At 50.6% G+C, this 134,196-nt stretch overlaps 5 protein-coding genes and 1 long non-coding RNA gene across 29 annotated transcripts; 4 read left to right on the top strand and 2 right to left on the bottom strand.

Moving 5' to 3' along the window:
- The first annotated feature begins 49,622 nt into the window (after positions 1 to 49,622).
- Positions 49,623 to 54,971, top strand: Syt8 (synaptotagmin 8). Its single transcript, XM_063227735.1, is given in 9 exon segments — positions 49,623 to 49,729; positions 52,495 to 52,608; positions 52,715 to 52,884; positions 53,481 to 53,577; positions 53,694 to 53,854; positions 53,931 to 54,098; positions 54,218 to 54,323; positions 54,417 to 54,550; positions 54,649 to 54,971. Coding segments are annotated over 9 exon segments (1,200 nt in total). The 5' UTR covers positions 49,623 to 49,713; the 3' UTR covers positions 54,883 to 54,971.
- Positions 54,972 to 57,723: 2,752 nt separating this feature from the next.
- On the top strand, positions 57,724 to 58,939 carry Tnni2 (troponin I2, fast skeletal type). The gene is made up of 5 exons (XM_013150912.2): positions 57,724 to 57,929; positions 58,011 to 58,139; positions 58,255 to 58,344; positions 58,461 to 58,637; positions 58,749 to 58,939. Exons 2-5 carry the CDS (start codon positions 58,017 to 58,019, stop codon positions 58,842 to 58,844), a joined length of 486 nt encoding a protein of 161 aa, XP_013006366.2. The 5' UTR covers positions 57,724 to 57,929; positions 58,011 to 58,016; the 3' UTR covers positions 58,845 to 58,939.
- An 8,927-nt stretch (positions 58,940 to 67,866) lies between these two features.
- Positions 67,867 to 72,086, bottom strand: LOC134470928 (uncharacterized). The gene is made up of 2 exons (XR_010040193.1): positions 69,601 to 72,086; positions 67,867 to 69,030 (listed from the first exon to the last, which is right to left on the bottom strand). It is a non-coding gene; the product is annotated as an uncharacterized LOC134470928 (long non-coding RNA).
- Positions 72,087 to 72,200: 114 nt separating this feature from the next.
- Lsp1 (lymphocyte specific protein 1) lies at positions 72,201 to 104,189 on the top strand. Of its 8 annotated transcripts, none has more exons than XM_013150899.3 (11): positions 72,201 to 72,360; positions 94,030 to 94,167; positions 95,096 to 95,257; positions 97,032 to 97,236; positions 97,577 to 97,669; positions 97,880 to 97,923; positions 98,079 to 98,160; positions 98,977 to 99,111; positions 99,416 to 99,493; positions 99,627 to 99,729; positions 103,731 to 104,189. In XM_013150899.3, exons 1-10 carry the CDS (start codon positions 72,293 to 72,295, stop codon positions 99,714 to 99,716), a joined length of 1,095 nt encoding a protein of 364 aa, XP_013006353.1. In that variant the 5' UTR covers positions 72,201 to 72,292; the 3' UTR covers positions 99,717 to 99,729; positions 103,731 to 104,189. The 8 variants fall into 8 exon arrangements, with proteins under 8 accessions (XP_013006353.1, XP_013006354.1, XP_013006357.1 ...); XM_013150900.2 differs by lacking the exon at positions 72,201 to 72,360 and adding an exon at positions 81,278 to 81,528; XM_013150897.3 differs by lacking the exon at positions 72,201 to 72,360 and adding an exon at positions 86,561 to 86,793 and having other exon boundaries at positions 103,763 to 104,189.
- Prr33 (proline rich 33) lies at positions 100,178 to 108,468 on the bottom strand. 6 transcript variants are annotated; one of them, XM_013150891.3, is made up of 5 exons: positions 108,355 to 108,437; positions 107,839 to 107,918; positions 106,563 to 106,642; positions 105,493 to 105,591; positions 100,178 to 102,613 (listed from the first exon to the last, which is right to left on the bottom strand). In XM_013150891.3, the coding sequence occupies exons 4-5, from the start codon at positions 105,535 to 105,537 to the stop codon at positions 101,207 to 101,209; spliced, it is 1,452 nt and encodes a 483-aa protein (XP_013006345.1). In that variant the 5' UTR covers positions 105,538 to 105,591; positions 106,563 to 106,642; positions 107,839 to 107,918; positions 108,355 to 108,437; the 3' UTR covers positions 100,178 to 101,206. The 6 variants fall into 6 exon arrangements, with proteins under 6 accessions (XP_013006345.1, XP_013006347.1, XP_013006349.1 ...); XM_013150893.2 differs by lacking the exon at positions 107,839 to 107,918 and having other exon boundaries at positions 108,355 to 108,468; XM_013150895.2 differs by lacking the exon at positions 105,493 to 105,591 and having other exon boundaries at positions 108,355 to 108,436.
- Positions 108,469 to 108,505: 37 nt separating this feature from the next.
- On the top strand, positions 108,506 to 125,368 carry Tnnt3 (troponin T3, fast skeletal type). 12 transcript variants are annotated; one of them, XM_013150904.2, is made up of 17 exons: positions 108,506 to 108,621; positions 111,353 to 111,387; positions 111,539 to 111,552; positions 112,021 to 112,038; positions 113,508 to 113,525; positions 113,723 to 113,737; positions 114,706 to 114,732; positions 114,949 to 114,963; positions 117,655 to 117,673; positions 120,170 to 120,215; positions 120,881 to 120,997; positions 121,070 to 121,147; positions 121,420 to 121,533; positions 121,632 to 121,741; positions 121,865 to 121,955; positions 123,014 to 123,054; positions 125,088 to 125,368. In XM_013150904.2, the coding sequence occupies exons 2-17, from the start codon at positions 111,371 to 111,373 to the stop codon at positions 125,140 to 125,142; spliced, it is 795 nt and encodes a 264-aa protein (XP_013006358.1). In that variant the 5' UTR covers positions 108,506 to 108,621; positions 111,353 to 111,370; the 3' UTR covers positions 125,143 to 125,368. The 12 variants fall into 12 exon arrangements, with proteins under 12 accessions (XP_013006358.1, XP_003468390.2, XP_013006360.1 ...); XM_003468342.3 differs by lacking the exon at positions 123,014 to 123,054 and adding an exon at positions 123,700 to 123,740 and having other exon boundaries at positions 108,507 to 108,621; XM_013150906.2 differs by lacking the exons at positions 112,021 to 112,038; positions 123,014 to 123,054 and adding an exon at positions 123,700 to 123,740 and having other exon boundaries at positions 108,507 to 108,621.
- Positions 125,369 to 134,196: the final 8,828 nt, after the last annotated feature.

Below are 134,196 nucleotides of genomic sequence, written 5' to 3'. Positions count from 1 at the left end.
TGCAGAGCCTTGACCCTCAGGGACTTCATGGGGTCACTTGTATTTGTTGAACATGGTATGGGTAGCTGAGTTAGGTACTGAGCCTGGGCCCTCAGGAGCGCATAGCTGGAGGAGGGGAGCTTTGGAAGGTCTTTTCAGAGAAGGACCCCATCAAGAAAGACATGTAAGGGAATGTGAGGTCTGTGGGGTTCCTCTCTGAGGGGTGAGTGTATGCTGAGAAGACCCCTTCATGGTGCACCTTTGTACAGACCCTCCCAGTGCCCGGTTTATAGGGAAACAGACTGAGCTGCTGTACTCCAGCAGGTGGGGTTGGAATTTACATCTTTTCCATAACCAAGTGAATTAACCTCCACTACTGGGTCAGTCTGGTGGCCATAGGTGAGTGGCCACAGCCTGGGACCTGCCTCAGCAGCCAGTGATCCATGAGGATTTACTGATCGTAAGTGAGGACAAGAGCCCTTAGCAAAGCCTGCATGCATGTTTGCCCTTTAATCTGACCCCACTGGTGGGCATCCAGGGCTATCCTTGGAGCAGTCTGAAAGCAGGCCCTGCTTCCTTGAGTCCTCATCTTTCTCCTCCGGGGTCTCCTTTGAAGAGAAAACAGCTGGACTCTAGATGAACCAGCAGTACACAGGGGGTTAAAGTTCCCCTGAATCAACATGCTGTGGTTTGAACACTGCCATGGACAATGAAGTGTGTCCTAGAATCCTCATGTGCAGAAGACACGTTGATGAGGCCTCTGGAGAGAATGGGCATTGCAGCGAGTCAGCATGACCAGAGGCAGGATGTTGTGGTCAGCTGTGGAGTCTGTGATGCTAAAGGGAGCTACTGAGAAGGAAGCTAACCCTACAGGCATCATAGTGGTTTCATACAGAAAGGTCTGCTGGCTCGTCCTATGGTTTCCCCACACCTTGAGCAGAGCCTGGTGTGTAGAAGGTTCTCGGGATCATCTGGGAGGGATGAATGCTTGGTTGAAGGCCTCAGAGATACTGGTGCACTGCACCCTGGGCTCCCTTGATCCCCTCTCTACCCAACTGCCCAGAGACTCCTCCAGCTAGGCTTGGACTCACCCACCTGCAGACCCAGGGCTGGGCCCACAGGCAGAGCTGTGGCTGAGCTGATCCCTGGCACATGCCCTGCCTCCCTGCCCAGCTCAGACCTCAGGACTGCTGCACCTGCCAGGCTCAAGCAGGGATCCCTGTGCCACCTTTGGGGCTCCTTGGGCAGTGAAAAGGGAAGAAGCCAGGCCTACAATTCTGTCTGAGTCCACTGTCTGTGATTCAGGAATCCCTTTTCCTGGCCTTGTCCTGCATTTGGCAGGGCATGCAGTGAAAGGGTGGAAAACAAAGCCCTATTTGGGTCCATTGTTTATTGGTTAACTGTGATGAACTTGGAGGCACTCTTTGGCCTCTAACTGTGCAGAGGGCTTTCTTGGGGAGCCAGACATCCCAAGCCAAGGAGGCTATATGTGATGGGGACATGAGATCTATCTGGTGCACAACCTTTGGGGAGGGAGGAGGCAGGTGGTAAAGGCTGGTTTGTGTTCCATCATAGTGTAACTGGATTTGTCTAGCTCTTGATCTTCATTTTAGGGCAACGAAGATCAAAGCTGACAAAACAATGAACATCAAGCCATAGAGAGTGGCTAAATGTGTGTTTATCAGAAAGAATAAAAGAAAACCTCTCCAATAATTAGAGAGGGGTGTTGTGTAAGGCAGACACTATGGAAGTTCAGGTTCGGGTGCCTTTATATAGTTTTTGGTACCAGTGTATGTGACACAAAGCAGGGTTACTCCTGGTTGTAGGTAGGCCTTTAAGTCTGCATCCAGAGTGCAAACTGCTTCATGTGTGTTTTACTTCTTCCAAGGTCTCTTTCATTTATTTAAGGATCTATTCTTCGTCCCTCGTGTTTCATAGTCCATTTTGGTAAGCTAGATCATTTAGGCCTGGACTTTAGTTAACTATTCAGGACCTGGGCCCTATTTGCCTAACTTCCCCTGTCTTCTGGCTTCAGTAGCTTCTATAATCCCAGTCTGTGAGGCCCCAGAGGAGGTCCAGCTGCCACAGGACTGGTGTGCGGATTTCTGGCTTCCTGCAGTGCTGAACTTATATACACAGTCAGGGCAAGGTGGCTGTGCCCTGACCTCCCACAACCTGGCAAAGGCCTTGCCTATGTCAAGCTTGTCCCCCTGGGTGGCTCGTGTCCTTCCCAGGCCCCTCAGTCCTGCTTGCTGGCCCAACCTCTCTGCTGCACCATGGTCAGTTCTCAGGAGAGCATGTGGCTGTTCCCACTGATGTCCTGACCTTGCTCTGTACGGCAACTCCTGCCACAGACTGTGGTCATTACATATTGCTTAAGAACTTGGTTCAGGTCTTGTTTTCTCCAAGAGGTCAGGCCTGGTTTGTCTTGTTTTGCTCAGGAGGTGGTAGATATCCCCTGGGACCATGTATTTTGCCAAAACAAGAACAGCCCTCTACCAAGTCACCTCTTGGCTTATTCCAGATGCCAGGCCTCTTGGTCTCTGTAGTGCCTTTGAGGCAGATCCGATGCTTGTGGACTCTTAAGACCCCCCTGCCTACCTGCATATGTCTGGCTCTCCCCACTTTCCCTACCTGTGTCTGTTTCCATTCTCCTCCACCTGTGCCTGGCTCCCCCACCTCCACCTTTGTCCCTCCCCTCCCAAGACCTGGTGCCTCCCGCACCTACATCTGGATCTGCCATTCCTCTCCCCCAAATCCAGCAGGGCTCACCCCCATTCCCTATCACCCCAAGCTGTACTGGCCACCAGTGCCAGTCCCTTTGCTCAGCTGATCCATAACTCATTCCCTCATTTGTCCTCAACTGCCCTTGAGGGCACTGGGCCTGGCCCTGAGAGGAGTGACTCAGCCAGGAGCAGGAGGGGGGCCTGGGGCAGAAGGTATGACTCAGCACCTCCTGCTGCCCCCACCCCACCAGCTATGCTCTGAGAAAAACCACTTCCTGCCTCTTGCCCTACAGCCTCACCAGTTCATGACCCCTTTGGGAAGCACTAAACTGAGCTTGATGGGGTGGTAGGTTGTGTCTCAGAGCCTCTGTTCCAGGGTGGGGAGGCCTGGGGTTGCTCCCGGGAGGGCAGGGCCATCCAGCTCTGTGGAGAGGCAACCTACCAGTTGAGGCTAGTGTCCCTCCTGGTCCTCCTGTGCCCACAGCAGGCTCTGGCCCCTCCTCTTCTGGCCCTCTGTGGCAGGAGTAATGGAGCTTTCTCAGGAGCCAGTGGAAGGGGGAACAGGAGGCTGGGGCTGGTATCACAAGGTATCACCTTCAGAGGGGCAGAGTGAGGAGGGAGAGCCATGAGCAGCCATGCCCCAAGCCTGCACTCAGGCCCAGCCCAGGTTCCCTGCTGGCTGCAGTGGGCACACAGTAGGCTGGTCACAGGCGGTGTCAGTGTCTGGTTCTGTATTTGCCACAGGTAAGTATAAACCTCTTGTCTGGCCTCTGCTTTTGGGGGCAGCTCCTACCCATTACAGGGAGCGGGAAGGACATGGGTGAAAGAGGTCCTGAAAACCATGACATAGAGAAAGACTTGGGACAGGGTGAGACCCAGCACAGAGAGAGCTCCATCTCTTCCACCTGCCTCTGGATCTGAGTCCTGGACTGTCCTTTCTGCCTCTGTCACCTCAGGACCGTCTATTCTGCTCAGGGACTAAGGCCCGTTGCCGGGCCACCCCTGGGCTACTCCCATTTGGCTATAGCCTTAATTTCCTTCTGTCCCTGTTTATTAATGTTGTGTTTTGAGAAACAGAGGTTATTGATCCAACTATAGTACACTTCATCAGTTTTACCCTAAAGGAAGTTGAAGCCCTTTTTCGTATTTACCTGAGTGGAGTAACACATGCCTATAATCCTTGCACCCAGGAGGCTGAGACAGGAGAATTGAGAGTTCAAAGCCAGCCTGAGCAACTTAACAAGACTCGACTGCTGGGCCAGTCCCAACCACAGGTGGAGTGGCTTATGTTGAGTGGTGCCCACTTTGAGGAGTGGAAGGCTCACATGTGGAAGGCTGTCACCTTTTTTGTGGCACTGACGGGTAGGAGTGAGCATGCTGAATGTTTTTCTGAATTCACACAGAGAGGAGGAGAGACCCGAGTTCATTGCCTATCCCCAACTCTGTGTCAGGACCTCGCTCTTCCCATATGGTAACCATATTCTGTTTTATAGCCTTCATGTGAATCCACTTTTGACTGGCTATAAATGAATGAAGGGAACCTGGACCATTATTACCCAAGTGTCAGGGAGCAAAGCTCTGATTTGGATTTGGAGCATAAAAGATGTGGGAGCTTAAGTTCACCCTCCTTCCTTGTATCAAATGATGACCATTATACTGATCTTTCATCCCTTTGCTTGTGGCAAGAGATGGCTTAAATAAATAACTTAGACTCTGGAAAAAAAGGCCTTTTTAAAGTACAATTTTATATACACAAGGAAACAAAGCAGAAAATATAGAAATACCATAATCCCCCAAACATACATAGTTTCTCTTATTCCTAACTTCTTATATTAGTATGTGGCGTTCGTTATAATCAATGAACCAATGCTTATGCAATCCTATTATCTAAAGCCCACAGTCTATTTTAGGGGGCTCTTCTGGGTGTTGTACTCTCTGTGGATTTGGACAAATGTTTAATGTGCTGTGTCTGCCATCACAGCGTCACACATAACAGTGCCACTTAATGCCTGTGCTCTGACTCCCCTCAGCACCTGCCACTACTGATCTTTTCACTATCCTCAGAGTGTTTCTTTTTACAGAAGGTCACATGCTTGGAGTTGCATAGTACGTATGCCTTTCAGACGGGTCTCTTTCATTTAGCAGAAGTCACCTTAGTTTCCTCTATATCTGCTCTATGGTTTATCACTCATTTTCTTAAATGTGGAATAATATTCCATTGTTAGCACATACCACAATTTATTTATCCACTTTCCCAATGAGGGACATGTGGGTTGCCTCCAGGTTTCAAGAACAAAGTTTCTGTTAACACTGTGCAAGTTTCGGTATGGACACAAATTTTCATTTTCCCTGGGTATCATGGAGAACAACTGCTGGATATGATGTTTAGTTAAAAAAAAAAACAATAAAAAGAACAAAAGAAATTATACAGAATTTCAAAATAAAATAGGAGATTAACACTGGTTAATATATTGTGTATTGTTATCTTTAAAGTAGTTATTCAGGTTATAAGACATAAGCATGAAAAAATGATCAATCAGCCGAACAGTGATCCATGTTGACTAAGGTTGAAATGGATCAAAGATCTAAATATTAAAACAGAAGCACACCTACTGGAAGACAAGGTACGCAGAAATCTTGAAGACATGGGTTAGGTGGAGTTCATGAACAAAAAGCAAACTGCACTGGAAGTACTTCAAAGATTCAACAACTGGGATCTCATTTGCACATCAAAAGAAATCACCAATGGAGTGAAAAGAAAAGAATAGAATGGGAAAAAAATTTAGCCAGCTGTCCCTTAGACAAAGAATTTATAAAGAATTGAAAAAATTCAGGTTCCCCAAATTCAAAGACCTAGTCCAAAAATGGGCATCTGAGATGAGCACACACTTCTCTGATGAAGAAATCCAACTGGCAAAGACCTGTTCAACATCACTGGTCATTCGAGAAATGCAAATTAAAACAACACTGAGATTCCATCTCATTCCAGAAACAATGGCTGTCACCTAGAAATCAAACAATAACAAATGCAGGTGGGGCTTCTGGGGAAAAGGGAACCCTTCTCCTTGGTGGGAGTGTAGTCTGGTACGACCACTGTGGAGATCAGTGTGGAGTTTCCTAAAATAACTTGTGTTGGAGGTCCTGTTCAATGAAGTTATTCTCCTTCAGAGAAAATACCCAGAAGGATAGTTAGAGGTTTTCTTTCTTTCTTTCTTCTTCTTTTTTTTTTTGGTGCTGGGAATCGAACTGATGATCTCATGCTTGCCAGGCAGGCTCTGTGCTATATCCCTGACCCAAATGTTTAGTTTTGTAACAAATGCCCAATCTGTTTTTCAAAGTGGTTGCACCACGCTGCATTTCTACCAGCAATGAAAGAGATTTCCTTATTGCTCCACATCTTGGCCAGCAATTGGTGTTGTCAGTGTTTGGGGTTTTGGCCATCTAGTAGGTGTGCCTTGATATCTCATTATTGTTTTGATTTGTAATCTCGGTGACATCTGGTTCTGAGCATCCTCTCAGAGGTCTATGTGTCACCTGTATTTCATATTTGGTGAGGTATCTGTTAGACCATTTGCTCACGTTTTAAATTGGGCTGTTTGTTTTCTTGTTGGTGTTAGAGTTGCTTATATATGATGAGTCTTCGTCTGATGTGTATTTTGTAAATATTTTCTCCCAGTCTGTGGCATGTCTTGTTTCTAAACAGTGTCTTTGAGAGTTGGTAGTTTTCATGTATGTCTTATTTAAGCAAATCTTTGCTGATTTTCAAGTCATAAAGAGAATTGCTTTTGCCTTTTTTTCCCTTGGAGAATTTTTATCTCTGTTGCATCCAAAATTGGTCATTTGGAGCTGGGGATGTGGTTCAGTAGTAGAGATCTTGCCTTGCATGGTTTGATCTCCAGCACCATAAAGAAAAAAAAAAAAAATTGGTCATTCTTTGTGTAAAGGAGAGATTAGGCCCTTCAATTCAATCACACCACTTTACTGGAGAGATCATCCTTTCTCCATGTATTTCTGTAACCTTGACACTCACATATGTGAGATTCTTCCTTTTGTTCCTTCCACTTGTCTCTTGATTAACATCACATTGTTTTGTTTACTGAGATAACAGTCATTCTCTCTGAAACATCACTTGTACTACACTGAACCCTGAAATGACTCACTGCAAGTTCAGATTACTAAATCATCCATCAGCAGAGGTGTCTGATAGAGGCCACTCCCCTCCCAGGCCACTTTCTTCAGTGGCTTTCAAGCTCTTCTCTCATCCTCTCTGTCTCCAGGTGGCTGCTTCTCAGTCTCTTTTGCTGACTTCTTCTCCACCTTTTAGCTTCCTAATGTTGGAAGTCCCAGGGCCCAATCTCCAGACCTCTTCAGTGCTCTGTAAATACTGGTCCTTAATTTCACCCATTTTTATTGTGATATCATGGGTGCTGATTACTCACAAACTTATATTTCAGCTGGACCTCTCCCCTGACTTTCCCACTGGATTCCCAAGTTAAATAGCCACTGTGGCTCAATGGTTTCTTGGTGTGCCTCACAGATATCAACTCTACTACTGAGACAGGCAGAGCAGAGCTCTCCATCTTCCTCCTCAATCCCCTCAGCCTGCCCCCATTCCCATCTCAGCCAACCACTTGCCATCTGGCTGTTTTGGACCAATCCCAAGGTTGTCAATATTGACCCTCTATTATGATCTTCATAGGAAAAGCCCAATTCAGAAATGTAGCGAGAGTCTGATGCTTCCCACTGCCTCCAGGTCCAGGACACCACTGCCTTCTGTCAGCACAGTTGCCCTGCGTCTCAGCTGGCCTTCTTGTTTACCTGGGCTGTCACCTTGACGCTTGGTTTCTCTTTTGCCAAGGCCCAGGGCCCCTCAGCAGCTACTCAACTCACCCTTCCCAGACACACCCCTCACCTCACAGGGGCCACTTATTTGAACCACGTGGCAGGTTCCTCTGATCTCTGACCTGTCTCTTTCCTCCTTTACACCTTAGGGGTTCTGTTCTTGTTGCTTCAGTGCTGGTGGCTCTTTCCGAGTTCTGTGACCCACTATCTCCTTGAAGCTGCTCAGACAGGCTTCTCCTCCCTATTTGCGTCCTGTGCCCCCTCCCTGGTACACCAGCTTCCAAAGCCACTGTGAGCTGCCTACCCTATGTCCCATCTGAAGTGTAAAACCCACAGGGACAGGAATTTCTGCATTGTGCTGAGGATGTCCCCTGAATCTAGAACAGAACTTGGCATGTGGCAGGGCTGGGCTGGTTGTAGCTTAGTAGTACAGTGGCTCAGTGATAGAGCACCTGCCTGGTATTTGCAAGATTCAAGCAAGGAAAAAATAATTAAATGTACAGTGGGTCCGAGTGAACAAATAGTTGCTTGGGGCCTAGAAAGCCTGGCCCACAGGGCAAAGTGGGACCCTTGGAGGAACATAAATGGAGGTTGGAGACAGTCTCCACAGGGGACAGCTGCCCCTGTGACATACAGAACTGGTGTTCAGCATATCTGCTCTCTTCTCTGCCTCTTCCCTTGGGGGTTGTTGTGGTAAGGGGCTGTGAGGAGAAAAATTAGAATCACAACACAATTTATATTATTTTATGATGGTCACCCAGAGTTTAGCACAAGAAAGTACAAGAAATTCACAACACAAAAAACACAGAATATTCAGCCAAGGGCCTGGATCCCACAGCAATATCCTGCATGAGTCCAGATGAAAACCTAGAGCCCATGACAGTGCCTCCTGTGAGTCGCATTGGATGTCTAGAGCCCACAAAAAGGATTCACACCAGTCTGTTTTACGGATGCATGCTGGGAAGGTCCAAAGGTCAATGGTGGAAGCTAGAAAGTCTATGCCAGCAGGGTGAAGAAGCTGTGCTGGTAGGTTGAGGGTTCTACCCTGGAGCTGAGAAGTCATGCTCCAAATAAAGATCAGGGCTGTCCTGAAAGGAACCACAGCCATCCTCAGTACTCAGTGAGGTCTCAAGCTCCTCCAACAATAAGAACAGTAGAGTACATGCCAGAAAACCAGTGTGACAAGTTTGTCCTGGAGATTAAACGGCACACGTCTTCCCTTCTAGAGCCAGGAAGCGATGCTCAATGTAAGGACCAGAGCTCTCCGAAAGTGAGCCACAGCCGTTCTCACCAACAAGGACCAGAGCTCCTTTGTTGACAATAGTCGAACTCACACTGGGGAACCAGCGGCTCAAATAGCAATGCTTAGAGAAACCCACAACGTTTAGCTTCTCCTTCTCCACGTCTCTATTTATCCTGGCAACTTTTCTCAGGTGGAACATCTACGCTCAACACCTTGTTTTTTATAGCTGGTGTTAAATTGACCATGAGTTTTTAATCCATAACAGGGATATAACATACCACAAAAAAGGAAAGCTTGTGATAGGATGGGAAGTTGCTAATATCTGGGCATTAGCAAGCACCAGCCCAGATGTTTCTGTGAAGGTGTTTTCCAGTAGGGATTAGCATCTAGATAGGGAGGATTATGAAGAAATCAGAAAAGTCACTATAATGAGGTGGGCCTTGTCTAATCTGCTGAAGGTCTTAAGACAAAAATGTTGAGGTACCCCTAAGAGGAAGCACTTCTGCCAGCAGATGCCTTTGGACTCCAGATGCACTGTCAGCTCCCACTGGGGCTCCAGCCATCCTGTAGATTTCAGACTTAAAGCGTCTACAACTCCACGAGCCAGTCTTTAAAATAAATCTTTTTCTATGTTCCATTTATTCTATCTCTAGAGGTTACTGGCAAGTACCAATAGGTTCAAGGAAGGTGTCCTGGGGCAGGTGGGGGCTGGAGAGCCAAAAACAGTGGTGGACATGGTGGGAGCCAGGCCCATGATGACAAGCGCTTACTTGATGCAGTGCCCAACTCCTAGAGGGAGGTAGATGAGACATCCTGTCTTCAGGCTCTGGACACCACAGGCTCATAAAAGAGGTCAAAGTGAAGGTTACATAGGACAAAGAAGGGTGGCATGGGGAAGACAGACTAGTCCCCTGCAGTGTGGCTGGAAGGAGGATGGGGTCCAGGTAGGAGTGCGTTGGTCTGAAGTGAGACTGTGGCAATAAGAATGGGGTAAGGGTTTGGGGGGTGCAGTTCAGTGATAGAGCAATTACCTAGCATGCACAAGGCCCTGTGTTCCATCCCAGCACTGGGGTTGGGTGGGGGGAGGAATGGGATGAATGGGCAGGTGGTGGATACTAGGAAGAGGCTGCATGTCACATATTTTCCCCCTCTATCCTTCCTAGAAGTCAAGATGCCTCCTGGGTCCTGGTGTGACTCACTGTGGGAGCAGAGCTGCATCCAGGACCCTTATGGATAATGTCATAGATCACCACAAACTGGGCTGCTTAATACAATGCACTCTTACAATTCTGGAGGGCAAAAGCCCACCATCAGACTCCTAGGACCAAGTTGGAGGGTTCAGCAGTCTGGATCCTTTTGGGGTTCTGGAGGATGAACCTGTTCTGGGTTCTCCAGGTTCAGGAGGCTAAGGGTCTCTTGGATGAGACCCTGTCTACATCTTTACCACCAACCCTTTAACCTTCCACCACCACTCATTTCCTGTGCCCAACCCTCCTGCCTTCTAGAGACAGAGGACCCACCAGTTGTACTGGTCATCTTGTAGTCCTGTCTTTAACCATACTTGTGAAGTCCCTTCAGTCATGCAAAGCCACATCTTCCGCACATGCCAGGGATCAGGATTTGGACTTCCTGGGAGGGGTGATGTTTTACCCAGGACACTGCTGTTTATGGAAACACAGCATAACTGCTGGTTATGGAAACGCAGTGGAATGAGGAAAAGCCCAGTTTGTATCTTGTCCTGCTATTGGGGTCCCCAAGGACTTGAATGTACAGTGAGGTTTGAAGGAGAGTGGTGCAATCCCGGCAGATCTGAAGTTTCTGGGGGTGGAGGTGTTTGAGTGAAAATAGGGTAGTGGGAGGAATAAGAAGAAGGAGGGGCCAAAACCTGCAGCCCCCTAAACCTAATCCTAACCCTAACCCTATTATGCAGGTAAGGGCACTGCATCATAGAGGGTTGGAAGAGGATGGGGCTGTTGGAGCTGAGTTGAGTGACACAGGGTCATCGTGGTGACTTGGGGGAGTGGAGCCACTGCAGGTGGGTGGGTTTATTTGGTTAGGAAGTCCTGTTGGCTGTATGGCTTGGCCCACAGTTTGGTGGGGCTGAGTTGCCTGAGCAGCTTGTTTCTCATATGGGGCTGGTGAGTGACAGGTGATATTGAGCAATTCCTACAGCTTTCTCTAAGAGCTTTAGGCTGGCCATCCCCATGTTTCCTTGCACAACGACACAGCTTCCACAGCTGCAGCTTTCTTGGCCCTAGGGACCACCCAAATATCTGTATTCATCTTCACCCCTAGGTGTGGTCAGTGACCACTCAGTGGATGACTGACCAAGCTGACTTCCCACCAGCCATGCTGGGCCAGCCATTCTTAGGGACTAGAACGTGCCCTGCCATCCCAGTTCATGCTTCCTCCATCCATTGAGGGAGGCATCTTTGTTACAGAGCCACAGGGAAGAGGCAGCCCAAATCCCTGTTTTGCATCTTTGGTTCAGCTCCTGCCCTGAGGACAGTTCCACATTGACCTTGTTGTGAGTGGATGAATCTCTGTGGACCAGGGTGTGGGCTCACCTCTGCTCCCAGAGAACCTGTTCTTCCGGAGCCAGATCTGGTCCCACTTCAGGAAATGACCTTATCACCTGTCTTCTCTGTGGTCCTCTCCCTTCCTCCACCCATGGCCACCAGGCTTGTTCCCCAGAGTGGGCTGATGGTGGCTCCCAGTGCCACCTGCTCTCAGGGATGCTAGCTCTCTGTGGTACCTGCCCTTCCCAAGCAGGTGGACAAACGGGTCTGGGGCTACAACACCCCCTCTCTTGCAACAGTGACTCAGAAAGGCAGGGACTAGGGGTGGGGGCGGTGGCCCCTCCTCCATGAACAGTGGATGATCTGTGCATATAGGAGTTAGGGGGCAGTTCAGAGGGCCATGGTGCAGCTGGTCTGTGACCTAGGTGGGCAGGATAAGGAGATTGCCCTTCTCCCTTCACTCTCTATCCTAGAGGCACCTTGCAGTGGCAAAAGGGGATGAGTTGCAGGCCCCAAATCCTAGAGTGCCCTGGAGTGTCCCCTGCAGCAGGGCTGAGGAGACAGACTTGCCCAGTTGTGTGACTTCAGGTATTCATTCTGCTTCTCTAGACCTCTGTCTCCATGCACAGGATGGAGCAACTCTCTGCTCCTGGTTGAGGGAAGGTGCAGGGAAACTGCTCACCATGTGACCTGTCCCATCTGCCCCATCTGCATTCAGGAAACCAGTGAGCCTTTGTCACCTTGGGCCTCAGAGTATATGCAGGTGGTAGGTGAAGCTGGAGACCAGGTTAAGGAGCTCCGTAGGGCAAGGGGAGACAGCTCCTGGGAGAGGGGAGCAAAAAAGGGGGCTAGAACCTGGGGGAGTGGAGCAGACAAGTGCTATACCCAGTCTCTTCCATCTGGTCAGATGAAGACTGCAAGCTCGGGGGCTGGATGGTGCGGAAAGATCTGACCTCTTCCTCTCATCATAGGACTCTGCAATGAAAGAAACTAACATGAGAATGCATGACAGAGTTATGTAATCTGCATTTTACTCATTCAAGGAGATGCCAGAAACCAAGACCCAAAGGCCCAGGGAGAAGTGGCTTTTGTGCTTAGGTTTGTGAAACAGATGGCTGTGTAGACATATGACTGGAGAAAGGATGTGACCTCGTGGTTAAGGACTGGAGGGCCCTAGAAAGTCTGTTTGTGCAGATTCTTCTTGGCCCACCCTTCCCCCTGGGTGGGTCCAGGGCAGCACCCTCAGCAATGAGGGTCTTAGGACCCTCACTCTCAGACAGGGTGGGTCAGAGGGCCACCTTCTTCAGGGAACAGTGGGAAGCAAGATGGTATAGTTTCTATGGATGCCTTCCAGAGGGGCTCTTGTTTTGTACCCTGTCACTAAGAGAAAGGCCAGAGCAAGTGGCACAGGAACCTGAGGACCACTTGCTCCTCCTCCAAAAAGGCTGGAGCCCAGAACCTGACCTAAAGACAGTTGTTGGGAGGACCAGACCACACAAGAGGCAGCCTCTGTAAGCTCTGCATCTAAATCCCCAGAGCCATGGAGACTGCTCCCCAAGGCCAGAGCCCCTGCCCACTGCACCCCAGGATGGAATGGTCTGTACAGGGCAAGATGCCTCTTTCTTCCTCAGACCCTCACGCCAGGGTTTGCACCTCCTATGGCTTCTAGGAGTGAGGGTGGTCAGGAAAAGCCTCCTAAAGAGGGGCATCTGAAGGGTAAGAAAAGAGGCCAGGCTCCTGACACTGTGGGTGAATGTCTGAGGCCAAGAGCAGGACATAGCACGGACTCTGGTGCTTTACCCTGTGTGTCCAAGGAGGCTTTCCAGCACTGGGAGCTGGGCAGGAACCAAGAGATGGCCATGTCTGCAGGTGACTAGGGCACCTATTGCTGTTGAGAAGAGAGTGGTGGGGTGATGGGGGCAAGCAAAGGACAGAGATGGTGGTGCCTGGCATGGGACTCTTTTCATGACTGTCATGCACTGGGTGATTGCTGGCCCAGGACGCTGACCTCTGAGCACATGATGGGGCCCTTCCTGCAGTCTGTATGCAGCCAGAAACTTCCTTCCCTTTCCGGAAATGGGCCCTGCTGTCTCACTACTGGGCTGGTCATGTGAAGCATCATGTAACATCCTCAGCTCTGCCACCCTCCCATTATCAGGGAGCAGTTCTTCCTCTGAGCCACTGCTGTTGACCCTGCACGCACAGGTCCATCTCTCCACTGGACAGAGCCTGTCTGAGGCCCATCTCCATACTACCTGGCCTCTGTCCTCAGATCCTGCTGCATAGGCAAGCAACCCCTTTGCCTCAGCCTTCCTGGTCCTGACTCTCCTTCCCTTGCTAAGACTACGATGGGGCATCCACATTCAGCCAGAATGGAGGTCCCCTCCTGGGATTCAGACAGCACATGGGAAGTAGGCAGGCATGGTCCCATCAAATTCTTGCAGGAATGCAGCCTGCACAGGGCTGATCAGCCAGTGGGGGCGTGGGGGATGGGAGATCTTGGGACACGAGGAGAGAGCACAGAACCTGAGGTAAGATATGACATTACAAATCCTAGAGGTCTGTGTGGACACCAAGGTGAGATCAGGATGAGGGGGAAGAAATTCACCTTCAGGTGGTGGCCACCATTCCCTTCATACACACAGGCCATGGCCACCAAACTCTCCTGTCTTCTTCTTCCAGGCCCAAGCAAGGAGGCTGGGCCTGTCCCCCTGCCCCAGATGAAGAAACGAGGCCACCCACAGGAGGAAATTGCTCAAGGACACTCAGCACGTCCTAATTTTCAAGTTTGGCTACCTTGGCAGACTTGTAGAAGTCACATTCCCTGTCAGGGCCATGATGAGGGTGTCTGGCCCTTTCCTCAAGGACTGCTATGCGTCCTCTTGTTCCGTCTAAAGGCATGGCACGTATCTTCTGGGGCCTGTACAAAGCTGGAGGGGCCAGGGGCTGAGCTCACTCTTCAATTCCACCCTGGGAAGGCTCTCCTTTGGTCAGAGCCTCTCAAACAGGATCACCTGGACCAGGGAAGCCCCTCTCCATGCTTCTAGGTCCTGAGCTGGAAAGATCCCAGTCTGTTCAGAAATTTTCCTTGAACCCCAGTACAAGTGGGGATCTCTGCTCGTGTACAGGTCTGTCCAGGGGTAAGCAGAGCCCTGGAAGTAGACCATACCAGGAAGCCGGGTAGGGACATCTTTCATCCCTGTCTCTAGGACCCTCAAATCTCCTGGTCTCTACCCATTGCTTTTCTCTCCCTCCCCGATACCTGGTGCTGTGTTCTTGCACTGGACTGAAATTAACCTCCAAAGATACCCATGTCTGGATCCCTGGAACCCACTTGCCAAAGGGACTTCCAGATGAAACTGAGTTCAGGAAAATCCAAGATGGCATCCACCTGGATCAGTTAGCCCTCTTTCCCAACTTGGTTCCCCAAGATTTACTCATCACAGTGTGGTCAAGGGGAGGGTTCTAATGTACAATATAGCTGAGTTCTCTATTCTCCCCTTCTTTAAGAACCCTTGTGACTCTTATCAGTGTTGAAAATAGAACTGGTATGCTGGCCCAAGGCCCAGGCAGTCTGCTCCTGTTGACTTGGGCAGCTGCCCACCCAGCGACCTGCCCAGCAGAGGCCAATACTTCTGCTTAGCTTGCTGTCTGTGGATGCCCCTTCCATGAGCCTGCTTTGTATGCTCCAGGGCCTGCACCGTTTTGAGCCATTTTCTCTGTTGCCTGCTTCTGTCAAATGATTGTAACTTTATTAGCATTTTACTTGAAGTATAATTGATATGCAGTTCACTGTACGTGTTTAAAGTGTGTAATCTCATGAGTTCTGATGAGGATCTCTAAAGTTGGAGTAACAACACCTACCTTGCAGCTTTCTTCCATTTCCTCCTTTTCTCCTCACCATACCCCACAGGTTCCCCAGCAACCACTCATGTGCTGTTACCACAGAGGAGTTTGAATTTTATATAGACGGAGTCAGGTAGCACGTGGTTGTCTTATCTTGGTTCTTTCAAAACTCAGCCCAATTATTTTGAGACTTATCTGTGGTGTAAATATATCAAGGCATCTGTTTCCACAGCTGCTATGACAAATTGCCACGCATTTAGAGGCTTAAAACAACACACATATGTATTATCTTGTGATTGTGGAGCTTAGACTACCGAAATGAGCCTTCCTGGGCCAATGTAGAAAACTGTGCTCCCTGTGGAGGCTCCAGGGACTAACCCAGCTGCCTTTCTCCCAGCTCCCAGCTCCTGAGGTCCTGCATTCCTTGGCTTCTGGCCCAGTTCAACTGCAGGGTTGGCATTGGCTGGAGGTTCTTCCGACTTCACAAAGCTCAGGTCCTCCTCCAGGCTTCTGCTTGTTTCTAAGCACCTTATGACCGAATTGCTCATGGGATAATCCAGGACAATCTCGCTTCAGGGAGGTTGGCTGTTTGGTAACCTCGTTTTGGCCTGGAACCTCCATTCCCAATTGCTGTGTGACTCATGTGCACAGGTTCCCAGAATTTGGGCTAGAACCTCCTGGAGGGCCACTCCTCTGACTGCCACAATAAGTAACTCATTTTAACTGCAAAATACTTAGTTATTACATGTATGTGCCACAGTTGGCTTAACCATTTTACTGTCTTTGAACACTCTGGTGGATTTCAGTTTGGGTAAGTGGCCAAAACATTCATGTATAAGTTTTGTGTGGATGTGTGTGGTTCTGATTCTCACGTAAATAGGTGTGGGATTGCAGAGTTGTACAGAAAATGGATGGGCAATTTTTAAAGAAACTTCAAGTGATGTTTACCAAGTTCTTGTACCACTCCCAACTCTTCCTCATCAGCACTTAGCACAGCTGATTTCAGTGTTAGTCATCTCACAGGAAGGTGATGGTATCTTAATCTGGTTTTAATTTGATTTCCCTAATGACTTCCTCCCTTTTCATGTGCTTTTGACCATTTGTATCTCCTTTAGAAGTACTCATTCACATCTTTTCTCCATTTATTCATTGGATTATCTTATTATTGAGCAGCGAGATCTCTTTATATATTCTAGACAAGCCCTTTGTCAAGCACAATATTCTGCACATCTTTTCTCCTGTCGTCTAGCTTGTCTTTTTACTCTTTCCATAGTATCTTTCAATGACAGAGGTTTTTTCCCCTTAGTTTTTATGAAGCCAATTTTATTGATTTTTCTTTCATGTGATTTTTTTTAGCTTCAATCTTTGCTAAATTCAAGGTCCGTAACATTTTCATCTATTTTCTTCTAGAAGATTTATATTTTATCTCTTTAGGTCTGTGACCCATTTAGATTCCATTTTTGTAATGCGATGTGTGGTAAGTGTTAAGAGTTGAGTTTTACTGCTCTTCACTATTTCCAACCCAGTTGTGTAAGAAACAATCCTTTCTGCCCCGAATTGCTTCAGGAGTGGTGCTGAACCCAGGGTCTTTCTTACACGTGCTAGGGAACGGTAGCACTTTACCACTGAGGTGTACCCTAGCCCTTTTGATTTATCTTTAGGCCAGTACCACACAATCTGAAGTACTGTAACAAATTTCAAAGTAAAGTAGGGTAAGTCATCCACCACTCTTTTTCTTTTTCAAAATTATTTTTTTTTAAGAGCATTTTTATTTTTGTATAAGCCTGACAATCATATCATTTATTTCTATAAAAACCTCCTCCCGAGTTCTTGACTACGTGAACCTATAGATGGATTAGGAAAGAATGGATATTTTGACAACCTTAATTTTTCCTGCCCATTAACACTACACATCTCTCCATTTATTTATACCTTTTTTCAAAATTTTAGTACAGTTTACAATTTTCAGAGTTTGTATCTCTTTATATGTCTTGGATATATTTATCCCTACACATTTCCTATTTTTCATTCTCATGTGAATAGGTATTTTAAATTTCAATTCCAAAATTTTATTACCAGTATATAGAAGTACTGTTGATTTTTGTCTGTTGATCATCTATCCTGAAAGTCTACTAAATTCATATGTTAATTTCATAACTTTATCATAGATTCTGTAGGCTTTTCTTCAAAGATTATCATTTCTCCCTTGGATAAAGCCAGCTTGCCCTCCTTTGTAATCTGGTTATAATTTTTCTTTCTTTCTTCTCCTGACTGCAGAAGCTAAAGCCTCTGAGCACTATGTTGAACGGAAGTGAGGAGGGTATCCTTGCCTTGCCTTTGAGATTTGTTAAAAGACTTAAGAGTACATGGTACTGGTATAAGGATAAATCAAAAGAGCGGGGAGTTAGCTCAGCAGTAGAATGCTAGCCTTGCCTAGTGCATGTGAGATCCTGGGTTAAACAGCATTGCCAAGGCAGTTCAGGGAAGAAAGGATTATCTTTTAAACAATTGAGTTGGAACCAGTAGTTCCTGATCACAGGAAGAATTCACATTTCACCACCTATTAAGGGTGGTGTTGGTTGTATTTCTTCATCTTTTTATGAAGTTGAGGAAACTTCCTTTTATTTTCTCCTGGTAACTGTTGTCAGCAAGAGATGTTGCATTTTGTGAAATGCTTTACAGCAACATTCATAGGTCTTTTCTTTAGAGTATGTTAATATGGTGAATTAAATTAACTGATTTTCTTTTTTTTCAAGAGTAGGAAAATTTATTGGAGAAAAGGAATGGGGAATAGGAAAAGGGGAACAGGGTGTAGAAATAGCTCCTGAGACGTAGGAGGGGTCCCGAATAGGGTTGCCCAAATTAATTGATTTTCAAGTGTGAAAACAATGAATTATTCCTGGGTTCAATTTCACTTGATTGTGAGTAGTACCCACTGTATATATTTTGGGGTTTGACTTGCTTACTTTCTGTTAGGAATTTTCACATTTATGTTTCATTAAATGCTTTCTTAAAACATCTGCCTGATTATGGGTCAGGCCAAAGCTGTCCTCAAATGAAGAGCAGGGAAATACTCTTTTCTCTCCAAATACTGAACAGTTTGTGTAGAATTGATATCATTTCTTCTTAAATGTTTGAAAAAATTCATTTCTAAAAGCATTTGAACCTGAAATTTTCCTTGTGGGAAGATTTTAAACTACAATTTCTATCTCCTTAACAAATTCAAGGTTATGTGGGTTATCTGTCTTCTTCAGTGAGCTAACAATTTATCCATCTGGTCCCAGTGTTCACTACTGGTCCTTATAATCCTCTTAATATTTGTAAGTTCTATCAGTGTCTCCATGGCTGTGCTCCTGACTTAGTACTGTGTATTTCCTCTCAGTTTTCTCTAGACTAATCTGATTAGAATTTACTGGATCTGTTTGATCTCAAGAAAATGACTTTGGTTTCATGGATTTTCTTTCCCATTTTTGAGATTTCTGCTCTCATATTGACAACTTTCTCTACCGACTTTGAATTGAAATTGTTTTTCTTTTTTTCTAGTTTCTTGGGATGGAAGCTGAGATAATCGACTTTTCTTATTTTTGGTGTAATGCAAGTTAAAGCTGACAAATTTTTATATGTTGGGTTTTTGTTTTCATTCAGTTTCTTTCTTTTTTTTTTGGTCTTTTTCCTTTTTACCGGTACCGGGGATCGAACTCACGACTGCCTGCTTGCAAGGCAAGCGCTTATGCCTGCTGAGCTGACTCCCCAGCCCCTTTCATTCAGTTTCTAATTTCCCCCTGGAATCCTTTGTGACTGTGCTATATAAAAGCGTGTTACTGTCTGTGTCACACTGGGTTTCTCTTGCTCCATCGCATTTCAGCAGAAGTGACAGCTCTGACCCAGCGGCAGTTAGTGCAGCATGGATTAGGAAGGTCAGAGCTCAGGGTTGAGTTCATTCAGCTGAAGTCGAGGCCTGCCTCTTGTTTTCTTTTCCGGGAGATGGGATCCTTGCCCCAGACCCTGCCTGTTTGTGGGACTCAGCTCCTTGCAGTTGGAGGACTAAGTTTGGGCATCTTCCCAGTTCTTGGAGTCTTTAGGATCCTGGCTCTTTCTGAGATCAAGCTGGCTACCTGGACCAGCAGCCTTAACTTCACGCATGCAATCCCTTTCTAGATGTGTCACAAATTCAGGAGTAAGGTGTGAGGCCAAAGGACATGGGGCCTGGTTGGAATCCTGCTTCCACACATCCATTTGGTGATCTTTCAGATATCACTCATTTTAAATTTCTAATGATTTCCACTGTGGCCTGACTTTGCATGATTCAGGTCCCTTTACATTTCTAAGACTAGTTTTATGGCTCAGATTATGGTGTATCTTAGAAACACTTCACGGGCACTTGAAAAGATAGGGATTACATTGTCAGTTGGGTGAGAGTTGATAAGCATCTCTCTCCTCTCTAGTCTGCTGTTTACCTGTACTCTCACTTGTTGCAGAGTTGTTAAAATCTTTTAGTAGGTTTGTTTATTTTGCTTTTCAGCTCTATGCATTTCTGCCTCTTCCATTTTATGTTTTGGGGTTTTGTTAGTAATTTTTTTGTTTTTCACAATTTTTACTTTTCTGAGACTAGGCCTCACGGTGTTGTCCAGGCTGTGCTGAAATTTGGGATCCTCCTGCCCACATGGTCTTGGTTTACAGGTGTGGGCATCATGCCTGGCTGCTGCAGGCATTTTAAATCACTGTTATTAGCTGTCTTCCATTTAGGGTTGTGCTCTCTTGATAAAATAACCCTTTATATATCCAATAATTATTCTTTTGCTCAAAATATACTTTGTCTGGAATTAACACAGCCAGCCCAATTTTCTTTTCCTTACTGTTAGCATAGTATTTCTTTCTCTACCTCTTTATTAAAAACTAGCATTTATGCTTTTGAGCAGATTTAGGTTTACAGAAAAACTGAGCTCAAAGTGCAGAGTTCCTAAGTACTGTTCATTCTCCCCTTATTTCCCTATTATTAATATCTTGCATCAGTGTGGTACATTTTTTGTTGATGAGTCAATCTGGGCACATTATTATCAACTAAAATCTGTTGATTCATCTGGGCTTGCTTTTTGTGTTGTATACACTGTGGGTTTTGCAAGTGCATTTCATGTTTCCTCCATTCCTCCATAGAGAATAGTTTTCCTGTCGTAAAAATCTACCATATTGTCTCTTTTCATCTTCCCCTGTCTAAGCCCCTGGCAACCCATCACTATCACCATTGTTTTGCCTTCCCAAAATATCCCACAGAGGGAAGCATACAGCACGCAGTCTTAGCAGGTTGGCTTCTTTCACTAAATAATATGCATTTAAGTTTCTTCCATACCTTTTTGTAACTTGATACCTTATTTCATTTTATCAATTTCCCTTGGATGGTTTTTTATCACATTTTGCTATCTATTTATCTAATGAATGTCCTTTTGTTTGTCTCCAAAGTGTGGCAATTTGTGAACAAAGCTGATATAAATATTTGTGTGCTGGTTTTCCTGTGAGGACAGTTTTTGAGTCATTTGGGTAAAGTTGCTAAGGTCATACGGTAAGAGTATCTTAGATTTTCTAAGAAATTGCTAACTGTTTTCCACAGTGGCTATACCATGTTGTGATCACAGCAAAGAATAAGACTTTCCAATCCATTTGGTGATGGCACTGTTTTAGATTTTGGTTATTCTAACAGAAATACAATAGTGTCTCATTGTTTTAATTTGCAATTTCCTAGTGACGTATAAGAGGTGATAAGAAAATTACAGGGAATATCTAAATTTTAAAAATTTTGTTACAATAAAAGATATGTTGTTGTTAATTCCTCTCATACTCTCCCTAACTTCAAATATACTATTCCATCATGCTTGCCACTTCCAGAAGCAGTTCTGGAAGTCTTCTTTCACGTATTTCTGAGATGTGATTAAAAAATATGATGAATACTGCCGCTGAGTGCCATCTATTGGCAAGGCAGGCTTATAAAAAGCTGCATGGTTCTCATCTAGCTTATCTACTAGATCTGGCACTGTGTAACTTCTGGCCTTTTTCAAGTTAAAATGACCATGAACGATAAATTGTTTGCATTAATGCAAGACATCAAGGCACCTGCACTAATGCAGCCAATGACACACACACAAAAAAGCTTACAGAATTGTTTCAGAAAGTGGCAACAGGCCAAGTGTGATGGCACATGCCTGTAATCTTAACACTTGGGAAGTCGAAGCAGGAGGTTAGCTGTGAGTTCAAGGTGAGCCTGAGCTACGTAGTAAGTTCAAGGCCAGTCTGAACTACATAGTGAGACCCTATATCAAAAGAAAATGGCAAGAATGATGGGATAAGTATGTTGGAAGTGAGAGAATTTGGGGGGAGATTAATGGCAGTGTGTCTTTTACTGTAATAATTTTTTTAAAAAATTTAAACATTTACCGTATACTTTGATCAAACTTCATATGACAGAAAACATTTTTAACATATCTGTTTGTCATCTGTAGATCTTTATTGATGAGGCAATAATTTGTATCTTTTGTCTATTTTTATTTTATTGTTATTATTATTTATAGTGCTGATAATCAAACTCAGCGTCTTAAGACTATGAGGCAATCAATCTATCACTAAGCTATGTTACCAGCCTTGTCTATTTAAAAAATTTTTAAAAATTGTTGAATTTTAAAGGTTCATTGCATATTTTAGATTCAAGTCTTTTATTGGAGATATGTCTTACAAAAATTTTCTTTCCAGAGATTTTTAACTTTGATGAAATCCAATTTATCAGTTGCTGTTTTGTGATTGGTGTCTTTGGTGCTGTACCTAAAAGTCATCACCAAACCCAAGGTCAACTAAAAGTTTCTCCTACATCAGTTATCTTCTAAGATTTTATAGTTTTGCTGTACATCTAAGTCTGTGATCCATTTTGAAATAAATTTTGAATGTAATACAGATACAGACCTTAAAAGTCACAAAATAGCTTGCTGGGATTTTTATTGGGACTCTATTCAATCTACAGATCAAGTTGGGAAGAACTGATATATTTATAACACTAGTTTCCTATCCAAAATGTGGTATATCTTTCTATTTCTTTAGGTTTCCTTCTTTCAGACTTATAGCAATTTTCCTCTAAAATCTTGTACATATTTTCTTAGATATATACCTAAGTATCACATTTTTGCATGCTAATGAAAATGGTACAATGTTTTAAATTTCAAATGTCAATTGCAATTCATTTAATTTTAATTTATCTGTCTTTATGTTGTAAGCAAAGTGGTTTTTTGTTTTTGTTTTTGTTTTTGTTTTTTTGGTACTGGGGATTGAACTCATGACCTCATGCATTCTAGGCAAGTGCTTATGCCACTAAGCTAAATCCCCAGCCAAGCAAGACTCTTACAGTCAGCATATTGTGGGGTCATATTTTCCTTTTCAAAATACAATCTGATTAATTCTGCCTTTTAATTGGAATTTTTAGGCTATTAAGACCATTATTCACATGATTTGATTTAAATTTAACATCTTGCTGTTGGTTTTCTATTTACCCCATTTGTTCTTTGTACTTCTTATGCCTTTTAAAAAATATAACGTGTTTTTTATGATTCCACATTTTCCTTTGATGGTTATTAGCTATAACTTTTTGTTTTATTATTTTACTATTTGATTTGGGACTCATAGTATGCCCCTCTACTTATCATTTTCTTTCTTTTTTTTTTTTTTTGTCTTTTTTCTTTTTATCAGTACCAGGGATCGAACTCGCAACTGCCTGCTTACAAGGCAGGCCCTTATGCCGCTGAGCTAAATCCCCAGCCCCCTATCACTTTCAAGTAGTATCCTTCCACTTTGTGTACTATATGAGAACTTTGCAGTGAACTACTTCTACTTCCGCTCTCCTCAGCCTCTGTGCTATTGCCATGACATATTTTACTTATCTCATGCCATAAGCCTCAATGTCATTAATATTTTGTTTAAACAGTTATTTTAAAAGGAATTTTAAAAATTAAAATATGCATCTCTCATGCTCATGGTTGCCTTTGTAGATCCAGATTTCCTTGGGGCATCATTTCCTTCTGCCTAAAGGAATTCCTTTAAAGATTTCTCAGTGTGAGCCTATGTGGTGACACATGCCTGTGACCTCAGCTACTTGGGAGGCAAGTAGTTGGAGGCAAGCCTGGGCAATTTAGTGAGACATTGTCTCAAAAACAAGCAAACAATGAGAATTCTTATTGTGTAAATCTGCTGGTTATGAATCCTCTCAGCTGAAAAATGTTTTATTTTACCTTCATTTTTGTTTGCTTTTTTTGTTTTTTGAGCAAGGTCTCACTCTGTCTGTGGTTCAGGCTGCTTTTGAACTGTGTAGCACAGAGTAGCTCAGAATCCTTGGCAGTCCTGCCTCAGCTTCCCAAGTGCTGGGATTACGTGCGTGCACCAGCACATCCAACTTTTTGTCTTCATTTCTGTAGACATTTTGGCTGGCCTCAGTTCAAGTTGATAGGTGTTTGTTTTTCAAGTGGTCGCTCTACTGCATTCTGAACTGCATTGTTTCTGATGAGATTCCTGCTGTCGTTGTGAATGTGGCATATCATTTTTCTATAGTTGCTCTCAAGATTTTTTCTTCTGATTTTAGGCAATTAGTGATGTGCCCATTTCCATCCGGGTAGCTACCACCTTCGGCTGAACACTTCCTGAGAGCAAGTCCCCTAGTACAGTGATGGCTCTCATCTTATTTCTTCTCATTTTCTCCTGGACTTTTGCCCTGTACTACTAGGTATCCAATGTCTGAAAACCATATTTTTCTATGTATATTCTATTTTTGCTTCCTTCAGAATGGAGAACAAATTTAGTCCCAGCGACCCATTCTTAGCAGAAGATAGAGGTCTCCTATTTGAAAATGAAATTGTTGTTTCTCCTACCATTGTTAAGGTTTTGAAGTTTAGGCTGCTTGTATCTTTCAAGAATAGGGAACAAGGTGGGACTGGGGGGAAGGAATGAGAAAAAAAAGAATGGAAGGAAAAAAGAAGCAAGATATATCACGTACAGTTACAAACTCCTTATAATGAATGTTATCCTTATGTATATATAAAATGTACCAATTAATTAAAATGCTTGGGCTGGGGATTTAGCTCAGTAGCATAAGCGCCTGCCTTGTAAGCGCACGGTCTTGAGTTCAATCCCAGATACCAATAAAAAAATTAATTAATTAATTAATTAAAATGCTCAAGAAACAAAACAAAACAGGGAAAGTCAGGTAGGGTTGGTTCAGTCTGTGAGTCTAGTTGAGGTTTTTAGTGAAATAGCACAGAGAGATTTTTTTTTTAAATAAATAGAAGGACAATGCTCCTGGCAAGCAGACAACGTGTTTCTGAGGAACAGGAGGGAGCTCACTCATCTCTCCCTCAGGTTCAGGGAGGATTTTAATGAGCCAGAGGCCATTTATAGTTAGTGCAAGACATGCCTGAAGTTCACCTGCTGACCTGCACAGCTGCTCTCCCAAGGGGCACCCAGGACTCCCTTGGCTTTACAAGTCACATATGGCAGATGCACATGCTTGCTTTGGAGAAGTTTAAGGGCCCCCGTCTGTGACACCAATGTGCTGATGGCTCCTGAAGGCACTGGGAGATATACGTGAGCCTTGTCTCTGCTGAGGAGATTCTATCTCTCCACAGCATCTGTGCACATGGATGCCAGGCTTCCTGGGAGAAGCAGCAGAAGGGAATCAGACTTAGCCTGTCCTGCATTGTGTGGTGATAACATTTGAAGGCATAGGTAGGAGTCATGGAAGAAGCAGCTCCAGTCACAGGGGACACATTCTGCTATGTTTTGATGGAGAATTATCTGGGCTGGCTGATGGGTACACACATCCTGAGCTGCTGGGATAGCAGGTATATGTCACCATACCCAAACAACTTATTTTTATATTCATTTAAAGAGCTGTGTGTGATCAGAAATTCTGTAATTTGCCTTTTTTTGAGAAGCTAGTCCAGTGCCACAAACATACTTTTGTTTTTAGGGCCATTTTGGATTTTTCCCCCCTACATGCATTTCTAATAAATTTCATATTGTTTGACATACTGTTGTCCATAGTATTCTCATCATTTTTTTTAAACTTCAGTTACTTTTTTACCTCAATTTCTTGTCAGTGCTGAAGGAGGGCCTGGTCGCTGCTCTGACCTAACTCACTTTGTCCGTCTCTGGCTCCATTTGACCCTTTAACTTTTTTGCTTCTGAGTCATCCATTCTCACAGTCACTCCAGGAAGAGCAGGGCAATAAACACCTTTATGAGAAGCAACGGAAATAACTCCAAGCATCGGTGAGCCTGGCAGGAGGTCACTAGCATGGCAGGAAGGGTTTGCCCCCCAAGTGGGATCAATTACTCCTTGACAGAATGGAATTTAACTATTCTCCTAAGACAAGACCATGATGGCTTTCTGGAACCTCCTGGAACTAGTCTCGAGACAATGATCTACCAGATACACTCAACCTGGATTACTTACCCTACCAGCTATGCAGCCCCCTCAATTCTTGCCCTCCTTTCCCTTTTCTATAAACCCTCAAAGTTCATATTAACCCCTTAAATAGAAATCTGAACCTCTTTCTCTGTCCTGTTCATTAAAGTTCCTTTTCTCCCCTTTGCCAGTGCTTATGCCCTTTATTGGTATTTTTGGACCTTTTGGAGCTGGGACTCTCTGCCTACAACTCTGTTAGCACTACTGTGAATTCTCTCTCTCTCTCTCTCTCTCTCTCTCTCTCTCTCTCTCTCTCCTCAATTTCTTTTACCAAAAATCTGTCCTTCTTAATCTTTCCTCCAAGCTCATTTATGGATCTTGTGACCACTTGTAATATGTCTTTGTTTTCAATTGCATTGATTTTTACTGTTATACTTGTTGGTGGGGAACACACCTCAGTGGACAGCATGTACAAGGTCCTGGGTTCAATTGCCAGAACACACAAAAAAGGAAAGGAAAAGAAGAAAAGAAAAAGAACGCTGCTTGTTTCTTTTGAATGCTAAGAATATGTTGTTATTCTGTACTTCTTCTAACTCCATAAATTATTGATCACTTTTCTATTTTTAGCCCCTCCTCTTCTCAGTTTAGAGCATTTGGTTTTCCTGTAAGCACTATCTCAGCAGTGTCCTACAAGCTCTGATGTATAGTGTTTTCATTATTGCTTGGTTCTAAATTCTACCCAATTTTCAGGACCCAAGACCTTTTTACCTCAATTTCTTGTCACTATTGAAGGAGGGCCCGGTCACTGCTCTGACCTAACTCACTTTGTCCCTCTCTGGCTCCATTTTAGGGCCCCTTTGGCTTTAGGGCCAAGGATTTAGCTCAGCAACATAAGTGCCTTTCCTGGCAAGCACAAGGTTGTGAGTTCCATTCTCAGTACCAAAAAAAAAAAAAAAACCTGTTTTAGAATTACCCTTCTTCAGCGGGCTGCTGGAAGGGGAATAAGAAGCCAGCTTCTTCCTGTGAGTTGGTGCCATGTCAGAGCCACAGGGGTCAGAGGAGAACCAGACCCAGCCCTTTCTGTGAGTCAATACCATGCGCAGGCCGCAGGGAGAAAAATGAAATGCCAGCTCCTTCTGGCTCACAGGCTAGGAGACAAGAAGAGCCAAGGTCCCCTCACCCTCCCGTAAGTGACCAGCTGATCCAGAGAAACACAGCCTGTGATGATAGCTAATGAGGTAAAATACATCTTCATGCTTGTAATGTTTAGTATTTCATTGACTTTGCAGTCCTGAAGCCAATAGTCTCATCATCTGCTTAGAGGATAAAAATTCACAATACAGCATCCGTGGAGGATCTCCTTCTGAAGGTGGTAACCATTGTTAATTCCATATTATCTTGTTTTAAAGTCCTGTATATTTTTAAAAATAAATAGAATTATTCTTTTTCAAGTTTGGAAATGCATCTCAAGTTATCTTGTTTTGGTTTTCTAACTTATTTGCATTCTGTTCAGAGACTGAGTCCCATATGACTCAAGTAGGTTGATATGTATGAGACTTACTTTATAAACCCATATACAGTTCATTGTCACCAATGTGAGCCTTGGAGAGTGCTGATTCTGAGACTTCCAGGCCCACAAACTGTATTGGTCCTCCGGATGAGGCTTGTTAAGTGTTGGTAAGTCATCTGGATCAGTCTGAAGTCTAGAAATTGCAAGTGACTTTTATTAGAACCAAACCTTGTATAGTAGTAATATTTGCAAGATATTTTAAAAAACTACTTGAAAGAACCAAAGAAAAATAGAAACCAGATAAAAACTGTAGGGACTCACCAGAAGGGCAGTGTAGGAGTCAGGTAGACATTGGAAGAGATTTTGTCCCAAGGTAATTAGGCCCTGCTGAGCAAGGCAGTTTAACTTTCAGCAGGAGCACAGATCTACAGAAAGGTAACTTCTGAGCCAGGTCCTACATCCATGCCCCACAAACCAGGCCTCGCTCCAATCTGAATCTCACCAGAGTGGAAAGTTTGGGTGAGTACCTTGGCTTCCCCTAAACCCAGGAAGGCAGGCCTTGGTTCAGGAGCATGAACCGTGTTCCAAAGCTGAGGACTGGGCCCAGCACTAGTCTGGGTAGCTCTATAACTGCCCCAGAAACTGAATTTGTGTTTAAAAGCTTCCAAAGAGGAACTCTCCAAACCCAGATGAGTTCTCTGAAGGCTTCTACAAACCCTCAAAGAAGAGTTAGCACCAATTCTATATACTCACTTCTGGGAGACAGAGTGGAGGACCCACTTCCCAGCTCATATTATGAAGCCAGCATTAGCCTAATTCTAAAACCAGGCAAAACTGGAAAAAACAATTCTCAAAAACTCAAATTTTAAGCCTTTTAGGTGATATTATCTGAGCCCAATGGAAATTAGACATTGATTTTTTTAAAATATCTGGGAAAGTTCCAAATGCTGAGAGAGAGAGAGAGAGAGAGAGAGAGAGAGAGAGAGAGAGAGAGAGAGAATCTCAGAATAATTAGAAAACATCTGACCCAAACAAAAATGAGAATATATCAAAATTGGTAAAATGCTTTTAATGCTGTGGTTGAAAGGAAATGTGTGATTTTAAATGATTATACTAGTAAAGAAAAAATAGTTTATCAGTTATTGAAGTTTCTACCTTGCAAAGCTAAAGAAATACAAGAAAGTAAAATTAAAATTAACTTTAGTAGAAGGAAGAATACACTAAGGGTAGAAATTAATGCAATGAAAAGCAGGGAGATAATAGAGGATCCTAACTGTAGAACTCTAGCAAAACTTGAGGGGGACAGAATGCAACCCTTCAACAGCAGAAATGAAAGAGGCTATCACTCTGCATGGGTTGCTAACATTTGTGCACTCTTCTGCCCCAAACTATTGAAAGAGTTAAAAATATTCCACTCTGGCATGTTGGCTGTTTAATTTAAAGGGTGTTTGAAAAACAGCAGCTTGAAAACCAGACCCACTCTGACCTTGATGCCATTTTCAAAGGCATAAGATGTAATTTCCCCTGTGAAAGATGCAGTATCCTTATCTTCAAAGACCAAAAGGATTTTATAGGGACCTTGTTAACTCTTATCTTTTAAGCCTTCCCACAGAATTTAGTTGCTTCCTCCCAATTTACTCCTCTGTATTCAATTCAGCACACAAATGATAACTTCCACTGTTTCTTTGGGACTCATTTCCTTAGAAAGGTCTGACCTTAAAACCTGTATTAATCAATTTGCATGCTCTTTCCTGTTTATATCAGTTTAGATTTGGGCTCCATTGAGAATCCACCCTGAGAATGGAGATGAGTTTTGCTACCCTATGCTTTCCTTCTTGTGCTGTTCATGGAGCTAACAGCCTTAGAAGGGAAAAGTCCTGCTCTTGGGGTGGACTGCAGATTGCCCAGAACGATGACGCTAGTCTATAGGTCTAAGGACATAGCTCAGTGCTTGAGCACTTGCCTAAAATCTTGAAGGACCTATGTTCAAATCCCCAACACCAAAGATAATGCCTAAAGCCATTGTTGGGGTGGTCTAACAGCAGCTCCTTGTGAAACATTGGGTTTCCTCAATTTGGAGTTCCTCTACCATGATGCAAACCCAATGCATGGGGAGTACAACTCCAAAATGGTTCTTTTGCCAAGGACTGAAGGGAAAAGGGTCTTGTGCCAGGAGAGGCCTGCTGATAAGCATGGGATCCTGGCCCCAAAGACTGCGCTGCACTGTGAGGTCCGGGGTACTGTCTGAGAAAGAGGGAAGATGTGATGCAGAAAACAGAGCACATAGTAGAGGACAAACCATGATGCTCAGCCATTAGAAGACTTCAGAGTTATTGAGATGCCAATTCTCTTCAGACTCCTCTAGGAACTTAACACGATCCACATCAAAATACTTACAGGATTTGAAAACATATGAAATGGCAAAGAAATGAGAAGTACTGAAATGAATTTTAAATAGAAGAATACAGTTGGGGGTGTCACACTACCTGGCTTGTGGGAAAATGTATTTACTATGAAGCTGTGGTATTCAAGACCATGGGGAGCTGGGGATTTAGCTCAGTGGTGCAAGTGCTTGCCTGGACAAGGGTGAGGTCATGAGTTTCATAAATAAATAAAAAGACCATGGGGAAGTCAGTGAAATGATTGACTCCTAGGTCAACAGGACAGAATCACCAGTTCAACAAATAGATCCACCTAGAGATGTTGAATTGTTTTTGACAAAGGGATGAAGAAAATCAACAGTGAAAAGATAGCTCTTTACCAAGCAGTGCTGGAATTGCATCAACCACAAACAAAGCAAGTAGAGACCTTCAAGTTAGACCTCACATTTAGAGAAAAGTTAACTTGGTGCAGATCACACACCTAAATGCAAGAGATAGCACAAGAAAATTTCTTAAAAAAAAAAAAAACACAGAACATAGCAGAAAAATCTATATGAACTTCATTTACCAGAGAATCTAGGACTTGTATAATTTGTAAAGGAAAAGATTGATATGTTGGGCTTCGTCAATATTGAAAGCTTTTTCTCTTCAAAAGATATTGTTAAACCTGCCAGGTTGAGTGACACAAGCCTGTAATCCCAGAACTCAGAAAGCGGAGGCAGGAGGATCTCTGTGGGTTTAAGACTAGCCAGAACTACACATCAAGACCTTGTCTGGCAGGAGGAGGGGAGAAAAGGAAAAAAAAAAAAAAGGCAAGCTGAGCATTTTAGAGAAAATATTTGCAAACTACATTAGACAATGGCTTTGCACCCAGAGTACATCAAGAATCCTCTAACACTTAACAAGAAAACAAAAGATTCAATAAAACAATGGTCAAAAGCCTTACGCATACTTCAGCAGAGATATGTATAGACAGTAAGTAAATACTGAGTGCAACATCATTAGCATCATGAAAACTGAAAGCCACAGTGAATTACCACAGCATACCAGTCGGAATAGCTATGATAAAGCAACTGAAACACCAGCAATATGCTGGGGAGGGAGCGGAGCAGCCAGAATCTCCCCCCTTTCTGGTGGGAGTATAACATAACACAGCACCTGGAGAATAGTTTGACTTTCTTGTCAAGTTTAATGGGTATTTACATGTGACTCAGCCTTCGTACCTGATCATAAATGTCTAAAGCACCATTGCTCATTGTCATAAATATTGTCATAAGCCCAAATATCCTTTGGTGTATCAATGGATAAGTATCTGGAGATTCGTCCTTGCTGTGGAATATTCTTTATGCCACAAAGAGGCGCAAGCTGCCTCTCAAATGCACAGAACTGTTAGATGCTATATACCATATGATTTCATTTATGTTGTATACTGAAATGACAAAAGCTGCAGAGACTAAAACTAGATAGGTAGCTGCTACCAGAGCCTGAGACCGGGGGTGCTGGTCACGCAAAAGGCAGTTGAGGGGTGATTTGTTCTATAGTCTGATTTTAAAAGTGGTTGCGTTGTTTTAGGTTTTTGTTCAAAGAAAGTGAAACTACATGTTAAGTAAAAATTACATTGAAAAACCCAATATACATTCTTTGTAAGTTTGCTGAAAAGCAGTCTCTGTCTTCTTCCCCCCAAAATGAGGTCTGTGGGTGCCCCAAACTTCAAACTCCTATCTTAGTGTTATCAGCAAGAGTTTTATTTTTACTTTTTGAAAAAAAATCCTACAAATTAGTTATTTTGCTATTTTTAATTGAACACTGACATGGTTGTACTAAAATGCGTACCTGTCAGTGAACCCACCGTTCTGTGTGGTTCACTGTTCTCTGGGGCTGGAATATGTCTCATCCCCATGTGGATGAAAGCAATTTCTGTGGCCAATGTGTTAGGGGAAAATTCAATTGGGCGATGGAAAGCAGTAAAAACAAAATCATCAGCAACAGCAACAACCACAACCACCACCTCTTATTTCTCCCTATGTTTTAAGTAGCCACTGGGTGGCAGATAATTCTGTGTTAGCAAAGGTTTCTTTCCAGCATCTGAAGACAGGCTTTCACGTGGGAGGAGATCTGCTTTCCCACTAACAACCACCTTTGGTTGAGCAACTTGCTGTCCGCTTTCCTAAACCCTGTGAAAATCTTTTCTTGCCTTGCCTTTCAGTTACTATCATGAATGCATCTCAGAGCTTTCTAGCACACTTCTTTACACAAAGGGATCACATTGTATACACTCGCCCTTGTTCCACTGTTGTTATGTTATAATATTTTATCTGTTTTTCTGTTGTTTTTATTTTATTTTCCTAATGATCCGTAGGAACGGATTATCTACTCTGCATGCTCCTTGTTCTCCACTTATCTGAATGTCCTCTCCTGGTTTGCATAGCTCCTTTAACTCTTTCCACAATATCTTTGAGTAAGCAGCCTTGCAGAACTGAGGAGAGTCAAATACTCAGCTCCCTTTTACTAAGAAACTTTTTCCTACCTTAGGTCATGAAAACATCTTCTCATGGCCTCCTCTAAATGGGGAGTGCATTGATGCCCATAACTATTTTGGCATGTCTTTTTAATCACATTGTTCCAGCACCATTTTCGGTAGTGGTTATGCCTTAGTGCCAGTATGTCCAAGCATGAATGATCTGGGATTGTCATCTCCCAGTACCTCTACGTGTATGTGCGTGTGTGTGTGTGTGTGTGTGGGGGGGTGTTTGATGTGTGTTAGTGCTACTGGGAATTCAGCGAGGAGTGCTCTACCATTGAGCTACATCCACAGCCCCTTTATTTTTTATTTTGAAACAAGCTCTGCTAAGACAGGCTTGGAACTTGATTGAGCCAGCCTCGATCCTCCTACCTCAGCTGTGCCAGTATCTCATTCCCTTCTGTGTCTGCCAGTCATTACTTGCCTCTTATGCAAGTGGCTTACTATCTTGATCATATGAGCTTTATATTGCCGTGATATTTGATTAGGAAGTTTACCAAGGCTTATTTCTTAAACAAGTCTTGCTCTCTAGGCCCTTTGTATTTTCTCATTAATGTGTCAACTTCTACAAACCCCAGTGAAAATTTTGATCAAGGTATGACACAATCCATAGATAGTTTGGGTGTTGTTAGCATATAAAGGCTATAAAAAGTACTTTTTCATTCAATCATTCACTCATTTATTTTGAGACATACCTACAAATTCAGAAGGCATATTTGCATTAATCATTGCAAGGTACACATCAATGTAGCAAATTCTGTGGTGCACAAATGGCAGTTTTGACAATTCCACAGTATTTTCCAAAGAGGTTATACAGGTTAACACACTGATACATACAAACGTCCACAGTTTACATTCTTTTGCACTTAGTATTTTCACACTTTAAAGTTATAGCTAATGCAATGAATGTGTTATATCTATTGTTGCTTTAGTTTGCATTTCCCCAGCCACATATGAGCACCTTATCATGTTCACTGGATATTTGCCTGAGCGATTTTGTGAGGTGCCTGTTTGGGTTATTTTTCCATTTTGATTGAATTATCTGCCGTCTCTTCACTAGTGTTCAGGAGCCCTTTTTATTCTGAACACCAATCCTTTCCAACTACATGTGTGGCAAATACCATATCCAGTTCTGTAGATTATTTTACATTGTCTGTGGGGATTTATGTTGTTAACTTCGTTAAGCTATGATTTTGTACAATAAAATGCACCCTTTAAGTATATAATACAATGTTTTTAAAATGTGTACATTCACTTAACTACATCAGCATGAAAAACTTTTTGGAATTAATCTACTTTCTGCCACCATCTCCAAGTCCCATTCACCTGTTCCAGGATAGTAGACCTACTTTCCATCCATTATGAGTGAGGTTTTATTTGTTCTAGAAATACACATCGATTAATTTCCATTTGGCTTCCTTCACTCACTTGGGCATGGCAGTACACACCTGTAATTCCAGCCTCTGGGAGGATAAAGCAGGAAGACTGAAAGATCAAGTCCAGATTAGGAAATTTAGTGAGTCCTTATCTCAAAATAAAATAAAAAAAAGACTGGAGATGCAACTCATTGTGGAGGCCCTGGGTTCAATCCTTAGCGCAAAATAAAACAAAACAAAATAGCATCTGTAAGATTCTTCTCTATTGTGATTTCTGCAGTTTTCCCATTCTCACTGCTGAGTGTTATGCTCACTCCTTCGCTGCTTGCTGTCTTCTGCATGTCATGCCATGGACTGTTTCTCCTCTGTGATGCCCCTCTGTCATGCCACCATGGTTGCAGTCAGTTGACCATGGACCAAAACCTCTAAAAACTGTAAACCAAAATAAACTTTTCTTTCTTTAACTTGTGGGTGTCAGGTATTTTGCCTCAGTAATGAGAGAAATTGACTAAGTCATTGAGTATAGGTAGAATCTATATTGTTCTTTTTTTCTTGTCTTTTTCCTTTTTATCGGTACTGGGGATCGAACTCACGACCGCCTGCATGCAAGGCAGGCGCTTATGCCGCTGAGCTAAATCCCTAGGCCCTATATTGTTCTTGATTGGTTGATTGGTTGTTGCCCTTCTCAGGTAATGAAGAGGAAGATGAAGTGGAAACTCACCTCAATGTTAATAGAAGCATAAAATATAGAGACCTTAGCATTGAAGTTAAACCCCAATATTGCTTCTCCCTTAATAATAGAGCTCTCAGATATAGGACCGTCTGCAGTGCCTACAATCTCCTGCCCTATCTCCTGCCCCTGGCTCAGAGGATGCAGTTTGCTCAGCGGATTAAAAACCAGTGTCCAGGAGCTGCTGGGCTTTCTTGAGAGACATCAGTTGTTTGGCCTTTTCTTCTTGAAAAGGCCTGTGTTTGGAGTGTAGCACTGGCTGTCTCCAACCACATGTAGGGCCACATCTGGGAATGATGGGAGTAGTGAGTAAATGGACACTTCTGTTTTAAGCCACTAACATGGTCACTCACATTTAGATTAAACCATATCTTCCCTGCTGGAAATGACCCAGGGCCAGGGCCTGCAAAGATTCAGAGGTTGGACCCAGCAAAGCTCTGCCTACCAACCTGGGGCTATGGTGGCTTCTATGCCACCATAGAAGCTGTGTGACAAAGCACCAGAGACAGTGGCTTCAACAGCAGTCACTCACCTATGTCCCACAGGCTAAAAATCTGGAATCCAGATGTTACTTCACTGGTTTTTCCTGAAGCCTCTCTCCTTGTCTTACTGGTGATACCTTTTCCTTGTGTCGCTGAATATGTGCATCGAAAATCCTCCCTTCTTATAAGGATAGTCATATGGATTAAGCCTACCCCAGTGACCTCCTTATACTCCGCTCACATCTTTCAAGACCAGGCCTCCCAATAGGGTCACATTCTGAGGTCCTGAAAATCCAAAACAGATGGATTTTCTGGGGAATCCATCTCAGTCCCAGCACAACCACTCCATACACATTCAGGGCTACAGAGGTGGGGCATTCCTGTGCTCAGATCAGGACCCACAGGATCAGTGTACTCCATGGCCCAGTACACACAGAGAAAAGCTGCAATTAAGCCTGTCCCCTTGGGGACTGCAGTCTCCAAGAGAATAAGGAGCCAAGCCTATCTATAGTTACCCATTTCCTGGCCTTGCCTTAAGAAAAGGAATCCCAAACGAAGAACAGGTATTGCTGTTGTATGGGACTAGGAGCCCAAGGCAGGAAAGCCATATGAGCCAGTGTCCAGCCACCCCTGAGCATCTTCCCCCTCTAGGGGGCTTCCAGGCTGCAGTCCCAGGAAAGCCATCAGCCACCCCCAGGCATCCAGCCAGCATCCCAACCCCAGTTTCTTAGATAGAGGTCCACCCAGCCATCAAGGTGGGCCTGCAGTTCATTACTGGGCATGCCCCAAGGAAAATTACTATAGACAAACAGCATTTCCCAGGGCCTGTCCATTCACTCCCTCAGGATCCCCAGCAACTCTGACAGTCACTTCTCTTCCCAGTAAATGCCTCCTGTCCTTCCTTCTCCAGCTCCAGTTGGCCCACATCTGTTTGTGTTACTGGCAACCAGAGCTCAGCTAACACCAAGATTCTTAGATGGTCAGGCTGGATTTTCCTGATCATGGGAGCAGAGGTGGTGGCAATGATATTGCACAGTGGACAGCTCTGGGGTATGGGCAGTACACAGATGTCCCTGCTCACAGCTATGGGATGATTCCTTCTGGGAGAAGATCATACACCATCCTTCAAGAAGAGTGCTGTGGGCAGCAGTGGTATCTCCCTTCTTGGTGGAATCCAGGCTGTCAGCCACCAAAGTGTGTGCCATCCGATAGAGAAAAGGACCCACCTTTCTGAGAATACTCCTGACTGACAATGTCACCCAAATTGTGGAGCCTTCAAAGTGGTGGTGTCTCTCTTTAGTGAAATCGTCTCTGGGGCTCCTGGCCTGAGCCCCAGGGTAATGGGGTCAGAAACATGGGCAGTGCTGGCTTTATAAAAAAAATGCATCAGAAGAGAAAGATCATGGACAGTGCCACATGCCTGGTCATGGTGCTCGGAGACAGGAGTTTTGAAACTGATGGAAGATACAGTTATTGGAGTATTCTAGCTATGCATGAGGCTCCCTCTGTATGAAGGTGACACTGGTGGTTCCTGGTTGTCCCTGAACAGGGTCTGGCTGAGCAAGCCACAGAATGTCCACATGGTAAAGTCCTATGCAGCTGGGATGGGCATGGGGTTGGGGAGCTCTGGGGAGCAAGAGGCAGAGTTGGTGACCTCTGATGATGCCCTGTATTTGAGAAAGGGTCTGAATGTGCATAGATGTGTATTAAAATGTGAGTGATTACCAAAGCTAACAAAAGAAATTACCTAAAGTGGCAAGCGAAGAGCAGGGATTGAGAGGGGTCTTTCTGAGTTTTGCAAAGTTATGGAAACATTTTCCAGAAGTGTAAAACCCAAGGAAACCAAAATGAAGAACCCTGGACAAGAGTAAAATGAAATCACTGTGCCTAACTTCATGCCCAGCTGGTGGCTCAACCACCCAGACAAAATTTATTTTTAGCAAATTTAAGACACAGTAATTAAAGGACATATGTCAGATGAAGTATGTGTGGTTCAGTACATGTGTAGTTATGTGTGCAGCATGTCTAAATATAGGTATAACTATTATCAGTTTTTCAGGAAATAGAGTTTTCATGTTAAAATATACATTGAAATCCTACTCTTGAATTAGAAGAGTTATTCTAATTCTAGGATGTATTTTTTTTTTTTTTGTCTTTTTGAGACAGAGTCTTACTATGCAGTGCAGGCTGGCCTTGAGCTCACTTTATAGCCCAGGTTGGTCTTGAACTTACAATGATCCTCCTGCCTCAGCCTCCCAAATTGTAGGATTACAGGCATGGACCACCATACCTGATTTAGAATAGATTTTTTATCTTTTTTTTTACATTTTTTTGGTCTTTTTTGTTTTTATCGGTACCAGGGATCGAACTCACGACTGCCTGCTTGCAAGGCAGGCGCTTATGCCGCTGAGCTAAATCCCCAGCCCCTGATTTTTTATCTTTTAAATATTTCTTTCTTCCTTTTTTTTTTTTTTTTTTTGGTGCTAGTGATAGAACTCATGACCTTGCCCTTGCCAGGTGATGCTTATGCCACTGAGTTATATCCCCAGCCCCTAAATATTTATTTCTTAAGCTAGTCATAATAGACAAATACCAAATGATTCCACTCATTTAAGAGGTCCCTAGAGCAGGCAAATCCATAGCAACAGAAAGCAGGATGTTAAGTGCCAAAGAATGGGGTGTGTAGAGTGTCTTAGTTTTCCATTGCTGGGCCATAATATTCAATACCTCAATGTAAAGGAAGAGAGGTTTATTTGGTTCACAGTTTCCAGTTTCAGTTCATGATTGGCTGGCTTCAAGGCAGAAATAGCATGGTGGAAGGGTATGGTGAAGAAAAGATGCTCATCTAACAGTAGCCAGGTAGCAGAGAGAGAAGGGAGGAACCAGGGACAAGAAAGGTACATGCTTCCAGGTCCCAACCTCAGTGACCCACCTCCCAATAGCCCCAATAGCAAGTCAACTATTGAACTTATTAATGGACGAATCCATTAATAAGTTGAGTATAGCATCCCCCAAATCAAATGGCCTGCCAAGTGCACAAGACTTCTGGAGGACATTTTAGATTTAAACCATAGCAGTGAGTCTTTGTTTAATGGAGGCAGAAGTTCATTTTGGGAACATGAGAAAATTCTGAAAGTGGATGGTGATGATGAGTGCACAATATTATGAATGCAATTCTATGCACCTAATAATGGTTAAAATGGGAAATTTCGTAACGCATATTTTACAGTTAAAAAAACTGGAAAAAAGTATTTCCAAATTTCCTTTGTAGGAAAGGCCTAGAGAGCTATACAAATAGTAATAAGCACATTAGCACCCATACTGGGACCTCTGAGCACCCAGTGAAGCCCTGAGGAGCAGTAGGGTTCCTTGGAATGGTGAGTTCCAGACCTGGGATGGATGGCCTGGAACTTCTCCTTCCTCTGAGAGCAGAGATGCCACCCAAGACCAGTGGAGTCACTTGGAAATTACATACTGGTCAATTTACAAGTATCCCCAGAGCTTTAGTCCAAAACCAGGCCATTTGGTCACCAGCAGAGAAAGTAAGTACAATGACTCACAGCACATTATGACTCACAGATACACCCTGATGTGACCCCATAAGTAATATTTCTGTGCAACCCTTCCTGATGCAGATCAGACCTCGTGCTTGCTTTGAACTGAGACACTAGGGCAAAAGCACAGGCATTCTTCTATGATTAAAATCTCTTGATGGCTGAGTTGGAGCTATAGATGCGAGTGCTCTTGGTGGGCCTTATCTAACAGGGAGCCCTACATTAGGACCCTTAGGCCTCAGAAGTCAGAATCTAGAAGGCCTCTCTGTGTGGCTGGTGAGGAAGGACCAAGGTACTGCAGATTCCACAGCTGCATGAGCCAAATTTTTCCCAAGGCCACCTTATTTCTCGAGGAGGCATTGATATCAGGCTACAAAACCTGGGCTGAGGATTAGCTGCCAGGACTTCCAGCCCTCAGAAGTGTACTATAGTAAACTAGTATGTTTCAAACCCTTAATTGGCAGTAATGTGTTACATAGAAATAGAGAGCTTCTGCATGCCTTAAATATACTTAAATAATATGTTATATTCATGACTTTATAATAGGATATTGGAGGTGTGATCAAAAACATGGTGAATACTTAATACTTAAAAAATTTATTACGATAAATGATATATCACCATTGATCCCCCTCAGTACACCTACCTTCACACAGACACACTTATCTGATCATTCTCACCCCTTTCTTAAGTGGTTCTAGAAGTCCTCTTTCATGAATGTTTCTAGTTGCCCTGGTATGGCTGCCTTGATGTCCTAAACTGATTTTAAAAATTTACCTTTTCTAGTCATTTTGATATCAAGGAAGAGCCAGAAGTCACACAGTGCCAGACCTGGCGAATCAGGTGAATTGGGACATATTATAATGTTTTCACCACCTGCCTTTCCATTGGACAGTACCCAATAGCAGTACTCACGGTACTTTTGAGAATACCTTGTATTGACATGACAGAGGGCTTCCGGAACTGCTCCAAGAAAGTGACAAGAATAATGAGATAAATGTGTTCAAAGGGAGGGGGAGTATTCTGAAGGGACTAATGGCAATGTGGTTTTTACTGTAGTAAATTATTTTTAATTAAGTACATACCATAGTTTTGATCACTTCACATATGACACATACATATGTGTGTATACATGTAATATATACACTTGAAGTAATCAATACTTTTGTCTTCCTTGTAGCAAATATTTGACGTGAGAAAATGTCTTTATAGAATTATTGCAAATAAATGCTAAAGAAATGCTAGATTTAGAAAGTTGCAATTTTGTAATCTCTAACACAATAATAGATCTGGGGGCAAATAGGGCCACGTCTGCCCCTCAGGAGGACAGGACAGTTGGCCGTGTCTGGAGACAAGGGTGATTGTCACAATTAAGCATGCTGCAGACATCCTGTGGGTAGAGGATGTGGGTGCTGATAAATACCCTGTAATGTACAGAGTAGCCCCCACAACGAACAATGTTTCAGCTGGCACAATCCCTGGGTGAACCCCATGATATTTCCGCCCCATCATTGATGCCTTTATGAGACCCAGACCTTGAAAGTTGTGGACCTGTGATTTGTGGCTAGGTAATAGATTATGGAAAAGTGGTAACATTGTACCTGGGACCCTGTTGTGTTCCTGAGGTTCCAGGATTATTTTTCCTCCTGCTGGTCTGTGAACTTCCTGCAGGGTGTGGTGGAACACACCTGGGGACTGTGGCGGGTCCGCAAGAGGTGCAGACCTCAGTCCCACAACCACAGGAACCAAATTGTACAATAAGCTGAGTGCACCCAGAAGCTGGTCCCTCTGGTCAGTCTTCAGAAAAGAATGCCACCCCAGGGACACCTCAGGACCTGCAGCAGAGAGCCCAGCTCAGCTGTGCCAGCACATCCGGTCAACAGAAACTGTAAGACAACAGTATGCAGTTTGAAGCCAATCAGCATGTGGATAAGGAGGCCAGTGCAGTGGCCCTAAATGCCAACTTTGCCAAGTTTGGGCAGTCCTGATGTAGGAATTTATTGTTTCTGTAAAAGACTTTTGACTTTGCAGGCCTGTTTGGTCTATTACAACACCTGACTGTCATTATCTTAGTTGTTTGTTACCATGTGAAAGATCACTAACAGCTTTGCCATTAAAAGAACCCACTTGCTGGTCACAATTCTGCAGGGGTAGTGGCTCAGGAGGGCTCCTATGGGGAGATCTCACAGCCTGAAATCAAGGTGTCAGTAGACAGGGTCCTTCTGGAGCTGCCACAGGAAAATCCACTTTCAGCTCATTAAGCATAATGGCAGGACCTGAGAGCTCCTTGTGGTGACAAGACCAGGGCCCCCACTTCCTTCCTGGCCATTGCTGGCCGCCCCTGCAGCTCCTGTAGGGTCTCCAGGTCCTTCCTATGACCCCTGAAAAACTGATCTTATGTTGACTCCCTAGCATCACAATTATGTTCCCCAAGTGTCTCTTGCCTTAATGCAATCGCAAGAGCAATATCTTATCAATAGGTCAGGGAATAAGGGCATGAGAGCTTGAGGGTGACCTAGAATCCAACCTACAATTGCTATTGTATCACAAAAACAAATGAAGAAGTAAGGGGCCATGTTCAAATGACACTTTATGGGATCAAGTGCTGGGCTGACCTGGTCTATGGTGACAGCAGTTGGCTGACCCCTGATATAGGAAACATTCCCTAGACCTGCTTGTGCCATGAAAAGAGCCACATCTGGGAGCTTGGTGGCAGACAGTTCTAGGTAGCCATACCCAAACCCACTCACAGAGCAGATTCACATTACAGGACAAGGTACACCAGGTGTCACATGTCTCTCTCAAGTGCAACAGGAAGTGCTGCATCCTCCAAAGACACTCCAGGCCCACCAGGCAGCCAGATGTAACAGAAAACAGACAGCGGAAGGCACTGCAGATGCTCTGCAGACTCAGGCCGTGAAATTCAAAATGTTAGAAGTCTCTTAAGATGAAGAATCTTGCTTTTTCAACAAATAAAGGGCAGGGATTAAAAGAGAAGTGCCTACTGATAACAGAAAATCTTTTTATGAGCCCCCTTTGGAAAGTGTGAGCTCTGAGCCTAGATTTACAGATATTTTCTTGGTTGTTATTATGGCTTCCTGAAGACTTCTTATCTTTCGGAGACACAAGAAGATGTCTGATAATGAAGGACGGAGTGTTTATGGCCAAGATAAAGGCTGTGCAGGACCTTATGTGTGACCAGAGTGAGGCATGGGTACAATGACATTGTGCTGGCTACCAGGGATGCTGCAAATCTGGGCAAACATCATGACATCCTCTCTATCTCTGTATGGGTGTGAAATTCTCCAGTGGGAGGTCTGATAATAACCTACCTTCAGACTGCAGTGGAGGCCCACGACATGGAGCCCAGGGGCAGATGCACAGGCCCAGATGAGTCTGTGGCTGGGACAGCAGTGCAGCGCTAGGGAGACATTAGGTGGGACTTTCCCAGCTTCATATCTCATGCATCCAGCTATGACACTGAGGCCCTTGAGAGTAGATGTGAATGATCAGACATGGCTGGCCCAATCACAAAAGCTACCTCGGCCAGTGAGAATCAAGTGACAGGTGTGACTGTAAGCAACTCCAAGGTATGAAGAAGCCACCAAGGCCAGTGAACTTGCATGCTGCAGAGCCACAGACCTGATGATCTTGCCTGTCAAGGATGGAGCAGGACCTAACCTGCCTTTCTCCATGGTATGTTTCTCTATCCTTCAGGATGATGGTTTGCATTCAGGGTGGCCTAACCTGACCCTCAGGGCTCTTTTCAAAGGACAGGGTTATGGCAAGAGTCCCTTGACCATAAGCCCTTGACCAGGCCCAGGTACAAAGGAGTGAGAGAGGAGCAAAAGACACAGGGTCTTCTGGAGGCTGGGACCAGGTAGCCAGGTAGCCTAGAAGGGCAGCCTACCTAGAGTCAGAGGGGCTCCAGGTTGTCAGAGGCTCCCTGCATTCCACCTAGCCCTCCAAACCCTGCCATCCCTCCATTTTGCCCAGAATCTGGCCCTTCAGGGCAGCAGAAACAGAGACTGAGGTTACCTCAGTGTGAGGACCCTCAGCCTCCACACGTGGCTTGGGCATCCTATGGCAGGTGAAGGAGAGGAAGATAGGGTCCAGCCTACTTGGATGGGGCTGAGCAGAAAGTGTCCAGTGCAGCATGGCAGGACTCCTTCTAGAGCCTGCTGGACCAAGCCAGATGTGCTTCTGAGCCATCAAACCCACATCCCCTGCGTGAACCAAGGCCATGGCTTAAGAGTGAGGGTGGAGATAGAGACCCTGCACTCCAGCTGGGTGCTGCCCCCAAAACACTGGGCAGCCTCATCAGTACCTGCTGCCCTTCACCCACCAATGTCTGCTCACAAGCACAGGTAGAAGCCAAGGCATCTCTGGCTACCACTGACCCTTTGGAGGTGCCAGGTGCCTAGGGACCCCTGGTCACCTTGGAATCAACACCCATTCTTTCTATAGTGGATCTGTGCCTTGACAGATTACCTTGTGCTTCCTCCAAATGCCCAGCAAGGAGGACAGAGTGACTCATTCTCTTCTGCTCACTTAAGGGCTGAGATGGCCTCTTGGGCTTTGGTTTTGAGGAAGCACGTGTGTGTGTGTGTGTGTGTGTGTGTGTGTGTGTGTGTACCATGCATGTGTGTGTGACTGTGTGTGGCATCCACATATTCATGCTTGCCTGTGTGTATGTGTGAGTGAGTGAGGTCCTGCACACAAAGTGGGTGGGGATTATGTGCACCTCCCAGAAGGAGCCAGCTGGACGTTGGCAGGTGCCTCTCCTCTTGTGCAAGAAGGGTGCCCATTCTACCCCCTTGAGGTCTCATGCCTGTGCTTCTCACTTTCTCTAACTTCTCTAACTGGCCTTGACTCAGATGTGACACCAGCCTCGCTGGCCACCATGTGCTCTGCAACCACCTGGAGTCACACCTGTGTCCCATCATTCTTCCTGCCCAAGGACCCCACTCTGTGTTCCCCAAGGATCAGGGCTGCTAGACAGGACCTCATGTTTCCCTCTACCTACAGGGCCACCCATTCTCCTGATCTATTGCACCTTTCACTTCCTAGGCTGGACAGTGTGGTGACCTCTCACTCTCTAGCCGCTTCTCCAGGATCTTCTCCCAGCCACTCATAACTGTAGCCACAAAGTTAAAGCCTTGACTATCTATCTGTGCTGGAGGTTGAGGCAGGTCTGAGGTCAGTAAACTAGAGCTCTTTCTAAGAGCAGCCCAATGTCCTGGTGTCTCAGAGAGCCCTATACAGATGACCTCTTGCGGGGCAGGAGAGGGTCCTGAGATTAAGGGTGCTCAAAGGGGCTGGGTCCAGGAATTCTTCATAGCCCAGGCCACCTGGGATGGTAACTGTAACTCATCTAGAAAGCCAGATCTTATAGGGAGAAGCCTCTGGAAGGGAGCTCAGGATGACTCCTAGGACAGCCCTTAGGTAAAGAGAGGGTCAAGCTATTAGTTGTGCTAATGGGGACCCAGCCAGAGGCTTGTGTACAGAAGAGGACACCCAAATTCCTGCCAGGAGCTGGGGCAGCAGGCAGGGCAGAGCCAGGCTGGCTAGGCAGCGAGAATAGGGGTCAGGCAAAGGCAAGCTAGTTATCTCCAGGAGCAACTGGCAGACAGCAGAGGGAGCTGGGAGCCTGGCTGATCCCATCCCATAGCAGGAAAACTGCTGCTTCAAACCCCAGGCCCAAGTACCAGCTGGGCCAGCTAGTCCTTGAGGACCAGGAAGTGCCCTCGAGATGATGTGGGGCAGGGTCTTGAGCCATGCACAGACAGCTCAGGGTTAAGATTCATTCACAGACCATTGGCCAAGTGGAGAGGAAGGCACCAGCTAGGGACCCCTGCCCACCTCACAAGCTGCACCAGATCAAGGGCCAAACCTGGAGAAAAGTGTTGGGGAATCAGTTTCCTCTAAAGTTGCAGGAAAATCTTCTATGTTCAAAATGGGGGGTGCTGATGAGGCTGCCCCTTTCTGGCCCTGTGACTGCCACTGTATTAGGCTGTGACCCCAGAACTCTGCACAGCAGGATTCCCCTTCACTGAGGTCCCTGCAAAGCAAGGTCCCATGTAGCTGACCAAGTGCCTACCAGGCTTCAATTCATCCTGACCTGCCAGCCAAATTTCGAGAAATCCTCAACTGTTCCCAAAGCCCCCTCAAGCTCTTTGGAAGGACTGCCAGAAACCCAGGTAGCCATTCCTGACCTGAAAGAGACTGGGGAAGTTGGGACCAGGGATATCTCACACAAAGACAAGGACACAAACAACTCAGGGATGCAGAGAGTGAGTAAGGCCAGGAGGTTGCAAAACGGTAGGGTGCTACAAACTGAGAGAGCTGACCTCTGGGTCCTAGGCTGGGGATTGTCACATGGCAGGAACCCAGAGATACCTCAGACAAAGCCAACCAACCCCTACCCAGATATGGTCAGGTGTCTCACACCCAGCACACATGGATGCCCCTCTTGCACCCAGAGCATATGGTCAGCCACATGCACTTGGACAGCCTACACCAGTTCTTCTGTCTCTCACACTCTTAAGTGTTGAGGCCCAGCTCCTCGCTTATGTGGGGCTTCCGGTGTCCTGTGTGACATCCGGCAATCGTCTAAGGTAGACGCTCATATACCTATTCCTGTCTATCTTCTGACCTCCAGGGAACAGGCGGTCTAGAGACAAGGAAGGTAGAGCCAGTGGCTACCCTCTAGGACCCAGAGTGGACAGGGGAAAGAGTTAGAGACTCTTTGGGACCTTTCAACACCAAGGTCCCTATCAGGGTCAGGGAAGGGCAGTGGCCAGGGGTACCACAGGCAAGATGCCCTCTCTTTTATGCCCTTCTGCCCGGGCCCTTGCCCCAGCCTGTGCTAATCAGTCTTGTGGAAGCTGCAGTGGGGGAAGATGGAAGTTGCCTCCCATGCTATGCACACAGCTACTTTTTTTGGCAGCCAGTCTGGAACATGCTCTATCACGGAGCTGGGCCCCACATCCCAGTACCCCCTTGATTGGTGGACACTGTCCACATAGGAAAGGCTTTGATCGCATGCCCCAAAGCTGATGGTTTCCACTCTCCTTCCATGTCCCATTCTGTCAGTCCCACTCCTGTCCCAGGCTGATGCTAGCGCCAGCAAGACTAGGGTTTGCATTGGCTCTCTCCCAAACCCTGGAATGTGCCTGTTGGCTGCACAGCAACTGTTCCTGGAACGGGGGTGGACAATGCACAGACTGTCTCTGAGACGGGGGTGGATGGGGTGCAGACAACCCTTGCATGAATAGGGCACAGAGGTCCAGACAGGATGGATGGGCTCCCCACGGCCAAGACACCCCTAAACTTGGACGGGCGCTGAGCATCCACAGACACAGTGGAGCTTAGAACTGGCTCCACGAGCACTGACTCCGGACATGGACCCACATGAGGCCTGGGATGAAGCAGCTGAGGAAAGACACTTCTAAAAGACCCTGATGAATGGGAAGCAGTGTACCCAATACTCAAAATCACAGGTATACCTGATTTGGGGTACAAGATATAAGACCCCAATTTCATCTGAGCATCTGGATAGTTACAATGAACATATCCTTCAAGTAGTTAGATCTGGCAGGCAGAGGGCACAAGGCGATTCACAATTATGAGGGTACAGAACACCCAAGTCTTGGGTCAGTGGGACTCACATCCCTCAGTTGCTCCTGGGATTGTGGGAACTTCAAATTTCTCAAGAAGGGGTACAAACCCCTGAATGCCTAGAAGGTGAGGCTGCCAGCCTGGTGCCAGGTGTGAACAGAGCACAGAGACCCACAAAGGATAATTGGATTCACACGGTCGTGATGACTCTGTGATGAATGCACAATGGGCTTCCAAGGACTCAATGGTGCTTGAAACTGGCTGCGTGGCCCTACGTGAGAGGCAGGCAGTGAGAGTAGCTGCCAAAACCTTGATGAATGAGTACATGCTGTCCAGATCCTTTAGGGTTGGAGGGAACTGGGGGCTTGGAGCTTTTGCACGTTCAGCCAGTACTTTGAGGATGTGTATACTGGCACTCTAGTAATGGAGGAGGCCAGCCAGAGACCTCAGAATTGGTTTCAGTGGATATCTTGAAATTCTTGTTACCCAAGACTTCACAGAGACATGAGAATGGGTCAAAGATGCACAGAACAGCAAAGACCAAAACTTGTGTCTGAGCCACAGGGTCCAAGGGAAGGGGTTCAGGCTGCAGTTAGACCAGAGCAATAAAGACAAACAGTCATTCATTCAGAAGGAGGCCAGGTATCCAGATACCAGGGGAAGAGGGAAGAGTGTGCCCAGCCGCAGGATCTCTCAGTCACACAGACACAAGGGAATGAGAGTCCCCGGGTGGGACTCTCAGATAGTCTGAGTGCTCAGACACTCAGGGATACCAGTGTACAGACCCATGGTATTCAGGTGAGGAGAGCTTAAGTAAAACAAATACCAAGGAAGGGTAACAGGGAAGCTTTTAGATTCTCCAAAGAATGGGGTCTGAGCCACAGAGCTCCAACAGTATTCTGACGGGGGAACAGGACAAAGACAAGGAAACAGTGAGTGGAGAACTCAACTCAGCAGCAAAGTGGGATATGGGGGCCAGACACTCAGACTGATGGGGTACAGAGACTCTGACACTTAGCAAAATGGAGTTCAGGATCCAGACTCGATGTCTCAGGCACAGGAGCTGCCATCACTCCTGGGGGTGGGGGCCAGCTCATCTGGGCACAGGTACAGACGCAGACACCTGGGCAGCTTGGGGTGGGCAAACAGCCCAGTGCCTGAATGAATGGTGCATAGAGAGCCCAGACAAGGGTGAATGGGGCCCACACAGCAGTGTGATGGACGAGACAGTGTATCCAAAACCACAGGAACGAGGCGCTGGCCCCTGGATTCTGGGCCTAGCACACAGGGCTATGTGCCACATGTCAATGGGGGATTCAGTGGACCCAGCAAGTTGGGTACAGGCTGTCTAGGGTCCAGGTGAACACAGAACAGAGAGTCCCTGTTCCACGCCTAACAAGGAGTGGGTCACCTAGGCTACACAGGTGATCATGGTGTGTACCACAGGTATTTGCAATTGCTGGGTAAAGATGCTGAATCCAGTGGTCCCCCAGATGAACAGGGACATCCAAACAAAGTAAATGGTACTCACACAAGATAAAGAAAATGAGGCTGGAATGCCAGGACTCTGAGGCCTTTGGAAGATGCTATGAATGAGGGGAGCACAGAGGCCCTTCAGCCACTTATCAAGTGGGGTTCATGTGGCAGACAATGGGTACGTGCCCCTGGCCTTCTTAGAGAGAGGAGAATTCACTCAGAAACTCCAAGCAATGATGTTCACATTCCTAGAAAGCAGATGATACCATCTTTCAAAAGATGGGACCCAAGAAATCCAGTGTTGCACAGAACAGCAAAGACCAAAACACAGTGTTACGTTCAGGGGAGGGTAAAGGCACCCAATGGTCCACTAAAGGGTACATCTTCACCTGAGACTGAGATGGGGAATAAACTCTCTAGATTCTTGGATAATAAGGTATAGCCTTCCCAGAAACTCTGTTGTTGGGGCTCAGCCTCCCTAGCTGCCCAGGTGGTGGGATACAGCCTCTCTAGATATCAGGTGATGGGGGATGTGTTTCTCAGATGCTTGAATCTTGGAGTACAACCTCTCTGGAGGCCCAGATATTTGGATATAGCCTCTCTGGGTGGTCAGCTGATGAGGCATTTCTTCTTTAAAATCCCCTATGATGGGTTATGAACCTCCCTGGGTATCAGATGATGGGGTTCAGGCTCCCTAGGTAGTGGGAGGATGGGGTCTAGGTTTCCTCAGTTGCTTGAATGTTGGGAATTGGCCCCCAAGTGAAGAGCACATCAACAGCAAAGTGAAAGGTGATTGGGACACACACAGCCTGAGACACAGAGCAGACACAGGACATCTGAGCCACAGAGATTCACGGCAAACTGAGCTCCTGCCCTTGTTGTCCCTGACACAGATGAAGGGGTGCTCTGGCTGCACAGGATGCACAGCGGGTCAGCACAGGCAGAGAGTACATGTCTGACCCAGCACGTCTCACAAATTGGGGCCAGGAGCTCGTGGCTCCCCAGCCAATGTCTGCTGTGTGTTCCAACCTCAAACATTCCCCACGCGCCCTCAAAGGAAGAATCCTCATCCAAGATCCTTGCCAGGGTCTCCACAGGGCTGCTGCCTGCCAAGCCGCTGTCTTGGGGGCCACAGAGCTGGCCATGGGGCTGGCTGCAGGCTGCCAACTCTGTTTGGTTTTCTCCTTCCTTCCCTGGGAACCTCAGACGCCACCTCACCATGGAGGCGCCCTTATGGTGGGGAAGCAAAAAGTTCCTACGCAGACAGGCTGGGGTTGCTGCTCACGTAGCTCAGCATGCTTGGGGGTCTGCATGTCCCCCAAAGAAAAGACGGCCGTGGCTGTGCTGGGGGAGGGGGGCTCCTGGTCCCTCTGGTTTTAGTTACTTCAAAATCCCTCTCACCCTGGCCGGATCAGACAAAGGGACAAAGCCATCCCCATGTGGTAATGGGGAGAGGGCATGCTCCATGTGCCTGGATCCATTCGTGAGCCATCCACGACATATGAGCTTACATATCCAACCTGCCTGGCTCCCCAACTCCTTTGAGCTGGGGCGTCTGGATCCCACAGGCTAAGTCCCAGCATAACAGATTCTGTAGTTAAGTCTTAACAAACCCCAGGTCTGAATGCCAGCAGCAGATAAGAGGCTTGCAGTGACACCCTAGCCTAGGTCCTAGAGTGAGAAGACCATTAGCTGGCTGGCACATAGTGGCAAAGCTCAGCTCCTAGCCAATGAGTTCTTGTCAGGCCCCATTTGAAGTGCAAGGCATTGGAGTTAGACTGCAGAAAGGACTTTTGCTTACTAACTCACAGGCCACCCAATAAGGAGGGGTTGCTCCCCAGAAAACCAAAGGCTGAAGGAATTGATAGGCCCATCCCAAGGCGATGGGGCAGCAGAATGGCCTCTAGAGCAGCAGCAGGGCCAGCCAGGCCTGGATGGCTCCAGTGAGCTGTACACAGCGCTCCCCAGGGTTACCTTGGTCAGAGTGCCTGCAGCTCTCCGACCTAGCTCCTACCTTTTACCCTGGTACTAGTGAAGCCAGTAGTGCCAGGAGGCCACCTTCCAGCCAGGCAGCGGTGACTCAGAGCCTGTGTGGTGTGCTGGGCCAGTGTAAGCCAAGTCTAACCCTTACAAATGTCATCCAAATAGGCCCATCACCCACTGTCACACAGCTTGGTGGGGCTCAAGACACCCACCCCGGACGGACCCCTGCAGAAAGGCCAGAGCCCAGTTACTGCACCCCTGAGATTTCAGGGGGACTTTCCTACCCAAGGGAGTTTCCCGATTCCTGAGGGCCAGCAGTTCCGGTCAGTCGTAAGGTGGGGCTCCCTGAAGCCCTGCCTCCCACGTTCCCCCTCCCACCAAGATGCTCTTATCACTAGATACAGAACAAACACCAAGCTCCAGCTGCAGGTTCCGAGTGGGAGCAGCTTCCTGGTGGCCAGGGTCTGTGAGGAGGGCCTGAGGCAGGCTGGCCATAGATGCTGTGGGTATCAGGTGAGATGTTACACTGTTGGGGGGCCACCACCCATACCTGGGGGTCTGCTCCTCAAGAAAAAGGGCCCACAGAAAATCACTTCCACTGAACCCTAAGCTCCAGCTAGGCAGGCAGTGGAGGGAACTAGTTAACAGGACTAAACTAACTAGGAAGTAGTAAGTGCCTGGCTTGGGCAGACAGGGAAGTGTAGGGTTACCTGGGTTCCTTACTGGGAGGAACCAGAGTGCAATACAGCACAAACCTGGGCTGCTAGAGAGGGACCACAGGGAGCTTCCTGGATGAAGTGGGGTTCCCATGGGCCTGGAGGGTGAGTGGGACCTGGTGGAGGGAATAGGGAGTTGGGGGTGCCTAGTAGCTGCAGGAATGAGCCAGCTGCCTTGCCAAAGAAGCTCAGAGATGGGTTCATAGAATCATGGGGAGTGGGTGGGGAGTGACTTGGGTGGCACACTTTTCTCCCTTTCCTGGGCAAAGCAGTGCTCCTTCGAGAGAGGGTTTTCTTGAGTAGGCTAGGAAATTTTGACTACCAAAGACAGACAGCAAGAGAGCACAGCGCTGCCAGAGCACAGCTCAGAGTGTCCTGGGGGTGAGGAGGAAACCAGAGAGCCTCTCAACCCCCCCCCCCCATATCTGTACTCTCTCCTGAGAAGCCCCAGTTTGGAGGTAAAGTCTGCTGGTGGGTGGGGACCAGTGAGGAAGACAGTGCCACCTAGTGGTTGCTTGCCTGCCAAACCTGATCACCTGGTGACCTAGTGGTCCCAAGGGACCCTGAGCTCAGATTTTAGGATCCCTTGGACGAGCAGTGGTGTCCCCAGGACTCCAGGATACTCCAAGGCTAGCTTCTAGGAAGTGCCCAAAATCTTTGTGGGCAAATTTTCCAGGCCACCTGGGAATCCTGACAACTCATTGCACGATATCAGGATTCTAAGGCCACCTCTCCTGCTCTTGGATGCCTGAGGTAGGATGGGGGCAAGTGGGGTGCAGGGAGGCCACATGAGTATAGATGCATGCACAGAAAGAGACCATATTGACAACATATTCCAGTTTTAAACCGCAGAATCTTGAACGAGGCTACTTCACTCCAGAATGTACTTAGGGTCTCATATTTCGCAGAGGCAGCCAACTCTTCCCCCATGCTGGGCCTGGGTGGGTGGAGCAGTCCTGCCCCAGGGATCCTGCAGGACCCTTGGATCCATTTCACTGGCCACTATGAGGGTCATTCTGTCAGCCACTTTGGGGCTGTGAAGCTCCCCTGAATAGTTGGGGGTGGGGAAACTGGGAAGGATGGGGCGCCCCTGGACAGAGGGGCTCACAGCACACCTCTCTCCATGTCAATCTGCAGGGACTTCTCAAAAGGGCCCCCTGAAAAATTACAAACAAGCTGTATGATATGTGAGACCCAGCACAGAATGACAAAGAGCCTCCTTTTGTCAGGAAATGAGGAAATTTCAAAAGGCAACAGCAGGCATTAAGCCCAGCACTGGCCCCTCAGTAACACTCCCAGGCCTGGCCCCTCTGCTGGCCTCAGAGTCAGATAACTAGGCTCCAGTGTCAGTTTACTGGAACCTTCACAGGACCCTGGAGGGGAGGCAGGACAGTGGGCCCTTCCCAAGCCACTGCCCCCATCTCTGATCATCCATCAGGCACTGGGTGAAGATCACTTCTCTCCTGCACCAGGCGGGGTGGGGGTGGGGTGGGGGAAGCAGGAGTGAGGGGATCTGGCCTGTCTACTGGTTGCTGAGGGGGTGGGTGTCGCTGCAGGGGGTTGCAGGTCTTGTGGCAGAGTTGGAAGGTTAAGAATCCAGACCCTCAGCCACTCCAGGAAAAGGGGAAGGGAAGGACTGCAGCTGAGAGCCTTCCTATGCCCTGGGGTAACAGTGCACCCCAGGCCCCAGCTGGGAACCTGCCCTCCCTGCTCATGAATGGGAAGTGCCAGCCTGATTAGGTACACTGCCTCCCCAGGCTTCAGGCAGGTAGGGTGCAAGGGCCAGGGCAGCTGTACTCGCCTACCCACCCTACTTCCCACCCACATATGCAGGGTGGCTGGTAGGGCAGGCAGACAGGCGAGTCTGGGCAGGTACATGAGTCACGGAGGAGGAATGCTGTGGCCTCTCCCAGCTGTACCCTGCTCCTGCCTGCCCCTACCGTGCCCTGGTCCCCAGGTGTACCTGGCCCTCTGCCCACCCATGCCAGCAGCACATCTTCAGCCCAGGCTTGCTCAAAGGAGCAAGTCAGCTTGTCCCCAGACCCCTGAGTCCCTCCCAAGTCCCAGGGATCACAGTGAATAGGTCCGCCCTGATCATGCTCACAAACTGTAGTTAGCTTTGGGCGAATGGGCAAGTGAGGAGCCATTGAAAAGGACTTCCTCCACCTCCCATGGATGAAGAGGGCCTGAGGAAGTGCCAGAGCCCAGGAGAGAGAGTCAAGGAAGGAGAGGCTTCCTGGAAGAAGGAATTCCTGTGAGGAGAGAGGGACAGTGAGGGCAGAGACCAGGCAGCCCAAGCCTGACCCATGTGGCTGGGGCTGCAGCTGTGAATGGCGGCTGGAGGAGACGGCCGGGAGGCTGGACCCATGCTAAATTGGAGCTTTAACCAAGCCGGCAGCTCCCTTCTTGGTTTCCTGGGCTTAGAACTCTCAGCCTGCCACACTGGGCTGCTTCCTAGGCTGAACAGCCCTGTGCTGGCTGCTGCCAAGAAGGCGAAACTGGGCAGGGCCTGGGGAGCCACCTACCTTCATGACCTGGCCTCCCCCCACTCCCCATGACCAGACTTCTCTTCCAGCGGAAAGATGGGTCGCCCACCAGATCCCCACAGCACCCCAACCCCAGCTGGCACCACAGTCACGCCTGGGCTCATTCCAGACCTCATCTTCAGGATCCCCTGTGAGTGCCAGAACCCCGAGTGTTGGAAGGTTATGGGGCTGGCCTGGCTGGGCAGGGGCAGAGGCTGTCCACAAAGGCATCAGAGAATCCTGTGTTTCCGCCCCAGAGACCCACTGGGCACTCATTGCTGCTGCTCTTGCTGCTGGCATCCTCGCTGTCTCCTGTCTGTTCTGTGCCATCTGCTGCCGCCGCCAATGTTGTCATCATAAGAAGAAGCCCCAGGACAAGGAGGTTATGAATCTGGGCAGTGCCCACAGCAGCACCACCACCCACCTGGTGAGGAGCAGCATCATATTGGCTCGGTCCCTAGAGGACAGTGCAAATTCTAGTCTCTGGGGCTCAGAATAGCCCAGGCAATCAGGGGCAAGTTCCTCCATGTCCCCAGAAACAGTCTGATCTACCCAGAAGCAGGGGCAGGAGGACCTTCCTGGTAAGGGAAGAGGATGAACCAAAGTGAGGAGGTGACACTGCAAAAGAGGATATATGGCTGGGCATACCCATAATCTCAGATTCTCTGAGGCAGGATTGCCATGAGTTCAAGGTCAGGCTAGGCAACACAGCGAGTTCAAGTCCTGCCTGAACTATACAGTGAGACTCTGTCTCAAAAAAGGAAAAAAAAAAAAAAAAGAAGGAAAGTTGTTGGTTAATGGGCCACTGGGAGAAATAAATGGTCTTTAAGGCAGACAATGGTATGAGAGATGACATGCATGGGGGAATTTGGCCAGTCTCACAGAGGTGAGCTAAAGAAGTGAGCCCTAGTACTAATAGCCTTTTCTGAAGATGAGCGGCTTGACCCACATCTGGGAACTGTTGTCTGGGATACCAGAGCTCTGATAAGAGCACATGATCTCCTTTGTCCCTGCTCACCCGAGGTGCAGCCAGATGTGGAGAACCTGGAGTCCAACTTGGGGGACCCTCAGCAGTGGGGGCGCATGCAGCTCTCCCTGGAGTACGACTTTGGAAACCAGGAGATGGGGAGTCCCAGAGCAGGCCTGGAGTCCTTAAACTAACAGACGGTGATGGGGGTGTGAGGGTGTTGGAGTTGACCAGGAAAGTTCCCTTCCCTGAGCCCACTGCTGGCTCCCAGATTAGGGTGGGCCTGAAGCAGGTGGCTGACCTGAGGGCGGAGGGCATGGCAGACCCCTATGCCCGTATCAGTGTGTCCACGCAAGCCGGGCGCAGGCACGAGACGAAGGTGCATCATGGTACACTCTGCCCTGTGTTCGAGGAGACCTGCTCCTTCCATGTGAGTCCAGGCAGGGGGTAGAGTGAGGGGTGGATGAGGTACCAAGGTGATGGCTAATTCATCACTATTCCTGCAGGTCCCACTGGCAGAGCTGCCCAGTGCCACCCTGCACGTGCAAGTGCTGGACTTCAAGCGCTTCTCTGAGCACAAGCCTCTGGGGGAGCTGTACCTGCCACTGGGCACTCTGGATCCTCAGCATGTCATGGAGTGCTGGTACCAGCTGGGTCCACCGGGCACCAGTGAGGTGAGGCCACTAGGCTGTAGTCCAAGAGCAGAGCTAGTAGGACCCCTTCTCTGGTGCCTCAGGGGAGACACCCCAGACCAGGGAGGAGTCTCCCCCAACGAATCCTCTTGTTCCCACAGGCAGAGCAGATAGGGGAGCTGTGCCTCTCACTGCGGTATGTGCCCAGCTCTGGCTTCCTGACTGTGACTGTGCTAGAAGCCCAAGGCCTGAGCCCAGAGCTGGCAGGTGAGAGCCACATTTGCCTATTCAGGTGGACAGCAGGCTGGGGTTCTGTCAGGCCTCAGATGCCAGGTCCTCCTCCCACTCTTGTCTGCCTAGAGTCCTATGTGAAGGTACAGCTTGTGCTGAACCAGAAGAAGTGGAAGAAGAAGAAGACATCTAGCAAGAAGGGAACCACTGTCCCCTACTTCAACGAGGCCTTCACCTTCCTGGTGCCCTTCAGCTAGATCCAGGTGGGCTGTTGGAAGGAAAGGCAAGGTGGGGCAGGACCACGTGCTGGGCCAAACTGACCTCACCTTCCTCTCGCCCACCCTGGCCTGTTCCTGTGCAGAATGTGGACCTGGTACTGACCATCTGGGCCCGTGGCCTGCAGTTCCGGGCTGAGCCTGTGGGCAAGGTGCTGCTTGGCCCCCGGGCCTCCGGCCAGCCCCTGCAGCACTGGGCAGACATGCTGGCCCGTCCCCGGAGGCCTATTGCCCAGTGGCACCACCTACAGCCTGCCAAGGAGGTAGATCGCCTCCTGGCCCTGCAGCCCCGCCTACGCCTGCCAGTGCCTCGCCCCTAAAAGCATCTTGGTCTTGTATTTCCCCAGGGCAAGCCATGAGTGCTCGCCTAAGCCACTTGTGGGACTCTGCAATAAAAGGCTTCCCCTGCCATGCGTGTCCTACTGATCCTGTGGGGACACATATGCAGGACAGGGATTTACCCTCAATCGCAAGGCCCCACAAAGGCTGGGGGAGGGTCTTTTCTTTCCAAATTTACCAGCCCTCAGCTGCTGACTGGGGCAATACCTTGATATGATCCTTCAGTGAGGCGGGGGTCCTCCAGAAGCCCCCTTCTGGGCCCAAGTAGGAAGAGGCAGGAGGTAGAGCCCCTCTACATGTGACATGTAAAGGACAGCATGGAATGAAGAGTTGGAGCCAGCTCTCTGGGGACACAGTGTGCTACTGGGGGCAATGTAGGTAAGGACAGTATATGAAGGAGACCCAGCACTTTTAGGGAGCAGCAGTACAAGGCCTCCTGCATGTGAGCAGCAGGGGGCAGTAGACACCTTCAGAAGCTGCTCGGAGCCTTTGGGGGGCAGCCTTGGCTGGGGATGTACCTCCTAATCCCCCGCACATCTGGATGGCTTTAGCGGCTCCAGTCTTCCTGCATCTCATGTCTCTTCTGATCCCCACGGGCTGCAGGGCTGGGGCCAAGCGCCTCACCGCTCAGAGGGGGTGCCAAGTCACGAGCCGAGCCGGTATCTCTGCAGGGTAGGGCCTGCAGGAATTGGTGGGGGGCGAGGGCCCTGGCCTGTGTGAAAAGGGTAATGTGGGGCCTGCCTGGGCAGCTAGGGGCTCCAAACTCTCACAGGTCACAGAGAGGTTCCTAGGGTGGTAGCGTCGCCATCCTGAGGTTGATGGACATGTTCCGAGTTGCCTGTACGAAGGCGCCGGAGGGCCGGGTGTTGTGGCAGGCTGGGAGGGGCTCAGCTGCTCATCTGGGGGCCTCGTCCTGCTCTGGCTCAGGGTGAGAAGGTAAGGTCATGTAGAGGGAAGAGCAGCCCCTGGGGTCTCAGTCACCATACAGGGCTCAGGAAGACAGGTTTGGGGGTCTGTGCCCTCCCTGGAGTTGGCCTGGAGGGGGTGGGTGGTCAGTGGCATGTGACTACTTTGCCTAAGGGCCAGCCTTGAGTGATGTGTGAGTGATCAACCATAGGACCAGAGCAGAGAGCAGGCATCCAGCACAAAGCAAAGGGTTCGGGGAGCAGAGCTCTGGTGTGAGCCCAGGAGGATAGACCTGACACTGAAAAGGGGGCAGTGCAGAGCCAGATCCCATGGAAGCCACACTTCCCCTGGCCCTGAGTTGGGTGGTCACCAAAGCCCACACTTGAACCACACATGCTGTTCTCAGGCTCCTTGCAAGGAGAGGGAGACATCTCGACCTTGTCACTGAGCCCTAAATAGAGCAGTCCAACCGCGATGCCCTTCCTCCTCCCCAACCCCCAAGACTTCTTGGACAGGATGGCAGCAGGCAACCAGCAGCAATCGCCTGGGCTGGGCCAGGCCAGGCAGCCTGGGCAGGTGGGGAGGTCTCTCTGGCTCTCTGTGCCCCCATTGGTCTGAAGAGGACTCCATGCCCTTTCTGAGCAGGGGCCCAGCCTAGGGGAGGCCATTTATACCCCTCCCCCTGGGCCCACCAGCCTAACTCGAGCTGCCTGCCTGACCTCGCTCCCAGCCCTGCTGCCCAGACTTTAGGTGAGGCCCGGCCTGGCCCATTGAGGCCAGAGGACAGGGCACTCTCAAGATAGTTTGCTGGAGGACTTGCTGGGGCAGGGGCTTGGGGGTAAAGGGGCCGCTACCAGCAGCCCTGTCTGGGGGCTTCCACAGAACTGGGAGTGAGAAGTGGAAGCTTGGGGAGGTGGCTAGGATGGGGCAGGGGTCTTGGACAGAAGTCTGATAAGCAGACCTTAATTTCAGGATACAGACTGCAAGAATGCGGTTGGGCTAGCCAGGTCACAAGCCCCCAGGCCACATTGGGGAGCATTTTCTTGCATGTACTTAAGACTGAGGCCAAAGGAACAGAGTTAAAAATACCAACATTGCTCTGGCAGCCACCTGTGCTGGCCTGGCCCACCCCTCCCTCAGGGACAGCTGCGGCTCCTCACCCCGCCTTGGACATTTTGGGAACACTTTCTCCTCTTACTTCTTACCCTGGGGAATTCTTCCAAGACACTGCCCTCTAAAAAGACTGGAGTCAGGCAGGGCACAGCACAGGGGGCCTCTCTGCCTGTTGAGTGCTGGCCTCCTGTGGGTGAACACTGACACCTCTCTTTCTTCCACAGGCTAAGCTCCAGACTTCAAGATGGGGGAGTAAGTGGCACCCCACATTGGGTCCCTACCAGCCACACCCTTCTCTCACTGGGGTGGTGGGGTCCTGGCATCTTCCCAGCAGCACCCCTGCCCATCTTGGCCACTGTCCATCCCTTTGCTCCATCACACCCATGGCTAACCCTGACACCCTAGTCATGACCCTAACCTCTTTCTTCTCTTCCCTCCCTCTCTCATCCTTCCTCCTGGGACAGTGAGGAGGTGAGTACCTGACTGGGGACCTGAAACCTGGGTGGGGAAGACAGGACTCCCAATGTGGATAAGTTAGTGGGCAAAGCTTTAAGGCCTTGAGGCCCAGGGAAGATATCCCTACTCCCAAAGTGCCCCGCCCACAGAGACTGGTGACAGAGGAAGTGGCTGCCCAGTGCCTTATGGGTCAGGGGAAGTGGGGCCGGGGACTGGTCACAGAAGTGTCACTTCTTCCTGATTTCTGTATCCCATGTATCTCCAGCCTTCCCCTCTCCCCTGCACCATCTCCCTCTCCCAGCCCATATATTGCCTGGGCCAAGAGTTAGGCCAAAGTACCATGGCCCTGAGGAAGCTCTGGACAGAGAAAGTGAAGCCTGAGCTTGGACCAACAAGGAGTCCTTGAAGCTCCTGATTCAGCTGTCCCATGCAGAAGCCTCTGGTCAGGGGGCTCTGGAAGGGAGGGGTGGGTCTGGAACCAGCCTGATTTTGTCCTTTCTGTTCCCTGCAGAAACGCAACAGGGCCATCACGGCCCGGAGACAGCATCTGAAGGTGGGTAGTGCTGTGGGAGCGCAGGAGTGAGGGCAGGAGTGTGGGATGAGAGCACCCTCTCATGGCCCCCTTCCCCTGCAGAGTGTGATGCTCCAGATTGCTGCCACTGAGCTGGAGAAGGAGGAAAGCCGCCGTGAGACGGAGAAGCAGAACTACCTGTCAGAGCACTGCCCACCCCTGCACATCCCTGGGTCCATGTCTGAAGTGCAGGTACCAGCTCTCTGCAGTCAATTGCCCTGGCCTTAGTTTCTCCATTCAAGAGATCCAGAGGAGGGGTGGGCCACTGTGGCCTGACAGCTGCCTACCCGTACCCTTCCCACCCCAGGAGCTCTGCAAACAGCTGCATGCCAAGATCGATGCGGCCGAGGAGGAGAAGTACGACATGGAAATAAAGGTGCAGAAGAGCTCCAAGGAGGTGAGAGGGGGTGCTCCAGCCTGGGGGTGGGTTTTGGCCGCATGGGTGAGGTCATGGTGGGGAGGTACCTGGGGTTTGGGGTCTACCAGGCACTCCCATGACCTCCCTCCTGGCAGCTGGAGGACATGAACCAGAAGCTGTTTGATCTGAGGGGCAAATTCAAGAGGCCCCCTCTGCGGCGGGTGCGCATGTCCGCCGATGCCATGCTGAAGGCGCTGCTGGGCTCCAAGCACAAGGTGTGCATGGACCTGCGGGCTAACCTGAAGCAGGTCAAGAAGGAGGACACAGAGAAGGTAGGCTCTGCTTCCATGGGTAGCTCCCCTCTTCCTTGGGGACCTGGTCGGGGAAGCTGGGACAGCTTTGGGGGTTGTGGGCTGTGGGCCTGAGGCCTCTCACTTCACCAGGAACGAGACCTGCGTGACGTGGGTGACTGGAGGAAGAACATCGAGGAGAAGTCTGGCATGGAGGGCCGCAAGAAGATGTTTGAGTCCGAGTCCTAGGCCTCAGCATCCAACTCACCCCAGGGTAGCATCCAACAGCCCAGCCCAGAAGGACCTGGCTTCATCCCAGTGGTCAATAAAGAATTCGAATCCCATGACTGGTCTGATTGGGTTCTGAAGCCTGCGGTGTGGTCAGCACTGCCAGGCAGTCTGGGAGGAGAGGAAGCTACAAAGGGGTTCAGAGAAGAAGGGCGAGCCCAGGAAGACCCCACAGGGAACCTACCCCAGGCTGCACCTTGGTGCTCGTGGGTGTGGCCATCATCAGCTCCCAGGTGCTCCCTGGACTTTTCCAATACTCAAGGACTGGAGAATGATAGCCCTACGGGCCCCAGTCACATCTGAGGGGCAGTCCCTGGAATGAACTCATTTATGCCTTGGTACCCATATGCAGAGACCCCTCCCCATGGTACAGGCCCAGGCTGGCTGCATCACACACATCCCCAGTGCTTAGGCAGCCCTCTTCTCCCAGGCACCAACTCTTTCTCAGGGGTCCATCTGGGACTGAGACCTGGGAGCCACCTTGGTTGCCTTGGCTGCAACCCCCTTCCTCAATCCCCTCTCACAGTGCTCTGGGGCAGGGACCCATGCCCAATCTCCTGTGTTCCATTCCTGTCCTGGCGCTGGGCACCAAGGCCTGAGTTGGGAAGGGTGAGGTTGAGACTGCGTGATTGATCCCAGGCTTCTCCATCACTTCCTGAGGCCGGTAATGTCATGCCCCAATGCACCAGGGGACTCCATCATCTGGGTGCTTTCAGTGCTTGGTTTAGTAGCAGGGGATTCTGTAGCCAGAGCCCTCAGCCTTATCGCCTACCCAAACCCCAAATCTTGGGTCTTATGCCTAGTGACTGGGCTTCCTCCTCTGCTCTTGTGGGCCAGGCAGCAGGGCAACCTGGGGCACTTGGGCACAGCTGCAAGGATCCTGGGTCTGAGTATCATGAAAGACCATGTGTCAGAGGAGGCTCCAAAGAGAACAAGGGTTAGGGGAGACTATACAACGGGGACCTAGGCACATCCCAGCAGAATCAAGCAAACAAACGGACTGTGGCTTCATAGGCAGGCAGCTCACTGTGCAGGGACTGTGCCTGCCAGAGTCAGGGATGGGCTCCACCAAGTGCGGAGGGGCTGAGATCTGTGAGACAGGGGTAAGTGGGGTACAGTGGACTCTGCTCCCAAAGGCCAGGATTCAATGCTGTCTGCTTTAGGTAAACACTCAAGGGGGAAAGTTACCTCTCCCCCTTTTATTAAGCAAGTAAATGCAAAACACAAAAGACCAGATAGCGATCATCTCAGGCACATGGGATGGGGCAGAGCAGGAAGCAAGATGGGGTGGAAGCTCCTAAGCTGGTGTTAGTTGGGAGACGTTGTAATTCCTGGGCTGGATAGTGGATTTATGGGTGCTTGCTGCATTTTCCCAGTGAGTGAATGAAGTAAAAGAGGCTTAGGCAAACCAAACCTAATCAGACAGCAGACATCAGAGCTGGCTCTGTCCTAACCCTGCTCCAACCTCTCTGCCTATGCTGCAATGTGACCCAACTGGCTGTGGGTGGCTGTGGGTGTCCCAGTGGGAGGGATCCATGTTCACACAACAGAGAGGGTGGAAGGGGGTGATTCCTGTGAAGCAAATAGCCCAGCACTGCTTGTGCCAGCTTGGCATTCTAGAAAGATCTCAGCAGGTGGGGACAGTCAGTAAGGGGGTCAGGGCAGAGGGTGGATGGGATGGGATGGGAGTCACCGTTGTGTCCTGAAAGGAGACATGGAAACATTGAGTAGTGTGGTACCCAGGTTTCAGTGGCTGAGGGAGATGGAGACCAAGTATGTGCCATTCTCGAAGGTTCCAGAACACAACGATCTGGCCACAGAGCTCAGGGGTCATGGGAGACCCGTGGGGAGAGGCATCTGATAGCAGGATCTGGGCTGGAGGTGTGTATCAGAGTGTCCTTGGAGGTGAGATGGGCAGACATGCTGGCTGAGTAACTAGAGGGAGGAGGAGGCGGAAGAGGTTAGGAAGATGAGGTGCTCCTGTGTCTGCCAGAGGTCACGGAGGATGGCATGGCTGTGGGTGTCCCAAGTGACTGGTGCCAGGCAGCGGCTAGGAAAGGGGGAAGTAGGAGAAGCATGCATGGCCACACTCTCAAAATCATAGCCACTGAGGACCACAGAGGAAGGAGGGCTCAGTGGACAAGGTCACAGGTACACAGCGGTGGGAGTGCAGGTTTGGCTGTGCAGGGGATGCGTGCTCACCACCCAAGGGGCAAGGGCGCTGCAGGCTCTGCCAAGCCCTTCTGCAATTCCCCTGCTGAAGGAATTAGGCTTCCAGGGGACACGGAGGCCGCAGAGCTGGGGAGGGAATTCACAGAAAAGCCAGATGTGTTGTTCAGCAAGAAATATGAGTTAAAACAAAAAAATAAAATGTCAGGGAGCAGGTCACGAGGCAAAGACTGGTAGATTAGATCAAAGTCAAGTTTCAGTGTTAGCTATGTGGATGTTGATGGCTGTCCTGGGCTACGTAAGAGAATAGCTTCGTGTTCAGGAAATAGATCGTAAATTCTTTGGAATTAAAAGATGGAGACAGGAAAGGAGGGAGAGAGAGGGAGAACAATGGGAGGTGTGCAGAAGCCAATGTTTCTTTTGCTCTTTTTATTCTTGACACTGGTAAGCTTGAGATCGTTTTCCAAAACATTAAAATTTTCTTCAAATGCTTAAACAATACAATTCTTAAGTGACAACAAAAATGGATGGAAGTGAAAAGCTAATAAAAGTCAGCTACCAGGCCTTCAGAGTGCAAGATGTGGGCAGGAAGGTGCCAGGGAACACTTTGATCACTCTTGGTAGCCCTGGAGGATTCAGAGTGGACCAAGAACCATAGCAGAGTGTTGTCACCTCCAGGGACAGCAGAAGTGGAGACCAGACACCGGACAGACACAGTGATCAGGGTCCTTGGGGAGTAGGTGGATTGTTTGGGATGTAGTTACAGGCTTCTCTCTCTCTCTGGGGGACTGAGATCCCCACTGCTGGGGTACCTGCATGGTCCTGGTCTTTTCTCAGTCTGAGTGCCCAACCTGGGCCAGGACTGGCCAGTCTTCATCCTCTCTGTCTAGCCCAAACTCACCCTGGTGACTGGTTCAACTATATGCCCTCTTCAGTCCCCAAGCACCAACACCCCCATTCTGGTCTCTCCATGCAGCTCTAGAGCCTTTGTGTCTCATTCCCTACTCTACTATGTCAGGATACTCAGCCTCAGTTTACTGGGCCATCAAATGGGTATGGAGAAGAGCCAATTTCCTATAAGTTGATAAGCATCAGAGTTGTAATCAGAGATTGGAGAGAAATAGATTTAATATAGGACACATAATTTATAAGATTATTTTATAATATTCATCCAAAAAGTCAAACGAAGAAGCAAGAGACCTGTCCACTCACTAGAGACCCAAAGAATCCTAAGGAAATGTCCAGCACAAGTCCAGCTAAAGACCTAGAGTCCATGGCAATGTTCTCCACAAATCCAGTTGGAGGCCTAGAAGTCCTGGCAATGACTCATGCAAGTGTGTAGCAAGGATCCGCACTAGGAAGGCTCAAAGGTCTGTGGTAGAGGTTAAAAATTCTGTGCCCGTGGGATGAAGGACCTGTGCCAGCAGGCTGAGGGATCTGCACTGAAGCCAAGAAGTGATGTTCAGGGCAAGGACCAGAGCTGCACCGAAGATAACCACAGCTATCCTCAGTGACAGTGAGGACCCGAGTTCCTCCGACGAGGAAAGCAGCTTGGTGCATATCAGGAAAACCAGCAGGCTTCTCCAGGGAGATCAACAGCGCACCATCTTCCCCTCAGTTCTCCTTTTATGCTGCTGGCAACAACTCTCAGCTGGGCCTTCTCACCTAGCACCATGCTGATTCAATTCAGCTGGGTGTTACCAGTTGTCCATTAGTTTAACTCACTACAATCAGGCACCTCTTTCCAGTGCTTCTTGCCCAGCTTGACCTGTCCTGATTACCAGCCTGGCTTCTTTGGTTGCAGCATGGACCAGTGTTGGCCCTCTTCTTATGGAAACCAGGCTGGACACAGGAAGAAATGGCATTGAGGAGGTTTAGGAGATAGTTTATTACACAAATAGGCTTGACTTGGATTTCTTTCCAGTAGTCAGCCCCAACTGGTGGGGTTTTGAGGCATTATAGGGAAAGAAAGAGGGAGGTACAGAGGTAGATTTAGTGCATTATGATGGAAAGTTGGGTGACATCTTGGGATGCTAAGAAAGTATAAACATTTTAGGTTACATTGTAAGGCCATCAGCTATACAAAGCATGAGTTATACAGAGGAAGAAATATCCTGTTACATATTAAGTTACATTGCAAGGTCATCAGTTATACAAAGGCTTAAGATAGGGGCTGGGGATTTAGCTCAGCGGCATAAGCGCCTGCCTTGCAAGCAGGCAGTCATGAGTTCGATCCCTAGTACCGATAAAAAAGAAAAAGACAAAAAAAAAAAAAAAAAAACAAAAAACAAAAAAAAACAAAGGCTTAAGACAGGGGTTACACAAAGGAACATTTCAAGTTACATTTTAAGGCCATCTGTTAGAAAACAGTACACAAAGGAAGCAATACTTTATTATCAAGTTGATCCAGACATGTTTGCTTGGTCTTGGCAGGCTTTCGTGGCAGGTTTTTATTTAAAATTTTAATTTCTCTTTCATTCTAACTACCCAGCAGCTGACAGCCAGCAGGATTGTCCAGTTTGCTTCTGTGGCCCCTCATTCTTCAGAGTCCCAGGTAGTCACCTCCCTGGGGAGCCTTTCCTGAGCCTTCTGTGAGCCTCAAATCCATTTATTTCCACCTTCCCTTCTACTTTTGATTTGCAAAATCACTACTGACTTGCTTTTTGCTTATTTCTGTCTGTCTCATGTCAGTGGGCAAAGTTGGGGACCTGGTATTATATAGTGCTGCCTGTCTGTAATGCTAGGGAGGTATCTTGGTTAGTTTTCTCTCATATTATTACAAAATATCCATCGCCCAGGATTAAGGAAGAAAAGGGTTATTTAGCTCACAATTTGTGGAGGTTTCAGTCCATAATCAGCTGGTTCCAGCAGGGAGGGGCAACAGTTCAAGGCGGCAGAAGACAGCAAACGTGGCAAGAACAAAAAAGGGGAAGAGAAGCCCCTTTTCCTCCCTTCATTAAACTTCTAAACTTCTCAAGTTGACACAGTGTATTGACCACTATAATGCACCCCTTGTCAGTTTGGCAACAGACACAAACGGTTTCTAGACACAGAGACATGCTTATTCTTATCATTTCACAACTTGAATATTATAACAGGTTTAACAATCTTTGAGAACCAATATTAAGTCTATGAATATTATATTACATTAGAAACATAATATTCCACTCCTGGCCTCCCAAATACTCATGTACATCCCATTATGAAAAGGCAGTTAGTCCATCTCCAAGAGTTGCCAAAGTCCTAACAGTTTCTACATTGCTGAAAAGTCCAAGTCCTAAGTCTCTGAGATGTAAGGCAAACTCTTAATTGTAAACCCCTGTCCAAGTGAAAAAAAAGTTACACACCTCCACCAATCAATGGCACAAGATAAATATTTTCATTCCAAAAGTTACAAATGGGAATACAAAGGATTGGGACCAAAGCAATCCAAAATGGAGCAGGGAAAATGTTAAGTCTTGTACTTAACATTATGCAGCATCTGAGGCACATTGTAAGCTCCAAAGAGCTTGGATGACTCCATTGCTACAGCACTTCTGGTGGTTGTAGCTCCCATGGCTTCTCTCTTGGGCCTAGTTTGCTCCTGCTTTGCAGGTTTCCCTAGATGATTCACATTCCTGGATTTTCCAAACTTCTGGGGTCTACACTGTACCTCTGGCAAGCTCACAGCTTCACGCACTGGCTTCTTAGGGGCACATTTCCTGACCTCAGTCCATAATCAGATAGCTCCAAGGCAGGTTGGTTTGACAGAGAGACAACAGTTCAAGGTGACAACAAGGGCAAAAAAGTGGGGAGAACAGGCCTCTTTTCCTGTCTTATATTATAAGCCAGCTACCCCCTCCTCATGGCAGGTACAGCACTCACACCATCTCCCTTCCCTCCTCTAGCACAGGATGAAGGTGTCCACACAGTGAAGACCCTGGCCCCCTGCTGAGTCACTTAGTTAAACCTCTAAACTTCTCAAGTTGACACAATGTATTGACCATGACAGGAGGCACTAGCACATACCCAAATGCCCAGACCTTAATAGCCACCTACTGAGAGATAAAGGTACAAGTCCCTAGGGCAAGGACAGGATGGCTGTCCTCCCTCATCCAACTTTGCAGGGTTGGACATGACTATACCAAGCAGACTCCCCTCCCCTGGCTGCTTCTACCTCCAGCGAGCACCTCAATCCCTCCAGACAGACACTGTCCAGCCATGTGTCCTCTCCGTCTCCTGTCTTCTATCACTGCATCACACCTCCTAATTACTCGAAAGGCTTCCTGGCATGGAGGCAGCCATCTGCTGTCTGGTAAGAAACCCAGCCTTTGGGAAAGAGCATCAACTCCTAACTCCTCTCTGGGCCCCTGAGTCAGTCTAGGAGGCCTTACTCCCTGCACCCACCTGGAGGCATCTCCTGGCCCCATCCTTATTCCTGGCTCTGGAGGGGATTCCTGGGCTCTCCTAGACTGAGGGTCTCCCCACATCCCTCTGTTGTCCCTTTACTTAGCTATAACCCTCTGGAGACCCTTTTAGTCCTCACTTGCCCCCCAGTGTCTCTCACTTTCCTAGTTCTACCTCTCCTCCAGTTCTCACCTATGACTTCTTGGCCTATTCCCTCAGAAGCGACTCCCTCCCTGGATTTCCACTTCTCCTGCTGTCTGTCCTGCTTGTCAGCTCTCTGCCTACCTGGGCCCGGTGCAGACTTCCTTATCCTGTTCCCAACTGTTCCATCTGTGGCCCTGCCCTAACTTGTTCGGGCCAGGACCCATCCCTGATTCCCTTCTTTCCAGCAGTTAGTGGGAGATGGGGGGCTGGAGCGACTCTAGCTCTGGCATGTGGCATCTTTGTAACCCCCCAGAAAGATCTGTCCAACACCCAGTGCCCCTGGGAAAGGATCCCATCCATTCCACTGTCGTGGTCCAATTACTCCCTTACACAAGTGGTCACAGCCCATGTATCCACATCCCAAATCTTCTTCCTGTCCCTACCTGTGTCTTTTTTGCAGTACCGGGGATCGAACTCAGGACCTTGCGCTTGCCAGGCAGGCACTTACACCACTGAGCTAAATCCCTAGCCCTCCCATCTGTGTCTTGCTTTGTACCTATGTACACAGATATCCCCGACTTCTCTCCCTGGATCCCACGTCTCAGGCAAATGTGGCAGGATGCCCTTTCCTCTGGACATACACTTTGCAGATAGATGTGTGTCCCATGGCAGATACCTCCCCAAAGTCTCATGGGATCCTAGTTGGGTTGTTTGGAAGGTGATTGGATGATGGTGGCTTATAGCTGACTTGCTGTTAGCCATGGGGCCTGATTGGAAGAGGTGGGTTACTGTGGGAGTGACCTGGAAGGTTATGTCTCCCTTCCTCCCTGGACCCTCTCTGCTTCCTAGAAACCAATAATAGGAGCACTTTTCCTCCACCAGACCCTTCCAATATGCCATTTCTGCCTGAAGCTATCTGACCATGAAAGGACTGAAACTTCTGAGACATGAAGTAAAATAGTTTTCCTCTGCTAAGTTACACATACAGGATGCTGTGTCTCAGCAACAAAGAAAGTGACCAGGACAGCATATGTCTGGGCTAGGTCCCAGACCCCCACCTTCCTTAGGGTCTCTCCCCGACCCATGTCAGCTGAACACAGACAGCGGGTCGGGACTCAGGTCCTCAGAACAGGAGCTTGGATCCCAGAATAACTGCAGCAAAGCCCTGACCCCCGGGCTGAGGAAGACACTCCGTGAGGTGCTGGCTGCTCATTACTGCAGCTGATCTTGCCTCTCTGATCAACTGATTGCAGTGCAAGTTTCCTGAAGCCGCCAGCGCAGAAAGCCACAGCAGAGTGAGCTCAACAGTAGATAGTCATCCTCTGGAGTCCGGGGGACTGAAAGTCTGATATCCAGGTGACACAAGTCTGGTTCTTCCTTAGTTCTCCCCCTCACAGTCAGTGTCTCCTCCCCGTCTTCACATGGCTGTCCTTCTGCCTGTCTATGACCTGAGCTCCCTGTTCTGCAAGGACCCTATTGGATTGAATCAGGACCCACCCTAGTGACCTTACTGTGACTTAAGCACTTCTTTAAAGGGCCTACCATTAAAGTCACATTCTGTGGCACTGAAGATCAAGGCTTCAATATACTAACTTAGGGGACTCAGCTTAGCTCACAGCAGTCTCCAGGGCATTTGTGCTTCCATCTGGCTCCTTTGAGATCCTCAACAATCCTATCCTGGGCCCTCATAGCCCCTCCCTCTGTCCCCCCCTTCCCCCAAGGGACCCCCCCCTCAGCTTCTAAGGTTTAGCCTGCCCTTCCCAGGGCTCTGCTCCCCTGCTCCTGTGGCCTGTGGCCCCGCTTCCTCCCTTCAGGTAGGGCCGGCCTGCACCCTTGGTCTGCCACACTGACTCCTAATGGCTTGACACTCAGTGACCCCCCCCCCCACATACATGTTCACTTCTTGGCTGGGGACCTACTGGGACCTCAGGTCACCCCAGTACTCTTGCTCTTGCTGCTCTGGCCAGAGTCACTGAGCACCGTAGTTAAACCAGATGTGCTGCTGCTCTCCTGTGTGTGGCTCATCCATGCCCCCAATCTCTTCCCTATGTCTTGGCCTCTCTGCATTGCTTACCTCACCCTCTTCCCCTATCTCATTGTCCATCTGTCTATAAGCATGCGACTCTGACCCCATCCTCCACGAGGAGAGGAAGTTCCTGCTGTGAACCCCACTGCTGTGTGAACAGCTGACCTCCATGTACCCCAGGCTGCACAGGGTTGAGGCATCTGGAGAGGGCCTGTTTCAACCTCTTATTGTTTCGATAACAAAATACCTGAGGCTGGGTCATTTATGAAGAACAGAAATATATTTCCTTTCAGTTCTGGGTGTCAGGAAGCCCAAGTTCAAGGTGCTGGCAGATTCAGTGTAAGGTGTGTGCTTTCCCCTTAAATGGGGGTATTTTGTTTCTGTGTCCCTATGTGGCAGAAAGCAGAGTACACAGGGACACTACTAGTTCCTTGGAGTCCTTTTGTTCTGACCCACTCCATTGAAGAGATTGGAGTCCCTCCTATGGTTGCCTCCCAAAGTTCTCCTTTTATTTGGCAGAGGACCAGCTACAACTTCCCCCTTGTTCCCTCACCCACCAAGTAGAGCTTAACTGTCTCCTTAGAGCCTTCTGGGGCTCTGTTCCTCTCTCTATCCCTCTACCCAGTACTCCTGCTCACCTGTGCCTAGCAGGAGACACAGGGGACAGCAACAGACATGGTCTTTGCCCAGGTCTTGTCCTTGCAAAGGTCCTCCAGAGATGCCCCTGAAGGCTACCCTGTTCCTCCTGGCATCTGTCTGTGTCCTCTGCCGGCCTTAGGATCCTCCTGACTGAACTTCAGCTGAGCCCCACTGCCCACTCTGTTTTGCTCATATCCTTGCTGGACCCTGGGGACAGGACAGTGGATGAGATAAGGTCCCACCTGCCCTGAACCGAATACTTGGAGTGTGAGTGAACGATCTGGACTGGACAAACAGTTGTGTCTGCTTTTTGGGGCAATACTTAGCTTCCAGAGGCTCAGCCTGCTCTGGTAAGCCTGCCTCTAGCAGAGCACCTGTGGCTCTCAGACAGCATGTGCTGGGACACGGACATGACTGATGGCCTGAGACACTACCCCTGGGCAGCTGCTGGTGGAGATGGGATGGAACTTGGGTGGGAAGGGGCTGCAGCTCCATGGAGGTTTGGGCTTTTGTTTTTAGGTGTGAACCCTTGGAGCGCACACCCCTAGAATGGTTCAGAGGGAGCAGGAAGGCAGAGGCAGGGAAAATGTGAAAGGGCTTGAGTCCACTCCAGTGCAGCTCACATATTCTAGGGTGCAGGGAAGCCAGGGGTGAATATAGGCAGCAGAGATGCTGGATGTGAGCTGAGGACACATTCTGTGCTCTCAGTGTAGCAGCTGGTCCTCCTCAGCCTGGGAAGATGTCTGTCTACGTCCTCTGAGAAGCAGGAGGTAGGAGGGTCACCTGCCGAAGAGGTGAGGGAGGCTGCTTTTGGTCCCCATAGCACCTTGTTGGGATAGCCAGGTCTCAGGTCATCCTCAAGTTGAACCTGTCTAGGACTCCAGTTAGTCTTGGAGGGCAGGAAAGGATGCCCCCACCCTGTGGCCCTGGCCTGCACTGGGGCATTTTTGTTGGACAGGGAACATCCTACAGCCACCATAAAAATAAATTACAGATTTCCAGGTTGGGTTCTAAACCACAGACTTTTTTTTTTTTTTTTGGGCAGTACTGGGAATTAAACCCAAGGCCTTCACACTAACCTATATTCCCAACTATCCTCCCCACTTTTTTTCCAAGACAAGGTCTTGCTTGCAATTTTTCTGCCTCAGCCTCCAAGATTGCAGGCATTACAGATAGTACCACCATGCCAAGCTTATGCCATAGACATTTCTCTCTCATAACTTGGGGGCTGGAAACTGTGCCCTAAGTCTAGCAGCTGGTCCTTCCCAGCCTGAGAAGATGTCTGTCCAGCCTCCCTGGGCTTCCGTGTTTGCTAGCAGTTCTTGAAGTTCCCTGTGTCAGAACATCACTGACCTTTGCCTGCATGATCGTGCGGCCTTTTCTCTGCGTGTGTCGGAGGCCAGATTTCCCCTTTTTGTCAGGACCACAGTCATACTGGTGCAGGGCCTTCCCCAATGACCTCATCTCCACTAGCTCCATCTGTGGCAACCCTATTTCCAAATAAGGTCACATTTTAGCTCCTGAGGTCAGGACTTCAGCATATGCATTTTAGAGGACATCATTTAGCCCACAACAGGAGGGATCAGGTTCTGCCCCTTCTTGGGAGTAAGAGGGTAGTGGAGGGAAGAAGGGGTTCTGTTGGGGACCAGGGGCTGGGCTGAAGCTCAGAAGGGATAAAAACTACCATTTGAGGTGGGATTAATAAAATGGGCCATAGTGATTGGCACCTATAATCCCAGCCACTTAGGAGGATGTGGCAGAAGGATCACAAGTTCAATGCCAGCTTAGGAAACTTAGCCAGATCCTATCTCAAAACAAAACAAAACAAAAAAAAAAAAAAACAAAACAAAACAAACAAACAAAAAAAAAGAACGGCTGGGTGTAGCTGGTGGTAGAGCATCCCTGGGTTGAACCCCCAGTACCGCAAACAACAGGACAAAGTGTGTTATCAGGCAGGTCACACTGAGCTTTCAGGTCAAAGAAGTCTTAGTCTGTTTTAAGTCGCTATAAAACAAAAAACAGAAAACCAAAGAAACCTGACTGGGCAAAAAAGGTTTACTTGGCTCATGATTCTAGAGGCTGAGAGGTTCAGAAGCAGGGGCTGGCCTCTGGTGGGGCCTTCTTGTGGCTCTGTGACAGGCAAAGCACATTAGTTCATAGACTTACTTAATCCCCAGCTACCCCATGAATCCATGGATGGGACCTAATCCCCTCTTGAAGGTCCCACACCTCAGCACTGCTGCACTAAGGGCTGAGTTTCTAACACTTTCAGGGGACACATTCAGACCACAGCACAAGGCCATGGATTTACACTCAGGCAGAGCTGACTCCATGGGCCTGAAAGGGCCCCTGCTTGGTTTCAGGCTGTGCCACCTAGGCAGTGAGTGGTGGGACAGAGAAGACATGGACCTCCATCTGTCTCTCCTTTTCTAGCCGTGAGGTTAGAACAACCTCACCACCATAAGCTGGGGGCAGGTCCTGAAAATGTTGGGCCCAGACAGTGACCCACTGGCAAAGTGCATCAGGATGAGGAGGTGCCCGGCCACTGCCCTCCAGGAGCCCAAGGGACCCCTTAGGACAATCTTGGGATAGAGGCAGTCCAGTAGGAGCCGTAGGCTCTGCCATGGCCCATATGTGCTCCTAGCCATGCACCAGGGAGGGATCTTGAGAGCTCTAGGAAAGACGGTATAGAAAATCCCAAAGGAGGAGGCAGCTGGCGCTCCCAGCCAGGCCTGTAGATTCAACTTGGCTCTTCGGGCAACTTGATTGGGCCCGACAAAGTGATCGATGGCTGGGGTTGGGGTGGAGAGCACAGTGCTTCCTCCCTTGGCTTCAAGCAGGGTGAGCCAAGCTGTTACCCCTCAGTGGTGAGTGGGAGGGGATGTGGGCTCACTACCTCCATAGCTAGTAGGTTGCTGGGCCTACTTTAGTGTCTCCCTACCCCAAGGCTCTCTCTGTCCCCCCTGTCCCCAGGGCCCTTTAAGGTCTTTCACTGGGATTCCTCAGGCCACTCGCTGGCAGGGTTTGGCAAGATGGCACTCCCTTCTTTCTCTTTGGCCAAAGATTCTTACCAGAAAAGCCTCTGCTGCCCTTCACCGCTCTAGCTGCCCCAGGAACACCTCAGTCCAGTCCCCCAGATTTTGGAACCTGATCCCCATCTTCCCAGCATCCTGTGCTGACTCTGGAGTCCCCATGAGGACTGTTAGCTATAGTTCATCCCTCCATCCCTGCTGGTGTTCCTAGGAGAGCCGCTGAGTCATTCTATGGATTCTGGAGACATTGGCTAGCTGTGTGGTCAGTTTTGAGAGCCTAGAACATGAAGATGAAGGACAATGGAGTCAACAGGACAGGGGATGGAGCAGGTGATCAAGGCAGCCGTTCAACAGTTTGGAGTAAAGACAGTGCAAAACAGCACCAGACAAGACCTGGGGTACAAAATGTGGAGCATTGTATATACGGGCCCTGATGTCCTTGCGCAGCATGGACTTGTCAGAGGTATTCAGGGCCATGACTGTGGGCACTGACAACAGATTCTGCTGGCTTCCACAGGTGCATGTGGAAGGATGGGCCTCTGTGAAGGCTTCCAGCTAGAGGCTGAAATGCTAATATAGATGCTCTAGGAGCATGGATCAGTTCCCTGTCCTGAGGGAAAACAGGGCTCACGGTGTACTTGAGGGTGTACCGGGACTCCAAGGGTGCATGGAGTGTCTCAGCCTGGCCTTACCCCCACCAGAGCTGTGAAGAGCCTTCTCACCCCACCTCTGCCTTTGACTCCTTTTCTCTCAGCTGGGATGCCTGTAGCTTGCTTAACACTTCCTGAGAGGTGGTTTGGGTTTTGAGTACTTTTTTTTCCTTTCCTCTTGCAGCAACAGATTAAAAAACAACACCCCAAACCAAGCCCCAATGGTTCCAAACCTCAACCTGCAACAGAAGGGGGAAGTGAAACCTGGCTGGGTGGGGGCTCCGGCTGCAGCCGCCCTGCCAAGGAAGCACCAAGAGCCACAGTGCACAGACAGCAACGGCATCAGGCCTAGACGTGAGGCCCATGGCAGAGGCTCCAAATGCCCCAAGCTCCGAGGAGCAGGAGGAGCTGCTGGTGGAGGAAGGCACCGGGTGAGTGTCTGTGGCAGCATCCAGGCTGTACATCTGGTTCTCGGGATGCACAGTTCTATGCAGACTCACCCTAGAGATCAGCTGCCCTTGGTGGGGGTAGACTTGTGGGTCCTCCCAGGGCCCCCTTTTCACCTTGAAGCTGGATATATCTTCTATATGCTTCTGCAGCTTGGACTCGCTATGGGAGCTTGTAGGATCCAATGCATAGGGTAGGTGGAGTGGATGCCCAGTGTGTGTTGGGGGATGGGAAGAACAGTACCTGTGCTGGGAAAAGCATGGCTGGGGAACCTGGGTGTGCCCTAGGAAGGAGGCTGCTCCCCAAATCTGCCCCTACCCTGGAGTGATGGAGGAGTCTGAAGATGAGGCAGAAGCCTGTTCCGAGTGCCAGCGCCATGCTGTGGTTAGGGCAGGGATGGGAGGGGCCATGGGCAGACACTGGGCGTGGACTGCTGAAGAGAAATCTACTGTGTGCTGTGCCTGGAGGACCACCAGCCACAGGAACTCGAGCTGCCAGCCTGCTCAGGAGCAGCTGGGTTTGCAGGGGTTGATGGGCAGCCACCCTACGATGAGGTCAACATACAGGGTGGGCCTAGGTCCTGATGCTTGGGGTCCCTGGATTGTGGGGAGACATTTCAGGAGGCCAAAGGTGCCACTTAGCCCTGGGTATTGGTCTCTGAAGAGCCAGGAGGGAACAGGCAGGGTTTGGGAACAGGTGGTGCTTGGGGTAGGGGTTGGGAGAACCTTCTAACACTTAGGGATGGAAGCCCTTTGGTGGGACCAAAGTGGCAGTGCTCCCAGATATGCTGAAGGGAAGCGCCAGGTGCAGCTCAGACACCCAGAGCCCACAGCTTCAGCCTAGGCCACCTACAGGGGTGGCCTCAGAGTATGCTTTGGGATGCTGTGCTACAGAACCCCACTGAGCAGCCATGGCAGGGACCCTTGGCCTCAGGCTACCTTGCAAAGTAGATCCTAGCCCCAGCAGCTAGGTGGGTTGCAGGTCTTAGCAGAGACATCACAGAGGAAAGGCATCTACATGAATGGAGTGTGTGGAGGGAGGCAGCAGGTTAGCTGCATTTCGGCTATTGCACTGTGAAGCCCATTTGAAAATTTCCTTGGGGGCAGCTAAGGTGACCCTTCAGTACCAGGAAGTGGCGTCAGAGGCTAAGCAGAACCCCTGGATTAGGTCTGAGTGGGTGGTCCATGCTGTCAGGACTCCCCTGCCTCTTTGAGGGAGCTCCCAGGGTAGGGGGATGTGCAACCTGAGAAGCTGAGCAGGGTCAGAGGACACTCTGTCCCAGCTCAGTGCCACAAGGTCACAAGCTACTGGGTGCATAGAACTGGGCAACTGGGTGACAGCTGCATCCCGCTCATAAGTGCCCTCACGTCAGTGCTGTCCCCAGTGCTGGACCTGGCTCTGCCACCTCATGTCCATAGAAGGACAGGGTGTGAGTGTCCTGGCTGGCCCGTCTTCCTCCTTGGCCCTTCCTTGGCGCCGCCCCTCTTCAGCTGTCTCAAATGTCACAGATCCCAGGCAGTGTGGGGATGGCGCTAGAGGCCCAGCAGACCCCCATTGTCTTGGTGTAGATCTGGAGTGGGCCTGCCTGTATTAAGAGCTCTGGCTGGAGAGTCCTTGGGCCTCAAAGAAGCCTGGGAAACCCCCCCGAGAACTTCCCCACCCCATTGCTGCCAAATGTGTACAGAAGGAGAGCATGACACTGACCTTTCAGAATGAAACTGAGACCTGGTGAGGGGTGGGGTTCTCCTTTCATGAGGTGACTAAGGAAGCAGAGATTTTCCAGTCAGGAGAAAGAGAAGTCCCTGACACCCAGGAGGGGGTATATGGCCTGGGAAGCCCCCACCGGGAGTCCCCAGGGAGGCAAGGCTGGGCAGGATCTCCTGGGCTACAGCAGAGTGGGAGGAATGGCCCTGTTCTCTTCACACAGGGGCAGGAAAGCACAGTCTGAAGGGCTCAGGATACACCTGTCCCCTGTCCCACAGGCCCAACACAGCTGGGCTTCTGTCCGGAAGGCCAAGAGCCGTGCTGTCTTCCTCCTTTTGAGCAGGGCAGGTCCCACCCCCTGGCCTGCAGGACTGTGCAACTTGCTGGAGGGGTCACTCTCTCCCTACCCACTGCTCAGCTACTGGGTCATTGGTCTGTCCTTGTCCTATCTACCCCGGGGGTGAGTGTGACATTTCAACAGTGGCTCTGAAGGGGACTCTGGGTGGCACTGAGCTGGCTTTCTGCTCCATGTCTCTAGTCTAATACCAAGAGCAATCTCACCCCACATTTCCCAGATGCTTGAGGAGCCATTGGCCTAGGGACCTAGGGGAGGGATTGTAGTCACCTGGCTAACAGTACCAGGAGAGGGCAGGATACCTTCTGGATCTCAGATTCAACATGTCCAAATCCTGGAACTCCCAACTCCATTAAGGACCCATGCCCCAGCCCAAGGCCCAACTGTTCCAGGCACCCTCCATGTCTGTGGCAGAGGTCCTGTGCCTCCTCCAGCAGCCAGGCTGTCTGCCCTGTGGCTGCCCTTCTGGCTCACTGTGGAAGAACCCAAATACTGTCATCTCCCCTTCTCCCTGTGCTCAGCTAAGGGAAGGGGCAATTCTGCCACTAGACTCTGGACTCCCTTCCTGAGTCATCTGTTCCTCTGAGCTCCAGCCTGTAGGCTTTGGGTGCTTCCACAGTCAGGTAGACCAGGCCAGTCCCTGTGGGCCTCCCTTCCTCCCCTGGGTCAGGATTTTCCTAGAGAGGGGAGGCTGAGCTTAGGTCAGTGATGAGCACTTTCCTTTTTGCTGGGACTGGCAGGTCACCAGCTTTCTCCAGCCTTCCATCTGGACCCTTGGGCCCGGGGGAGGGACCAGATGCCTGGCACACTTGGGAACATCACAGGTCCTGTCTGTGATGATTCTGGGAAACAGAAACCTTCCCTTCCACCTGCCCTCTTTATGGCCCCAGCTGTCTCCTGACAGAACAATGCTGGATCTCACGTAGGCAGTGCCGGAGGGCTCAGGGACAGATGGCCCAGAGCAAGATGCCTGGTCAGATTGGCAGCCTGAGTCTTTCCAGCCTTTCCTCTACTGCCACTGGTGCCTGAGGGAGGAGGGAGCCCCTAGAGAAATGAGGGCTCAGCAGGGGAGGGGGCCGTGGGCAGGTGCCCATGGCCTTTCCCTCTAGGTCCACAAGCTGGTGGGGAGGGTTGGTTATAGAGTGTGATTGTCAGGGGGAAGGGAGGGCAGTTGCCCCCGTGGTGTACATTAGTGTTTCCTGGAACCTTAATTTACCATTTGCAGGATCCCACAGCTACTCAGAGCTAGCACTCACCTGTGAGAGTACTTGCCAAGCTCTCACTTTGTCCCCCAGAGTCCATCTGGTAGCCAGGGATTTCGCAGTTGGACAGATACCCTTGAGGCTTCAAAGGGCCCACTTCGAGTGTGGCTGATGCTTCAGAGGGCATGCACTCTGTGGGCTTAAATTGGGGTGCTGGGGGCCCAAGAATACTGCTTGGGCTGCCCCTTGTGTGTTACCCATAACCCCATAGGGTGCATCCCCTATCCTACACATGGAAGTTGCTAAGTGGCCAGGCCGCTCAGTGAGGCACAGCCAGGCAGAACTCCAAGGTTTCGACACACGCTGGTTCTCTCCCAGGACAGTGCTCTCAGCTTCTTTTCCAATCCAGCCCTTTGCATCGGGAAACCTTCTTTGCAGCAGCACCTAAGGATCTGGGAGATGGGGGTCCAGGGCTACAAGTTGCCCTGGAGGAACAAATCAGGAGTGGGTGAGGTGCCTTCCCAGGGATGCCTGGGAGCGCCTGAGTCTCTTTCCCAACTCTACCACTACCCAGCACCCAAGGACCTGGGTGAGGGACTGTGGGATACAAAGTTTATAAGCAAGTAAAGGATAGAGGCATTTGGACCTCCCAATGCAGTCCAGATCAGGGAAGTTGGGGCTGGAGGTGCAAAGCCCCTGGCCCTTTCTTGGAGCCAGGTTCTTGGAGCCAGGCCAGTCCTGTGCAAGTTCCATCTGCTAGCTACCTCCCAACTTGGCGGAGAAAGGAGACTGTCTGACCCCACTACCTGGTGGGAAAGGGCTGCCTGGGGACCCAGGAGTTGCTCTTTCTCCAGAATGCTCCCTCTAGCCAAACTAGGAAACAACTTGAGCTTCTGTACTACTCAGAGCTAGAACAGGCCAGGCCTAGGAGGGCTGCCTGGGGCCTGCCTCCTGCACCTCACCACATGACTCCTATGAGCCTGGGCTCACTGGTGGCCAAGCTATAGTGGCAGTCACCTCCTCCCTACATGGGAAAGGTGCTCAGTCAGGGTCCAAGAAACTCTGTCAGCCAGGAATCCCGGAGTCCATGCCCTTTCATCTTGCAGAGCCTTGGATCCTCTGGTGTCACACAGAGGAGGACATGAAGCAGGGAATGCCAACTCCAGGCAAGCTGAGCCTCAGACAGTGCTTCTTCCCACCACCAGACTCATCCTTCTTGGATGCAGCCTACTTTTTTGATGGTTAGTTTCTAGGGTAAGCCAAGGGTACATCTTCATCCTCTAAAGAGTAGCGGGACTTGGGACAAGTGGACACGCTAGTTCATTCCAGAGGAACCCAGACAAAAGTTTTTAGCATTTCTCCTAGCCCCAAATCCAAACTCCAAGCTTTATTAGCATCATCACCACCACCTTGCCTATTGTTAGAGGTGCTTACTTGGACAGAGAGACACACTGAACTGAGGTATGCTAGAAGCATTTGGAGGCTTTCTCCTCTGTGGATCAGAGAGGTTTCTCTATCAGAAGCCACCCAGGACTCACCAAGCCCACTGGCCCTGACCTTGGCTGTACCCAGGAGCTCTCACTGTTCTTTACATTTTTCACTGGGACCCTGCTCTGTGAGCAGAGTGTGGAGAATGTGTGAACAAGGCAACAAGTTCTTATTTCTCCAGACCCTGTTTAGTCTCTCCTCCGGTATTTGCCTCCTGGGCCAGAAAATTCTGCTTTATTCTTGGGCCATAAGCTTATGAACCATGTCTTAGTCACAGAGGAAAAAAATAATAAAATAAGACTCAATGACAGAAAAAGTATAAGTGAAAAGGTGGATGAAGAAAGATAGGAGGCAGAAAAAAACTGGACAGATGAAGGGATGAGTGGATGGATGGATGGATGGATGGATGGACTGACATACAAATGGGTAAATGGATGGATTGGAGGATGGGTACTTGGGATGAAAGTATGGATTGGCAAATGAGTAGATGGGTTGACTATAGATAGATAAATGGACAGATTAGTAAAAGAATATCTAGAGAGAGACTTATAGATAAATATGAACAAAGGATAGGTGAACAAGCATAGAAATGGCCATATACAACAAGAGATGAAGGGAAAGTAAATTAACAGAAAAGTCAAATGAATGAATTGGTGTTGGATGAACTGTTCAAGAGATAGATGGGTGAACAACCACCTCTCAGTCAGGAATTTTGTACTCTCTTCCTGGAATATTGTGTCTTGCTGTTCTTTTCTCCTCCTCTTCCTCTTCCTCCTCCTCTTGCTCTTCTCCTCTTCCTCTTCTCTTTCTTCTTCCCTTTCTCCATTCCCCCTTTAAACTCTCTTTTCAAGAAAATGCTCATTTTCCCCACAAGGCTCTCCTTGACTATCATACACAAAGCATTAATCCTGTGTACAACTTACCTCATCCCCTTTCCCTGATTTTTATTTTCTGTAGCACTTATCATCATCTGATGCATTACAGTACATATTTGCTTATTTGTTTGTTCCCTCTAAAATATCAGCATCATAAAAGTACAAACTTTGTTAATGTTGAATCCCCAACACCTTAAAGGTACCTGGAATTCAGAACAAATTTGCTGAATAAATGTTTAGATCAATGGACAAATACATGAATAAGTAAATGGAAGAAAGGTGGGATGAGCAAATGGATGAAAGAAAAAGACAAATGACACTGGCTGAGGCTGATTGTATTTCAGAACTATTTTAAGTATTAACTTTCTCAGATGACTGTGTTCAGAAGTATACACACAGATGTGTGTGCATTAATGTACGAGTGTCTTGCTCGGAGGAAAAATCAGTAGCCAAGTGGATGGTTAGACAAAAAGCAGCACGGAAAAATAAAACTGGGGCAGATGAATGAAAATAAGCACAAAAGACTGCTGGGAGACTGAAGCATGTATTAAAGAAAGCATCATAGCTAGACAAATAAATTGCCGGGTGAAAATAATAGTAGAAATTAACAAGTAATGAGTAGTTATTGTGTTCTGAGTGGATAAATGGCTTGCTGGCTGCCCCAAATGTTTTGTACATATTGACATTTAGTTAAGTGGATGGATGGAGGAATGAATGGATGGATTTTTTTAACTAATGCAGACAGAGATGGATGGACTTGGATGTGTGTGTGTGTGTGTGTGTGTGTGTGTGTGTGTGTGTGTGTGTAAGTTTCAATTGATTGAATGGAGAGCTGTATTAAAGCTTATATAGATCAGTGGATGGAGAGGTATGTGTGGAATTGATAGATCAATAAATGATACATACAAAGACAAGCATAAAGAGAAGACGAATAGAGGCAGGGATGAATGAATGAAGTGGATACATGAAGAAATGGATGGATGAATGGACAAATAATAGTAAAACTGGCATTAAAACTCAACCCCATTCACCATATAAGAACATGTCCTAGTTGTAAAACACTGAATCTTGGCCACTACTTTTAAAGCTATGTTCTTGTCACCTTCTAACTCTCAACAGTTCTGACAGTCAACCATTCTCTCAAATCATTCTAAGGCAGTCTCCTGTCTGTGACAGTATTCTTTCTTGGCCACATTTTATTCCTGGCAATCTGTGACTGTAGACCTAGGTTCCTCTGGGTGACCTAATAATTGTGTGGTCAGTCTGAGACCCAACCCTGCTTTCTCCCTACCTGTGCTCCATCAGACGCTGAGGTCCCTACAGCTCTGTGATGCTGAGGATGGGCAGTGGACACAGCTCTTTCTGCTGTGTACCCGATGTTCCTTGAATGGTGCAGAACGAGGGGAAATGCTGTGAGCTCCCTCCTCAAGACCGGCCTGGGAACCAATACTGTCGTGTTGGGGTGGGGCAGATTTCCTGACCCTGGCAGTCACCACCCACCGCCCACCACCTGAGTCACTGCAGACCTGAGTAATAATGGATCCTTGTGGAATTTTCCAATCCTTGCTCCTACTTTTGCCTTCCCGTGATGACTCATTTTGTGTGCTCAGCCACTCATCTACCCTATCATGACCTTGTCCTTGGTTCACTCAGTATTCTTTAGCTTCCCATGACCGTGATACCCGACCCAGTCACAGGTTATACTAGCTAGGCATGAAAGAGGGTCCATTTCCCTGTGACATGGAGACAGAGCTGCTGGGGACTGGATGGCTGCACACATAGAGATGTACTCTAGCAGTTCCGGTGCCCAGCAGTCAACAGGCCCAGGCCTAGCTCTGAGACATTGGATACCAGTGCTGCTAACTGGGCATTGGTTTTCCTGTCTGATACATGGATGCAGTGATGCCAGTCTCTCAAAAGCTGTCCTAGTGAGTTGTATGAACTACCGGGTGGAAGTGTGCTGGCCTACAGCTGGCCCATTTGACTCCCTTCGAATGTGGGTCCAGTCCCTCCCCTTGTCCAGCCACTAGCCCCTGTGTTCTCGAGTGAGTCACGGTGACTAAGCCCAACCAGAGCAACAATGGGCTGGGCTGCTTTTTCCTTCTCTTGCCTTGGCCAGAACACAGGGCAAGGGGGTGCAGCTGGCGAGGGCACCAGCCAGCCCGGTGCCCATGGCCACTTCTGTGGACCATGAACACCGAAGGGGAGATGTTGTGTGTATGAATCTTGCTTCAGGTCTCTATGTGCAGTTCAGGGGTGATGGGGGTGAGGGGCAACCTCCCCATTTGGGGGCCAGGGAGGATTCCTGATGTGCCCAACCTCCCCTTGGGATGACAGCAAAAGCAGAGGGCTGGGAATAAACAAGCACAAAATGGAGACCTAGAAGAAGGGTGAGGCAGGGATGGGGGAGGGAAGACTGAGAACTAAGGAGACAGGGACAGAGACACAGGATAGGGGTCTGCAGGGGAATGGGAGCAGAGGGTAGACTTGGGAATGAGAGAGGAGGCAGACAGGAGTGCTGGGCTGGACAGAGAAGGCCAGCAGGAAGGCCAGGCCTGGCGGGACTGGGCACTGGAGAGATGGGAGGCAGCCACGTGGTGGGCAGGGGAGGTGCAGGCTGCCAAGGTGGCTGAAGGAGGGAGGGGAAGGGGAAGAGGAGGCGGGAGGGAGGGAAGAGGCAGCCATGCTGCCCACCAGCGGCCACAGAGGTCCAGTGAGTCCCCACGCTGCTGGGCTGGGAGGGTTTTCTCTCTGACATTTTTACTAGTCTCAGAAGGAGGAGGTGGAGGTGGAGGAGACCAAGGGGGGCGGAGAAGGGGGCTGGGGGAACAAAAGGGAAGCAGCTGCAAAGCGTCCTGAGGAAGGAGAGGGGAGTGAGACCCACAGAGGCAGGGCCCAGAGACAGTGGACAGGCTTCAGGGCCGCCAGCTGGGAGCTAGCCCAAGACCCCCACCTCAAGGGCCAAGGGGTCAAGACAGACAGGCAGAAGGTCAAAGAGACAGACAGACACTCGTCAGACACCCAGACAGAGAGAGGAGACAGGGAGGGGACATCAGAGTCAGAGAGACCAGACAGCCAGACACAGAGGGGGGCAAAAACAGAGAGAAGAAGGGCCAGGAAGGGGAGGAAGAGGAAGAGGAGAGGAGAGGAGAGGAGAGGAGAGGAGAGGAGAGGAGAGGAGAGGAGAGGAGAGGAGAGGAGAGGAGGGAAGAGGAGAGGAGAGGAGAGGAGAGGAGAGGAGAGGAGAGGAGGGAAGAGGAGAGGAGGGAAGAGGAGAGGAGAGGAGAAAGAAGGGAAAGGAAAGAAAGAAAGGAGAGCAGAGGAGGCGGGCCGAAGGAGGCAGCACCAGCACCAGCACCAGCAGCACCAGCAGCAGCAGCAACGACACAGGAGCCTTTGAAAGAGGCGGCATCCCCTGGGCTGGGGTCAGGCCAGGTCGCCAGCCACCCAGTTAGTGGCCAGCAGCATGAGTGGCTCCGTGCTCCTGAGGAAGAATTCTAGCAGACGGGGCCTGGAGCAGCTCCTGAGGTAGGTCCCCCACCTGGCCCAAGGTGGATGCCCATGGTGCTGCCATGCACGGGGCACCCCCTGCCCTGGACTGGGCCTGCTGAGCTAGGCCATTGATGTGGGGCCGCCCTGGCCTTGCTCCTGCCGGCCTCAGGCCCCAAGGGTGCCAAGCTGGCGGTGAGCACGTGCACTGGATGGAGCACGAAGCCATCACCTCCCTAGGCCCTGGCAGTGCGTCTTCCTCCTCCTCCTCCTCTCTTTCCTCCTCCTCTTCCTCCTCCCACCTGCATGGCTGTCTCTACTCACAGGCCTTCATGATCCCTGTCACAAAACAGGGCCTCAGGGACGATTGCTGTTGGCCACGGGGGAACCATCAGTCACCTTGCTTTACAGATGATGGCACTGGACTCCCAGCCACCTTGGTGTCCAGGCCTGTGTGGGAGGCACCGCCGCCTGATGAGCACTTGGGCCCTGGAATCCTGGCTTGCTGGCTGCTGACTCTGAGCCAGCACAGAGTTCCCTCTCGGTCTGTTTCTTCCTCTGTAAAGTACAGTGTGGTGGCACCTTCCTGGTAGGGTTGTGGTGAGAGCAGAGATACCAAAGGCCCTGAGGCCCCTCAGAGATGAGACTAGGTGGGCTCAGTGCCACTGCCCCCCACAGTTAATCAGTTTCTCTGAGTCACTTGCATTGCACCTCTTCCTCCTCAATCTTCCAGACGGCAATGCAACCTCCTCCAGGAAGTCTGCCATGGTTCTCCCTGGATGGGAGAGCAATCCTTCTCTGCCATCCTGGTGTACTTTCTTCCTGGCTCTTTCTAGACCATGCATCTTGCAACGTCCCCAGCTCTTCAGCTCTGGTCCTCCTAGGGGTACAGATAGGTGAACCTAGGGGTACAGATAGGGACATGGGGGTCTGCTGAACAGAGCCTGTGTAGCCCGGAGTGCACCAGCTCTTGCTTGCTGGGGCCATGCAGATGTAGGGAGATGGCCTTCTCCAAGTTCTCATGCTGGCACAGTCCTAGCCCAGGACCAGGTAGCCCTGCTGGTAGACTTCCTGCAGTCGCACTTTCCCTGGTCCCATGAATTCCTTCTGCTCCTCAAGGGCTCCAAGACTCTCACTTTCCAACTCCCTGAGTTGTGGGATGTGCCCCTAGTCCCCTGCTCCCAGTCCTCTGGGGAGCTCTGTGGCCTGGGAATTGAGTGGCTGGCACAAGATCCCTGGCTCACCAGTGACACCTAACAAATGGGGCAGCTAAGACCTGGAAGCAAAGAACAAAGCCCCTTGGGTATTGACAGGAGCCACATGCACCTGGATGTGTGTCTACATCCCCATGCCCTGGCCACAAGTATCTGTGAGTGGGGATTTTGGCTGTACCCTGTGCCCTGTGTCAGGCCACTGCCTGGCTGCCGGAGAGCCTGCAGCCACAGCATGGCCATCAACTGGAGTGGAGGCAGACAAGTTGCTGGCCAACAGTGGACAGAGGCAGGAGGAGGTGACCCTTTGAGCATGGGAGAGAGGCAGGGACTACAGCAAGGCCTTGTGAAGACCCAGTGAAGCACATTTGTCTAGAGTGAGCAGTATAAGGGGCTGCTCATGTGCACATACTGCCTCGTACATCCTCAAAGACTCTGATCCTAGGGTGCAGACTCCCACGTACACCAATCATCATGCATGCTACCACTTGGGACAGTGACATCCACTACCCAAGCTCCATCACCATAGTTTGCATCTCTACAGCACAAAAAGATTTCCACTTCCCCAGCTCTCCCAGACAGATGAGAAAACCTTGGCTCTGTCAGGCAGATGAGAAAACCAGGCTCAGAGACATTAAGCAACTGCAACTTGCCCCAGGTCACCCAGTAGGCAGTGGTGAACTGCTTCCTACATCCACCCTTTCTCTCCAGACTTCTCTCCTGGGGACACTGACTTGCTCCCATGGCAAGGTATAGAGATTTGCCCATTCTTTCTGAGACATGCTCCAGAAGGGCCTGCTGTCCACCAGCAGCAGCCAGGTATAGATCAAGTCCAATAGAAGCACACTGAGAAATGGGTGGCCCACTAGAAAAACGTGTCTTCCACTTGCCCACTCTCCTTGCCTAAGTGTGAGCAGAAGCTTAGCATAGAGCACCAGACAGGACTTCTTCCAAGCCAACTGTTCTCAGCGTCTGTGGGCACAGGCTTCCAAGCTCTTCCCCTTCCAGGTATGGGGCATTTGTCTCACCCCTGGTGAGTCAGACCCTATTAGGCACTGCTTAGGCAACCAAGCATAAGGGTGGTCAGGAGACCCCAAGGTGACCTCCTCCTTCCAGAGGTCACCCAGACTTTTGGCCACTCTCCTGGCCTTGTGGCTCCCAAAGAGCTGGTTTGCAAAGGGAGTAAGCTTGCTGAAACACCTTGTACTTGACACCAAGCCAAGAGGCTGCACTGCAGATACTCTGTCTGGCACTTGGCCTCTAGTCCTGTACCCACCCCTCAGCAGAGGCTCACTGGGTGACAGGAGCCTTTGCCTTGCTGGTCTCAGGCACACATCCTACCAGACCCACAGCCTGCATCCATGGCTCTAAAGCCCTCAGGCAAGCATCCACCCTTGAGCACCTAGTCCAGGGGACTCTGGGGACCCCAGTGTGGCCAGCAGGGCAGGGATGAGGCTAGTAGCCTGTTGGGCTGGCCCCTAGGGGTGGGGAAGCTAGGCCTCCAGGATACCGTGTCCAAGGGGGTGTGGCCATCAGGCCCATCCAGGCCCGAGATCCTGGGGGTGGGGCAGCCCCCACCCTGGCAAGGTTGGGCATCTGGTGGGTAGCATGCTACAGGCTCAGGAGTCTGTTGGCCAGAGCCTGTCTGCCCAGAGCCCAGCCGAGCCAGCAGCAGGGGGTACAGGGACCGAGTGGCCCAGCCCCCTGGGCAGGGTGTCAGGGCCAGAGCCCAGAGGACGGAGGTTCCGGCTCCAGTCCCAGCCGGCAGATCAGAGCTGGGCAGTCGGGCAGCAAGCAGCGACCAGGGAACCTTGGGCACCCAGGCACTTGTCTACCCAAAGCCGCATCCAGAGTCCAGAGGAGGCACCTTGAGGGCTGGCATGCCTGGAGGGGCATTGCTCCCAGGGAAATTTCATCAGTCTCAGAATGGCTCAGCAGAGGACCGCGCTGAGGGTTGACTATGGAAGTCTCCAGAGGGCAGGTGGGCATGGGGGCTGCCAGGGATTGGTGGAGGGCTTGGGAGATAGAATCTTCTGTGGCCTGGGTTGGAAGTAGGGAGGAAGGGATGGTGTTCAGCTCTCAGATGGCTGCTGAGTGGAGTCCTTTCCTGGTGGGACCAATGTGTGGGATGCTGCCCAGGGAGGTGACAGTGTGGCTATGAGATCAGCTGATGTCTAAGATAAGTAAGGTGGTTCCCAGGAGCCAGGATATCAGGGGCCGTGGGGCTCTGAGGAGTCCCTCTTAAGGATGTGCTCTACTGGTAGAAAAAGAAAAGAGATGGAAAAGTGAGAAAGAAATGAGAGGGCAAGAAGACCAAGGATGGTAGGGTAAAGGACAGAGAGCCAGTAGGACAGAGGAAGAAGCACGAATCTGGAGGAATGTTAGAAGGGGCAGACCAGGGTGCAAGAGAAAGGGAATGAGAGGGGTCTCTGGTACCATTGTCACTGGGCAGGAAAGTCTCCTGTTGTCTCGCCTTGGCAAATCGAAATCAAGGCCCTAGGAGACTGAGCAGGATGGGTATTGGTGCTAGCTGGCCTGCTTCTGGTCCTTGGGCCAAAAAAAGAGAGGAAGAAAAGGGAACAAGGTTGGTGGAGAATAGTGCAGAGCCCACAAGAAAAGGATGATGGTGGAGGAAAGGAGGAAGGAAAGGAGGGCCCAGGGCAGGAGGAAGCAGGAGAGGAGCAGAGGCCGGTTCTTACTGGATGAGGGTGGGATTGGTGCGCTTGGACTGGGCCACCTGAGTAGGACTCTGCCCTGACTCCCAGGTTGGAAGCTCTTCTGTCCTGGCATAGCTTGGTTCCCTCAATCTTAGTTTTCACGGGCTGAGGGGTCAACCTCATCATGACACTGACCTCCTCGGCCTTCCAGAACCCTTCCCTTCTCATCTGGATCTTGCCCATTATGGGGCTTCGGGGAGCATCCAGGCTGCTGCTTGGTGCCTACTTTGTCCCGTTAACTCTGTCTCTTCTGCTGTAGCACCTGGTCTTGGTCGGGACTCAGGTCAAGGGATTGTCAGAAAAACCCTTAGTTGCTGTGACATCCAGAGACTTGTTATCTCCCATGACACCCTTAGGCTGGCTCTTGGTCCTACATTTGTGCAGAGTAGACAGGCCTAGGGGAGGTAGAAAAGCTCGTCTACTGCTCCAGGGCAGGAGGGGGTCCGCAGTCTAGGGGAACAGGGCTGGGAAGACTCACATTGCTTCTTGGCATGTCAGGATACAGAGGATAGGGCACCCAGAGACCTCACAGGAGGCCAAGGCCCGTCATGGCTCCAAGGGGCAGACACAGTGGAGCTGGAGCAGGCATGTTGAGGTGCCCTAGGGGCAGAGCTGGGAGCAGACACTGGGGGAACTGAGCTGACTGGCAGTATACTTTTTCTCCTCTGGGTCCCACCCCATGAACAGCCAGGCTAGATCGCGTGGGGGATGGGATGTGTCTGGGAAGCATCTGCGGGCACAGCCGTGAGCCGGGCCTTCGGGAAGAGGTGGATCTGGGCACACCGGCCAGAGAGGGAAGAGGAGGGATGGCAGAGCCCAGGCTGGTGCCAGCCACAATCGAGTGCCAGGGAACGTGCCAAGCCTCGCCTTGTGAGCACCGCGAGTGCTCTGCCAGGGCAGGCTGCCACCAGAGCCATCCAGTGTGGAAAGGAGACAAGGCATTGCGACCCTTCACCTCCTCCCCCAGGAGGTCGGCAGGCATGAGCAAGCCTGGAGTTTGCTGAGTCAAGGGTGCTGAGAAGGTCTCCAGGGCTGCCGTGTACTTGGCCCAGCCCCTGCGGCGTTGTGGTCAGTGACACGGAGAGCAGAAAGGCTCACGAATGTAGTATACAGAAGGAGCCGAGAGAGAGAGAGAGAGAGAGAGAGAGAGAGAGAGAGAGAGAGAGAGAGAGAGCTAGCCCAGGGCCAGAAGGAGCTGCAGTCACATGGGATCCAACCAGCAAGAAGAATTGGGAGGAGGGTGAGGCTCTGACTTCCAAACTTAGGCCCCGAGGGGCAGGCCTGGCTGAGCAGATGGGGCCAAGATGTAGAAGAGCCACAGTACCAAGGCAAGGAGACTGTCGGCGCCAGACTCACCACGGAGCACATCATAAGAGGTAGGGCACTCTGACCAAGGGAGGTGATGGGCTGGCCAGTGGGAAACTCAGCTTAGTTCTAGAACCCATTTTGAAGGCAAAGTGGACAGACTCTGGCTCAGCTTCTGAGGGAAGTGTGAGATAGACAGGCTGGCACATGGGGGTTGAGGACATCCCCATTCCAGTCTCACTGAGTCTTCAAGGTCCTGTGGAGACCATCTGTAAGCTCCTACGAGAAAGATGTCTCAGGCCTGTCTGAAATTTAGGGCCTGCTAATGGGTCGGCACTCTTTCCAAGGGCCTCTGGGCAGAGTGAGGGGTTGCTCAGTGGTGTGCTTGGTGTGAGGGGCAGGCCCAGGCTTCGGTCATCTGCCTGGCACTCAGCGGTCTCCCAAGGAGTAATGTGGCCCCAGGATGATTGTTATGACAATTCCCAGGATGCAAGCATCACAGGGGCTGGGAGCAGTAGCCATCAAGAGAAGAACTCTCTCCAGCCACTCTCTCCTGAGTGGGCATCGAGTCCAGAAAGGTGGTGGGCAGGTGGCAGGTAGCAAGGGAATGGGTGGGCAGTCTCAGTTTGGGTAGGGTAGGGACAGGTTTGGGACTCTGCGTGTGGGATGCAGGAGATTGGGAGTAGGAAGAGGACCCCGAGGTAGGAAGGCTGGAGCAGCTAGACTGAGCAAGAATATGCTGAGGGTCAGGGTCACAGGGAGCAGGGGATGTGTCTCTGGGTCTGGGAGGACTGGAGTCAGGTCAGGCTATGGGCTACCTGCCCTGTCCGCTAGCCCTGGCCTCTCCAGCTCCCTAACGCCATGGTCCTTGTAGATGTCGCCCAGATGCCTGTGCATCCCCAGGCTGGAGCAGCTCCTTCCCATCACCATGTCCCCCGGCAGCATCTCACAGGCACTCTGTCTCTCTAAGGACATGTCACGCCAGCCTCCCTCCTCAGAGGCATGGAAAGGGGTCTCCTCTGTGCCCTGAGGTCTTACCAGGGGGAATCAGCAGCTCTGCCCTTGGCCTCTCTAAAGATGGCTGAGGGCTTGAGGAAATTCAGAGTGTTTTAAGGGTCCCTAGTATCCTTAAAAAGGAAAAAACTAGAGAAGGAAAAGGAGGAGAAAGGAAGGCCTTGGAGTAGGTTGTGAGAAGGAGCGGGGATGAGGTAGCTCACCCCAGGTTGGGATGGGGAGCCGGATGCAGTCCTGGTAGGGTCTGGAGTGGAGCCTGTGTGGCAGGCGGTATCATAAGGGGACCAAGAAGCCCAGCCAGGGCTGGGCCAGGTAAGTTGCCGACTCTTCTTGCTAGTGCTGAGACCCTAGGCCTGGGCCTACTCTCCTGGACTCTGCAGCCAGAAAGTGGGTGGGGGTCACTGCCAGCAGGATGAGAACTGAGTGTAGTGGCCAGAGTGGATCTGGAGCTGGCACAGAGAATGCCAGGGCCAGTGTTCTGAGGGAGGTCAGGTGGGGGAAGAAGCGGGTGGCTTGCTGGTGACCGGACTCTGCCCGAGCCAGTGGGTGAGGGAGGTGGTAGATTTTGGCAGGGCCTCTCATCCTTGAGCTCAAGGCAGTGGCCAGTAAGAAAGACTGCAGAACTAGCTGAGCTTCCTCAGTTTGGGGAGTTCTGGGTGGAAGCATGAGGGGCCCAAACAGGGAGAGGATGCTTGCGGGGACCACACAGGCTGTAAAAGCAGCAAGAGGCTGGGGGGAGGGGCTGCTCTCTGATCACACTGCCTTGCTTGAGACAAAGCCCTATGGGCTGTCTGGCCCTTTTACCGGAGAACTTTTCCTATCCAAGGGGCTCAGAACAGGGCTGCTGCTTGCCCACAGTGCACAGCGCCTCCTCCTGGCTTGAAGGAGGGAGCTAGAAGCCCAGATTCCTGCAGAAATTCCTCACAGCCTCTTCTCTGGGTGTTGTTCCCCAGGAATTCTGGGTCACAACCTTGTAGGGACCACAAAATCATATATGGGGAACGCACTGCAGGGCGAGCCTCCCCTGCTGACCCTGAAGAGCTCCCCATGCTTTGCATGTAGGTGTCCAGGCAGGTTCCCTGATAGGACGGTCCACCAAGGCCACAAAGAACCAAGGGTGGGGTGAGGGGCATGCGATCTTGTCTGGGCCCTGGCTTGATGTGGTCCAGCAACCCCAGAGATCTGGGGTCTCAACACTAGCAAGAGGAGTGGAGATAGGAGCCTCAGCCTGACTCTCCTCAGCACACCCTAGGCAGAGGTTCCTCCGGTTTCCCCAGGGTGCCTATGCACCCTCTGGAACCCCCCATTCTGGCCACTTGAGCTTTTCTACCTGCTGACCTATCCCTCCGTTTCCCAGGTAGGGGGCAATGGGTGTTCAGTTGGACCACAGTTTTCTCTACTCAACCGCCCTTTCCCAGTAAGATCTCACCCCAGGTCACTCTAAGGATGGCCCCAGGCTCTACACTTCCTTCTCCACTCCCACTTGCCCTCCGCAAGCTAGCCAGATGCTCCTGGCTCTGTATCCTCTGTGCTTCTCTCCTCCCTGCTAAGAACCTTCCATGGTTCCCATAGCCCCCAGCTTAACTGCTCTATACTTTGTAACCTTCCCAAGGCCTGCCCCTTATCCCTAGGGTCTCAAGACCCTCAGGGCCATCCCTTCCATGAATAACGCTGAGGAGGTCATAAGAGGCTTGACCGTGTGCATTGATTGCACAGTAGCAGGGCTGGCCACTAGGCATATGTTAGCTCCTTTGGTCCTGATAGATGGGGATACTAAGGCCCGAGGGGGCTGCTGATGGCCCAGGTTTCCAAGCATTTGAGGGAGCCAGTCTGGGGACCTGACCACTTGACTCCTGAGCTCTCCTTTCCACCTGTATGAACTTAGGTGTGGCCTTCTGCCCATGGAAGAAGCAGCATCGGTTGGGACATTGTCCTTGGTGGCACCTGAGGGAGACCTGAGGGACTGTGCCTGGACCAGGAGGGGGTGGTATCCCTGGGCTTTCCAGCTTAGCTCCTCTTGGTTACCTCACCAGCTCAGGTTGCTGCTACCAGCATCCTGCCAAGGCGTGGTGGACCAGAGACAGCAGAGTCCAGTGTCACCACCACCACGAAAGCCCCCTGGCCTATGCTATATGCTGGACTTTGCTCAGTGTCTCCCCACACCGAGCACCCTGAGTTCCACCTCACACAGAATAGACACCATGGCAGTTCTGGGGCTGCTGCCCTGACCCTATTCCCATCTCAGCCCTAACTTTTCCCTTCTAATCCCACTTGCCTAGATCTTCCCCCATACCAGCCTCTCTGGCCCTCCCCAGCACCAGTGCTTCCTAATAGGATGCAATTCTGGTTGTGCCCACTCCTTCCCAAGCCACCCTTGTGGGCTTTAGAGACCGCACCTCTTGGGTCTGAACACTCTGTGGCCTCCCATCTCTATGGCCTGAGGGTCCTTGCTCAAATTCAAGGTCACTTTTCCCCTACAAGCAACTCATCATGAGATTTCCCTGGACAGTGGGCCAGGCCTTTCCCCATGAGATGTCCATCTCACTCACCAGCCCATGACAATAGGAAAAAGGTTCCCCCCCCCCCAACCCTTCCACACCTAAGATAACATAGACACCAGGGAAGGCCACACCTAAGATAACTTAGACACCAGGGAAGGCATGACACAGAGAGGGCTTATCCTAAAGGGCTGGACCAGGCTCTTGTGTCCTCACCCCAACCCTCCTGCCCACTTGAGACAGTGCCCACCTGCTGGCCCTGGAATATCTGTTTCAGGTTTACCCATACCACTGCCTCCCCAAGCAGAGTGACCACTGGGCAGGCCACATCTGCGACCTGTCTTGGCCTGCCCCAGGGATGGGACCCTGGCTTTGAACTGCCACCAAGCCTGTCAAAGATTTCACGACTGGTATCATCCTATGTTGCTGGATGCCGATGCTGGCCTCCTGTAGCTACCTTCTCCCTGGTATCCAGGACAGACCCTAGTCTTTGCCCCTTGCTTGTGAATGTTCTGGGTTGGGGCACTGGAACCGGCAAGGAAGGCCTCCACGTGGGTTCATGTCCTCTTTGCTCTGTTTCTCCACCTAAGGGTTCTGTGGTCATTTTCATGGCCACAAGCACATGAGGGCCACAGGAGGGTGGGCTCCTGAGAATAACAGACACCTTGGTAGTCTCAGGAAGCCCAAGGTTTGGTAGTCTCAGGAAGCCCAAGGTTTCCTGATCACCTCTAGGCCAGTGGTGTCCAGCAGACTTGGAGTAGGAAGGGTTCCCTCCAGGAAGCCTAAAGAAGGCACCCCACCACACACATGCACCTTCTTGCTTTGGTTCCTGGCCCCAGCTGAAACTTCAGCTTTCCCCAGGACCAGGAGCGAACCCTTCAGCTGACCTAGAAATCGCTGGACTGGTCAGCTGCCTGTAGGGGGCAGAGTTGAGTCAGGGATGGAGGCCTGAGCCCCTCCGGGAACTCTGAGGGAGGACAAAGGGTGGGCGGCTGAAAGGACTGGATTTAAAATGGGTATTCTTGGACCCTGGGGGGGACTTGGGGGGGGGTTGAATGGGTAAGGGGGCAGCAGAGGAGCTAGAAAGGGGGGCTGGTGTCCCCAGCGGGAACTAGCAGGCAGTAAATATGGCCACAGGGGCCACCTTGAGCTGTGGGAGTCCCACTCAAAATGGGGAGCAGCCTGGGGGGGTCTGCACACACTGCTGGTCCTGGGTGAGGACCAAGCTGCGCCCCCAGGCCCTGAGATACTGTGCGTGTAGGGGAACAGGGCCCCAAGTCCTGGCCCCTTAGGCTGAGCCCCAGGCCACAGAGCCAGAACAGACAGGAAATGGCCTGATTGCATTTGCACAGGAACACCAAATCCCTCGCAGCTGCACTCAGCCGGGCCAGGGCCACGGGCGGGGCGGCCATCGCCAGAGTCCTGACAGCCCCGTGGAGCGTGCCAAGGGGTCTGGGCCGCTGGCCGGGGGGCGCCTTTCCCAGGCCAGAGGCCCCCACCCCACCCCAGGAGAGCCACCCCCTTTCAGTTCCCAGAACGGAGCCCAGCTGTGGAATAGTGAGGGGGTGAGGTCATGGGGAGGGGGCCCGCATTACTCATATCCTGGGGCAGGCGGGAAGGGAGGAGGCAGGGGAAGGGGCCCCCGGGCCTCTTGTCCTCACTTGCTGGGTCAGGAGCTGGGGGACAGCGGGGTTTCTCCCCAGTTTGGGGCTTGAGGGAGCACTGTGAGATGTGTACCCTGAACCCCAATCTGTTGGGGGAGGGCTAAGTGGGGGTAACTTTCAGGGGGGGCCAGCTCCATGAGACGTTCCCAGAAAACACACCTTGGCCTCCTGCCAGGCCCAGCTCCACTGTTGTCTGGGTGATGTGGAAGAAAACAGTAAATAGTGAGGTGGGGGCCACTCACAGGAATCTAAGAGGGGGCTGAGGGGGCCCCGACTTGCCACTTTGTGATCCTCTATCCCCAGGCCTAGGTCTACACTTGGTCAGTGCTGTCTGTGTGTGTGCACGTGTGTTTTGTGCACATGTACAAGCTTGTATGTGGCTGTGTGTACCCTCACAGGCACTCGGAGAACATGTGTGCGCATGTCTGTCCTGCCCATGTCAGACCTGGGTGCAGCTCTGTGGGCCCCATGACTCTGTGTTGCTGTCTCGGACGGGGCCCTCAGAGGCTTGCGTACATTTGTGCTTTTGGTGGCCCCCTAAGACTGGTGGAGAAGTTCAGGGAGAGGACAAAGGCCCTTGGCTCCACGGAGGGAGATGTGCCACGTAGAGGGGCCCAGGCCAGCCAAAAGGTGGAATTGAGGCACAATTACATACCCACTTGGGCAACACACACATAGCTGACACTTGCACAGGCACACCCATTCTGCTTGTCCTTTCCCAAAACCCAGAAATGGGAACAAAACCCATGTCCCAGTGATCACTTCCAAGAAGTGGGAACAAAGCCTCCTGCCCATCCTGTTCTGCTCCCATCATCCATTTGGGGGCTACTGGTATGCATGGGCACAGGAGAGGGACCTGGACACAGGCTCAGCCAACAACCCCCGGATGAATATGTCCAGCAGACCCTGCTGGCTGTGGAGCTGGGAGGCCAACCGCATCTGCCAGGTGATGGGAGCCAGGTGTGGGGAATTAAGGGCTTCCTGGGGCTGGAAGTTGAAGGCCCTTTGAGGAAGGAGCAGACGGTTTGGGGTGCAGAGCTTGAGCGGGTGGGCAGGTTGCGGCTGGAGTCCCATGTGGCTGCAGCGGGGGGGAGCAGGCCCCGCACTGGAGCCTGTGGAGAGGCCTGGCTTTCGTCTGAGAGGCTTAGGGGAGACCTGGAGAGATTAGATCATGTGCTGGCAAGGATGCCTGGCCAGGGGACTGAGGCCCAGAGGGGAGTGGGCTGTGGGGTCATGCGGCGGACACTGGCAGGAAAGGACTGAGACCCCAGCAAGGAGACCCAGCCCTATACCAGCTCTAGCCTGGCTCCCTGGGCCTGGGGACAGTGAGAACCAGAGACCCTGACCTCCCTTAGCCAAACTAGGAGGGGGCCCAGGATGGCCAAAGCCTTTAGTATCTGCTGGACACCAGTGATGAGATCTGCTGGTCAAGGGCTCCAGATCCCCGGCCCTTCTGTGTCTTTCCCTGACTGCCCCCAGCCCTGGGGTGAGGGGCTTCAAGAAGGCTGGTGTCTAGGTGCTCTGAGGGCAGCAGCTCTTCCCACCTCAGTTTCCTCACCATGGAAAACAGTTCAGGGAGATGTCACAGAGAGCTCAGAGATGAAGTTGGTGTGCCAGTCAAAGCACCCCAGCAATGGGCTGAACATGAGGAAGGTGGGGCTAGGATGAGGACCGATATAGAGACAGGGCATGCCCTGCCTGGCTGGCCAAGTGCAAGCCCTCCTCACCCTCGAACCCCAGACAAGGGTCACCTCCTCTCAATATGGGATGGAGTACCCCGGTCTGGTAAGGTGAGGCAGGCTGCCTGCATGGTCATTTGTCAGGGTTGCTGATGAGGGCCAGCGTTCCCTCCTAGATCCCCTCTGTGCCAAAGCCACACTTCTCTAGGTCCTGCCTCTGGTAAGGTTCAAGAACAGGTTGGTGGAACCAGGCAGATGATCTCTGGTGCTCTTCTGTCCCCACAAGAGTCCTGGATCCTCAGCCTGGCCCAGAGGCATCTTTACAACAGCTTTGCATGACCTGAAGATTGGTAAACTGAGGCCTAGAGTACTGGTCCAGGGTCTGGGCTCACCCATCTTCACCATGTGGCACCCTGTCTTGGCCCTGGTATGACTGTCTTTCTGTTTCCCAGGCTCACCACCCAGTGGAGTGTGGAGGATGAAGAAGAAGTGGCCCGGGAGCGGCGCCGGCGGGAACGAGACAGGCAACTGCAAGCCCAAGACCAGTATGAAGATGGCCAGTCCCCAAACTGGCCAGAGCAGGAGGCGCTGTAAGCCACTCTGGCCCTGGACCCTGGTATCTTGCAGCCTATGCAGACAAGAGTGCTGGTGGTCAGACCCTGGACTTCAGGGTCCCAGTCCAGGAACAATCTCAGAAAATACAATGTTCTCAGGGTGAGGGTAGCCAGCAGCCTTGGGTGACCCTGTCTGTTGGATCTCTAACTGGACAGAGGGTCCACAGAGCCACGTGAAGTGACCCCCTCCCACCAGCCTCCTGGGGGCTCTGACTCAAGTTTTGGACTCCCTGCCTGGCCCCAGCCCTCACTTGGACTGATGCTGACCCCAGCCACGTAGTCCTGGCCCCTGACCCCCGCCCAAACTCCCTGCTGCCGGTGACTCACAGAGGCCATGTCCAAGTTGGCGGCCACAGTCCGGCTCGTTTCCTTCCTGGGCCCAGGAGGCCCCCGAGGCTGGGCCGGGCTGTTTTTCCAATAATGCTCCCCTTCCTCTTGGCCCTGTTTTGTTCCATTTTCTCCGAGTCAGCAGATTGGGGTGGGGTGAGGTACTGCAGCGGTCATGGCCCCTTTGCTGGGCCCTTTTTCATTCCTGAGCCTGGGAGCAGACTTTCCAGCTTCTAATACTGAGTAGTTTACCCTGCTGCTCAGCAAGGCCCGTAAAAAGCCACACGGAATAAACCTGGGGCTGCAGCAGCCTCTGGAAGCCTGAGACTAAAGGGAAAAGCATAGTCCTGTTCTCTGGGTGCCCCCGACTGATGGGGGAGGCACAGTCCCACTCCCAGAGATTCTCTGACTACAGGGGGAGACACAGCTTAACTATGGGGAGCCACTTGTGAGGCAGATGGGGTCTCCTACAAATGAAGCCAGGGGTCTAAGGTGGAAGACAAGGACAGGGTATGAGGGTAGGGGGGAGCACACCCCAGCTCAGCCCTAAAACCCTGCACTGCGCTTTCACCCTCAGCCTGAAGCCCTCAGAGACCCCTGAACTGGATGAAGACGAGGGCTTTGGTGATTGGTCACAAAAGCCTGAACAACAGCAGCAACCTTGGGGGACCAAAGGGTCTGCGGACAGCAGCAACCCTCCTTGGGGCAAGTGCCCAGAGAGGGAGCAAGAGGAGGACAGGCAAGTGGAGATCAAGTTCTGGGGGCTGGGCTTCTGGACAGCAGCCCCACTCACCCTGAGCCCCTACCTGTGTCTGAGTAGCAGCCTCTGCTCTCCTTTCCCAACCAGCCCCCACCAAAAGCCCCCGTGGTTCCAAAAGGGGACAACGGAGGGAAGGGAGGAAGGGAACAAGACGGCAGGGAGGCCTACAAGGGGCTGCAGCGAGGGGGCGGTGAGGAAATTTCATTCCTGGGCTCCCTAGGGCCCCTGGGCCCCATCCAGACCAGCTGCGGCCGGCGGGGATTGGAGGGGGGCTGCCACATCAGCACGCAGCTGCAGCCCACTGACGTAATGCAGGCTCTGCAGCCTGCACCCCCCTCCCTGGGGGCTGGCTGATCTCCATTCCCACGAAGGGGAGCAGGTATTTCCAGATGTGTGCCTTCGAGGCTGCCTGGGGGTGGGGGGGACACAGTTTCCAGATGTGTGGACGTGTGTGCCTGTCTGAATCAGGATGGGTGGGGGCCCAGACCGCTGGGATCGGTGGATGGGGGCTCCTCCTGAGCCTCACCTTGCCCTCCCCCAAGTCAGGGTCTGAGCTGCTCTTAGTAACTGATGGACTACATATGAGGACGACCCCACCTTGCCCTATCAGGACTGGGGTATGGGTCTCCAGTCCTGCATGGGAGCTCCCAGCTTGGGAAATTGCCTACACTCCCTAATCTGGGCCCCTCGAGCTCCCTAGACCAGCTGGGGCTCTGGTTCAGCCCTCTCCCATGTCATGACCACCCCATTTTCACCCTACAAACAGGCTCCCACACCCCAAGAGTCATCTGCCTATCCTGGCCCTGGTCCTGGCCTGCCTACTGCTGGCCTCAGTTTCCCACTCCCCCCAGCCCACGCCTTTGGCTGCACAAGCTGTCTCTGAGATGGTGCAGCTGTAGCCCTGCCCGCTGGCTTCCTGCCTTCTCGAGCCCAACGGCAGGGGGCACTTTTGCTCTACTGGTGGCTCCCTGAGCCCCTGCACTCCCACCCCACCCCCCCACACCTGATTGTCGGTTCCCAGACCGCCAACGCCTGAATGGCCCCTCTGTGTGGCTGCCGCTGGCTGGGACCTGGCCCACCTTGGGCGGTGGGTCTGGGTCTTGGCTGGCAGGTCCGCCAAGGGGCCTGAAATCATGGAAAATGCAAGAATTTACCATCTTCTTCTCCAGGTTCAGTCCCGCTCAAGTGAAGAGCCACACCCAGCTGCCAGCTGGCTGCTTCCCCTCCCGGGTGGCCCCTCTCCTCAGTGAAGTGTGCCTGCCCTAGCTGACCCAGTCCCAAAAAACACCCCTGCACCCCACCTCCCCCCTCTCAACGTTCTGCTTCACTGATCTACTTGCCTACAGCTGGAGTAAGGCAGCCAGGCAGCCCAGGCAGCCCAGGCAGCCCAGGCAGCCCGGACCAGTAGAGAGGTCGTGTACAACCCCTTTGGAGCTGGCCCTGCCGGGATAGGGGGCTTCAGAGAGAAGTGCTGCCTCAGTGCAGGAGTGGCCCTGCTCAGCAGGAACCATGCAGGGGCATGCTGTTCTCAAATGGGCCTCAGGACCTCTACACAGAGGCTCTCAGAAAATCAGCTGCTTGTGAGGTTGCTGGGCCTCCTTCCCCTAAGAAGCTGGGGTCTCAGAAGTCCTCAACATTTAACTGTCTGGCTGCCCCTATTTTACGAATGAGGAGACTGAGGCTTGGAACTAGGAACAGACTGGAATTAAGCAATTAAATGGCTGTCAATGGCTTTGCCTCCTTTTCTACCCAGTAGGTCCTGCCAGTGTCCCTGTGAAAATGACAACAATGGTGGTGAACTTCATCATACAAAAGCCCACCTGGAGGGACTGTGTCTGGACCAGGAGGGACAGGGCCCAGAGGAGGAAGCAGTCCAGGACCACCTGGGGGCTACAGAAACTGGAGAGGCAGAGGAGGAGAAGGAGGAGGAAATGGAGGAGGAGAAGGAGGGGGAGGAGGTGAGGGTTCTGCTGAGGGCTGAGGGCTGAGGGCTGAGGGCGGATAATTGCTCTCCCCGGGCTGGGTTGGCCTTTGGTTCCTGTTCTACAGTGAGGGATTTGTGGACTGGCCCAGTGCCCCCTACCCTAGAGTCTTACTTTAGGCCCACATTCTCAGAGGGTGGAGGCAGTGAGCCTAGTGACCCCCGCTCTGGCGGGAAAATTCCAGGGCTGGAGTGAGAATCAGAGCCAGACAGGGCCTGAGGCCCAGGGAGGGGAAAGGGTATGCTGCACAAGCTCTAAGGAGGGGCAGGAGTGTTGCAAGGAGGGGTCACTGGGTTATCTGGTTTTGTGTCTCCAGCACCAGAAATTTCTACCTCCCAGAATCCCCAGCCCCCTGATCTTAGAGGGGACCACCGAACTGCGCTCACCTCCCCTGAGCCCCACCACCAAAGTAGGTCAAGCCCAAAGCCTCCTGTTCCCCCTCCCCAGGCTCCTGCTCCATTCCTTATCCACTTCCCCCTGCTCCTTGCTCATGGCCAGTGCTCAGTAAAGCCTCTTGACAGGGAAGTGGGTAGTGGGATTGATGGGTGAGGCTTCTAGGGGATGGTGTGTGCGCCTCACTTTGGCTGCCCAAGGTGCATGCTTCTGCCCAACCCCACAGCTCGCTGACAGGACAGAGTCCCTGAACCGCTCGATAGAGAAGAGGTATGTCTGTCTGCTCTCCAGGATCCTTTAGGAGGAGTTGCAGAGAATAACGAAGGGGTGCAGATCTGGGATCATGGAAGCCCCTGGGAGTGGTGCAGGGTGGGCTAGAAGGACCCTGGCAGAGACACATGAGGCTCAACATTTGTGCCTTCCAGTAACAGCGTGAAGAAGTCCCAGCCGGCACTGCCCATCTCCAAGATTGACGAGAGGCTGGAACAGTACACTCAGGCCATTGAGGTATGCCCTCTGTCAGATCCCTCCTCCCTTCAGGCACCATTTCTCCATCAACCAACACTCCCTCCACCCAGTCAGTGTCAGCTAGCCAGCCAGCCAGTGTCCCTGCATTCAGCCAGCACTCTGCCATCTTACCAATGTCCCTTCAGCCAGCCAACACCTCTCCATGGAAACACTCCTCCACCCAACTAACACTGTCATCTTGTCAGCGTCTGTCCATTCAAGTAATGTCGCTCTTCCCAATATCCTTCCTTCTTCTAAGTCAGACCTCTCCATTCACCCAGCTCTCCTCTACCCATTCAGTGGTTCTCCATACAACCAATGTTCCTCCATCAACCTCCCCATTCCTCTATCCTAAAAACACTCCTCTATTCAACCAACCCATTTAACCCATGTCCCTAAACCCACCAAACTCCAGTCAGTGCCCTCCATCTGGTCTCCATTCCCCCAGACCTATGCCAGGAGTAGCATGTGGTCAGGCTGCCATTCCTTCCCAAGAAGTCCCAGAGCACATGGAGGGAACAGAGGGGAGCATTGAACTTTCCTTGGGCAGCTTCTGGGCTAGCCTGACCTTGGAGACACAGAATTTTGGGCCCACATGTCTTGTGTGCCATTATGTCCTTCATGCTTTCAAAATAAGGGTACATTTCATAAGTACATGGAATGAAAGAAAACACATTTTTTCCAGAGTACCTGGCTCTAGCCTGCATTGGGAAAACCCTCTGGGGGAAATAAAGATAAGAGGCGCCCCAGGACCCTCTGATATGCTTAATGGAGACAGTTGAGTAATGCTACCCTGGGGCTCTCTCTCTTCTGCAGTCTGCTGGCCGAACCCCCAAGCTATCCCGCCAGCCTTCCATAGAACTGCCCAGTATGGCTGTGGCTGATACCAAGAGTCGATGGGAGACTGGTGAGGTGCAGAGTCAGTCTGCTACCAGGACTCCCTCCTGCAAGGTAGGGTCCTTCCTTAGGCAGGGTTGGGTTGGGTACTTAAAGCCTGGGAGGTTCCCTTGAGAAAGCAAGTAGTAGATCAGAGCCCTAAGATATGTGAAGGAGCCACTCTGAGGGGTCTGGGTGAAGCCCATGTTGAGTAGTGATAGTACATTGTACCTTCTGTCCCTTCCTGCCTCTGCCCTCGGGGTCTCACTTCCAGAGGGAAGAGGGGTAGGTCTCTCTAGCCCTGTGGCCAGGGAAGGCCAGGCAGAAAAGAAGGATCCAGGGGTCCCAGTCCCATAACAGCTCTCTCTTATGACCCCAGGATATTGTTGCTGGAGACCTGAGCAAGAAGAGCCTCTGGGAGAAGAAAGGAGATTCTAAGACATCCTCGACAGTCAAGGTGGGTCTTGGTGTCATCGGTACAGGCTGAAGGTGGCAAAGAGGGGACCCTTTCATCTGAGAGGGCTTCCCAGATGTAACAGCCTCTCCTTTTCAAGGGTCTCTCTTTGACTTTTGTTCTCCTTCCCCAATAGAGCACCCCATCTGGGAAGAGATACAAGTTTGTGGCCACTGGCCATGGGAAGTACGAGAAGGTGCTTTTGGATGAGGGTTCGGCGCCTTAGGCCACACATTTTGGTAAGTCCAGGGCAGTGACTGGAGCATAGAACATTGTACGTGAAATGTGTCATTCTGCTACAATCTGGAAATAATGGCAGAGTGGACAAGATCTGCTTGTCCACCACTCTGGGCCCTGAGGCCTGAAGTCCTAGCCTCAGAAGTGGTTACATACCAGAACCATGCTGGTCTTACAAACTCTAGACAAACTCATTCCTTATCTCGACCAAAATTCTGTGTCTCCAAGGTCAGGCTAGCCCAGAAGCTGCCCAAGGGAAGTTCAATGCTCCCCTCTGTTCCCTCCATGTGCTCTGGGACTTCTTGGGAAGGAATGGCAGCCTGACCACAGGGAGGAAGTAAACAGGACAGAGGCCCCAGGTGCAGGGCTCCACATGTGTTGGTACACTCCTGTAAAGAGGCCATTGAAAGGTTTGCTGCCCCAACCTTGGTAAAGAGAGGGAGCTAGCACTTGCATGGTTAGAAAAGTGTTTATTGGTCACCCAGGTCCCAGGCTCGACTCACAAAGCCCATTGCAGCTGGTGGCACAACCAGCCCACTCCCATTGCCTTCTTCCCCTGCCAAGTCCTGCGTGGTAGCTGTGGCTGGAGGTCTCTCCTGGCCACCTCTGAGTCCCTCTCTTCTTGGCTGGAAGCCCATCAAAGTTGCTTTTTGCAGCTTGAGATCCCTCTAGTGCCCCTGCAAAGGCCCCAGCTTTCCTTCTACACATTTTGACCAGGTTGATGTCTCAGCCCTGACACTGAGAATGCCTTTCTCACTCTGCCACCAAAGCCCAATGTGACTAGCAGGGTGTCCCTGGCCCCTCTCCAATCAACAAGCCCCTAAGAAACTTCCAGCCCAAATAGGGAAGCAGAAGGGTGCAGTGAACAGGACCATGACCAGGCCTCCTCCACTGTCCAGTCAGCTTCCTTCCCACCTTTGAGCAGCCCTCATCTACGCCCGCTTGCATCATGGCATGGGGTCTGTCTGATAGGGTCTGGCTCCTGTAGTCCCTCGAGTCTTTCACGAGCACCCAAATGCCAACCAGCTATTGGTGCTGGTGACAGTTCTGACATCAACAGAAGGAAATATGTCCCCCAGACTTTGGCAATTGGGGAGCGTGCTGCCAGGTCTGCCTGGCAGTCAGTGAATCTAACTTCCCCCCTCATCACACACTTGTGTATTTTCCCTCTCACCAAAAGTCTCACCCCTCCAGCTCCCACATTATCTTGATCAGACTCATTCCCTGACACCAGTGAGACCTGGCCTCCCTTCCTCATTCTCCCTGCTTTCTCCACCTTTCTAGCTTATCCTTCCTGACCTGTCGTCTTCCATCAGTCTCTTCTGGGCACCAGGATGCACCTTTTCTAGGCTGTCCCCATACTTCTCCCCGACCTGCCTCCCCCCACCCCATACCCTACTGTGTGCTTCCTCCTGCAATGGCTGTAGCCTCCACACTGGGGCTCAGCCATCTTCTGTCCACCCTGTGGTCTTGGACACTTCACCACAGCTTCCAGCCAGTTGCTGTCCGATTGAAGTTCTTGGGCTGGGGGCTTAGTGCTACAAGGGGTTGGACAGTGGGAGGGGCCCGCGCAACCTCCTGCAGCTTTCGGGCATTGAAGCGGGGCCGGTATAAGAAGGGTAGGCGGGTGAGGCCAGCCAGGGATTGCTCGCCCGCTGTGGGCCCTGTTGAGTGGTTGCGAGACTTGGCCACTGACATGCGGTACAACACAGCATCCCACATTCTGGAGGCCCGGGAGGCAGGGGGCCGGGAGCTAGTTGCAGTGGGTGCCCCCAGCTGAGCAGGCTCCAGGCTGGTCTCTTGCCCTGGGAACTGGGGTTCCTCTGCCTCTTCCATTAGCTGCTTTTTGAGGCGTGTCCAGCCACTGAGCCGGGGCTTGGGTGCAACTTTAGGGGCAGGGCTTGGGTGGGGCCCTGATGCTAGGGACAATGGGACCCGCACAACTTCTGGTGCAGGGCTGGTTATAGGCAACTGCCCCAAGTGCCCAGCCTCAGGTGCTGCAGGGGCCAGGCTGTATGGTGAGGGTCCAGGTGAGCGGTAGGTGGGGGCAATGGGCACCACCACCCTGGTCCCAGTCTCTCTGGACACAGAGGCCTGGAAGCTGGATGGTGGCCTCACTATAGAGGGCTCCTCAGACTTAGGACTCACAGCCTGGGCCCCAGTAGGCAATGGGCGGATGTGGGCTACTGGGATCAGAGGCTGGGTACTGGGTGGACCTGGGGCTGGTTCTCCACTCTGGATGCTGGGTCCCCCATTCAGGGCTGTCCTTGGTGACTCAGGAGTTCCTGCACTCGGGGATGGTGCCAGCTGGATGTGCACTTGAGCGACATGGGTAGCCCCCATCGTGGGGGCCAAGACAGAGGCAAAGCCACTGGTGGGCCGGATGGGCTCTGGAGCTGGGGTTTCAAGACTTGAAGGAGCCTGGAAGTGTGCAGCCAGAGCCTGGCGCTGAGCGAGGCTGAAGGAGAATGTGGATCTCTGCAGGGGCGAGGCCACATGGTGGATGACTGGGGTGTGTGGGGAGCGGGGCAGGGGCACCACAGTGTGTGGGGCCTCAGCAGAATGTGGGGCTACAGCAGGACGTGGGGCCTCAGCAGAACGTGGGGCATCAGCAGGATGTGGGGCATCAGCAGGACGTGGAGCCGTGGTCTCCAGGTCATGGCTGGCTTCGCTCACAGGGGACAGGGAGGCACGGAAGGCTCCAGGTAGGGCAGGGGCAGCCCCTGCCATCTTCTTCCGAGCCGCCTTCCTCAGAAGCTTCTGCAGACGCAGGTTGTCTTTCCCTGGTTTAGGCAGCAGGGGTGGAGGGGGGCCAAAGGTCCCCTGGGGGCTCCGGCCACCAGCCCCCAAAGGCACTGAGGCAGTGGAGATGAGCATCACTGCACCCTGGAGGGGGAGGGACACAGTCAGGCCAGCCCTCCTGGTGATGGGGACTATTGTCTCCCATTCTCTACGAGGCCGGAGGTATGACATTTGCACTACCAGAAGCCCTCTGCCTGACACTCAGGATCTACCAGTGTTTTCTAAGCATAACTGGTTGTGGGCAGGGCCCCCATATCCTGGTTTGGAAGTGAGCCCCAAGAGCTACAGCCTCTTGGCAGATGATAAAAGCTGGAACCTGCCTCTGTCCACGATTCCCTGCACAATGCCAATCTCTCATGCACATAAGCTCAGCCAGTCATAGTGCTATGCAGGATAGGGGGCGGGGGACCCACAAGCAAACTCCAAGTGGGAGGCTTGAGCCTGGCCGGTTACTGACTCTGGCCAAGGGCAGGAAGAGCAGGCCACCCGCAAACACGTGAGGGGCGCCATGCTGTCGCCAGCCCAACCACAAGTGCGTCGGTCTGCTGCAAGCCAGTGGTAAGGAGCGGCAGCCAAATGGCTTGGGATAGCTGAGGCTGCATCAGCAGAGGTAGATTGGCCGGAAGGTGGGAGCGATTTTTGCTGAGCTACACTAAATAGGATATTCCTGCAGACCTCCTGCCCAGGGTGGTCCTGGCCAAGCCACCCGCCTTGGTTTCTGGGCGCCACGTGTTTGCAAGGACGTTGACAAATGGCATCTGGGACGAGCCAGAGGGAGTCTGGTTTGGGAAGGAGGGAGGCCTTGGGCTGCTGCCTGAGGGGCTGGCTCTAACGTGGCGTGAGCTATCTGCCTAGGAGGGCCCAGAAGGGGTCTGTTTCTTCACTCTCAGCTGCTGGCCGTAGAACTGCAGAACTGAGGGAGCCCCACACTCTGAGGGGCTGCCAGGGTGGGTGGATAGCACTCCCTCTACTTTGAGATGGTCCAGGGCAGGGCCCACATTTGAGCACCAGAGTTTACCCCACGGGGAGCTGGTTTCCCAGGTGGAGGCTGAGACAGGGCACTTTTGGTTGTAGAAATAGGGTGTGCTCAGGGCCAGCAGTGTGGAGGGAGCAGAGAACTGAGTCCTTCAGGAGATACAGCTATAGCTCCCCCTCAGACTCCAGGCTAATGTTCCTCATGCCCCATTCCTGTATTTGACAGGTACAGGCTAGCAGTATCCTCTACTCTTCCAGGGGAGACTCCAGCCAGATGCCACTGTGGCCTCCAGCCTTGGCTAAGAAATTGCTTCTGATCACCAGCATGGCCTGCTCCTCCCCACTCCACCCCCACCGCTGCCCCAATACTCCTGCTACCTCCACCACCTCCTTTTGTTCCTGGACCCTCCAGCCTCTAGGCTTTCCTACTCTGATACCCCAGCTCTGTCCCTCAACTGGGGAAGGAAAAGAACTCCTGACCTTGGCTAAAGAGGCTGCTTCTTAGAGCAATCAAAAGCCCCTATGGAAGGCCAGAGACTGAGGCCCAGTCTGTTCAGAGGGCTAATTACCACACCAGACCTAAGGGACGCCTAAGGCCATGCTGTATGCTCAGGATTCTTAATCTTTCTTGCTCCCTGCTTACAAGACCTCACCCCATTTTGTGCAATAAAATGTCTCAAGAGTCCCTCGTGTGCTGGCCTCCTTTGCTTTCCAACTGGGGAGGGATGAGGGAGTGTGACTGGCCAGGACAAAAAAGCCACATCAGTGGGACAACCTATGCACTGTATAGTGCTTGCTGTCCCAAATTCAGGGCCTGTCCCATGTCCTTCAGAAGCATTAGATTGTAGGATTTGAGATGTGAGATATAAATTGGGGTATTCACATTAGTTGAGACCCCTGCATTCCTCTTCCAGGATATCTGTAACTTCCTGGCCCAATATAAATCTCACAACACTAGAACCACTGGACTTGTGTGTGCCCTGTCTGTGCATTCACTGAGGGGAAGAGCTACCACAGGGCTGTCCCCACGATCTCCCAGTTCTGTGTCTCACAGTTAGGGAAGGAAGAATAATTCTGGTGTTGGCTAAAGGAACCATTTCCTAGCCAAGAGCCCCTTGGGAAGGAAAGACTGAAGCTCAACCTGTGCAGAGAACTGGTCACCCCATCAGCCCTGAAGGACACCTGATTTCAAGTTGGATAGAGGTCTGAATGAATGAGTAGATGAATGGATGGATGGATGAATGGAGGTGAAGAATAGACAGATGAACAGATGGATAGGTGAGTGGTTGGGTGGTGAGATAGATTTACTAATGGGTAGATATAGATTAATTGGTGGAGGGACAGATAAATGTATGGACAAGTGGATGAATAATGGGTGAATGATGAGGAATGGGTAGGTAGACAAATGGATAGATGAATGGATTGATGGATGGATAAATGGACTGATGGATATATGGATGTATGGATGAGTAGATGGATTCGTGAATGAATGAACAGGTGATGGATGAACAGGAATGGATGGATGGATAGATGTGTGAACAGACAGACAGACATATGAATGGATAACTGGAAAATGACTAGATAGATGATGGAAGAAGGCAGGAGGAATAGAAGTAAGGAAGGAAAGTCATGAGTATAAGAACCCAGGCTTAAGAATGAGTGAAGGGAAGAGTAGACAAAAGTAAAATAGGAGATAGGGTAGGAACCCTCCCCCCCAGCACTCCTTCCTCTCTCTGGGACCACCCTTGGGCCTGACACAAAGTCTGCTGCCCTCAGTGTCTTGGGCATCCCTCAAACACTGATGGCTTAAGATTGACCCTGCCATTCACTTGGGCATTCAGAGTCTCCGCTTTCTGAAGCCTTTAGTTAAACTTCACTTGCCTCATGAAAATGGACAGCTCAACAAGGCAAAAGCTCAACAGAACACATCTGCTAAGGCAAGCAGAATGGCATGCCACCCCCACCATCCCTTCTGTCCACAATCCTACCACTGAGAAACTATCAAGGCCTATCCTCTGCCAAGGCAAGGGCATTCCCAGGTGACAGATGTTCCTTTCCTTTCATGCTCAGTCTGGAGGTGTGGGTGACTAAGGAAAGCAAGAGAAAGCCCCCTTTTAGTCAACAGTGGGCAGTAAGCTGCACACCAATACATGATCAGATTGGACGGCACTAAGAATCAGGGGCTGGGTCTCCACAGGCTCAATCTTAGGGATGAGGATCCAAGGTCTGTTGCCTTGGCCGTGGCTTAACCCATACCTTGCTTGGATTGCAGGTGCAGAGTTCTCCCCAGTGTTGAGTCACATCACACCCACACTTGGTTGCTGCCCCAAACCAAGAAGGTAGCTTGCCACTGTCAAAGTCAAGCAGCTCAAAGCAGTCCCCATACAGAAGGCATCTGGCCAGGGATTCCAGAGCACTGCCCCTCCCTCAGCCTGCCTGCCTAACGGATCCCTGACGGCCCATTGCTCCTACTCCAGGCACCACTAGAGTTCTGTACACAGCAGACGCCCCTGGTATCTGAAGAGCCAATCAGTGAGTCTGCAAAACCACAGGGTGTGTACAGGCATGGGGGCAGTAGCCACCGTGGTTGGAGTGGCTTAGTCCCAATTGCCATGTCAGCTGCTCCTATCCTTGGCCTGGCAGAACCAGCCTGCAGTAGGTCAGCCCAGGGCACTAGGGAGGGCTCAGGGTTGGTGGGCTCCTCCACTCTCAACCATAGGTACTGGCACCTGGGGCCCAGACTGACCCACAGAGACCACTGGAAATGAGACACTGGGGAAACTGGCTTCCTCTCATGATCTCATCCCTACCTTGGGCTTAGCTCAGTATTCGCCAACTTTGAAGTCCCCATCCCCACCCTGGGACCAGCATTACTAGATCTCCAGTCTCTTTGTGGGTGGAGATTCGTCCCCTACTCAACTGGACTGAGCTGCCTCTTGTCTCTGGCCTCACCAGGGTCTCCAGTCCCTCTGCCCTACTCCCCAGAGGAAGCTTCTGCCAGGTTTCCTCTCCCCTTACACAGTCCCAGCCAGGGCAGGTGGGACCCGGTGTGGATTACCTGTCACAGGACCTCAGCAGCCGGCAGCAGTGTCTACCAGTGTCTTCTCTGCTGTCCTGGTGTACCTCAGGCCTGGCACCCTGAGGAGGAGGTAGCTGTTACCCAAAATAAAACCAGCTTTGTCCCTCTGACCTCATGGGAGAGCACCTGCCACAGACTGACTTGCTAAGTGGGCAGCCACTCTCCCCTGCTGGCCAAGCAGGGCCACTGCAGAGCCCGTGGCATGCCCACCTGCAGGTGTGGTCTCTAAAGGTCCCCCACCCTAGCCAGACAAGGTTAGCAGACAAAGGTGTCCCAGGCCAAGCTCCAGCAAGGCCGGCAGGTGGAACCAAGTTCTCCTTACATTCTACTTACATTCTACATGGGCATCTGCAATGGGAAAGGGGTGGAATATATTCAGGCCTCTATTAGCAGACACTAGAGAACCAGACTCGGGGGTGAGGTGGAGATCAGACTCACCATGGGAGAGGATAGGGTCTTTTGAAACTAGCTCAGGACTTCTTCAGAATTCCAGAGCAGACACAGCCAGAGAGCTGGTCAATGGTGGCTAAGGGTCAAGGCTGTGTCTGAGGACATGGACAGGTGGAGAGGGAGGTATAGGTTCTGGGCAGGAGGACAGGGATGACTGCAGCAGCTGGATGCTTGGAGGAGAGGTAGGCAACTGAAGGTGCCCATCTTTCGAGCCAGCAGCCTGGAGCACTCTCTCTCTTTGCCTTGTGCCCAGACACATCACTACCTGTCTCTAGCCTTCAAGGCCTCATCTCAGCATGGAAGGACTGGATGAAATGTTAATCCCAGAAGGTCTGAGACCCAGCTCTAGAGCACAGAGCCAGGTAGAGCTGGAGCTGGTGCATTGTTGGCCTTGAACCAGGTCATCTTGATGCCCCAACCCTAGGACTCAGGAGGACATGATTATTTGTAGCTCCTTGTCTGGGTTGTCTGCATCTCCTGGCACCTCCTCACCCTCCTTGTCCTGGGGACTGGTCAGCTCTGGATTAGGCAGCTTTATGGACCCCACAAGCCTTGCCCAGCCCATGAGATCTACAAGGAGTGTACAACGAGATCAAAGTACTAAAGCTGCTCTCTACCCAATCCCTGCCTCAGTTTCCCTAATCCAGAGGCAGGGTCATCCTGATACATATCTCTCTGGCAAGCATGGGGCCATCAGAGGCCCATGAGAGACATCTGTTGGTTGGATGGTGCCCCCTGGAGTCCTGAGGGAAGAAAGGCCAGCTCTACAAGCACACAACCGGCCACTCAGAGCCCAAACACTGACCTGAGACTTCAAACTTCTGCATCCTCGAACAGGAGCTGAGGGCAGAGACGTGGCCCCTGGCCTTGGGAGGCCACCAACCACTGGGGGAGATGCCAAAAGCAAGAGCCACTGGATTTATGTTCTATTTCTGCAACCTTTTCATCTATGTAGCCCCATGGTCTCACATGGAAAAGCAGGCCCGGTCTCTAATGTCCTCAGAGTGATGGGGCTAGGGACCCAGTACCCTATACTCCTTTGGGGTCTTGGGCTACACCTTTAATGGAGGGGTATGGGGTGGGGCTGGGAAAGGTTCTACATGGAGATCCTTGCCCTGGATGAGGTTTTCACTTCCATAGCATACCTTGGGTAGAGTTGGGGGCTGGGGAACCTATGACTCCAGCCCTGGGGATCCCCACACCAGCCTGGCTTAAGGGCAGTCCTCTTCCCCATCTCAAGGCCATCTACCACCTTTCTTCTCCCCTCTTGAGCCCTTCAAGAACAGGCCTGGCACTGAGTAGTAAAAATAGCAGCTGACACCTTCCTGGGGCAGGCAGGGACCTTGACTCTTCTAGGCACGTCTCCTCCATCCTCGCCTCCTTCAGCCTCCTCCTCTGACCATTCCTATACTTGGTCAGGGGCCTAACTGGGCACACCCTGTCCCCCCACCCCAGCTACCCAGCCACTGGCCAATGGGCTGCTGGGAAAGATCAAATGTCGGTATAACATGAGGGGCTGAGGCCGACCAGGCAGTACGTGCAACTGGTCCTGTCCACAGTGAGCTCCAACCCTTCTCAGACTCAGCAGGTGCGTATGGGGATGAGCCACCCCCAAGGCCTCCTACATCTGAGCTGGGTACTAGGCACCCAAAGGGCACTGTTGGGCTTGGGGGCCAAGTTCCATGGTTGACTGGTTGCCTGACACTTGGATGGGAAGCATGACAATTGGAGAAGCCAGGTGGCCCTGGGACTGGTGAGGGGTTCTGACATCATGTTTTCATGGTCCCCTAGCCTCAGCATAGTGCAGAAGACCTGGTCTAAGCTAGAACACAAGAGTGTGGAGTGGGGAAGGTAGCGGTGTGGGGAGGTCTGGGGTAAGAGTGTGAAACTAGACCACACAACAGGGACTCTGACCAGAGCTTCAAGGGCTACCCAGGGACTGCCTGCTGCAACACAGCTGTTTTGGGCTCATCTGGAACTTGCTTTGCCTCTGACATTGCCCTTTTGTAGGAATGATATTAAGGGGTAGAAAGGATTCCAGAGGGAAAAACATCTAGACCCCAAGCAGGCCTTGGGTAGCTCCTGGGAGAGTAGACAGGGGCTGGGCTGGGGCAGGACAGGGATGAGGGAGTTGTTCCTGCCCAGAAAGGACATGTCCCACCTTGCTTGTGGTTGGAAGGAGCAGGTAGCCTTGAGAGGCCCCTTTAAGTCCCTCATCCACCAGGTCCTGAGTACTGTCTAGAGGTCCTTGGACATCCTGGGAAGAGACAGGGTCATGCAAGAGTAGCCAGAGGGGAATGAGCTGAGGCAAGGCATGGTCAGAGTTCCCCCCAGCAGGAGAGTGGCAGGGCCTCCTGTTCCCTTTGAAGGAGGGAAGGATGGCACATGTCCCCAAGGAACCCAGCCTTGTGGGCTATTTACATGTATTGCCTCTGATGGCATGGCATTAAGAGGACAACTGTTTTCCTTTTCAGCTGTCGAAATGCCATCCTCTGCCCCAGTACCCCCCCAAAGAGATGATAACAGGGACCACACAGAAAGGGAGGGGTGCAAGCCCTGCAGGGACCTCCAAGCACTCTTCAGAAGAGTAGGAGCCTCAGTTTCCCCACCTGGGAAGGAGTCCTTGTTGCCTCACCTTGAAAGGGTGCCTCACCTTGAAAGGGAGGAAGGGCTGGACTGTTCTCCCCCACCCCCATACATCGTCTTGGGTTTCTGGACAGAGGCGTCTTGCTGATTTGGGTGCCTATTTCTGGATATCTCAGCTGCCACAGGATCCTTATAAATAGCCCCTCCCTGGGCATGGGCCACCCTTCCCCCTTGGTGACTGACAGGTGTTGGCCCTACTGGGGTTGGAGTGGCGGCAGGGAGCAGGGTCCTCTGGCCTCACAGCCCTCACTGACTTTCTGGACCTATAGAGTAGTCTGGGAGTGGACATAGGGGTTGGGTTCTGGACCCAGTGAGAGGGCAGATCTCAAGGAACAAGGGTAGCTAGGAGCTGGTATGGACCAGAAGGGCCAGAGGAACCAGATGAGTAGGCAACCTTGGCTGCTGGGCTGGAGTAAGGAGCCACTGCCCAGCTGCAGATATGCTAGAGGCCGTCCACTGATGGACAATGGTGTCCTGGGCAAGGGTGCTGGGGTGAAGCGGGACTCGCCTTGTGCCTGGACACAGGCTTCACAGACATCTAATGGTTAATTTTGCATGGAAAGTAACTTGCTCTTAAAAAAAAAAAAAAAAGGAACATTATGGACAGAGAACTTGGAAATGGCTCCCACCTAAACCCTGAGCAGCAAATGGATTTTTAGCTGATGAATGGGTGTTTTCTTCTATAAGTTCCCTTGGGGGGCCATAACCATTGTCTTCAAGTATGTAATATGTTGCCATGAACTTTGTTTTTTAAACCCGAAGCCAACATTCTGATACAGCTGCTCAGAGAGCTCCCAGGCCCCCACTGCTCTGGGTGTGTATGAGCCAACTCACGGACCACAGTCCCAAACTCCCAGCCCTGAAACTGGCCACACCTGCATAGGTGCGGCCAGTCTCAGGCCTGGTACTTTCCCACAGATGCTGACAAGATCAAGATGGGCCTAGGAAAGCGGTGTCATGTGGCACAAGAGTGCCAGGTTGGAGCACTTGCCAAGGAGCACCTCTGACCATAGTTCTGCTGGGCTCAGAGGCTCAACCTCCATGTCTGGTGGGGAAGAGGGAGTCAGGTAGACGGACCACTCACATGCTCTGTGGTTTGGAGGAGGCATCCTCAGAGGGTTGTAAGGAACACAAAAGAGGCTCTCGGGTATCCTCGGGGAGCCTGGCTGTGGAAGCCATGGGGCATTGAAGGGCGCTTTGGGTTCACACCAAGAAAGTAGTTAGTGGCAGGTAGACCTGAAAAGGTCTGTTCCGCCCATTTTAAGGAGCTGGCTTCGGTCATCCTGGCCCCCTAAGAAGCCCATGCAACCTAATCAGAGGCTACCAAGAGACAGGCTGTATCTCAGACTCGCCAGTCTTCCTAGCATGCAGAAGGGTCTGCAGAGTCCTCTCTGCCGGGGACAACACCGCACAAGAGCCCTCCTTGCGAATGCTATAGGGAGAGTGTCTACCTAGCAGGGATTCTGACCTTCAGCCTGAAGCCCTGGAGGAAAGGAGAAGGATCAGAGTTTTGGGGAAGAAGGCTGGATTAGAGCTGATGAGGGGCCCTGTGGGCAGGATGCCAAGAACTGAGGGTTGAGCAAGTCCTGTCTGTGATGTCCCCTCTCGGCCCCAGCTCTGAGCCATCTTTCCTTTCCAAACACCGAGTCACCGCTCCTCCTTTTTCTCCCCAGAAATAATCTACCCTCACCATGTCTGACGAGGAAGTGTGAGTATCACTGCCTGGGAGCTGCCCCGGACCCTGTCCTGTGTGCAGAGTCAGGGCTGCTGGGGCTGCTGGGAGCTGTGCAGCCCAGCAGGCAGAAGCCACCTCACTCCTCTCTCTCTTTCTCTCTCTCCCCCTCCACATGCCCCTGCAGTGAACAGGTTGAGGGTGAGTGTCACAGCTATTTTCTTTCTCTCTACTTCTACCTCTAGTCAGAAAAATTACCCTGGGGGGAGGGGGAGTTGAAGGGAGAGTGTGTATCTGTTTAGAGCCCCTGGTCTGCACATTCCAAGTTGGCCACCTCTGAGGGTGGGTGTTGGGACAACCCCTTTGGAAATGGTCCGACCTCTCCTCTGAGAAGTGATTACATCTCAACCCACTCAGCCTGCAGACCTGCTGGAGCCAGCTGACCCTTAGGGCCTTGGGGTCTGTTGGTCATGGTAGGGTGCAGACACGGTCCTCATGGCCTCTTCCTTCAGCACAGCCCTCTTTGGGCCCAAGGAGTCCCAGGCCCCATCCCTGGCCAGCAGAAAAGGCTGGACTGTCCAGGGGTGGAATGGGCTGGCCCTCCCACTTTCACCTTCTCCAACAACCCCTGCTAACATGGCCCCTCTCTTTTGTTCTATTCCAATGCAGAGGAGTACGAGGAGGAAGGTAACTGTGGTGGCCCTGGAGGCCCCTCAGCCCCCAGATCCTTTCTTTATGGAGCTCCTTCCTGCTTGGTGAAGGCCCTGCCCATCCAACCCTCCCTATCCTCTTATAGCTCATCAATTAACTGTCCATCTTCTTCATCATTAATTCAATATTAACTATCATCATTAATCATTTCTTAGTGATTAAGGATGCAATCATTTAATTAATGGTCAATAACTTGATCAATAATTAAATCATCATTAGCCTTCAATGATGATCGATCTCTTCAGTTGTTAATGGATACTTATTAATCATTCATGAATGCCTTGTGTGGTGGTCACATCCCCAGTGTGTAGAGTGGGTTGGGATCTGGTCATTAAAATGCATTCATTAACCTCCAGGGCCTCAACATACACTGCTGCTGCTCTTTGTCTCACCGTTCGTCTCTCTTGGTGTCACTCTGCATGTCTCTGTGTCTCTCTAAGCATCTCATCAGTATCTCTGTATCACTCAGCACCTCGTTCCTCTGGCTTTGGCTATTTCTCAGTATCCCTCCCTCAGTATCCCTCAGTATCCTCCGACCCTGTCTCTGTATTTCTGTCTCTGTCTCTCCCAGTGTCTCCCCACACCCCCCACCACCACTACCCTCAGGCACATGGCAGGACCCTCCCTGGCTGTCGTGCCTGGGCAGGTGTGGCGGCAGAGTGCTGGAAGGGGGCACACCTGGGAGCAGTGGGCGTGGCAGTTCCCAGACCCAAAGGGTGCCGCTCAAGCCCCTGGCAGCCACTCAGCCTCCACAGGCTGGTTGTCCTTGCAAGGGCTGCTGGGTGCTGTGTTTTGAAAATATTTTGCAAACACTTGCTACCTTAACGACGTGAGCAGAACACTTCTTTTTTTCTGCAGAAAGGTAGAAAGGTTTCTTTTTGAGCAAGAAATGTGACCCTGGGAGCCACCTTTTCCCTGGGGATGGTTATGGGAGAGTCTCCTGAGAATGTTTCCTGCAAGACCCACGTACTGGCCCACTTTGCTCCCAGGGACTTTCCTGGGATCAGAAATGAGTGAAGCACAGAGGGTCTTCTCATTACACGTGGTTTTTGTTCCTGAGCCTCATTCCCATGCCCCGCAGAGCAAGATGTAGCTTGACTTCTTATTCACAAGCATTAACCATACAAGATCAGGCCCAAGACAGCTGAGGCCCAGGCCCAAGGCAGAGGAGCCAGAGGAGGCAGAAGAGGCAGAGGAGGCCCAGGCAGCTGTGGGGCCTCAGGATAGTGAACACTCAGGGAATCCTGCTCACCATGACCAACTGCTAAGGCCAGAAATGTAGGACTGCGCACTCTTACCCTGATCTATCAGGAGACCCTTCTACCCTCTTCTCCTGTGGGCCAGACACTTAACCTCAATCCCAGCATGCCCCTCTAATGACTGTCTTATTTCTTCTCTCTCTCTCCTCCGATCCTCCTCTTGCTTCTGGCTTCCCCCATCCTCAGAAGAGGCCCAGGAGGAAGGTAAGTAGGGTGCAGGACCCCAAGCCCACACCCACCTCTGTGTTTTCCTGACCCTACCCAGCCCTCACCTCACAGCCACCCTGGCGCGTCCGGGTTGTGACCCTGGCTCCCGCCTCTAAGGATGTGTGTCTGCCTCCATCTAATCCTGTCCTCTCTCCTCCCTGGCACTCTGTACTCCCTGGCACGCCTCACCGCAGAAGTCCATGAGGAAGGTATGAAGACCCAGGACTTCTGGTCCTCATGTGGAGCCCGGGGCCTGGCTGGAGCCCTCATGGGCTGGGGAGAGGGTTGGGAGGCAGTGAGGCACCAGCCAGCCAAGGGGCCCCACATGTGGCCAAACATAACCCACTAACCATGTCCTGTGCTTGAAGGTGTGGGACCCTGAGAGACACAACAGGCAGCACCACTGGGGTCCCCAGTCCTTGTTGTTTGGGGCCATATGCTCTCCCAGATGGAGGGAGTTAGCCTGGGATGGGGAGGGCAGCCTGGCTCAGAGCCATGGGAAAGACTAGGCCTGTAACTGCCAGACCTTCCTTCCTGGGGAGTAACTAAGAACTCCTGGCAATGATGGGGTGGCATGAGACTTCCAGACCTGGCTAGATCCCAGCACAAACTCAGGACACTGGGGACAGAGGCAGGTGAAAACAGAGGCCTAGTAGCTCAGTTTGTGTAAAAAGAGGCCTTTGTGCCTAGCTATTGGAGTGATGAGAAACAGGGTCCTGGCAGGCTTCTCACACCCCTTCTGGCCCCAATTCTGGGCTCTGAGCCTGTCCTGCAGCACTAGAGGGGCTTCTCTGGCCCACATAGGAAGTGGGTGAGAAGCAAAGGAAGGACAGCCCATCCTGGGACCTGCACAGCCAAGAAGTGGCCAGGACAAAGCAAGAGCCAGCACCACAATCTGCCCCCTGCCTTAGTTTCTCTATTTGTGAGGATGGGTACTGGGGTGGGCTCAGGCCTCCTCAGGGCTTGTTGTACCCAGATTTTGAGAATGGGTTACACGAGATGTGGGAATGGGGGCTGGGGTTCAGCGCCAGGCTAACTCTGACGGTATCTTGCTCGCTTCCCGCATGTGCCCACCCCCTCGGCCTGAGTGGCGACGGGCTGTTTCCGTTTAACCTTGGATCCCTCTCCTTTGACCTCTGACCCGCGGTTATGCCTCTTGTTCCGTGGCCCTCCTTAGCTCCTGAAGCTCATGAGCCCCCCCCAGGTATGTGACATGACTTCCGCGCCATGTGGCACATGTGGTCGTGTGCGGGTGCGTGGAGGAGCCACGTGGAGAAGGAACAAGAGGGGCCGTGTAACCTGCTCGCCTCTGGCCTGCTCTTCCTGCCTCCTCTCCCCCCTCCCCCACCCCTTTATTCCCTGCCCTCACTCATGGGTCCTTCTCTCTCCCTCCCTCCCTCCCCCACGGTGCTGCTTACAGAGGAAGTCCAGGAAGGTAAGCTATGGAGCTGCCCCCTCCCTCCCTGTGTCCTCTTTTCCTCTTGCCACCCCTCCAGACATTCCCCACCATAGACAAGACCCATCTGACCTCTGGACTGGGGATAGAGTTGAGTGAGATCAGCATGGGGGACTGGCTCAGGTGAACCTCATTGACCCTGGTGGCCCTGGTGGAGGGGTCAGGGATGTCGCAGCCCTTCCTGGCCACCAATATGAAGGTGGAAAGTGTGAGGTGGCAGACTCGAGGCTAAGGGAAGAGCAGGCTTTCAGGGGATGTGTCTGGGCTGGGGATATATCTCAGTGACACAGTACCTGCCTGGGAGTACAAGGTCCTGAGTTCGATTACTGGTACCAAAAAAAAAAAGTATGGTTCTGGGGTCCACTGGGGTCCTCTAGATCTATCAGATTAGGTGAAGAAGAGTAGAGGAGTGGCAGGGTGAGTAGCCTCAGAGGAGGGGGAAGTAAGAAGTGAGGCTGAGGGAGGGTAGAGGGACAAGTCGGGTGAAGCAGAAAGTCGGCTGAGGCTCAAGATAGGGATGTCAGGGACCCAGAACACCCGGGAGCCATGCGTGCAAATGAGCAATCAGTCAGGTCTCAGCATCCCACCCATTGCCTGGGCCCGAGCCAGACACACCCCACACCAGCACAGGCTGGCCGCACCAGGTGGAGGGAGGGAGTTACAGATCTGAGCCAGCCCCCCACCCCCATTCATATGCTGCCTCCATGGAGCTGAACTATCACACCAGCTGGGCCTGAGCCTTCATAAAACTCTTCCTTGGCCTCAGAAAGGCCAGGGGGACAAGGATACCCCAGAAAAGGGATGGTGGTAGTGGTGTCTCCAGCCACACAGGATGATGGTGCCCAGCCTGTATGTGCTACAAGGTTATCAGGTCACCCTGAGACCTGCACTGAGGCTGAAGGATGGATGGACAGATGGATACACGAGTAGGATGGAATGCGGGAGGAGTAGGGGAAGCTTTGCTGCTTGGGCTTCAGCTGTGGCCTTGTTTCCTGCAGTTCCCGGCTCCCTCAGACCCCCAGCCCCAGGATCCCAGGGCTGCAGCCCAGCCTCACTAGGAGAGATGTGGGATCCTGTGGCCTCACCCATGCAGCCACCTCTGCATTTCATGCTCCACTCTGCCTTGAAGCTCCCCTTGTGTCCCCCAAGCCCCATTCTCCCAGGTGCTAGGAGAGGGAAGAATCGGCCTCACATGCAGAATTGCACGACTGTTCTGCTGTGTGCCAGGTTCCTAAGCAACCATATGAGATAGGACCTGGGGAGCATGTGCCCCTGGCAGACCCCCACCCTGACTCTGACCCTTGGCAGGGCCTGCTGACTGTTCACCGTGTGTGGAGGAAAGAGCTGGTGTCAAAGGCCCAACAGAGGCAAGGCCAAGGACATGGCATGCAAATGGCCTTGTCATCACCACCCAAAGCTCAGAGCAGGACCAGAGGACAGTGTAGCTCACAGTCACAGGCCATCTGGAGACACTAGTTTCAGCCAGGCCCAGCCAGAATGTCTCCACCCTGAGCTTGGTGGGCATCCTCAAGAAAGCAGCCTCCAGGAGAAGGTGGCTGGAGGCTCTGGCCTGAAACCCGGTCCACTTGCCCAAGTCTGGCCTCAGAGATGGCTGAGGAAGAGGTAGCAGGAACTGTCCCAAAAAGGCCCATCATAGGCTCAAGAGGAGATGACTCTTAGGGTCAAAGGGAAGCCTTCTGTCCTCAAGGTGAGCAAACCAGAGCCCATGGCCACTGACAGGGCTCTTTGCACTGAAACTAGTTGAGACCTGCACAGAAGCATGGTGCCAGGGGACTAGGACATAGCATCTTGTGACCCAGTAAGGCTGATCGTGCAGATAGAAGTGAGTAGGGCCACAGCAAATGTCCTGGACAAAGGCCACATCCAGGCCAACTCCAAGTAGTCCCATGTCAGGGGTTCCACTCATGGTCCAGACCTTCCCAGCTCCTTCCACCTTGTACTCAGACAGTAATCCTGTGGGGGGGCATGGGTGCTGCCCCAGGCCTGTGCCTGCTGCTACTATTAGCATGGCCACTATGCACGCGGCTTTTCTCTTGCATGTGTGCTTTGTGCCCGTGGCACGAAGACACCGCTGATGAGGAGCGGGAGGAGGATGAGGAAGGTAAGGGCTGCCTGCTTTGTCCACACAGGACCCCGGTTCTGAGCAGTGTCTGTTACAGCTCTCCATTCCCCTCTCTCCGTCTGTCCATCTGTCCCTATGTCCTCCTCTTCCTGGCTCAGAGCCTCCATGCAGGACTTGTTGCTTCACATGGCAGCTGCTATAGGGTTGGATGCCACAATGGGCAGCCAGCAGGGACAAGCCAGCAGACCAGCAGTCCCAGAAGGCCCTAGACTCCTTCCTCCAGTCCTCCTCCATTCCAGACCTCTGAAGACCTGTGCTTGCTGCCATTTCTTCCTTCTTCTCCTCACCCCACACTCTGAGCCCTTCTTAGAGCTCCTGAAGGCTTTCACAGCCTGGAATGGAGACAAAACCTTCTGCTTCTAATGGGGTGGGTGGGCTGCAGGATCAGGGCTCACCTGGAAAGGTAGGCAGCCCTAGAGGCCAGAGCCCATCAAGCTCCTAGCTCAGTGGTCCCCATCAGCAGGTCGAAGGTGCCTGTCTCACCAGGTCTTTCTCCCTTCTCTCCATGCTGATGTTGCGGTGACCAGAAGAGAAGCCAAGACCCAAGTGAGTGTGGGATCTGGGAAAGGCTGGGGTGGACATGCCACGAGATGGCAGGTGTAGGAAGCTGGGGCCCATGCTTAGGGTAAAAGTCTAATGTGAAGGGAAGATGAGGCCCAAGATCACCTAGGAAACAGAAGGAGAACTGTAGGGTATGACTCTGTCCTGTTCATCTAAGGCAGGCAAGGAGGTCTGCGTGGAGGAGGTGTCCACACTGAGGAAAGAAAGGCACTGGGAGAGTTGGAGAAGAGGAGTGAGGCTCGAGGCTCAGGGCAATGGCGTCTCAAGTGCCTTTTCAGGCCTCTCTGTGCCTGACAGTTTGGGGGTAGAGGTGAGAGGAGAGAGGTGGGTCTTGTCCAGAATCCCACTTCAGATGGGCTATGTCCAAATCAGCTCTCTGCAGGGGCCACTGAACCCTCTGGAGAATGGTTCTTTTGGGGGAGGGTCTTGGCCTCATTTCACTGCTTGTGAGTGTTTCAGAGATGTCTTAAACTCCAATTTTTCTGACTTTCCTGGCTGTGGTTGTGCTCATAAGCCCACAGCCCTCTCTGTGACTCCCTACTCCTGAGCCTTTTGGGTACGGGTTTTGCTGTTTTGTGTTCTACATGAGGTGAGATTTCAGGGCACATTAGCATGAGCTCCATGTCTGCTCCCACTTCAGGAGAGACAGTGGAGTCTCTGAAGCAGGGGAAGATAGGCATAGCCAGCAGATTCTCATGCCTCACACTTTATTTTTCAGCAAGTTAAAATAAAGTAATGCTGGATCACGAGACATTTTCCTATTTCAGAAAAATTGTTTGTGTTTTCACTATGAAAATAAAACACCTCATTAAAGAAAATTCGGAAAATACGTAAAAGTCAAACGCAGAAAAAAATCATCTATAATTCTCCCACCTACCCATCCACCCACCAGCAGTCCAGCCAGCCAGACTATGGAAACGAGCAGAAAGAAATAAAAATCCTTATTTCTTCCTACTCTTTTTCCATGCGAAGGGCTTGGAAAAAAAGATCTCAACTCTGCTGTTTTTCAAACATCGGTCTGTCTATACAGCCTTGAATTCTGCTTTTTTAAAATTTAGCACTATTCATAAGTATTTTTCCATGTTTTTACATAGTCTTCTCAAATATTTTGAATGGCCACATAATATTCCATCAATTGGACAAACCATAATTTTGCTAACCATTCCTCTATTGCAGGCTTCCCCCAATATTTTACTATCATAAATAACACCGAGTGGAAAGCATTTTCCATCTTCAGGGCTATTTCCCTAGGCCACATTCCCAGAACTGGAATTACTGGGTCAAAGAGTATGAACGTTCTTAAGACTTTGACATTCTTTGCCAAATTGCTTTCCACAAGAGCCTGGCCAAGGCAGCCTCCGACGTGTGCTGTGAGCAGTCTGTGTCCCACGCCCGCCTCACCCAAAGTCAGAAACGTGCCTCTGCACCTCAGCCATTGACAGATGGCAAACAGCATCTCACGGCTGTTTTCCTTTACATTCCTCTGATCGTACGTGGGCCAACTGTTCCCTGAACGTTTGTTAACTGGTTGTCTTTCTTTCTTGAGAATTGGTACCTTATGTCCTTCGCCCATTTATCTCACAGTGGACGTGTCTTGATGTTTTCTTAATGATTAGTTTGCATAAGGATATAAGTCTTCTGTGTATTTGCTGAAAATATTTTTTTTGGGGTCTGGATTTTTTCCCTCAGCCTTGCAATTTTTTCCTCGTTTCACATACATAAGTTTTTCATTTGCACGGAGTCATCAGCACATCTTTTCCTTGGAGGGAACTTCTGGTGTTTCTGAGCCTAAAGAATCTTTCCCGCTCTGGTTTTTGATCGATACTCGGCTCCACTTTCTGCTGTGGCTTGTTTTAAAAAGCCCTTGTTGTCTTAACCCTCTGCTCCATCTGGAACACGTTGGTAGGAGAAGGGGGGTGCTGGGCCAGAGGACTGGGGGCTCCTTTTCTCTTCAAAGTGCCTCTTTCTCCTTTCGTTGGGCCCCCTGGAAAGATTATAGAGTATCCAGAGAAAAAAGGTCACAACGGCCAGTCCTGAGCACATAGACCGTTGTCCATTGGCTGTCCCCAAGGGCATGTGGCAATTATCTGACATTTGGTGGGGCCTGGCTACATGTTTTCTCCCTTGAGCAAGAAACTAGGCACCTCTCCTAAAAAGATAGAGTGAAAAATAATTTAGTACCAAGGTTAGGTAGGATCACCAACTTGCTGGTGAAAGATCCAGCAAAACAAAGGGGACAGGAAGAGGTTGGAAATAGCTCTGAAGGGTGAGCTCACTCTTAGGATATAGATAATGAACTTAATAAGAATAAAATTCAGGCAAAAGTGGCATTAGACAAGGTACCCTCAGCCAGGTGTAAGGGTTTGAAGGTGTTAGGGACAGACTGGGGCCAGGTCACCCCAGTGCAACTCAACCCCCGAGGTAGGGTCTTGATTGTCTGTGTGCTCATGAACCAGTCTCTCTCTCTCTCTCTCTTTTCAGACTCACTGCTCCTAAGATCCCAGAAGGGGAGAAAGTAGATTTTGATGTAAGTTTATGGGAATCAGATCAACATCCCTCAACCCCCACCTCCTACTTCAAGCCTCATATCAGACCTCCAGGTATAATCTTTCTAGCACCAGGAGAGAAACTATTCCTCTCTAACTCATTTCTGGGTCAGAGAAAATTCCTCCAATAAACATCTTCCCCTTTCCTCTGTCCATCCTTCCATCCATCAATCATCCATATACCCAACCTTCCATCTATCCGCCTCCCATTAATCTCCACAACTCATTCATCTGCTCATCCTACCTTCCATGTAGTTATTCACCCACCGATCCCCCATTCATCATCCATCCACTCAATCTGTCTCTTTATCTATCCATGATTCATCTACCCATTTATTAGTTATGCAACAAATGTATTTCACTCACCAGTCTCCTCTCAGTCAAGCCCATGTAAAGCATCTCTGAGGAAGAGCCAGTCCATCCCAGGGCAGCTGCTAGCCTCACAACTTGGTAGGGCCTGGACCAGGAGAAGGGCACCATCCCTGCTCTGGGGTTTGGGGATTAGGCTGCCTGGGACCCTAGGAGGGCAACAGCTCAGGGACAGTAGCTGTCCTGGTGGCCAAGGAGGTGAGGCTTCTTTAGGGGGTATCAAGCAAGACCCAGGCTAGAGAGGATGGGTATAGACAAATGGCCTCTCCTACCCCAGGACATCCAGAAGAAGCGCCAGAACAAGGACCTCATGGAGCTGCAGGCTCTCATTGATAGCCACTTTGAAGCCCGCAAGAAGGAGGAGGAAGAGCTGGTAGCACTCAAGGAGAGAATTGTGAGTGTGGCCACCTGGGTGGAGGCCACTGGGCATGCTAGAGGGCTGGGCTGACCTGCTTCTTGGCCACAGGAAAAGCGCCGTGCTGAGAGGGCTGAGCAGCAGAGGATCCGCGCTGAAAAGGAGCGTGAGCGCCAGAACAGACTGGCGGTAAGGACAATGCTAGTCCAGCCACCTTGCCCATGAACCCAAAGGAATTTAAGCGGCTTGGGCTTCACTCTCCCAGGGCTCCCACTGCATGGATTCAGGATCAGAGCTACTGGTTGAAGTCCCTTGCTCTGCAGAAATGCTACAAGAGGGTAGATCCTGACCACTGGAGCTTCCTTCCAGAAGGTTCTTGGCCTGGGCATGTCTTTGAAGTATGTTGAGAGAAAGCATCCCTGGCTCTGGCCCTGAGAATCTTGGGAATGGGATCTCCACAGGAGGAAAAGGCTCGGAGAGAGGAGGAGGATGCCAAGAGGAGAGCCGAGGATGACCTGAAGAAGAAGAAGGCCCTGTCCTCCATGGGAGCCAACTACAGCAGCTATCTGGCCAAGGTGAGGCTGGTGCCTAGAGCCCAGGGAGTGGCCGTTGGTCTGTGTTAGTATATGCCACTTCTGAAAACAGGCCCCTCCCTTTTGTCTGTCCCCTTCAGGCTGATCAGAAGAGAGGCAAGAAGCAGACAGCCCGGGAGATGAAGAAGAAGATCCTTGCAGAGAGACGCAAGCCACTTAACATTGACCACCTCAGTGACGACAAGCTGAGGTGAGGGGCTGGTGCTGGGGGTTAGGCCACTGAAGCCAAAGTGTCTCTCTGTGGTAGCTAAAGAAGTGCAGGGTTTGGGATGCCTTTTGGGTTTAGCCTTCCCAGCCTCACTCTGCCCTCCAGGGATAAGGCCAAGGAGCTCTGGGACACCCTCTATCAACTCGAGACTGACAAGTTCGAATTTGGGGAGAAGCTGAAACGGCAGAAATATGACGTGAGTCCAGTCATCCAGCCCATGGGTGGGCCCCCCCCATCCCAGGTCTCATCTGCCAGCGTGAGCAGCCACTTTGTCACCCCCCTCCCTCATTATCCTCTATGCCTGCTCCCTGTCCCAAGGCCTGAGTCAAAGGAACCCAGGCAAGTTGTCGCCATGGAGCTTGACAAGGGACCACTCCTCAAGGCTGTCTTCTGAGACAGCTCTCAGTCCCCACCCTATACCCTTGGCCATCAACACGAGCCCTGTGGTTGTCACCATGGTCAACCCTGTGGTTAGGGCCTTCACAAACTGTGGCCACCACAGCAGCCCCCAGGATGTCTGTTTCCTCACAGCAGCTAGATGAAGAGATGACACACATCTCCCCTTGCAGCTGGGAAAGGAGGCTGGGGCTGGCAGCTGGAGGTGCTGAGGGAGCTCACACATGGGCAATCGTCCAGTGTAGATGCCAGCACTGAGCACCAAGCTGGAGGTCAGAGGGATCCTGTCCGTGGTATGCTATAGAATCAGGCGAGGGGCACCAGAGGCTAGGATTCAGGCCTAACGCTTTCCCATCTATGGAAGCTTGAAGATGTAGGGAGAGATGCCAGGCCTGGGAGAATGAAGGTGCTCAATGCAAATGCATGACCCTGAGCTTCGCCATCAGGGCTGGGCTGCCCTCCCCTTACCCTAAAGTATCCTGGGGAGGGCAGGTTTTGCCCACAGGACATGGGTAGGGGCACTTCCCAAGGCCACCAAGACACAATTGCAAGTTCTGGCATCTTCTTGGAGCCCTGAGTAGGCTGTCAACCTATCACTCAGTGACCTCCCCTCGAACAGAGCAAGACAGTGTGCCCCTTCCAGAGCAATCCCCATGAGGAGACAGATATCCTTCCCTTGAGGCTACCCTGGTGCTGGCCCAAGATCCTCTGGCATCTGTAGCTGAGTCAGGAACTCTGAAATATTGGGTCCCCAGAGGCTCAGAGACCCTCAAGGGCCATTTCCAGGCTCACTGACACATGGCAGCCCCTGAAACCTTAGCTTCCCTCCCAGCCCCATAACCATCTCGGTCTTTCTAGATCATGACTGTCCGGGCCAGGGTGGAGATGCTGGCCAAGTTGTGAGTAGCCAGAGTGTACCACGGGCCAGGCTCGTGGGTGTGCAATGCACGGTGTGCCTGTCGCATGGCACAGATCTGGGTCACTTGCAAGGATGCTGGCAGCCAGGATGGGGTTCATATGGTCTTTCCCCTTCTTTGCTGCCCTGGCTCCTCCCTCCTGCAACCCTCAGTGGCTTTGAGGTTGGCCTGCTGCCTTCATTGGCTGGCAGAACAAGGCCTCACCTTCCCAGGAGATTCTCCTGGCACCAGAGCATTTCAGCCACAAGTCAGGAGCAGGAGTGGGGACATGGGAACAGGAGGGTCAGGGGTCAAGGCTTGGAAGAAGGGTTTTCAGGCCTTACCTCCACCCCACTCCACGAGGGTCCCACAGCCTGCTGCAGTGGAAAGGTAAGTGGTCGGTTCCAAAGCTGCTGTGTGTGGTAGCCTAGGCCATGCAGGCCAACAAGAGTAAGTCCAGACATGAACAGGTCAAAGGACCATGTCCACTAAGGAAGCCAGTGGCCCTGATGTTGCTACAGAAAGCTGTGACACCTCGGTGGTGATTCCAGTCTGTCCTGCACTATGGTGAAGACGGGCATTTGCCCACCATGCCTGGCCTGGACCTCCTGGGCCCCTGTCACAGTAAGTTGCCTGTGTTGTTCACAGATCACAACGCTCAGAAGCCGCATCGACCAAGCCCAGAAGCAGTGAGTAGCCTGGCCCACCTCCGTCTGCGCTGGGCACAGGGTCCCATAGGGCTAGCTGCCACATGCCTCTCCCAGGGCCTGGTCATTTTAGCCCTGATAAGGGTCAGTGGCAGCCAGCCCTCAGCAGAGCAGTAACAAGACTAACATGGCCAGACCCCTTGTCCAGCATGTCCAGGCCCTGTGCCTGGGATCTGAGTATCTTCTCTCACCTGCACACAAGAGGGGCCACATGAGGCTCCTCCCATGTCTGAGTAAACCAGCAGGGATGAGGCAGCCAGGAGGCTCCCAGAGTGTAATGACTCTAAGTGGCCTTTGAGTGGCCTGGCATAGCCTGCCTGGACATCCCACAGCGCTTAGCCCTCAGAGGTGAACTTCGATTGTGATAGGGAATTCAGAGGCCAGGCTCTGCCACCATCTCTGTGATCACTGACTCCTCAGGAAGGTGACCTTTCCATCCATGAAATTATGCCCCATTGGGCACAGGGACTCATTACAGAAGCTGTACTCCACCTTCTGGGCCTGTTCTCAGCACACTGATGATGTACTATACTGAGGGCCTTGCCACTGAACCTGGCCAGGCACTGTCACATCCATGCATTATAGTGTCCTAGGAGTATTTGGAGTCCCCATTTCCTGGGCTCCTTTTCTTCCTTCCTTGGCCTCCTTTCTGCTGGCAGAGATGGGCCTGTTTTCCAGGGAAGGGGCTGGTGAAAGAAACTTCGCAGCCTCCTAGTCTGTTGTGCAGGTCAAGGATACGTGCGTGCAAGTGTGTGTGCCTGTGCACGCATGTAAGAGTGTGACGGCATGGCTGTTATACTAGAGGTCCCACTGCAGCAGCTCTTGAGGGTTCAGTACTCTTGTCCTCCCACCTGCCTTGGCCCTCACCTTGTCTCCAGGCCCTATGAGTGTATTGGCATACAGAAGGCCTTAGATAGAACAGCCTGAAGACGGCCACCTTGGCTGTCATCTAGAGGGCACAGACTTTTCAGGGAAAACAGTAGTCATCTGCTAGATAGTCTCCAGGCTGGGGTCTGTCTGCAGCAGCCGCCCCCCACCCCCAGGCAGGGCAAGGACAGAGTGCTGGGCCCTGGCTTGCACACCAACCCTGACCTAACCAAACTAAGTCCCAGGCCTGGCCCGGTCAGGTGCAGGTGAGTCAGTGCTGCTTGAATTGCAGCAAGCTGTGTGTGCTAGGGTCTTGTTCTGACAGCCACCTGTGGAGGCCAGGGCTGAAATTCTGCCTTGGAGTTAGGGACTGGGGAGGGGCTCGCTTTGCAGGGTTTTTCCTCTCTGCAGGGCTTAGCTAGACTCTCTGACCCTGAAGAACAACTTGTTTCCCATTTGCAGCAGCAAGAAGGCTGGCACTCCGGCCAAGGGCAAAGTCGGTGGGCGCTGGAAGTAAAGAAGCCCAGAGGCCCCCTGTGGCAGAGACCCCCTGCCTTGGCTCACTCTTGGCCCTGGGGCTTGTTACTATAAGACGGCGTCTTCTAGTCCTGACACCCATGCTACTTCTGGAGTTCCAGGATGATCCTGGGGGTGGAATGGCCATCTCAAAACACCCCCCATGTCTCTGCCCTCATTGTACTTGCCCCCTGGGGTCTGTGAATAAAGCAACAGGCCTCCCTCCACCAAGTGGACTGTTGTACACAGGGGCTGGGGAGGGTGGAATGTGGACTGACACAAGTTCCAGAAAGCACATTTATTCATGTGGACACCCTGACACACATACCTAGAAGAGGGTGACCCCCACCTTGTGTGAGCCTCCCAGCACACAACATACTAACTCTTATGTATAGGTTATTAAAGAAAAAAATTATTCAGTGACATATGTCAAAGCCCAATAAGGGAGACTTTCTTCAGGACCATACGTCCAGGGATGCCTGCACCAGGGTCTTCCAGTCGGGAAAGAGATTGGGCTCAACTCCAAATACAGTGTGAGCTTCAGAACCCAGGAGCTGTGGGTGGATTCAGAGTTGAGGTGGCAGTAGGCTGCCTGTAGGCCCAAACGTCTGGTGGGTGTTCAAGGACCAGCTCCGGAGAGCACAGGGTGCGTTCTATCCTCTTCCAGTGGCTGTGGTCTGACTGTGCACAGGCCAGGGGCCCAGACACATCTCTAAGATACTGCCAGTGCTCCCTGTCTCAGGGACTCTTCCCCACTAGACCCCCCTGTCCCTTGCCCTAGAGCTTTCCAAGTCAGATGGGGGCTTCATCCACCCTGAGAAGGTTTGTCCTGTGACCCTGCTCTAAAACTCGTTTGGGGCAGGGGAGTTTTTCCTTGGAAAGGTCAGGGAGCGGAGGCCCAGCCTCCTGGGAGACTTTGCAGACTTGGACCTCAGAGGGTGGGGCAGCCTGGAAGCCCACTCACAAGGGCGCACCGGGCTCCTCTCCCTGGCTCAGCACATCAAGGGGCCGGAGGGAAGCAAAAAAGCACGTTTCCAGCAAGAAAGCAAATATGGCAAACACAGAGTGTTTTTCTATATTATAAGGGAACACAGTGCACAACTGTGTAATAAATTTGAAAGTCCTGACCAAATAGAATTATGGAAAATATAAATCACAGAAATTGGATCAAGACGCAGGGCCCTACAGCAAGGCATTCATACAGGAAGGTGTTTGTCCAGAACTGCTTCTCCAGGAAGGCCTGGGGCGGTGGTGGTCTGTGTCTGCCTGTGGGGACAGGGAGGGAGGCCCCTTTGGGCTGCAACTGTGCTGGCGCCAGGACCTTGAGGTCAAGATAGAAGTTCCAGATAGCACATGTATTCATGTGGGCGCCCTTACACACATAACTAGAGGAGGGGGTAGCCCCCTCCTTTGAGTAAGCGCCCTAGCACACAATGCACCAACCCATATGTGTAGATTATTACAGAAAAAAAAAATTATTCAGGGACACATGTGAAAGCCCAGCAAGGAAAACTTTCTGCAGGACCACCACCATAGGTCTGGGAACCCCTGCACCAGTGGCTTGCAGTGGGGGAAGATTGGGCTCAACTCCAAATACAATGTGGGAAAGTTGGATTTAGAGCCCAGGAGCAGTAGGTGGAAAATACTAAAAAAGAGACATCGGGGTAGAGAATGATACTGTAAGCTCACAGGATTCTCATCGAAGGACAGATCAAGTTTTGCTTGAGGGTGACAGGAGAAGAAAAATCTGGCCAAACATGAGGCTGGTCAGGTATCAGGCAGAGGGTTCTAGTTAACTTGACTTAACAAGACTCTTTGCTAAAACAGAGTTGTACAAGGCAGAGGATAGAGGATCCAGAGTTAGGAGCAGGACTGAAGTGTGGCCGGCAGAGACTCTTAGGCACTCTGACACACACACATACATATACACACGTCCACATCTCCTCACAAGCACAGCTTCTTACACAAATGGGTACACTCTAGCACACATCTATAAACACACCCCAGGCCCTCACACCTAGCCTCTTGTACACACAATTCACATGTGCCCTTATACCCTCCAAGAGACCTGTGTGGCACAGGTTTGAATATGTGATATGGGACCAAGCACACTTTATTTCAGTAATGCAAAGATAAACTGCATATGTATTATACACATTTTCCTACTATAGTAAGTGGTAGAATGTCTGTCCATGTCACCAATCTGTCTCCTTGCCTTGTTCTGAAAGGCAACAGCCAATACAGAAATGACAGGAGGCAAACTTCTATGCTGGGGACAGACAAGAGGATCCATGCTCCAGGTATCTATAAAGGACTTCAATTCAAAAGGCAAATGGTGACATCACAGGAAAAATGTGCAGATTTCAGCTCTGCATGCACATCTCACAGCAAGTGACAGACCAAGAGTATAAAAGCAAGGCAGTAGTACGTGCGCAACTTGAAAAAAACAACTGATGGAAAGGACATGGCTGGAATGCTGTTCCCCCAGGCCAGGAATGCGTGTGAATGCTGGCAAAGCTGACCTTAGATAGGACGCAAAGCAAATTCCAACAAAGTCCCAACAACAGGAATGTCCCAGCCAAGCCCGAAGCCAATAGAAGTTGACTCTTCTGGCATGTATTTAGAATTGTAAAAACACAGCTGAATGTTCTGGATGGGAGAGGAAGTCATAGAGGAAGGCAGGAAGCACTTAGGGCCCAAGGAGAATGGACCCCAGCCCCACTGGAACAAGACCGACACATGGGAAATGGGACCCTGGTGCTCATACTAAGGAAGGGAACAGAGGCCTCCAGTGCTCATGAGTCTCACAGGCAACTTGAGAAATTAGCAAATGAACAAAAAACTAGACTAAGAGACAGAGAGGTAAGAAACAAAAAATGTGTTAATAAAATAAAAACTCCAAATTAATGGGTTAGACTCTCAAAGTCAAAAAGGAAACAGTCTATCATCTAACACAGTAACAAAATAGGAAGATGAGAAGACAGAGACAATATTAGGATTACAGAAGGAGCACAGTTACAGAGTTCAGAGACACGATTTATAGCAAGACAGCACCATAAACAACAGAATGACAATGTATTTGAAAACTGGGTAAAATGGCCCGCTCCCAAGAGGAATATAATTTACAGGATTGGGTCAAGGTGAAAGGTAGCCCTTGAATAGTTTGATTCATTGTGAAGACAGCGAACTACAAGTTAAACCAAAAAACACAGAATTTGTTAAAGCTACATCATGACCAAGGGGTGCTCTCTAATGTAAAGAGAATTTTGTATGAAAATAGAATTTCAAAAATACAATGTGGGGTGAAGCTGGGGATTTAGCTCAGCGGCATAAGCACCTGCCTTGCAAGCAGGCGGTCATGAGTTCGATCCCCGGTACCAATAAAAATGAAAAAGACAAAAAAAAAATACAATGTGGGGGCTGGGGACTTAGCTCAGTGGTACAGCGCCTGCCTGGCAAACATGAAGTCCTGAGTTCAATTCCCAATATCCCTCTCTCTCCAAAAACAGAACAAACAAACAAACAAATTTGGTCAACAAGGGAAAAAAATCACTCATAACCAAGTAGTTATCTACAAAGGACCCCAAAAGAATGTACAATCCTGAGTTGTTAGAACTGAGCATTGTCTAGTGAGGGCGCTGTGAGCATTAGCTACAAAAACTAAATACCTATTCAGGCACTTGCTGGCAAGTTAGGAAGTGTAATATCTAGAGATAACATCTACAACAGAAATTTTATAAATGTGGTAATAACAAATTAACAAAAGACACACAGAACTATTACAGAGAGTTTACAAAGGAAAACCAACCAAGAACTATTGAAAGACACTTAAGATGCCTATGACTAGGGATTATTAGTATGTTTCAGAAGAAAAAAAAAATAGTGACACTGTTCAAAACCCAGATAGGAAGATTTTTCTACGGACCCATTACAATAGATTTAGGGTGATCTACCTAGGGGTCTTGTGGGGGAGGAAGATTGTGGGCGTGATCTGGAACACAGAATAGGTAGTTGGAGCCCTGAGCAATGAGTGGAAAATAGCTAAAAGGAGACATCAGGGTAAAGACATTCTGCCTGCAATGATTTAACTGCAAGATTCCTGCTGCAGAGCAGGGCAGAAGATTAGACATCACTGGCAGGTGGTAGAGAAAACATCTCACCAGATATGGACAGTGATCAGATATGGAAAATGTGGGGCTGTTGATAATTCTGACTTCACAGAGTTCTTTGGCGTCAACTGGATTTCACAAGAAAGTACAAAGGTGAGCCTAGGAGGAGGTTCAGGAGTCTGACTAAAGTTCAGCCAAATAAAGAATATTTTTGAAAACAATTATATTAAATATTTCTCGAGAGCTAGGACACCATTATGGAAAAGACAAGCAGTTGAACAGGATGGGCACAGGGTGAACAAGCAGTTTTCAGAAGAGAGAAGCCAGGAAATGAGAGAAAGGTGTCTGGCAAAAACTGAATCAAAAACACCACAAGGTGCAAATGGGGGAAGAAGTGTGAGTCAGGACAGGAAAGACTCATCTTTGCGGTAAGCAGCTAATCAGTACAGGTCAGAAGGCAGAATTCAAAAAGCACCCTTTGTAGCCAGTAGTGCAGTAGTTAACTGAGCAAGGATTGTTGGTAGAGACTTGGGTCAAAAGTGAGAAGTTTGTGGGGGCTGTGTGTTCACTCTCAGTCTACCATCTAATTGATCACTTGAAGTTAAAACAGAGAGCTAAAAAAAATTTTTTTTTAAATTCAAAAAAAAAACAAAAACAAAAAAACAGAGCTAGCAGTGGCCACCTTAACCAACTGATCAATCTTCAGTTCACCAGTGTTGGGACAGACGCATATCACATGGCTCCCAGGAAATGTCCTGGGAGTCACTAGACCTCACCCGAGCAATGTTCTCACCAAAGCCTCCAGCCTGAACGGAATTGTGGAAAAGCTGCCAGACACGTCCAAAGCATAGGACACTCCTAAGTCTTCTGTCCCATATTCTTCAACACTTCATCGACTAAAAGGGAAAAAAAAGAAGTGAATTGTTAGAAATGGAGAAACTGTAAGGACTTGATTTTTAAATATGATGCAAAGGCTTAATCATACACTCGCAGGAGGTTTTTTGTTCTCAGAAGGCACAGTTTGCAACTGAGTCTCTGTGGCTCAGGAAGGTGGTAGAGAGAAGGCAACAAGTCTAACTGCACCCAGAAGTGAAGTCCTTGTGCTCCTGTGCTGCTGGGCAGAAGGTGTGTGAAAGGGAAGGTGTGGATGGCCACTTGGCTCCATCTGGCTGGCTTGACAAGGGGCACCTTCAGGTCTATCAATCTCTTTTCTGGGTTTAGATGACTGCTGGTGATTTGGCACCAAGTTAGGAAGATTCTGGACACCCACCAAGGGGAGTATGGGCAGCTCAGCTGGGGTGCATTCAGATGGCCCAGAAAAGCTCCCCAAGCCTGAAAGGCCACTGCTGCAAAAGCTGGAGAATATACATGGGGCAGGGGTTTGGAAGCAGAGCACGAAAGGAAAAATATAGTTATGAGATTACTCACATATAATTTAAAAAATAAATCATATGTGCTTGGATTTGTAGAACGCACGATTCAGATAAAGGGTCCTCTCCCATAGGGTGGGGGTGCCTTGGCACAGAGCCACAAAGAACATGGGCAGACTTCTCACGTTTCAGGACTTCATGCCAGAGGGGGAGGGCAGTGCTGGCGTTTCCTGTTTTTATTGATGTCTCGGATATATCTCAAACAGTTCGTAACTGTTAACTATGTCGGGAAGGACACTGTTAAAGTTGACTTTTATTCGTGAGAGCAAAACAAAGCAAAAGCTCAAGAATCTATAGAGAACTATAAATAAGTGCTGCCTTTATCTCTTCTGTCGGGTGGGGCCTGCACATTCCAGCCAGGGAGGAACACACAAGGATACCTGCTTTTACCATTACTGCTTGGCCTGGCCTGGGAATCGAAGACAATGCAAAAGATGCTAAAGGGAAACAAGATGTATAACTTCTGGAAAGGAGGAGACCAACAGCACATTCCTGCAGCCCCCAGAGAACAGCGGAAGAGCTCTCGGAATGAATGAGAGAATTCAGGAAAGCCGCCAGATGCGAAATACATACTTTAAATCAATATCTTTTTCTTATTTTCCACAAACAAGATAAAGTAGAAGTTTAAAAAATCTTCTATCTTGAAAAAAGAAATACATACACGCACACCTCAAAAGAGCAGTAATCCAGTACACAAAAATACCTAGCAACAACCTTCTTTAGAAATATTTGAGGTCTGTAGGAAGAAAACAGCCTTTACTGAAACATATAAAAATAAATCTCCAACAAAACACAGTGTGCTTTTGAGTAGGAAGTTTTACTTTTACAAAAATCAGTTTTTCCAAAATTCATGTCCAGATTTACCAGATGTTCAGCCCTATTCTAACCGGATTTGTTTGGGGGTGAGGAGTGGGCTGGGGGTGGGGGGTACGTGGTAAGATGAATATAAAATTCATATAGAAGAAATCAACAGGAAACTCTAAGAAAATGTATGTCTAGCTGAGGCCGAATGGTGCCGGCTAGTGTTAAACAGACTTCTCTGGCCTTTGCCCTGCAACCCTTACCTCACAGTGCTTGAGGAGGTGGACTTGCACAACTAGAATTTTCTAGAAGAGCAAACAGTCTCAGAGGGGACCAAGTAAAGCCCCAAATCACACTGCTACTCAATAGCAGCTCAGCCATGACTTTGGGACTGAAAGCTCCCACACTCTCAGCTTCTGCTGGTAAAGTTTATTCTGTTTCTACAGTATTTATCAGCACGACACACATGGACATAAGAATGTGGGAGCCTCAAAATCAAAAAGAGGGGGGATCTCTAATAAAGGAGGAGATCTAAGCAAGGTAGCACAGACTTACAATTCTCCCACTAAAATTGTAAAATTATGATTCTAGCCGAAGCAGGATTGCAAATTCATGGCCAGCCTGGGCTACACAGTAAGGCTCTGCTAAAAAAAAAAAAGGTGGAGAAAGCTAAATTAATATTTTTGCAGTAAAAAAAAGAGGGAATGAGATTTTTGCTATACACTAAGGCCAAGGTACATTCCTGGGGAATTAGTTCAATGTGAAAAAATGTTCAAAATAAAGCTAGAGAGACATTTAGGTTTTTATCTACATTCTTACTAGCAACTATTGTCTCAGCTTAAAAATAATGGCAGCATGGTGGAGGGAAAGAGAACGTTTAGGAAATTCCACTACTTAAAAATTTCAAGTTTCTGTATATTGAAAAAATGTCCATCAAAATGAAAAGGCAAGTTTCCACTTCTGTCAGAGATGGATTAGCAGAGACCGGATTTAACTGCCTGCCTGCAATACCAACAAAACAAAGCAGAACAGACACAAATATGTGAACAATGGTGTTTAAGGCACTGGACATCAGTCAGTGCTGGACAATGATCCTGAGAAAGGGGAAACCGCCCAGTGGGCCTCTAGTTACTGCCCAGCTCACTTCCTTACGAGAGTTTTCCAGGCTCCATGCAGGAAAGGGGGAGCTTAGGTGGAGCACCCTGCATCCTTGAGTGAGCAAGATGGGGCTGAGGAAAAAAAGCAACTAAAGTTCTCAGGACAGGGTATTAGGGCAAGGGAGGCTAAATAGCGAGAGGTCCTGTAGTCCTGCAGAGCCTCCTCCAGGGGTCAGTAGTTAACAAGGTGATGGCCTGAGTCCATCTTTACCAATGAGTGCACCAAGTGTACACAGTCTACAGAGAGGGGTGTGGGTCAGCAGTAGATTAAGTGGTTAGCATATAGGAGATTCTGGGTTCTACCTCCAGTGACCAAAGAAACAAACAAAAAGTCTAAATACTCCTATTAAGAAATAGGTAGTCAGATTGTGTTGTCTACAAAAAATATAGCCACATACGGGTTCAAAGAAGTAACCCAGCTTCACAATATAATTAAGTAATAGAACTGCAAGGGGGAAACAGACAAATCCACAGTGACGGTCAGAAAATCTGATGCCTCTTTCCCAGTAACTAACAAGGACTGAGGGGACCTGGACACAGCACCGTCTGCCACTGGGCTTGACTGGTATTGGCAGAGTGTTCAGCTCTAAAGCAGTTTCTTTCCAAGTGCCCTCAGAATAGGCACCAACACAAAGCAGGCTCTGGGCCTCTTTACCCCATGTTCATGGGTTGAGAAAGATTCAAGTCATGTGAAGTACATGTTTTGACCACAATGGAATTAAATTATAAATCAGTAACAGAAAGATCCTTGGAAAAGCCCCAAGTATTCGCAAACTAAATAGCATACTTTAAAATCTATGAGTCAAAGGCGAATCATAAAGGACATTAGGACACATTCTCGACAGAATGTAAACCAAAAGCACAGCATGAGGGGACTCAGGGAGTGGCATAAAAGCAGCACCTGCAGAAAGGTGTGTCACCAGATGCCTGTGTTGGAAAAGAAGAAAAGTCTCAAATCAGTGAACTCAGCTTTCAGCAGAAGGAAAATAGAAAAGAAAAGCAAGTTGAACCCAAAGTAAGCAGAAAAAACGAAAAGGGATAGTAAGGATCAGTGGAAATGGATGAAATAAAAAACAGAAAAGCAAAAAAAAAAAAAAAAAAAAAAAAAAAAATCAAGGAAACCAAAATTTGAGTCTTTGAGAATTCTCAAGAAAACTAATAAATTTTAACTAATCTGATGATAGAAATGACCAATGTCAGGAAGGAGGAAGGTGGTATCATTACAGGTGTAAGGAAATATTTTAAACAATATTATGCCAATAAATTTGACAAGTTAAATGAGATAGGCAGATTATTTTTTTAAAAAATCAAAGCTCAAGGGGCTGGGGATTTAGCTCAGTGGCATAAGCACCTGCCTTGCAAGCAGGCGGTCGTGAGTTCAATCCCCAGTACTGATAAAAAGATTTAAAAAAAAAAATCAAAGCTCACTCAAGAAGAAACAAAGAAACAGAATGGTCAGCATCTACTTGTGTCTGGAGAGCTCAGTTAGAAACTTTCCTATCAAGGAAAATCCAGACCTACCTGGCCTCACCAGTGGATTCTACCAGACCTTCACATA

The sequence above is a fragment of the Cavia porcellus genome, unplaced genomic scaffold, assembly GCF_034190915.1.
Source record: "Cavia porcellus strain 051 isolate PalLab524CR breed Dunkin Hartley unplaced genomic scaffold, mCavPor4.1 scaffold_17, whole genome shotgun sequence".
Lineage (NCBI taxonomy): Eukaryota > Metazoa > Chordata > Mammalia > Rodentia > Caviidae > Cavia > Cavia porcellus.
Note: the sequence above shows the minus strand (reverse complement) of the source record. Positions and strands in the feature narration are given on the sequence as shown.

What these genes read in the sequence shown, in the direction of transcription:
- Tnni2 (XM_013150912.2), top strand. Translation starts at nt 58,017, where the DNA reads ATGCTCCAGATTGCTGCCACTGAGCTGGAGAAGGAGGAAAGCCGCCGT. An exon ending in GGTCCATGTCTGAAGTGCAG is followed by an intron (nt 58,140 to 58,254) that starts GTACCAGCTCTC and finishes TTCCCACCCCAG; the next exon opens with GAGCTCTGCAAACAGCTGCA. An exon ending in AGAAGGAGGACACAGAGAAG is followed by an intron (nt 58,638 to 58,748) that starts GTAGGCTCTGCT and finishes TCACTTCACCAG; the next exon opens with GAACGAGACCTGCGTGACGT.
- Lsp1 (XM_013150897.3), top strand. Translation starts at nt 86,711, where the DNA reads ATGGGGCCAAGATGTAGAAGAGCCACAGTACCAAGGCAAGGAGACTGT. An exon ending in CACGGAGCACATCATAAGAG is followed by an intron (nt 86,794 to 94,029) that starts GTAGGGCACTCT and finishes TCTGTTTCCCAG; the next exon opens with GCTCACCACCCAGTGGAGTG. An exon ending in AGGGAGCAAGAGGAGGACAG is followed by an intron (nt 95,258 to 97,031) that starts GCAAGTGGAGAT and finishes TTTTCTACCCAG; the next exon opens with TAGGTCCTGCCAGTGTCCCT.
- Prr33 (XM_013150893.2), bottom strand. Translation starts at nt 105,537, where the DNA reads ATGCCCTTGCCTTGGCAGAGGATAGGCCTTGATAGTTTCTCAGTG. An exon ending in GCCTTGATAGTTTCTCAGTG is followed by an intron (nt 102,614 to 105,492) that starts GTAGGATTGTGG and finishes CTCCCCCTCCAG; the next exon opens with GGTGCAGTGATGCTCATCTC.
- Tnnt3 (XM_013150904.2), top strand. An exon ending in AGCGCCAGAACAGACTGGCG is followed by an intron (nt 121,148 to 121,419) that starts GTAAGGACAATG and finishes GGATCTCCACAG; the next exon opens with GAGGAAAAGGCTCGGAGAGA. An exon ending in TGAAACGGCAGAAATATGAC is followed by an intron (nt 121,956 to 123,013) that starts GTGAGTCCAGTC and finishes CGGTCTTTCTAG; the next exon opens with ATCATGACTGTCCGGGCCAG.